The 144,179-nt window shown below is 43.4% G+C and overlaps 1 protein-coding gene across 3 annotated transcripts; it reads right to left on the bottom strand.

Annotated features, from left to right (window-relative positions):
* Window positions 1-48,478: 48,478 nt before the first annotated feature.
* Window positions 48,479-117,535, bottom strand: KMT5B (lysine methyltransferase 5B). 3 transcript variants are annotated; one of them, XM_054971594.1, is made up of 10 exons: window positions 117,434-117,535; window positions 92,499-92,734; window positions 89,143-89,290; window positions 77,533-77,698; window positions 67,351-67,460; window positions 63,541-63,707; window positions 63,214-63,233; window positions 62,971-63,107; window positions 61,912-62,108; window positions 48,479-53,379 (listed from the first exon to the last, which is right to left on the bottom strand). In XM_054971594.1, exons 2-10 carry the CDS (start codon window positions 92,656-92,658, stop codon window positions 51,905-51,907), a joined length of 2,580 nt encoding a protein of 859 aa, XP_054827569.1. In that variant the 5' UTR covers window positions 92,659-92,734; window positions 117,434-117,535; the 3' UTR covers window positions 48,479-51,904. The 3 variants fall into 3 exon arrangements, with proteins under 3 accessions (XP_054827569.1, XP_054827568.1, XP_054827570.1); XM_054971593.1 differs by lacking the exon at window positions 117,434-117,535 and adding an exon at window positions 116,919-117,288; XM_054971595.1 differs by lacking the exons at window positions 48,479-53,379; window positions 117,434-117,535 and adding an exon at window positions 116,919-117,288 and having other exon boundaries at window positions 61,904-62,108.
* Between the last annotated feature and the right edge of the window lie 26,644 nt (window positions 117,536-144,179).

Here is a 144,179-nt window from a genome sequence, read left to right on the forward strand (position 1 = left end):
AATGTTTAAAATGTGCTGGAAAAGAGGAGAGAGAATAAAGCCAACACTGTGGGGCAGTTGCTGCTGAAACATTATTTTAATCTGCCTAGCCAATTAGACCTCCAGTGGCCAATCAGAAGCCCTGCTGGGTAAAGTGGCTCCTACCCACTTTCTAAAGACATTTGGTGGATGCCAGAAACGGTGACCATGGAGACCATAGAGACAATGCAGTTGAATTTGGGTTTCAAAATCCAGAACCCATTCTTCCATGCCGTTTCCCCCAGGAAGACTGGTAAAGGCTGTGGAGAACCCAACTGGGTTTGTGGGTCAAAGGTAGCTTGTCCAGTGTCCTCCTGCCCAAATAAATAGTATCCTGCCACCAGGTTTCCTTCTAAGTCCTGGCACTGGGGTGGAAACCAAACTTTAGGCATAACTGAACTGCACTTGACCAAAAGTTACAAAAGGTAGCATGGTCCAAATTGGCTTAGATATTGATTCAAATTGAAGCTGTTGAACCAAACAGACATGACACAGGTATAAAATATAATTGATTTATTAATAAGTGAATAAAATGATTATATTAGAAAGCATGTATAAAAGGACAGATAAAACAAGAACGCTAAATATCCTAACACTAAATATACTTGCCAGAGTATTTGATCATCAATGAAAAGTCCAGCATCGGCATCTCCAGGCATGGAAGTCAGATTGTTTCAAATATCCATAGGCCACAAGTAGGGATCCCATTGCCCTGGTGGGGGCAGGGGATCCCTCCCACCTTTCACCCCTCCACCACTTCTTACCTGGCTGGCAGGGTGAAAGGCAGAGAATGAGCCTCTCAGGCACGCTTCTGGGGGTGGCACAATGACGTCTCTCCTGGGAGTGATGTCATTGTGCCACCCTAAGAGCATTCCAGTGCTTTGCAGCCTGCTGTGAAGTGCCTGTGTGCTCCGGCACTGTCATTGTGCAGGAGCACGTGTGCAAGGAACAAAGAGAAGTGCCAGATCTCCCCTCCTGCCAGGAGGGTAAGGGAACCTGACAGCTCTAGCCACGTCCAGACTCCAGTCTCCAATAACAAAGTGGCAAAAGGCATAGCCATGTCAGAGCCAAGGCTAAATGGCCAAAGACCAATACTCAAGTCAAATGCCAGTCCAAGTGCAATTGCATAGCTAATTGAATCAATCTTTATTCTCCAAAGCCCAGGAATAGGGCAAGAAGGATTGACCAATCAGAATATGGCAGTGATGTAAGGGCTTGATTCTCTGCAGCTGAACCAAGTTCTCACAGCAGCACCTTTCCTGCTATGAGAATCGAGGTGGCTCACGATAAGCTTAATGTGATGGAATGTAACACCACTGTGATGGCCTTGGTGCCTGGACTCCGTTCCTTAGCCATTCCAAAGGGGGCTTGCACCTGGTGCTGATAACACTAGAGGCTGAAGATGGCACATCGCATGAAATTATCATTTTCTCACAGGCACAGACCGGCAGTTTTTTTCTAACATGTTTTGCAAACTCTGGTCAAGAAGGCATAATAATTGACATAAGTTAGGCCCACAACAGGCCTGTTTACCACAAAGGCATTTAAAAAAACAACAACAATGTAATAGCTTTTATGGAGACTAATACAAATAACACAAAACATTGTGCAACGTGACCTTCCTCATTGGCTGGAAGAAAGAGAAGGTAGAACAGCTCTATTTCTACTGCATAAAATAACAAGAAAACTGTATTTTCATTGTTCACCTGATTTAGAAGGTCTAAAGGCTTGATTTTTAAAAAAATGAAAGCTGGGAATCTGAGTCAGCTAATGAGCCAGACACGTAATAGGTGGCATGCCTGGATTCTGGACAAAACCCAGCCAATTGGGCAATATGGCAATCATATCTTAGAAGATGCTATCTGATTTCTCAAAATTGTGATTTCAAGATTTCAAACTGCATTTATGAATACTGGAGATTTAAACTATTTTGTATTAAACTTTTATATTAATGTACTTCTCAAAATTATGTGAAGGTATTGGTGGTTGTTGGGTGCTAACTGCACCTATGACTACTCAATTTGTTTTCTGTTGACTCTTTACCCCTAAAATTAATCTCCAGTATTGATAATATAACAAATTGCATTTTTCTTCTCTCACCTTTTTATGCATTTCTAAAAAATATTTGCAATTGGAGGCTGCCATTATCTCTCCCATTTCTTCTTTTGAGAGGGCCAAAAGTACAACCAGATACTAGTTCTTTCAAGCATTATTGGGTTCATGTAAACCCACCTGGTATTCTATACAGAATGCAGAAAAAAATCAGGTGAGAAAAATACCACTGAGAGAGACCCATGTCAGTAACGGCACAAAAATTCTAGAACCCTCTCCCTAGGGACATTCTGACAGTGGGTGAAGCCTTTTTCTTTTGTTTGGCAAAGGCTTATCTGCACACCAGCCTCTGGTGGTGTGCACCAGAGGCTAAAAAAAAAAAACCCTCACAAACCAAAAAATGTCACGTAAGTATTATAACTGGATTTAAAGTAGTTAAATACTGTAGCAAAGGCACAGATATCAAGCTAGTTGTATATATATTTAATCTATTAGCCACCTTGGTAGCCTGATGAGGTCAGAAAGGTAGGGTATACATTTTATAAATAAATAAAATAAATGTCAGATTCTGTCATTTAGGCCATGAAGGAAGCCATGTTTGTTCTTCAGGTATCTGAAGTACTGGTGGGAGTCTTGGTGCCAGGAATATGGGGTGGGGAGTAGGGGTGTGCAAAGGCACAGTGGTTCGGCTTTCCTGATTCGGGTATACCCGGCAAGCCGATTCGGGTATAGCGATTCGGGTATCGATTCGGCTTGATTTGGGGGTTCGGTTAAGCTTTTCAATGAATCAAGCCAAAATTCGTGGGGGCCTTCCTCTAACTCCCCTCTAGCAACCTTCCAAGTTTCAGACCGATTGGACTTTGGGGGGCCATGTTATGGCCCCCCAAACCAGGTCCCCCTATCCTCGCCTATAAAAGGGCATAGCTTTAGATTGCTGCTGCCAATCTCCTATTTTGTGCTTGCTGCTGCTGATCTCCATTATTTCCTATGGGGGGAAAATGAAGAGGCAGGCTTCCTTTGCCAGGGGTGGCATTTTGCATGCAAAATGCCCCCAATTCCCAGGGGCCCTTCTCCCACCTTTCCTCCCACCCCCACCAAGGCTCAGCCTGCTCCCACTTGGGGGGGGCATTTCATTGCCTCCCCAAGTAGGTGACCTTTTCTCTACAACCTACAGCTGGGGGAGGCTTGTCTTGCCAGGGGTGGCATTTTGCATGCAAAATGCCCCCAACCCTCAGGGGCCCTTCTCCCACCTTTCCTCCCACCCCCACCAAGGCTCAGCCTGCTCCCACTTGGGGGGGGCATTTCATGGCCTCCCCAAGTAGGTGACCTTTTCTCTACTACTTACAGCTGGGGGAGGCTTGTCTTGCCAGGGGTGGCATTTTGCATGCAAAATGCCCCCCAACCCTCAGGGGCCCTTCTCCCACCTTTCCTCCCACCCCCCACCAAGGCGCAGCCAGCTCCCACTTGGGGGGGGCATTTCATGGCCTCCCCAAGTAGGTGCTCTCAGCCCCCAAAGTCCACCCCCTACAGCCCCACACATACCCAATACCCCCCCAGCTGCCACACAGACCCAAATTCCCACATTAGCCCCTCACAGACCCAAATCCACCCCCAGTAGCCCCACACCCATAACCCCAGGAACAGGCTTGCCAGCCCTCTCCCTTTGTTCCCTATGCTGGGAACTTCTAAACTCTCTTTCCCAGGGCAATTCTGCACAGCCCAGGGGTGCCACAACGGTGGGCACACTTCTGAGTGCCAGCTTGTCCCTGGGAAAGAGCACCTGAACCACAGACACCCTCCCTCAAATTCCCCCACCACCTACAGAGATGGCTGGCCAGCCAGCCCCATTGTTCCCTATGATGGGAACCAACTGCACAACAAAGAATAAAACACGAACAACACAAAATAAAGGTTTTTAAAAATTATTTTCTCCCTTTCAAAGTACAAGTAGGCAAAGCATTATGACACATTACACCAGCAGTCCCCCACACAGAAAAATTAACACAACTCACTTAACATCAGAGAATCACACAAACACAATTCCTGTCAAAAACACTTTATTTCTTGAACAGCTTTAGGTTACACAGCAGGGGGGCACACCAAAAGGCATGGCAGCAGTATCTTACACAAAAATAACGCAACTCACTTTACATTAAAGACTCACCCCAAAAATTGCTGTCAAAAGCACTTTATTTCTTTAACTACTTTAGGTTACACAGTAGGAAGGCACAACAGGGCATGAAAGCAGTGTACTACACAAAAATAACACAACTCACTTCACATCAGAGAATCACCCAAACACAATTGCTGTCAAAAACGGTGAAGTGGGTTGTATTATTTTGTGTAGTACACTGCTATCATGCCCTGTTGTGCCCTCCTACTGTGTAACCTAAAGCAGTTAAAGAAATAAAGTGTTTTTGACAGGAATTGTTTTTGTGATTCTCTGATGTTAAGTGAGAGTTGTGTTATTTTTCTGTGTGGGGGACTGCTGGTGTAATGTGTCATAATGCTTTGCCTACTTGTACTTTGAAAGGGAGAAAATGATTTTTTAAAAACTGTATTTTGTGTTGTTCGTGTTTTATTCTTTGTTGTGCAGTTGGTTCCCATCATAGGGAACAATGGGGAGCTGGCCAGCCATCTCTGTAGGTGGTGGGGGTGTCAGGGGGTGGTTGTCTGTGTGTCAGGTCAGGTGCTCTTTCCCAGGGACAAGTTGGCACTCAGAAGTTTGCCCACCATTGTGGCACCCCTGGGCTGTGCAGAATTGCCCTGGGAAAGAGAGTTTAGAAGTTCCCAGCATAAGGAACAAAGGGAGAGGGCTGGCCAGCCTGTTCCTGGGGTTATGGGTGTAGGACTGCTGGGGGTGGATTTGGGTCTGTGAGGGGCTAATGTGGGGATTTGGGTCTGTGTGTGGCTGCTGGGGGGGAATTGGGTTTGTGTGGGGCTGTAGGGGGTGGACTTTGGGGGCTGAGAGCACCTACTTGGGGAGGCCATGAAATGCCCCCACCCCAAGTGGGAGCTTGCTGAGCCTTGGTGGTGGTGGGAAGGAAAGGTGGGAGAAGGGCCCCTGAAGGTTGGGGGGCATTTTGCATACAAAATGCCACCCCTGGCAAGACAAGCCTCCCCCAGCTGTAAGTAGTAGAGAAAAGAGCACCTACTTGGGGAGGCAATGAAATGCCCCCCCAAGTGGGAGCAGGCTGAGCCTTGGTGGGGGGTGGGAGGAAAGGTGGGAGAAGGGCCTCTGAGGGTTGGGGGGCATTTTGCATGCAAAATTCCACCCCTGGCAAAGGAAGCCTACCTCTTCATTCCCCCCCCCCATAGGAAATAATGGAGATCAGCAGCAGCAAGCACAAAATAGGAGATTAGCAGCAGCAATCTAAAGCTATGCCCTTTTATATGTGAGGATAGGGGGACCTGGTTTGGGGGGACATAACATGGCCCCCCCCAAAGTCCAATCGGTCTGAAACTTGGGAGGTTGTTAGAGAGGAGTTAGAGGAAGGCTCCCACCAATTTTGGCTTGATTCAGTGGGAAAATGCCTCCCCCAGGCTTCAGAGAAGCCTGGGGGAGGCTTTTTCCCATTGAAAAGCAAGCAAAATGCTGCCCCGAATCGCCCCGAATCGATTCGGGGCATGCCGATTCGGGTTTCCCAAATCGATTCGGGTTTCCCTGAATCACCCCGAATCAGGGTGATTCGGGATTTTTTTGGGTTTCATTAACCCGAACTGCACACCCTTAGTGGCGAGGCTTTTGCACAATGATGTTATTTGACTTCTGGGGAAAACCCAAAAGTTACATCATGCCTCTCTAGGAATCGCCTCAAACTCCATGGTTCCAATGATTAACAATCAGTGTGATGTCTCCTCTGAGTTTTCCTCAGAATTAATGTAACACCATTGTATGAAGGGCTATTTTTGGACACTATTTTTCTTCTGAGCAGCAGCAGGCAAGGGGAACTAGGGCAGGGGGATTTTCTACCCCAGTGGGTAACTGGCAATCCTAGGTATGTGCTTTGTTCATATATAAGTTGAAAGTGGAGGCCTAATGTTTACAGCAAAAGGTGTGTGTGTGTATAGGGTTATCAGGCTACAGCTGGCAACCCCCAGGATCATGTGCCTCATTTCTTCTTGCTGACACTTCAAGCACCAATAGACAAAATAACAGGTTGTATGTGCTGGCAGAGTATCTACACAACAATAGTCACACCCACTGATTAAAAAGTAAAGAAAGTTTATTTAGGAACTAACATACTTGATAAGAAAACTGAGACAGAGATAGACTTAGAATCATAGAGTTCGAAAGGGTCTTACAGACCATCTAGTCCAACCACCTGCCCAATGCAGGAACACCTCCTAAAGCATCCCCAACAAGTATTTGTCCAGCTGTTCCTTGAAGACTGCCTATGAGAGGGAACCACCACATCTCTAGACAGCTGACTCCACTACTGAATTACTTTTAACATGAAGAAAGTTTTCCTAATGTCCAGCTGGTACCTTCCCTCCTGTAGTTTATACCCATTGTTTCGAGTCCTATCCATTATTGCCAACAGGAACAGCTCCCTTCCCTCCTCTAAGTGACAGCCTTTTAAATACTTAAAGAGAGTGATCATGTCACCCCTCAGCCTCCTCTTCTCCAAACTGAACATTCCCAGGTCCCTCAATCTTTCATTGTAGGGCTTGGTCTCCAGGCCCTGATCATCCTGGTTGCTCTCCTCTGCACCCATTCCAATTTGTCTAGATCCCTTTTGAAGTGAAGCCTCCAGAACTGCACACAGTACTCCAGGTGGGGCCTGAACAACATGGTATATAGTGGGATAATGGCATCCTGTGATTTGGTTGTTATGCCTTTATTGATACACCCCAAGATAGCATTCACATTTTTTGCTGCTGCATCAAACTGACTGCTCATATTTATCTTCTCATCTACTTGTATCCCAAGATCTTGTTCGTGCACACTGCTATTCAGAAGTGTATCCCTCATCTGGTAGGCATCCTTTTCATTTTTGTTATCTGGCTGGAGAACCTGGCACATCCGCGTTACATCTTATTCAAATCTGCCCACTTTTCCAGTGTGTTCAGGTCTTATTGAATTCCATCCCTATCTTCAAGGGTGTTTGCTACTCCTCCCAGTTTGGTGTCATCTGAAAATTTAATGAGTAGTCCCTTCACACCCTCATCCCGATCATTTATACAAATATTGAAATGTACTGGGCCCAGAGCCAAACCCTGTGGCACTTCACTAGACACCTCCCTCCAACCAGACATGACGTCATTGACAACTACTGTTTGGGTGCAGTTATCCAGCCAGTTCCCTATCCATCTAATCATCCTAGAGTCCAGTCCACAGTCCACCAGTTTACTCATCAGAACATGAGGAGGAACCTTGTAAAAAGCTAGAAGGGATGATGCGGTGCCCCTGCCACCCAGCCTGCTGGCACTGGGAAATAACCCGGCACCTGTGGGCTTGGGGCTGGCATTCTCCCCTGTAAGGTTGGATGCCATGCACCCCTCCTGCTCCGCTACTGAGATAGGTGGGCAGCTTGCTACCTGTTGGGTGGGTTTTCCTTTGGGTTCCGTATCTCTTTCATTGGCCCCTGAATCCCCACCACCTCTGGCAATCTCAAGTCCTCCTGGGAATTGCCAGAGGTCATGATGGAAAAAATTGACAAGGAAGTATCTGCCAGCTGAGTAGCCGGTCCATTCAAGGCACTCCTCCCTTTGTAACGTGTGGGTTTCTCCTCTCGAGATGGTTCCTAAGAAGGCCCAGGATGAGTTCCGGCTTATCCACCATCAATCCTACCCGTGGGGCTCTTTGGTCAATGAGGCTATTTCCCCCCGAGGTCTGCTTGGTGAGATACACATCTTTTGACCATGTTGTACAGCTGGTCCGTTCCTGCGGCCCTCATGGTCCTTTTTTTTTTTTTTTTGAAAATTTTTTTTATTGGGTTAGGATCATATGTTTACACATTACAATCAATTTTCCCATTTCTCAGTTTCTAACCCCCTCCCTTTCCCCCCCTTTTTTGTTGACTTCCAACAGTTTTCCAACCCTTTGTCCCTTTTCCCTTACTCTTTATTTATTCCTCTATCTAACAAATATATATTCTCCCTTTATTCTAAGCAGTACTTCTTTAACTATTTTTAATACTCTGTACCCTAACTATGAGTCCCTTTTTCCATAATGGATAAACAATTTATCCCATAATTCCATTTTCAAATATTTCTGTATAACGTAAACTATGTAAACCATACATTCATATAAATCAACCAGCTTAACTTATACTCTATATATTATTCATTCTATCTTCTTCTTTCTGTTTTAATTATATTTGTTTACATTAATATTTCTATTCCCTTCAATCATAAATCTATATATGATATCAATCAATTTGACTCATATATACCTTCAGATAAACATGTTCAGTTTGGTACATTGTACAGAATCAGAAAGAAAATATTATTAGTTAATCAATCCCTATATTTAACCCTTATGATTAGTTGTTTTCTCTCAATATTCTATTTATTATTCTATATATATCAATCTAATAACATAACTGCTTAGAGATTTACTTATACCTCTTCTCCCCCCCGGCAAGATCACCCCCCTCTGCGTTTTAATGTACTTCAATAGTTCTCAAACTGCCACAGTTCTCCTCCCACCTCCCATTTCTTCTCCAAATATTGTTTCAGCTTCTCCCAGTCTGTGTTAAACTGTCCTGAGTCCAGATTTCTCAGTTTTCTTGTCATTTTATCCATTTCTGCCATATACAGCAATTTGTAAATCCAATCTTCGATAGTTGGCACTTCTTGTACTTTCCGGCCCTCATGGTCCTAGGGTTGCCTGCTGCCTGTCCATCCCAATGACTTTTGTTTGTTGAGTTTTAAATTTAGGGACAAATGGTACATGAATAAAACCATGCCAATGGGGTGTTCCATTGCCTGTGCTGCCTTTGAGACCTTCAGCAATTTCATAGAGTGGGCTGCTAAGTAATGTATCAGGTGCTCCCACATCACTGATTATTTGGATGATTTCTCTATCATGTCTCCCCCCCCCCCCCCCGTGACTTTAAAAGGATATCCAAGAAATTTCCTCAGGGAAAATAGTCTCATTGACAAAGGAGCCCCGTGGGTAGGATAGATGGTGGATAAGCCGGAGCTCAGTTCAAGTTATTGGTTATCACATACAAAGCTCTTCACGGCCTTGGTCCGTCATTCCTACGGGATTGCCTCCCTCCCTATGTTCCTCCACAGCAGCTTTACTCATCTGAACAGGTCTCCTGCAGGTGCCACCCTGCACATGGGTGAAATCAACTGCAGCCTGTACATGGGCTTTCTCTGTGGTGGCCCCTACCCGGTGGAACGACCTGCCTGAGGAGGTCAGGAGAACCCCCACTCTCCTGGCTTACCACAAACGGTGCAAAACCAATTTATTCAAAAAGGCTTTTTACTCAGATAGGAGAGCTGTATTGCAGGGAGCGGATCTCAGATGCTTCGCTATTGAGTTAGGAACCATAGACTTCACCACTATGTTGCTTGACGTACTATCTGTTGCTTTAAATATGTTTTCCTATGAGCTACCTGTGCTTCATGTTGTCTAATGTCAGTCCTAGAATTGCTCATGCTATGTTTCAGCATTTCTTCAACTCTGTATTGGATTCTTGCTAATGCTATGTCTTTGTAAACTTGTATTTATTTACCCTATGGCATTGTTTATGGAAATGTCCTTGATATTGACTTAACTAATCTCACTCTGTGTAACCTGTCTTGAGTCTCAGTGAGAAAGGTGGACTATAAATGACATAAATAATAAATAAATTGTATTGGCTGGTGTGTGTTTTCTCTCCTTTCCCCCCTTTCTCCTATGGTTGCTGAGTCATCTGACTTTTGAGTAAGGTAAGTCACCTGACTTGAGTTGGGGGTGGGGCTTGCAATTGCAGAGTGATCTGGAGTGAGAAAACAAGACCAGAAAACAGGGAGTTTTGTTGGGGAGTTTGGCAGGGGGGTTTGGGAAAGTCTGGTCAACTTCTTATATGGATCCAAGCAACATGGCTGGTGAGGGAGCTGAAGTAGTGAAGTCTGGGCCATATTTGTCTTCTTACCAAGGAGTAATTAGACTTGTAGCAAGTATAAGTTGGTTGCACTACTAGAGGAGAAGCTACAAGTGTTTGAGGCACGCTTATTCAGCTTATCAGGGATAGTGAAGAGTTCTTAGGAAAAAACACATGAAGCACTTTGGGGAGGGGAACTGGAGGAAGAAGAGCACCAAATATAGGAAGAGGGCAAATGGAAGAACATGACCTACAGGAGCAGGAAAATCAGGAGACATTCTGATCCCTTATTACTTAGCAATTGATTCCAGATCCTCTCCATAGAGAATAACTGTGGATTACTGGAACAAGAATTATTATCCAAGACTCCTCAGATAAAAAAGAGGTTTATCAGGCCCCCATGGCTGAGAGAGCTTATGCTTCTGCCCTCCAAATTAGGAGATGTGTAGTGGTGATTAGGGATTCCCTACTGAGAGAGGTAGAGGCTAAAGTGTGCTGACTAGACCTGTCATCTTGAGAGGTATGTAGTTTACCAGGTGCATGATTCTGATGTGACAGAAAGGCTGGAAAGGCTCATCAAATGCACAAATTATTAGCCCTTCTTGCTCATCCATGTGGGAACAAATGTTACTGCCCAACACAGTTCAGAATGTATTAAAAGAAACTACAAGGCTCTGAGTAGAAAACTGAAGGACTTGGGAGTAGAGGTGGGCATGGACTGGAAAACAGAGTAAAATTTCACACAGACTGGCAGGCCTGCCAGTCAGCTGGAACAAGGGGGTGGGGGGGTTAAAGCACTCCCAGCATCGCTAGCAAGTGTCACAGAGAGCACTTTAACATTTAAATCCTCCCTTGCTCCAGCTGACTGGAGGGCATGGACCCATGAACCAGTCCGTGAACTAGTGCGGGTCTGTGAAAAGTTTGTGGTCCGTGGTCTGTGAAACGGATTTCTCCTGGTTCATGCCCACTTCTGCCTGGGAGCACAGGTTGTGATTTTGTCACTTCTTCCTGTTGAGGGCCATGGTTTAAGAAGAGACAGCAGAATATTGGAAATAAATAACTGGTGACACAGATGGTGTCATTATGAAAGATTTGGTATCCTGGCCCTTGGACTACGCTTCTGGAATGAAGCACTTTTATTGAGACATGATTTGCACCTCACCAGGATCGGAAAAATGTGTTTGGCAGAAGCCTAGCAAATCTAATAAGCAGGGCTTTAAACTAAATCATGCGGGGGAGGGAGAACCCCCCCTCCAACTAGTATGATACCAATTGCTGGAGATAAGAGCACTAATGATCAGCACGTAAGGACAAATATGAAGCACTCCAGGCACATAAACCATGGATTCTGATGTCTCTAATATGCAAAGTATGGGAAACAAGAGGAACTTGAAGTCTTAATACAAGAAGGGAACTATGACGTAATAGGCATTACTGAAATTTGGTGGGATGAGACACACAATTGGAATATTAGGATTGAGGAGTACAACTTGTTTAAAATAGACCAATAAGGGAGGGTGGAGGAGTAGTGCTATATGTCAAGTATGTATATATTTGTGAGGAAATATCTGAATCTGAACATAGAAGGTCAGTTGAGAGCCTCTGGATAAAAATAAAAGGAGAAATAAATAATAGTAATATTATGGTGGGGGCTGCTATAGACCACCAGGCCAGGCAGAGGACTTGGATGATATACTCCTAGACCAGATTACAAAATTTTCAAAGAGATGGAACATAGTCATCGTGGGAGATTTCAATTACCCTGATATCTGCTGAAAGTCTAACTCTGCTAAAAACATAGGGTCTAATAAATTCCTGACTTGTTTTGCTGACAAGTTCATTTTCCAGAAAGTAGAGACGGAAACAAGGGGGTCTGTTATTTTGGACTTGATTCTCGCCAACAGGGAAGAACTGGTTGATGAGGTGAAAGTAGTGGGTACCCTGGGTAGTAGTGACCATGTAATTTTGGAATTTAAGATCTTGGGTAAGGGAAAAGCTGAACATAGTCAGACGAATAGGTTGGATTTTAGAAAAGCTCATTTTAACAAGCTCAAAGTCATGCTGGGGAGAATCCCATGGTTAGAAAAACTCAAGGAGAAAGGAGTTCAAGATGAGTGCTAGTTCCTTAAAAGGGGGATATTGAAGGCACAATCACAAACTATTTCAATGATAAAGAAAAATGGGAGGTACCTAAAGAAGCCAGAGTGGCTCCATAAACACTTTTCTAAAGATTAGAAAATTTAAAATGTCACATGTAAGAAAAGGAAGGAGGGCTGTATAACCAAAGGTGAATATAAACAACTAGCCAGTGTGTATACAGAGAGTGTTAGAAAGGCTTGAGCTTAATATGAGCTTAGGCTAGCGAGAGATGCTAAAAACAACAAAAAAGGGTTCTTTGGTTTATGTTTGGAGCAGTGGCCCACTGTGGGGAGAGGAAAGTGAGATTTTAACAGGTGATATAGAAAGAGCAAAGGGCAAGGAGAACTGGTCTCACCCTGGCAAAAAGAGAACACATGAAGAAGAAATGGAATTGCAGCCTAGGATAGATGTTGGGATGGTACAAAAACACTTAGCTTATTTAAATGAAATCAAGTCCTCAGGACCAGATGAATTGCATGCTTGGGTACTAAAGGAACTTGCTGATGTAATTGTGGAGCCTCTGTCTATCATCTTTGAGAATTCTTGAAGTATAGGTGAGATGCCAGAAGATTGGAGGCCGGCAAATGTCCCCATTTTCAGGAAGGGGAAAGAGGAGGAGCCAGGTAACTATGGACCCATCAGCTTGACATCTGTTCTTGGAATGGTCCTGGGACCAATCATCAAATAGTCAGTCCTTGAGCATTTAGAAAAGACAGCTGAGATTACTAAGAGCTGTTAGTGGTCATGCCCACTCTCACAATAATAAGACAATGTCTGATTATAGAATATCATACGCCGCTCTCCTCATGTGTTTAAAATACAGACAAGCTGCCTGACTAGGCAGGATATGGAAAAGTACTGGAATGTGAACAGTGAGGTAAGACTAGCTCTCAGCCCCACACCCTGGAGAAGTGCAAAACCATAGAACAATGGAGGTCTCCATAAATACTTGAATCAATCCATTCACATACCCTTTCAATCCTCTTCTTATCTGTTCTCCCATTTGGGCCATTCAGGTCTCTGATAGCCTCACCTATCCAGCTATCATGGGCCATCAATCATCTTTTTACACCTTTAGTTACTCTCAGGAAGGCACAATCAATATTTCCTACTTTATTGTCTCGTCTCAGAGACAGCTTCCCAATTCTTTGTCTCACCCTAGAGACTGTTTCTCAATCCTTCGTCTCACCTCCAGAGACAGCCATTATGCCATTGTTTTTGGGTCGGAGATGCAATCCCACCCCAGGGTATGTTCCACAGTATAATTGGATCACCTGCTGTCTCATTCAGTGTGTGTGCTTTGAACCCACTCATGCACCCTCAGACTGCACGTCTGAGCCCCTCTCCCTTTTCTTGCCGCGAAGTGCTGGTCACTGTTCTTCTTTGGACGCTCTCTTCTGGACTGGTAGTTATAGCCCAACCTGGAAACTCTCTCCAATTTTCCTCCCTGTTTTTCTAATTAGCTCTATGTATGTGCTGTGTGTTTTGTGTGCAATTGATCTGTATTATTTTAAATAAAAACTGCTTTTTGATTGAACGCCTGCTTCTTTCCTGAAAGAGTTCTCTAGAGGAACAATCCCCATATACATATGCATAAAAGATCCTTAAATTACCCCTCCTTTTGCTGCGTCTCCTTGTTGCTAATTCCCCCAATTCACAAGGAGACCTCATAGGGTAACAGAGTCAGCATGGGTTTCTCAAGAACAAGTCATGTCAGACTAACCTTATCTCCTTTTTTGAGAGAGTTACTACTCTCAGTTACTACTACAGAGAGTTACTACTACTCGGGAATGGTGTGGACAGAGTTTTTCTTGATTTTAGTAAGGCTTTTGATAAGGTTCCACATGATATTCTGGTTGACAAGTTGGTAACATGTGGCTTGGATCCTATTACAGTTAGATGGATTTGTAACTGGTTGACAGATCACACCCAAAGAGTGCTTGTAAATGATTCCTCATCTTCTTGAAGAAGAGTGACAATGGAGTGCCTCAGGGATTTCTCCTGGGCCCTGTGTTGTTCACCATCTTTATAAATGAATTGGATGAAGGAATAGAGGGGATGCTCCTTAAATTTGCAGATGATACTAAATTGAGAGGGGTTGCGAACACAGTATAAGGCAGAAGCAAAATTCAAGGTGATCTTGACAGGCTGAAAAACTGGGCTAAAACTAACACAATTAATTTCAACAGAGATAAATGTAAAGTTCTGCATTTAGGTAGGAAAAATCAAAGGCACACATAGGATGAGGGAGACTTCTTGGGAGTAGTACATGTGAAAAGGATCTAGAAGTCTTAATAGATCATACATTGAACATGAGTCAGCAATGTGATGCTGTAGCTGAAAAGGCAAATGCAATTTTAGGCTGTATCAACAGAGGTATAGTGTCCAGATCATGTGAGATGATGGTATTGCTTTAATTGGTTCTGGTTAGGCCTTATTTGGAGTATTGTGTACAGGTTTGGGCATCACAATTTAAGAAAGATGTTGACAAGCTGGAATATTTTCAAAGGAAGGTAACAAAGCTGGTAAGGAGTCTGGAGACCAAATTTTATGAGGAAAAGTTGCTGGGTATGTTTATCCTGGAGAGGAGGTGACTGAGAGGTGATATGATAGCCCTCTTTAAGTATTTGATGGGCTGTCACATAGAGGATGGAGCAGAGTTGTTTTCTGTTGCTCCAGCAGGTTGAACCAGAAACAATGGGTTAAAATTAAAGCAAAAGAGTTTTCAGCTAAACATTAGAAAGAACTTGCTGACTAGAGTAGTTCCTCAGTGGAACAGGCTTCCTCAGGAGGTGGTGGGATCTTCTTCCTTGGAGGTATTTAAGAAGAGACTAGATGGTCATCTGACAGCTGTGATGATTCTCTGACTTAATATGAATGTACACAGATCAAGAGAGGGAGTGGATGAAGGGATGAGCTGGTGTTTGGCTCTTGTGGCCCTTTCTTATATGCCCAGAGTAATGCTGATTGCCACTCTCGGGTCAGGAAAGAATTTTCCTCCAGGCCAGATTGGTCAGGTATCCTGGAGGTTCTGTGCCTTCCTCTGGGCATAGAGCAGAGGTCACTGAGGGAGGTGAAGGGGGGATAGCTATGAATTTCCTATGTTGTGTAGGGGGCTAAACTAGATGACCCTTGGGATCCCTTTCAACTCTATGTTTCCACATGGTCCTTAGTAAATGCCCCTGCCTTCTTAAGAAGATCCACCTTCCATGTTCAGAAGTCATTCAGTTTTGTCCAATTAGATTCCTCATAAAGGAACTCCTTATGCTAGTTCTCACTTTTAAAATATATGGTCAGATAATCCATCAGAAAAGTTGATGAATACAGCTTTTCTTTTCTTTTTGCATGGACACAGGAAGCTCTATGAAAACAGGGCTGCACTTACCTGTATCTGTTGTTCTTTGAAGTCTTCTGTGCAGGCACCCATAGGACTACACACATGTAGGCCTACCATATGGTAGGTTCTGTAGCCTTAAATCTTGAAGAGGGGCATCTTCCCCTCCCAGAGTGCCTTTGTGGCTGTTTCCTGCCCAAACAGTCCACGCTCTGGGAGGCGCAGCGCTCATTCCCTCAGTTTCTCCTTAGTCACCACATCCTTTAGATAAGTATTGAAGAACACACAGCAGGGCAGAAAGGAGGGTATATGCACTGGGACGGAAGACTTCCATGAAAAATTGTTACAGGTAAGTGCAACCCTGATTTCATTTTCAGTCTTCAGCACAATTGCATATGGGAGTTTGTTGTAGTAATATAGATTAAAGCGCATTACACACAAAGCGATACAAAGCAATACACTTGTATTCTAAGTGAACTTCTGCACTTTGCATGAACTGTCTTGAGTTTTTTTCAGACTGTTGTGTAACAAAACAGGTGTGTTTTCATCTTTGACAACCAATTAGAAATAGTGGACACTATCTAGATTAATGTTCTCCAATCATAGGATGAACCAATGGTGCTCTACCAACTTAACTCTTTCTGTCATTTCTCACATATAGTTTTGCAAGTTGGATTTAACGCCTCTTTTTGGCTAATTAGAAGGTTATACAATAGAAAATATGAATATTTAATTAAGCATTGAACCAATCATAGTTTATCTATGCTATCATATGAAAAGATCTGAGATATTTGCATAAGATAACCTATAAAACATGCAAATTCAGATAGTATGTTAGATTTCTGACTGGAAGAAATCTCATGAGAATCTAGGTGAGAATTTTACCTTTATATTTGTATGCTATGGGAATCTTAATGCATTTCATAGAAACTTCGATTGTTTTAAACTTAGAGTTAATTAGGAAATGTTAGCAAACCTAATTCTTATTACTTTTCTGTGTATTTCCTGCCCTGTGAGTGTACTGCCATGGTAGCAGCCATCAGGCCAAACTGTGTTTGAATCTTCAAACCAATTGAAATCTCTATCTAGACAAAGAGAGGACTCTAATACTTTTATCTTGTGAGGGGAGGAAGGCTTTATTCTGGTTAGAGTATAATAGGGTCCCTATAAATTGCACCCTCCAGAAGGGGACCAATTTGGACTTTTTCCAGTTGACCACATAGCCTAGCTGCTTACGCATCTGCACATTTAGAACAATGTGACTTTCTAAGGACTCTCAGACTGTGCTGAAATTGACCAGTCATCCAGATACAGTTAAATCGAGCAGCCCTTCATCATTAAATAGGTCAATACAACCACCACATACTTGGTAAATACCCTCGGGGACATCACCAGACTGAATGACAATACCTGATATTGGTAAATCTACCCCACAAACAGTAACCTCAGGGACTTTCTGTGTGATGGATGGATGGATACATGAACATACACATCCTGTAGATCCACGACCACAAACTGGGGACCCTGGGACAGTAGTTGTAAAACTAGGAGGAATGTGACCATTCTGAATTTCTATACCTTAATGAATTTGTTACGGTCTCTAAGATCTAGGATGGGCCTCAACCCTCCATCCTTTTTGTCCAGAAGAAACTGGAATAAAATCCAAATCTAGATTTAGTCTAAGGAAAATGTTGGACTACCCTTTTCTCCAGGAGTTCTAAGAGCTCTCTGGCAAAGTGCTACCAGTAACCTTATTAGAGAGACACAGAGTTTCATTAAATTCAATATTATAGCTATTCTTTCTTTCTTCCAAAACCCAGGCATCTAAGGTGATAGAGTCCCAGCCTGGTGTGAAGTGGGAGAGCCGGTCTCCAAATACTGGCTACCTTTCCTCTAGTCAGAAGAATTGCTTCTGGGTTTGAGGCTGTTCCTTGGAGAGATAGGCTGTTGACCCAGCCTTGACTTGTGGGAAGCCTTCCTTCTCTGTTGCTGCACTAGAGATGCTTGAAATGAGTCATGAGAAGGATACTGCTGGTATTCGTCTATGAGCCTTAGATTCATATTAGAGCTGAGTATTAGAGCTGAGATGGATCTGATGGACTCTGGATGATAGACATCTCCTCAGTCGGAGCTGCTTGATGGAGGCATGCAATAAAGGTGTCATGAGGGGCACCAATGGGAACAACACTTCTGATAAGTCAATCACCTGCAGCTCCAGAGAGTTGGATCCAAGCAAAGATGGACTCGTTTTCCCTCCTCTTCTGAAGAGTATAGCAAAGGTGACCTTGAACAAACCGATGGGGTGTAAGAGATCTCAAAGTAGTTGTTGTTTGACATGAGTTCATTGGCTTTTGGTCCAGGGACAGAGTTTTTGCTTGATGGAGTGCTTCGACTTTGTTTTCACCTTCTTCATGGGCAGCTCTGAAATATTACAACCTGTCTGCTAACATCTGGGGATACTGACCTCTCAGGGTGCAGATCTGATTGTGATCTACCTGGTATCAGAGTTGATGACAGGGCCCTTGATGTTGGTCCAAGGATCTAGACCATTCTTGAATCCAATCCAAAATTGTCAGATCCAACGGTTCCAGGGCACTCTAATTTGATGTTGCTGACTGAGTTTGATATAAATGGTCTGTAAGCTTCAGCCAAGCCAGATGACTTAACTGCAAGGTTGCTGGAACTGGAGAGAGCACTCTTCCACAAGACTTTTGAGTTGGGTATGACACATTAATGGAGCAATGGGAAAATATGTGGTTAAAAGGATTGAGAGTTACATTATTTATTATATTTATTATTTATTTATTATATTCGATTTTTAGTCCGCCCTCCCTGCCAGGCGGGCTCAGGATGGAGTACATCATTTTAATTTATATAAATACAGTTAAAAACAGATAAAACAGATAATTCCCCCAATGCAACAAAGTTAAAATGCTCATTTATTGTAATTCTTGGGGTTTTAACAATTTGCCAAGAGTGGTTTTGATAATGTCTTTTATGGCTTAGTTTTAATCCCTTTCTTGTTTGTACAGTACGGTTTTATCATTTCTTGTATTAAATTTGGATAAATTATTATTAAAATTAAAAAAACAAAACAGTATACAAATAACATTAAAACAACTTTACACAATACAGCTTCTCTTCAGATGGCGATGATAAAATACTGCTTTTCAAGCCCTGGCTCATATGTAGGGTGGTAGACAGATCTTTAGTGTGGCCAGTGGGGGCCCAACCTAGCCTCCACCATATGCCTGGCGGAACATCTCTGTCTTACAGGCCTGGCAGAAAGATAATAAATCCCGCCACGCCCTGGTTTCCTGACAGAGAGTTCCAGTTCGGTGCCAGGACCGAAAAGGCCCTTGCTCTGGTCGAGGCCGGGCGGGCCTCCCTTGGGCCAGGGACCACCAACAGTTGTTTATTTGTTGAATGAAGCATCCTCTGGGGTACATATGGGGAGAGGCGGTCCTGCAGATATGCTGGGCCCAGTCTGCATAGGGCTTTATAGGTCAACACCAAAACCTTGAACCGGACCCGGTACTCAACTGGTAACCAGTGCAGCTGGTGTAGTATAGGTGTTATATGTTCCCTAATTGGGACCCTTGTAATTACTCGTACAGATGCATTTTGGACCAGCTGTAGCCTCCGGATCAGGCCCAGGGGAAGCCCTGCGTAGAGCAAGTTGCAGTAGTCTAATCTAGAGGTGACCATTGCTTGGATCACTGCAGTTAAGTCATGGGTTGATAGGTAGAGGACAAGCTGCTGGGCCTGTCTTAGATAGAAAAATGAACACCAGGCAACTGCTGCGACCTGTGCCTCCATAGTCAGGGAGGCATCCAGGATCACCCCCAGGCTCCTAACACTTGAAACCGGCACAAGTAGCGCTCCATCAAGAGTGGGGAGCCAGAGTCTCGTGCCCATGGCCCCCAGACCCACATGCAGGACCTCCTTCTTTGTGGGATTTAATTTCAACCGACTCTGCTTCAACCATCCAGTCACAGCTTCAAAGGCACGCTCCAAGACACCTGGGGCAGAGTCGGGCCGTCCGTCCATCATCAGATATAGTTGGGTGTCATCAGCATATTGATGACACCCAAGTCCAAAACTCTGCACCAGCTGGGCGAGGGGGCGCATATAAACATTAAACAGTAATGGGGAGAGTATTGCCCCCTGAGGGACACTGCACACCAATGGGTGACGGGATGACAATTTCTCCCGAAGTGCCACCCTCTGTGCCCAACTGTGGAGAAAAGAGACAAGCCACTGTAAGGCAGTCCCTTGTATCCCCACATTGGTAAGGCGGTGGGTCAGTAGATCGTAATCGACCATATCGAATGCTGCTGACAGATCCAGTAATATCAGCAGCGCTGATCTGTCGCGATCCAGCTGCCTGCGGAGATCATCCGTGAGGGCAACTAGCAATGTGTCTACCCCATGTCCCAGGCAGAAGCCAGACTGAAAGGGATCTAGGGATGAGGAATCATTCAGGAAACCCTGTAGCTGCTCCACCACCACCCGTTCAATCACCTTACCCAGAAACAGGGGGTTTGAAACTGGGCGGTAACTGACTGGGTCGGTGGGGTCCAAAGATGGCTTCTTCAAGAGAGGCCTAACCATGGCTTCCTTCAAAGCTTCAGGAAAAATCCCAGAGCTCAAGGACATGTTGACAATGGCCTCCAGAGTAGTCTGTAGCCCATCTACGCTGGCCTTCACCAGCCATGATGGGCACGGGTCCAAGAAGCACGTGGTAGGTCTCATTGCTTGCAGGGTCCTTTCAATCTCATCTCCAGAGAGTGGGTTGAAATGATCTAATATCATCCCAGTAGACGGCCAAGGCGCCTTTAGTTCACGTACTGTGTCAATTGTGGCTGGCAAGTCATGGCGGAGAGACAAGATTTTATCAGCAAAAAAGCTCCCCAAAGCCTCACAGCTAATATCTGAATTCAAAATTTGACAGTCTCCCCCTGATAGGGAGACCAGTGACCAAACCACATTAAACAATTTTGCTGGCTGTGAGCTAGCTGATGCAATGGAAGCTGTGTAGAAATCTTTCTTTGCAGCCTTCACCACCATCTCATAGGCTTTCATAAATGTCCTATAAGATGATCTTGCTTCTTTGTTGTGAGAGCGCCGCCACCCTTGCTCAAGCCGTCTCAGCTCCCACTTCATCCATCGTAGCTCCTCTGTATACCAGGGAGCCAATCTGGTGTGGGGGCGAAGAGGGCGATGGGGGGCAATTTTGTCGATGGCTTCGGAAAGACGGACTTGCCAGTCTTCCACCAGCTCATCCAATGAACCACCAGGGAGTAACGGATCCCGCAGAGCATTCTGGAAACCAATTGGATCCATAAGTCTCTGCGGGCAAGCATAAATAAGCTCACCACCCTTGCAGGGTGGGGGCGGCATATCCAGGCGAGCCTTCAAAACCAAGTGGTCTGACCATGGCACCAGTTCAACTGCTTCCAGATCCACATTTATCCTCACCCCGAAGATCAGATCCAGTGTGTAGCCTGCTCGATGTGTGGGGGTTGAAACAATCTGGGAGAGTCCCAGTGCGGCCATGGAGGATACCAGATCCACAGCCCAAGTACAGGGGGCATCATCGGCGTGGACGTTGAAGTTTCCCAGTATTATCAGTCTGGGATACTCTAAGGCCCACCCTGCTACCGCCTCGAACAGGTGCGACAGGGTATCTGCTGGTACGCTAGACGGTCGATACACCACACAGATAGCCAAACTCTCCTTGGCACCCCACACTAGGCCCACACAATCAATACCAGAGATCTCTGGGGCAGGGAGCGGTCTGAAGAAGAAAGACTCTCGAACAAGGATCGCCACCCCTCCCCCTGACCACCCATTCAGGACTGATGGAGGACTGAAAACCCGGGGTGGGGGGGGGATCAGTTCTTTCAAGGTGACTGTTTCAACCTCCCTTACCCAGGTCTCGGTCACGCACACCAGGTCCATATCATTCGCTGCAATATAATCATGCAGCGTTCTAGTTTTATTATTTATCGACCTGGTATTGCACAACATTAGTGTCAAAGGGGCGCTAAATTTCCTAACTCCACACCCAGCATTTCTCAGGATAGGATGCAGGTTGGAAGGACACCAAGCTCTACCATATCTCCATGTCCTTCTTATCTTGGCCAAAGTTCCGCCGCCATATGTCCCTTGCCTCCAGAGGACTGGGATACCTGACTCCATACTGGCCAATCCTTTATCCACCACCCTTTGGCTTGCTCTATCTGCCCAAGCTACCAGCTCTTAAATAATTACAGCTTAAAAATTCCCAGGCATACAATCAACCATTAAACATCCTAACCACCCGATATCTCACTCTGTCTTATAGGCATTTCAGGCCTATTTAAGTTCTATAGGTGCTTCAGGTTAAATACAGGCCCAATTAAATTCTCTAGAGACTGGTACAGATGACAATTTCAACACAAACTTCCTCAATTTTTGTGGCAATGACTGGTAAACAGGAAGGCAATTAAAAACTTAAACTGGCAAGAGCGGCTACAAGTGCTCCCACTCGCACCACCATCTTAGAAACTCTTAAATGTTCTGATACTGCCCCAAGTGCAGAGGAGGGCAGGGCCGAGCAGCTGGCTCACTCACCACAGCAGGCAGGAGCTTGTTCCTCTTTTCTGCCTCCCTCCCTCTCTGGCAGCACAATGCTCCTGGGCAGTCTTCTTAAAGTGCCCTAGGCACAGAGAAGGGTGGGGCCGAGCAGCTGGCTCACTCAGCACAGCAGGCAGGAGCTTGTTCCTCTTGGCTCTCTCTCTCTCCCTCTCTGGCAGCACAAGGCTCCTGGGCAGTCTTCTTAAAGTGCCCCAGGCACAGAGGAGGGTGGGGCCGAGCAGCTGGCTCACTCAGCACAGCAGGCAGGAGCTTGTTCCTCTTCGCTCTCTCCCTCCCTCTCTGGCAGAGGATTTTTAAGATGATGTATCAATGGTATATGACTCCTGAGAAATTGGCTAAAATGTATAAGGGCACATAGAATGTATGTTGGAAATGTACTCAACATGAAGGATTGTTCTTTCATTGTGGTGGTCTTGTAAGTTAGCAAAAACCTTTTGGAAACAAATACAATTATTGATACAAAAGATTTGAAAGATTAAAGTGCAATTGAAACCTGAGACATTTCTATTGGGAATGATGGGCTTTCAGTTAGAAAAAAGCGCCAGCACCCTCTTTCTATATATGATTACAACAGCGAGACTACTCTGTGCTCAAAACTGGAAGAATTTGACTCTGCCCACAATGGAGGAATGGTTGACAAAGATGATGGAATTGGCTGAGATGGCAAAGCTTACTTCACTGATCAGAACAAAGTCAATAAGTTCATTTGTTGATGAATAGAGACACCCTTGATAGATTATTTATATGAAATAGATAACAATGATTTAATGATTTCTAGATTAAGGGATTTTGACTAAACATGGGCACGATCCAAAAAAAAAATACCGATCAAGCTGTTCATGGATCCATGCTGGTGATGACCCCAGATCACCGATTCACTCCGATCAAGTCCCGTTTCCGATCTGGGATCTGGGATTGGAGGGGCGCCCCCTCCCACGCACACTTAGAGCAGATGGGGAAAAAAGTTTTTAACCCTGTGACGAGCCGCCTCCCCTCAGGGAGGGGATGTTTTCTCTCTCTCACACACACACACATGCACTTAGAGCAGAGGGGGCGGGGTTTAACCCGGCGTTTTCTCTCTCACACACACACATGCACGCACACACTTAGAGCAGAGGGGGAAAAAAATTTTAACCCGTCCCTGCCTCTCCAAATAGAGAGAGAGAGAGACACCCCGTCAACAAGTTTCAGCCAGCTTTTTAAAAAAAGCAGGGATAGAATCCTCCATCCCACCCGATTTTAAAAGCAAGCAGCCAGTCTTCCAAAAGCATATTTTAAACAGAAAGAAAGTAAAACCAGGATTCACATGGATCCTCGTGGATCCTATGGTTTTTTGAATAGGAAAAACACAAATGAAACATCAAATCACATACCAACTTCTTGCAAAAAGCAGGCACTGGGCTGAGAAGCCAGGAGGAGAGAGATATCTTTTCAGTTAACTCTTTCAGCACTGAATGAACTCAGGAGAGGAGCGCAAAACAGCTTGATAGCTGCTCTCAAAGCAAGGGTTTTTTGAAAGAGTTAACACTGAGAAGAGATCTCTTCTTAACTCTTTCAACGGCACTGAATGAACTCAGGACGAGAGAAAGCCAGGGTTTTTTGTTTTCTCTCTCTCTTAACCCCTTCCTCTCCCAATCACTTTGCTTATATTTTTCTCAGGAAGCCACCTTTTCACTCAACTGTTTGCTTTTCCTTGCTAGGGGAAATATTATCAAGTTTCAAACAGAGCTCAGGCATTCCCCTGCCTCCATTGTCAGGGGAACAGATTGTTGGCGCCTGAATGTCTAGCTTCCCGGTCCTATCACGATTGCCCGGGAGTCCCGACTGCTGGATCTTTTGCCGTGGAAGACAATGATCCACCAGGTCACAATTGGGAGATTGCCATTATCGTGGTTTTTTTTTAATTGTAATCCAGATCGTGCCCATCTCTAATTTTGACATTAGAAAAAACAGAGCTGTTAATTATTACTTAGAGAAAGTGTTTGTTTTGGAGAAAATTGGAAACCTTTTAGTTTAGATTGTTTTTGTTGTTTTATTTCTGTTGATTAGTTGTTTTTGTTTGTTTTATAGTATATGTGTAATTGTAGGTTTTTTTGAGTTTGTTTTTAATTATATATATCTACTAAAAACAAGTCTAGTTAAACTCAATGGATTTAAGATAAACAAGTTCAGATGTAGCTGCAGCAGCAGTAAAATGGCCCATTTGTGAGCAGGACAAAAATCTAGTATTGTAGCACAACCTTACATGTGTTCCCACGTTTATGAATTGTTTCACTCTTTTCCATATGCATCCTGAATGCAAACTATACTAAGATATAAAAGCCAAAACATGTTGCTGACAACTCACTTTTTATCCCCACCCAGGCACACTTGTGAGGATAAAAAGTGACTCATTGGCAACAGACTTATCTGGCCGTGAGAGCCAAGAGGTGGAGTCCGCACCCACAGACTCCACTTGGGTGCAGGGGGAAGACACCCGAGCACGGGCCACTGCCAGAGCAGCCAGCAGAGGCACACTAGCCCCTCTTGGGCTTTGACCACCAGCCTGAGTGCAGGGAGGAGTTGTACTGGCCTGAGCACCCACCAGAGCAGCCTGTGGATCCATGCCAGTCCCTCAGCTGCTGGCCTACACAGCACCAGGGATGGCACAGGCCACCCTGAGGGTGGCAGTGGCTGAGGGAACAGCTGGCTGTGTTGTCACCCTCTGAGCTGCAGATGCTGGCCCAAGAGGTAGCAGGGGCAGCAGGAGCCTCGGCAGGGAGGGCCAAACGTGTAGCCAGGGCACCAGGTTTTCTAGAGCCCATTATTTATACAATGAGCCGGGTTACTAGTTGCTCATAAAGAGCTATAGGCTTTCTGCCTAAGTTCAGTACTTTTGGGAACCAGGTCTCCCCCCCCCCCCCGTTTCCTCACAGCATCGTGCTGCTCCTTCCCTGCTGCTATTAACTGGCTTCAGTACAAGGTACTGGTTACCACTAACAGAACCCTTAATGGCCTAAATCACCAGCATTGACTTTGGCAACCCTGCATCTGGTTCTTTAGCACTATGAGAACTCTGCTCATCTCTTGTGTGAAGCTCTTTATCTCCTGTATGAACACCAAGTTCTTTGAACATAAGTGATCTTGCTGCAGGCTGTTGATATTAATAAAATCATTCAATGGATTTTTGAGTTGAGTCCACCTCAGGGAACAGAAGGTGGAAATGTCCCAAGGAGAGCACTTCAAGGAATTAGCTAGAGAAGTGCTTATAATGCTCATGGCTTCACTTTTTTATACATGTGTAGAGAAAGGAGAGGTGGGGAAAGACTTAGGCTGAGAGGTAGAAGGTTAACGAAACAGAGCAGGGAGTCCCATAATCTCTCTCTTAAAAAAAACTCTTTCCACTATACTCCTGTTTGCCAATGACCTCCATTCAGTGCAGCCTTTGAAGAACATGCCAGCTACATTCTGATTGTGTAAAGTTTGGCACCAGGATGAAGCAGCACCATGTCAGGCAGCACAGGCTACGGGTTATGTAGTCATTTGGTACTGGATATTTTGTGGGAAGGGACATGAAGGCTAGCATGCTGATTATAGTTGTTGTACAATGTGCCTCATAATATGCAGGTTTTGAAAACATCCGTACTACAGTTTGGGGTCTTACTTTTTGCTGTTGTGGGTACATATCTGTTAATTCTTCCCAAAGAGCTTGAACAAATTCAGACATGCCACATGTTGGTGTTTGTTATATAAAGATGAGTGGAAGATTTTGTTCCCTGCTTTGTGAGAAAGCAGCTGCTTGGATCTCATAGCATCGTGCCCCACCCATCCTTAATGTTTGGTCTCCCTTTCCAAGGTTTCTTACTTCCTGACACCAACCATTCCTCTACTGTCTCCTGTTTTGCCTCTAATGCTGACCTTGATCTGCTACCATTTTCCTATTGCAGGTGGCAGCACTTTCCTCCCTTCGGGCATCTCTATGTCTTTCCATTCCCAGTCCCGCTCTGAAATAGATGCATGCCAAGAAACCTTACAAAATAGGATGATACTAAAAATAAACCTCTTGTGGTAGAATCAAGGACACTGAAAAAACTGAACCAGAGCAGCAGTTCCATTGCAAACAAAACAGCTAACAGAAGACCAGGACAGAAGATGACATGTATAGTTTTGGCTCAGATGTTTGCAATCTCCTTTCTCTGTCCTTGTCTTCTCTGTTCTCTCCCCTCCCCACCTAGTGAAAATTTGTGGTTACAGACCTGATGTCATGGTCACTTTAGGGGCTCATGGAGCTGGACAAGTTAAAGGATTTGTTTTCATTTTGTCTTTGGGAGGGGTCTGGGTGATATGTGGGGGCCCTGGAAACTTTCAGCAGACCTGAAACCATGCACATTATATAGACATTGCCCCACTGTCATTTAGGGTGGGTATATAAATATGGGGAGTTTTACATATTTCAGTGCTCTCACATAAACCTTGATTCAGTTCCAAAGAACTCTGAGACAATTCTACTTCTGTGCTCTTGTCCAATTTTCCTTTTGTGCCTACCTGCTGCCAGACATTCTAGCATCACCTCAAAATGCTACCAACTATGCCTCCTTCAAATTAATGCAGATAATTGATTATTTAGTTACAAGTGCCATCATTTCCCCTAATAGAACACATAAAACTACTTTAGGCTCTGATGGTGCTATTGTATAACATCTACAATAATTTTCCAGTCGGAGAATGGACCGTATATTCTGTTGAACTGAAATATTATGACTACTCAAAGTTCAGTATAAACCTGCCAGGTTGTTTCAGCAGCTGTTTCTGTGACATGGTGGAATCCTTCCCAAAGTCCATCATGCCCTTTTCTTCTACAGCACATTATTACAGGCCTGCAGAGGATCAGAGTCTAAGGGTCAGTCTACCACAGAAGAAAATTTAAACATGCTCAACTGGCTTTCTGTTGCCCTTTGAAAGGACACATCAACAACTTGACAAAATGCCAGGAATAATTGCCCTGCCCCTTTCCTGTTTATCAATGAAAACTGGAAGCAGACATGACAACTCAGCTGAGCTCTGGCGAACTTTGGTTACAATGCAGACTGTTTGCTTTTGTCAATGAAAAGCTCTAACAATTCACCTCCAAAATCAATATCTTGCTTTTGCTCCATTGAACGCAGTGACCTGGCAGGTTTAAAAATGTTCACTAACAAAGGCAGCCACCCAACACAGAGGTATCTGCCAAATAGCTATTGGGCTGAATGTGGCCTTTCGAAAGTTTTCTTATTGTCTGTGTATGTGTGTGTGAGAGAGAAATGCATAGTGCTTCCTGTGCTTTTGGCTTGCATATAATTTTGAGTATTGCAGTGAAACATTTTATTTATTTATTTAATTCAACTTACAGCCCACCCTTCCCGCTAGTGGGCTCAGGGCAGCTTCCAACAAATATATTATTAAAAATACAATAAAACATTATAAATAGTATAAAAATCAATATTGATACACAATTTTATATCAGCAGCATAAGAATCCAGGCACCACCAAACAAATCTGGTCACTACAGAGTCACCACAACCATGGGTACCGCCATGATGTAACTCCAGGGCGGCTGCAAAAGGAGGGTGTGGCGGTCAGAAGAGGGGACAAAAATGGTATTTTAAATTGAATAGTATAGATTCTGCCATTAAGAATCAATTATGCTGATTAACACAATGTCTTATTTCTTAGTAAAAGAAGTCACAGCCTTCAGTTTGTAAAACTTGAGCAAGGCTGTTAATGATAGGATATTTTGAAAGTCATTGATTCATGAAGTAGTCTTAAGTCAGAAGTGACTGAATTAAGTTAGAATCCTTAATAATAGTACACAATATTTCCCATTTTTTCTTTCTTTTAAAAATAAAATATTCATTTAATTTCATCAGTGCATTATTTATTATTTGTTTCATATTCATTTCTATGTGAAATACAGTTCTGGCTATAATTTTGTTTCCCATCAACTTTGTAAAAAAAAATTAGAAATTGACCTCTGCTGAATTACATTGGTGCCAATGTGCACCAATGACATTGGGAAATGTGGTTGTGTGGACCTGGATGAAAAATTTACATTACAACATGGAAAGTTAACAGCCAGGAGCTCAAAGGTAGCATTCTCAGAATTGCTACCAGTTCCATATGCAGGGACAGCTAGACAGGTACAGACTACGGTCTCAATGCATAGATGAAAAAGTGGTGTCTGGAGGAAGGGTTTAGGCAATGAGAAACTTTCTAGGATATGCCGCAGCTGTACAAAAGGGACAGGCTTCACTTGAACCAAAAGGAAACCACACTGCTGGCAATATTGAAAGAGTGGCAGAGCAGCTCTTAAACTAATACTGGGGGGAAACCAGCAGGAGCAGAGGAGCTTCCAGTTTGAGACAAGTCAGTCCAAAAGGAAAATAGTGTAAACACTTGGAGTAATATTGGTACAAGCACAATGGAACTTGGGAGCAAGAGTAGGATGGCAAAGGAGGGTCATGTGCTGAGAGAGGTGAGGGTTGTTGGAAAGGGAATCACTTTACAGGAGTCTGTATACCAATGCTAGAGGCCTCCAAGTCAAGATGGGGGAGCTGGAGTGCTTGGTGTTAAAATATAATTTAGATATAGTGGGGGTCTCAAAAACATGGTGGAATGGGGAAAATCAATGGGATATGGTCGTCTCTGGGTATAAGCTGTATAGGCAGGATAGGAAGGGATATGTTGAAGATCTTGCAATGTATAATCAAAGAGCCTATAAAATGAAATAAATAAGAAAACATTAAGGAAATGAACCTTCCAACAGAGATGATATGGGTGGAAATACTGGGCCCTAAAGATTACTTAAAAGTGGTGGTGTACTATCACCTGCCTTATCAACCCTTGAGGCTGATCCTGAGATGAAGAAGCAAGTAAGGGAGGTGACTTAAAAGATAATGTTGTGATACTGGGCGACTGCAATTATCCTCACATTGAGTAAAATATGTGCTCAAGTCATGCTCTAGAAATTAGATTTCTAGACTTCATATGACTATGCAATGGAACAGTTGGTGACAGAACCAACCAGAGGGGTAGTGATCTTGGACTTGGTTCTGAGTGCTCAAGATTGGTGAGAGATTGGTGTTGCATCAGTTGGGAGCAGCAACCACAATGCTATTAATTTCAGCTTTCACGTCAGTGGAAAGTTACCCTAAATTCCAAAACAGTAACATTTGATTTCAAAAGAGGGAACTCTACAGGCCAGTTGACCTGATGTTTCTCCCAGGCAAATTAGCAGAAACTATAATGAAAGAGAGAACTGTTAGGCACATAGAGGAACAAAGCCTGCTGAGGGAAAATCAGCATGGCTTCTGCAAAGGGAAGTCCTGCCTTACCAACCTTTTGCAGTTCTTTGAAAAAGTGCACAAACATGTATATAAGGGCGACCCAGTAGTAGTAGTAGCAGGTTTAATTGTATATGGCCAAAGGCCGTCACAATACAGAGTTAAGAACAGTAAAAATAGAAATTTATCATACAAGCATAAAATACAGTTATTAAAATAACAAAAATAAAATACAATTAAAATGGAACCTTAATAAATACCAGATAGTTATGAAAAAAGTTAGTTTTCTGAGGAAACAATCTTGGGGGCGACCCAGTAGACATTATTTACTTGGATTTTCAAAAAGCTTTTGACAGGGTACCTAACCTAAGACTCCTGATCAGTTTTGATCAGGCATCTGATGAAGAGAACTTGATTCTCGAAAGCTTATGCTATAATAAAATTGGTTAGTCTTAAAAGTGCTACTGGACTCTTTTTGATTTTGCTACTACAGACTAACACGGCTAACTCCTCTGGATCTAAGACTCCTGAGTAAGCTTAGCAGTTATGGATAAAGAAGATAGATCATCTTACGGATTAAAAATTGGTTAAACTATAGGAAGCAAAGAGTTGGAATAAATTGACAGTTCTTGCAATGGAGGGACGTCAGCAGTGGCATCCCACAAGGATTGGTTTGGGGGTTGGTGCTATTTAATTTGTTCATAAATGATCTGGAACTGGGTGTGAACCAGATGGTGGCCAAGTTTGCAGATGACACAAAACTATTCAGGATGGTGAAAATCAATGCCAACTGTGAAGAGCTTGAGGAGAATCTCCACAAACTAGGTGAGTAGGCAACAATGTAGTAAATGAAGGACAGTGTAGGTAAGTGTAAGGTGATGCACACACTGAAACGAAAAATTCCAACTTCAAGTATATGCTACTAGGGGCCTGAGCTTGCTGAGATTGACAGGGAATGAGACCTTGGGGTGGTAGTGGATAGCTCAATGAAAGTTGTCAACCCAGTGTATTGCAGCAGTGAAAAAGACAAACTCTATGCTGGGGATTATTAGGGAAGGGATTGGAAAAAAAGCCAGTATTATAATGCCGCTGTATAGATCTATAGTGTGGGCTCATTTGGAAAACTGTGTGCAGTTCTGGCCACCATATCTCCAAATGGACATTGTAGAACTAGAAAAAGTACAGATGAGGGTAGTCAAGATGATAAGGGGTTTAGAGCACCCCTAGGAGGAAAGGCTGAAGAGTCTGGGACTTTTTGGAAAAGAGACAACTAAGAGAGTGGAGGACATGATAGAGATTTATAAAATAATGCACAAGGTAGAGAGACTGGACAGAGAATTTTTTCCTCTCTCCCATAATACTAGAAATCGAGGGCATCCATGACAGGTGATGGGCAGTAGATTCAGGACAGACAAAAGGAAATACTTTATACAATGAGTGATTAAGTTGTGGAATTCACTGACAGACGATGTAGTGATGGCTACAGGCATGCTGGTGGTGGAGAGTGCCATCACGTCATAGCTGACTTATGGCGACCTCTGGTTGGGTTTTCATGGCAAGAGACTAACAGAGGTGGTTTGCCATTGCCTGGCTCTGCAACTCTGGTCTTTGCTGGAGGTTTCTCATCCAATTACTAGTCAAGGCCAATCCTGCTTAGCTTCTGAGATCTAATGATATTAGGCTTGCCTGGGCTATCTAGGTCAGTGTGGCTGTAGACATAGACAGCTTTATTTATTTATTATTTATTTATTTGATTTGATTTATACCTCGCCCTCCCCACAGATGGGCTCAGGGCAGCTAACAACATTCAAAAAATACATTAAAAGTCAATAATTAATTAAAAGTCAAATACATAAAATCAATAATTTTTAAAAAGTCATTAAAATAGTCCAGGAGCAGGCTATTTAAACAAATATTTAGAAGGGGATCAGACAGGTTCATGTACAGGTCTATCAGTGGCTACTTGCTGTGGTGACTTAAGGGAACCTCACATTTAGAAGCAGTAAACCTCTGAATACCAGTGCCAGGAGGCAACATCAGGGGAAGCCCTCGGACTCTGTGCCCTGTTTATGGCCCTCCATAGTAAATGGTTGGCCGCTGTGTGAGACAGGATGCTGTACTAGATGTGCCACTGGTCTGATTCAGCAGGGCTCTTCTTATGTTCTTATATTAGGAAAAGAGCCCAGTTTTATAGGAAGTATACATTTCCAGCAGTAATCACCTTTGTTTTCCATCCAGCTGGGATGAAATGCTACGGGATAAGGGAACTCAGTAATTAATATGCTTGATTTGCAAAATTAGAGAATAACATGAATAATCTGTAAAGTAGGCTACCCATATTTAATAGAAACCTCTTTGCCCACTCTGTCCTCCTGCTTGCCTTGTGGAATGCCAGATGTGATCCTTTGCAATCTGGTTGGGCTAGTTTGAATTTGGTGGTTTGAATCCTGCTACTGCTATGAGCTCAGTAAATGGCCTTGGGTAAGCCACTCCTCTCATCCCCAGCTCCCCAGTTGTATTGTGGGGATAATGATAACACTGATTTTGTTTACTACTCTGTGTGGGCACTAATCTGTCCAGAAGGGCAGTACGTAAGTGCAATTATTATTATTATTATTATTAAATGATTGCTTTGTAAAAGTGAAATCAGTAGCATCAGAAAGAGTCTGGGGTTTTTCATTATCTGGTATTTAGATGAGCTGAACCCACTACTAGGGATGTGCGTTTCGGCATTCAGAATGCCGAAAGAATGCCGAAACAAAAGTGTTTCGGCTTCTTTCGGGGAATGCCGAAACCTTTTGGGGAGTGCCGAAACGTTTCGGGTAGCCGAAAGAAAAAAGCCGAAACGTTTCGGGATTCTTTCGGCTTTCTTTCGGCTTTTCAATGGGAAAATGCCTCCGTCTTCCCGGACGTCTGGGGGAGGCATTTTCCCACCGAATAAGCCCAAAATTGGTGGGGACCTTCCTCTAACCCTTCTCTAACAACCACCCACGTTTCAGACAGATTGGACTTTGGGGGGCCATGTTATGGCCCCCCAAAGCAGGTCCCCCCATCCTCCCATAAGAAAGCGAAGGAGCAGCATATTGTTAGCATGCTGCTACTCATCTTCTTCATTATTTCCTATGGGGAAAAAATGAAGAAGCAGGCTTCCTTTGCCAGGGGTGGCATTTTGCATGCAAAATGCCCCCTCACCCTCAGGGGCCCTTCTCCCACCCCTCCTCCCACCCCCCACCAAGACTCAGCCTGCTCCCACTTGGGGGGGCCATTTCATGGCCTCCCCAAGTAGGTGCTCTTTTCTCTACCACTGACAGCTGGGGAAGGCTTGTCTTGCCAGGGGTGGCATTTTGCATGCAAAATGCCCCCCAGCCCTCAGGGGCCCTTCTCCCACCCTTCCCCCCACCCCCACCCAGGCTCAGACTGCTCCCACTTGGGGGGGCCATTTCATGGCCTCCCCAAGTAGGTGCTCTTTTCTCTACCACTGACAGCTGGGGAAGGCTTGTCTTGCCAGGGGTGGCATTTTGCATGCAAAATGCCCCCCAGCCCTCTGGGGCCCTTCTCCCACCCTTCCTCCCACCCCCCACCAAGGCTCAGACTGCTCCCACTTGGGGGGGCATTTCATGGCCTCCCCAAGTAGGTCCTCTCAGCCCCTAAAGTCCACCCCTTACAGCCCCACACAAACCCAATTCCCCCCCAGCTGCCACACACAGACCCAAATCCCCACATTAGCCCCTCACAGACCCAAATCCACCCCCACCTGCCCCACACCCATAACCCCAGGAACAGGCTGGCAAAGGCCAGCCCTCTCCCTTTGTTCCCTATGCTGGGAACTTCTAAACTCTCTTTCCCTGGGCAATTCTGCACAGCCCAGGGGTGCCACAATGGTGGGCACACTTCTGAGTGCCAGCTGGTCCCTGTGAAAGAGCACCTGAACCACAGACACCCTCCCTCAAATTCCCCCACCACCTACAGAGATGGCTGGCCAGCCAGCCCCATTGTTCCCTATGATGGGAACCAACTGCACAACAAAGAATAAAACAAGAACAACACAAAATAAAGTTTTAAATTTTTTTTTCTCCCTTCCAAAGTACAAGTAGGCAAAGCATTATGACACATTACACCAGCAGTCCCCCACACAGAAAAATAACACAACTCACTTAACATCAGAGAATCACAAAGCATGATTCCTGTCAAAAAACACTTTATTTCTTGAACAGCTTTAGGTTACACAGCAGGGGGGAACACCAAAGGGCATGGCAGCACTATCTTACACAAAAATAACACAACTCACTTAACATCAGAGAATCACAAAGCACAATTCCTGTCAAAAACACTTTATTTCTTGAACAGCTTTAGGTTACACAGTAGGAGGGCACAACAGGGCATGATAGCAATGTACTACAAAAAATAATACAACCCACTTCACCGTTTTTGACAGCAATTGTGTTTGTGTGATTCTCTGATGTGAAGTGAGTTGTGTTATTTTTGTGTAGTACACTGCTTTCCTGCTCTGTGGTGCCTTCCTACTGTGTAACCTAAAGCAGTTACAGAAATAAAGTGCTTTTGACAGCAATTTTTTGGGGTGATTCTTTAATGTGAAGTGAGTTGTGTTATTTTTGTGTAAGATACTGCTTCCATGCCCTTTGGTGTTTCCCCCCCTGCTGTGTAGCCTAAAGCTGTTCAAGAAATAAAGTATTTTTGACAGGAATTGTGCTTTTGTGATTCTCTGGTGTTAAGTGAGTTGTGTTATTTTTGTGTAAGATAGTGCTGCCATGCCCTTTGGTGTTCCCCCCTGCTGTGTAACCTAAAGCTGTTCAAGAAATAAAGTGTTTTTGACAGGAATCGTGTTTTGTGATTCTCTGATGTTAAGTGAGTTTTGTTTTAATTTTTCTGTGTGGGGGACTGCTGGTGTAATGTGTCATAATGCTTTGCCTACTTGTACTTTGGAAGGGAGAAAATAATTTTTTAAAAACTTTATTTTGTGTTGTTCTTGTTTTATTCTTTGTTGTGCAGTTGGTTCCCATCATAGGGAACAATGGGGCTGGCTGGCCAGCCATCTCTGTAGGTGGTGGGGGAATTTGAGGGAGGGTGTCTGTGGTTCAGGTGCTCTTTCACAGGGACCAGCTGGCACTCAGAAGTGTGCCCACCATTGTGGTACCCCTGGGCTGTGCAGAATTGCCCAGGGAAAGAGAGTTTAGAAGTTCCCAGCATAGGGAACAAAGGGAGAGGGCTGGCCTTTGCCAGCCTGTTCCTGGGGTTATGGGTGTGGGGCAGGTGGGGGTGGATTTGGGTCTGTGAGGGGCTAATGTGGGGATTTGGGTCTGTGTGTGGCAGCTGGGGGGGAATTGGGTTTGTGTGGGGCTGTAAGGGGTGGACTTTAGGGGCTGAGAGGACCTACTTGGGGAGGCCATGAAATGCCCCCCCCCAAGTGGGAGCAGTCTGAGCCTTGGTGGGGGGTGGGAGGAAGGGTGGGAGAAGGGCCCCAGAGGGCTGGGGGGCATTTTGCATGCAAAATGCCACCCCTGGCAAGACAAGCCTCCCCCAGCTGTCAGTGGTAGAGATGAGAGCAGAGCACCTACTTGGGGAGGCCATGAAATGCCCCCCCAAGTGGGAGCAGGCTGAGCCTTAGTGGGGGGTGGGAGGAGGGGTGGGAGAAGGGCCCCAGAGGGTTGGGGGGCATTTTGCATGCAAAATGCCACCCCTGGCAACACAAGCCTCCCCCAGCTGTCAGTGGTAGAGATTAGAGCACCTACTTGGGGAGGCCATGAAATGGCCCCCCCAAGTGGGAGCAGGCTGAGCCTTGGTGGGGGGTGGGAGGAGGGGTGGGAGAAGGGCCCCTGAGGGTAAGGGGGCATTTTGCATGCAAAATGCCACCCCTGGCAAAGGAAGCCTGCCTCTTCATTTTTTCCCCATAGGAAATAATGAAGAAAGATGAGCAGCAGCATGCTAACAATATGCTGTTCCTTCGCTTTCTTATGGGAGGATGGGGGGACCTGCTTTGGGGGCCCATAACATGGCCCCCCAAAGTCCAATCTGTCTGAAACGTGGGTGGTTGTTAGAGAAGGGTTAGAGGAAGGTCCCCACCAATTTTGGGCTTATTCGGTGGGAAAATGCCTCCTCCAGGCGTCCTGGAAGACGGAGGCATTTTCCCATAGAAAAAAGCCGAAAGAATGCCGAAATAATGCCGAAAGAATCCCGAAAACCGAAAGCCGAAAGAGATTCTTGTTTCGGCTTTCGGCTTTAACGATAGAGAATCTTCTTTCGGCTTTCTACTTTCGGCTATAGCCGAAAATTTTTGGCTTGCACACCCCTACCCACTACCCATCCTCTCTCTCTCTCTCTCTCTCTCTCACTCTCTCTCTCTCTCACTCACACACACACATGATGCTCATCTTGCATAGAGCGAACTCATCAGGAACTGAAATGGACTGATCTCAGGGAGACATGTAGAGATTTGTATCTTTTTTATCCCCATCAGTAGGACTTGCTGCCAAGATGATGCTTCTTCATACTTTTAATAACAACAACATTCGATTTATATACTGCCCTTCAGGCTGACTTAACACCCACTCAGAGGGGTTTACAAAGTTTGTTATTATTATCCCCACAACAACAATCACCCTGTGAGGTGGGTGGGGCTGAGAGAGCTCCTAGAAACTGTGACTGACCCAACCCAGCTGGCTTCAAGTGGAGGAGTGGGGAATCAAACCCGGTTCTCCAGATTAGAGTCCCGCACTCTTAACTACACCAAACTGGCCCTACCTTGTTTGTGACCGTCTCCACTGCACAGTTTTTACCATCAACTCAGGGGCCAGTGTACTAACAAATGAAGTGATGTCTAAGCTTCCACACAGTATATTTTGATCCAGTGATCTTTCTACCTGTAAAACTGGTTAAGTCATGTAAAAGAGAGAATTTTGGAAGCTATGTAGGTTTTCTGAACAAAGAGGTATTTGAGGGCAGTAAATACCACTGCAGTGCGGGATGATGGAATGAAATGACCCTTGAAGTCTCTTCTAACTGTATGAATCCATTCTGACAGATAGGATCTGGCCTGCTTACTGATCCCAGCTGCCAAGTCAAAATGCTGCCCTTGCAAAGCAACTTCTGACTTGCTTTGCATGGACTTGCCAAATAGACATTTTTTTTCTATTAAGAACTTGCCAAATACCCATAGCTTATCTGTCCAGAACAATAGTGTTCACTGTGCCTTTCAGTTTCAAAATGCTTAATACACTAATGATAAAAGGGCTAAGGCTACCTTTGCAGCCCACCTGTGGGGTGTAGCTCTAGAAGAGAGAAGAGCTTCCTGTTATTTCCAGCTGCATGGAAGAAACTCACATAGTCATTGCACTTGGGCTTGGGTGGGCTTGCTTCCATATTTCTATGTCCCTCTTCTGCCATTCATAAAAATGACAAAGTCTCTGTCCAGTAACAAATGACTTGGATGAGAACGGACAACCACTGGGGGGAAAAAAGCTAGAATCAAAGTACATAAACATGAAATAGGACTCTTTAGAGACATGGCAGCTAATTGTCAAGGGGATGCACTTCCTCCCTCATTCTTCTCAGGGGTTTCTTGACTAAACAGAAAACAAATTGCCAACACTTTGGGCCAATACAGTGTCATATAATATTTTCTAGTCACATGAAATTCTTGTTTTATGATTTTAAAAAACTTTCAGTCCCTGAGCATTTGCAAATCAAACTAAGTTATGACATTTGGCTGAAAGTATCATATAACTTCTCACTATATATTTAAATATATAGGCTGTTTTGGAGGTAGAAGGGCCTGCACAAAGCAGTTTACTATAAAATCATAATATAAATACATAATTGGAATTCATAATACAATATAGTAGCAGTTCATTTCAGATTAAAATAAGTTCTCAGAAATCATGGGGGAAAGAAAACTTCTTTACAGATAACTTAATGATCATAATGGGTGGTAGTGGTGACACTGGTGAAACAAGTGAATTTCCCTAACGGGAAATCAAATTGGGCTTTAGAGTGCTAGCACCACCTGCTGGTAGAGAAAATTAGAACAGTAGAACAACTAAGCTGTAGAGACCGACACAATTTTACTTATACCCTGGAAATTTTTGTTGTTCTCTCAGGTGCTACTGGACTCAATTTTTTTCCAGCAACTACAGATTAGCATGGCTAAGTACTTTTAGAGCAATAGCTTTGTCTGCTTCTTAGGGTTGTTCCACACTTGTTTTTCTTATGTAGAAAATGTATATTATCACTTCTGACGTGTAGCACAGGTGTTTATATTTTTGTGCAAGTATAGGTTTGATTAATCCTTCACCACTCCCCTTTCCAGTGGCTTTAAAATGACATATAGTTATTAATGACTCCACTCCAGAAGTTCCATAGCAGCCTAGCTCCGTGGGCAATAGGTTTCTGGGCACATTTAGACAGAGCAAAAAGCCAACCCTGGCTTTCCTTTGTCTCATTGGAATAAAAAAGGCTTTAGAAAAACTCTGGCACTTAGTTGGCTAGAGGCTTGAAAAGCTGCAGTGTGGGTGCTGATGAACACCTCCCCTCTCCCATGCAAGCCATAACACTGAAGAACACTGCAAGAGTCCAGTGGCACCTATAAGACTAACAAAATTAGTGGTAGGGGATGAGCTTTCGTGAGCCACAGCTCACTTCAGAGGTATCTGAAGAAGTGAGCTGTGGCTACTGGTGCTACCTGGACTCTTGCTCTTTTCCACTGCTACAGACAGACTAACATGGCTACCCATCCTGAAGAACACTGATATGCATCCAAAGAGAGAGGTGGTGGGAATTCTTACATGCTCATTTATATCACACACAAACGCAGTAGTAAAACAGATGAGTTTATTCAGTAATAGAAACAGTGGGGGTTTTGAACAGAATAGGTTCCAACTTTTTGTCCTAGCAGGGCTCCTATGTTTTTAAAGACAGCAGTGACAGACAGAAGAGTACCATTCCCACTGACTAAAGATGGCTGCATCTGTAACCAGATAGTTGGCTACTCTATTGAATAATGTCATGGCCAGCTCAAACGACTGAGCTGCCCCAAGTGCTCTCTTCCCACTGCACCCCAGCAGGGTCCAAGGCAGGATTTCAGACAAGCACTTTGGAGCCAGGCAGCAATGACAGGGGCTGTGCTGACAAGATCCAAGATGGTTGTTGTGGATTTTCCGGGCTGTATAGCCGTGGTCTGTATACAGCTGTGGCTGTATACAGCCCGGAAAATCCACAACAATCATCACTCTCCGGCCGTGAAAGCCTTCGACAAGAAGATCCAAGATGCTTCCTCTGCAGCCCACATGGGATGCTACCAGGTCAGTATTAGAAGAGGCATGCACCTATTCCCAACCTGCAGCTATTAGGGATCCAAGGTAAGCTGCAGTCAGAAGAAGCACCTTCACGGCCTGCCCTGGATCCAAGGGTGGTGGCAGCCACATAAGAAAAGGTATTGTGGGGCAACAATCCACAAACATATCCAGAAAAAGAATCTCATCTGGTTACAGCCAGGGAAAGGAGGATGAGAATGGCTGAACAGACTAGTGCTGGAGGCTTTTAAAAATAAAAGCTTTCATCCCCAGTTTGCTCTTCATGCTCCATCATACTCTTCTTCTTCCTAGCTGAAATCCGAGATCATCTCCAATCTCTTTGGCAAGTTCTACTCCGCTCCAGCAATCAGGATGGGAGAGGAGGAAGGGGAAACAGAACAGCCCACGCACATCTGGGATAAAATCTTTTTTAAAAAATTGTGTCTAGTTGCTCAGCTGTTTCTACCCCCCTCCCCCCATGCAATCAGAGGGAACTTGGCCCTTTTGGGGAACTGCAGCATCATTGCCATTGTTATTTATTTAATTATAGTCCACCTTAGTCTTAGTGGGACTCAAGGTGGATTACACAGTAGAGTTTAATACAATCAACAGCTCGGTCATTCAGTAATCAATAGGGTATAGATTGCAGAAATGTGAAAACAAGCAGAATTCTGATGTAAAACAATCAATCTTGAAACAAAATTTAAGCAATTCAGCATGACAGTAACAGTACAGTACAGTAGTATAGTTTTCAATCCCTATTGCTTTATCAAAGCATCTTTTTGAACTATTTCCTTACAGCAGAGCCCTATTACCTGTATAAGAAAGTCCTCCTGAATAATTCAGTTTTGCAGAGTTTCCCAAAGCCCAGGAAAGTGGGAGCTTTCCTGACATTTTCAGGTAGGCCATTCCATAAAGTGGGGGCTACTATAGAGAATGCATATGGGCAGCTGTTGATTTTGCCCATTTGCAGGGTGGCGCCTGCAGAAGGCCCTGTTCAGATGAGCAAAGCTGCTGTAGCAAAGCATAGGGAGAGAGGTGCTCCCATGGATAGGAGAGGCCAAGTCCATGAATAGAGCCCAGTAACTGATGGGAAGCCAATAGAGCAACTGCAGAACGGAAGTAATATGCATTCTCCACCTAGCTCCTGATAATAATTGTCCTGCAGCATTCTGTACCAACTGAAGTCTCTGAGTTGGCTTTGACGAGAGGTCTGTGTAGAATGCATTACAGTAGTCAAGTCCTGATGTTACTGTGCCATGGATCCAGGTGGCCAGATCAGCCACATCAAGGTAGAGGGCCATCTTTTAGGTTACATATTCAGAAACGCATTTTTTGCAACTGCATTAACTTGTTTAACTCGCAAGATAATGTAGTTGCATCTCCCTTCACTTGGGCATCCTCATGTAATTCATCTTGTGTGATTTAGCTTTGAGAGAATGACTCTAATTGGGTACCTTTCTAATTTCCAATTTCCATCCTCTGCCACCCTTCAATGTTTTCCCTAATATCTACACTTTGAAATTTACTTTTTGAAGAGATAGTGGTATAATAAAGATTAATACCAATTACCTCATCCTACCCTTTATAGGAGGTTGCAATGGAAGTTTTGTTTCACCTGGTGCTTATTGCTGGGTCTTGATCCTGCAAAGAGAGTCTGAGAGCACAAACTAATGCATGCTTACTTAGAAATAAGTTGCAATATTCAGTGAGCTAAGGAGCCATAGGATTTGGTCAGCCAAGGTGTGGTACTTACCAAAGCCAGTGTGTTGTAGTGGCCAGATGGTTGGACTAGGAAACCCAGGCTTGAATTGCTTTTCTGGAGTGGAAGCTTTCTGGGTAACCCTGAGTCAGACAGTGAAGTGGATCTAACCTTCCTGCAAGGAGCTTTCCTCTAACTTAAGTAGCTCTTACGTTGGAGGAAGAACAGCTAAAAAAGCTGGAGGATGGTTCCTTAGGCTGGAGGAAAGCTTCAAATTTTGCTTGGTGGAGTGGCATAATCCACCTCACCCTCAGCCTAATCTCCTTCATAGGGTTGTTGTGAGGATAAATTTGAGGGCAGAATTTGAAAAGTGAGGTACAAATATCTTCTCTCCTTATTAATTTTACTACTGTATGGGGGGGAGTTTATCTGCCTGTGAGGTTTCAGGGACAACAGTTAACCCCTCTAAACAATGCATACTTAGCCTGTGCCCGCTTTGGGGGAGACGATTCTAAGTAGTTGTTCAGAGAAGAGTTTTTATGCCAGTGCATAGTAACCACAGTGGAGGGGGTGGAGATTTTCTGAAGTTATGGGGCATAGTTATCACTCTTACACGCTTACCTGTATAGGATGCATTTTTCTTCCTGGAGAAAGGTTCCTGTTTGGTGTTTGTATCTGGAGTTCTGAAGCGCGAAAACTGTATGAATTCTGAGCAGACAAGTGTTACCAATATGCTTTATCAGTGTCTCTTATTAGTTGATCTGGCGGATGCAGCTGAGCCAGATCACCTCTTGGCCGACCTTCAGTGCTGGATCAACTGGTTCACTTTGCATTAGCCTTGTGCTGCAAGCTCCAGCTCCAAGCTCACTCATAGGCCAGCAGGCTAGGTAACCAGCACCTAAGGAGACCATCCAATCAGGCCCAGGACAAAGATAAGGAAACTGTTGGGGGGATTACATTTGAATGTGCTAGATGGGGGAAATGAAGTAAACTTCTATAACCCAGTTTGATGATCAGGAACTAGATTCCATTATTTTCCCATGGCAGATAGAGATAGAAGCGTGGGGTGGCTAGTGGGGAAAGGGGGCATCAAAGACACTGTTCGGTGGCTCCAGATGCCTTAGAGCACTTAATAGTAAACTGAGGCTTTGGGAAGGAGGATTTGCACAATATTGCAAAGAAAGACCTGAGAAACAGTGAATAATTCAGCAAGCAGCAGAATACTCTGGTCCAATGAAAGGAGTTTAACCATTGCTTCTCATTCTGTACATGGTAGACACAAGGCCCATGGATGGAGCAAACAGTTTAACTTTTGGCCCCTCTCCAATCTATTTTCTGTCTTCCTGAACAGATGGTCTTCTTCAGAGGGAAAATCCTGTATCCGTGACTTAACCTCTCGGATCAGCGCAGTGGGTGCATCCAGGTGTGCAGCCTTAGAGCAACAGCAGTGAACATAATCTTGGGGCTATAGTCAGTCACATAGCAACAGTGATGATCTGCTGCTTGGTAAGGTTCAAAACTTTGTTCTCAAAGACTATCTACCAGTTCTTTGGGGTCTGCAAAAAATGGTTAAGAGTCATCTCCCCATATTAAGTCCAGGCAAGGAAGTTGGCTACTTTCAGGGCAGCACAGCCAATTAGAACTTTTTTAAAAAATCTGTTTTAGCTCCATCTTATTCTGATAACAAAATTAATCAAAAGTCTTACAATCTTTGGATACATGTTGTAAGTCATACATTTCATTTCATCTCTACAATTCCATCATAATTATACTATTTTCACTACGCTATTATCACTATAAGTCTGCATTCTTTAATTCTAGTACTTCTTTACTCTGCTCATTCGATTGTATTCTGCTAACATATAGTTGTGTCTCTATTTTATACTTCCGTTTAACCTATCTATAAAACGGGGTCCATTTTTGTTTTCCATCATGTCCATTTTTTTTTATTAATTCTGTCAGTGTGTCTATTTCTGCCGTCTCTAAGATTTTCTCCATCAATTCTTCTTTTATTGGTATATCTGTTTTTCCAGTATCTGGCATATACTATTCTTGCTGCTGTTATTATATATATTATCAAATATCTATTTTCCCTATTTAACTTCTCTGGTATTATATTTAGTAGGAGCATTTCTGGTTTAAAGGGTATATTGCAACAACTCATGTATCCCTTTCCAGTATCTCTTCGTTTTTTTACATAGCCACCCAGCCTTTATTGGGTACCCAGCCTTTATTGGGTACTTAGCTGTTCATCTTCACTAATTTTTCTGGTGTCACATACCACCTATAGAACATTTTATATAGGTTTTCTTTAAAGGTGATTGATTTTGTTATTTTGATGTTTACTCTCCATGTCTATAGTCATTGCTGCAGATCTATGCTGTGCCCCGGATTTTGTTCCCACTTTGCCATACGAACTTTTAAGGCCTCCTCTTCTGTCTTCAATTGTTTCATGAAGGCATATAATTTTCCTATCAGTTTTCCATCTGTCTCTAACAGCAGCTTATCAAAAGGGCATCATTCCATGTAGAATCCCTGTGTTTTGTCTTTAGCAAATCTGGATTCTATTTGCGCTCTTAGCAACCATCCTGTCTCTATGTTGTGTTCTTTTAGTTCCTCTGTTGACTTTAGCTTACCATTCTCCCCCAATAGCTGTTCATAGGTGTGGGTATTCTCCCACCTTAGCAAATTTGGTTGGGTGACTGCTTCCACTGGTGATATCCATCTTGGTGTTTTGGTATATATTTGAGGTTTTATTTTCTCCCAGACATTCGTCAGGGATTTTCTTATTATGTGATCCTTAAAATATTTATGTGTATCTTTTTTTTGGTACCAGAGGTGGGCATGCCATCCCATTTTAAGGTCATGGCCTTCTAATTTTAAAAGCCTTGGATTACGCAATAAAATCCATTCCTTTATCCATACCAATGTACAGACCTTGTAGTATAACTCCCAGTCAGGTAGGTCACCTCCTGCTTTCTCTTTGGAGTTCTGTAGGACTTTGAATCTTATTCTTGGTCTTTTACCTTGCCATACGAATTTGGAAGTTATTTTATTTAATTTTTGAAAATATTATTGCTTTCTTATAATTGCAATAGTCTGAAATAGGAACATGAGTTTTGGTAGTATGTTCATTCTGATTGTAGCTATTCGGCCCAAGAGAGATATATGCATGTCTTTCCATTTATTCAGATCTTCCTTAACTTCTTTTAGATATTTCTTTTTTATATATAATTTTTTTTATTATATTAATATTTATTATATTATATTAATTATATTATATATTATATTATATTAATATTACACAAATTCCCCATCTTACCTAAATTATATCAACCCCCTTTCCCCCCTCCTTATAGACTTCCAACAGCTTTCCAACCCTTAGCCCATCTTATTATTTAAGTTACTCTTAACTATAATTTTTCTAAATCTTATATATATTATATCACTTATTCTAAGCATATTCAAATTCTTCTATATCTCCAATTTACTGATGTATCTAATCTACATCTCCCTGTTTAACCTATCTATTTTTAATACATTCTTCTTAATACTAATATTAGCTTAGATTAATTAATAACTAAATTTCCCCATTAATGGTAAAGTTACTTCTCTCTCCCCTTTATAAAATCACACATTAATAATTCTCAAACTGCCACAGTCCTCCTTTCACATCCCATTTTTTTTCTAGGTATTGTTTCAATTTCCCCCAGTCTGTGATATATTCTCCTGGATCAAGATATTTCAGTTTTCTTGTCATTTTGTCCATTTCTGCCATGTACAACAATTTATAAATCCAATCTTCTATAGTTGGTATTTCTTGCACTTTCCATTTCTGCGCGTACAGAAGTCTTGCTGCTGTAATCATGTAAAATAGCAATGTTCTATACTGCTTTGGAACATCTTCCATTCCCAAGTTCAGTAGCAGCAATTCTTGGTTCTTATTTATTTGGGTTTGCAAAACCTCATTAATTATTTCTATTATATCTCCCCAGTATTGCTTAGCTACCTCACAAGTCCACCACATATGATACAATGATCCTTCATGCTTTTTACATTTCCAGCATTTATCTGACAGGTTTGCATTTCCAAGCGCAATCTTCTTAGGCGTTAAATACCACCTATACATCATTTTGTAAACGTTCTCTTTAATATTGGTACAAGTTGAAGTCTTCAAAGTATTTTTCCACAAATATTCCCATGATTCCATTGTTATTTCTTTGTGAAAGTTTATTGCCCATTTCACCATCTGGACTTTGACTGTCTCGTCTTCCGTATGCCATTTTAAGAGTATTTTGTATATTTTCGAAATGTCTTTTTTACCTTCTTGTAAGATCACTTCTTCTAGCTCTGAGTTTTTCAGTCTTATTCCTCCCCTTAAACAATCCGAGTTGTAAAGATCCCTGATTTGCCTATATTGAAACCATCCATATTGAGGAGATAACTCGTCTTGTGTCTTTATTTTTAATATTCTATGTTCCGTCGACGTTATCTCTTTGTAAGTTAAACATTGTTGTTCATTATAAACAGCTCTCGGATCTATTACTTCATATGGTACCACCCATGAAGGGATACCACTTTCCATGTAATTCTTGTATTTCTTCCAGATTGTGAAAAGGCTTCTTCTAATGTAATGATGCAAAAACATAGAGTCCGCTTTAACTTTATCATACCACAAATAGGCATGCCATCCAAACAATTTTTTGTGTCCCTCCAAGGCCAGCAATTTACGGTCTTTTAGCGTTATCCAATCTTTTAACCAAGCCAGACAAATTGCTTCATAATACAATCTTATGTTTGGCAGTTGCAGTCCCCCTCTTTCTTTTGAATCTTGTAATACTTTCATTTTCACCCGGGGTTTCCTGCCTGTCCACACGAAGTCTGAAATTTTTCTTTGCCATTTGTCGAATTGTTTGAAGTCTCGGATAATTGGAATAGTTTGCAGCAAAAACATCACGCGTGGTAACACATTCATCTTCACTGCTGCTATTCTTCCCAACCATGACAAATTTAATTTATTCCATTTTATCAAATCTCTTTCTATTTGTTGCCACAGTTTCTCGTAATTATTTTTAAATAAATCTATGTTTTTCGCAGTCAGCTCAATTCCTGAATATTTCACTTTGTTAGTTACCTCGCAGTCTGTTATCTCCATTAATTCTTGCTGTTTTTGCTTCGTCATATTCTTATACAATATCTTCGACTTCTTTTTGTTCACATAGAATCCGGCCAAGTCTCCAAATTCCTTTATTTTATCCATTATTTTTGGCATGTTATCTATTGGATCTTCCACTATCAACATTACATCGTCCGCAAATGCTCTGACTTTGTAGGAAAATTCCTTTATTTTTATGCCACGAATTGTATCGTCCTCTCGAATTTGGATCAGCAAAATTTCCAAAATCAAAATAAACAACAATGGAGACAATGGGCAACCTTGTCTTGTACCTTTACTTATTTTCAATTTTTTAGTCAAATCATCAACTTCTTTTAGCAATTTCTGATAGTTATCTTCCATTAAGGAGGAAACTATTAGTTATGTGAATTCCTAAATATTTCACTTCCCCCCCCATTAAAAACCAGATTTCTCCATTAGCTTCTTGATTTGTATTTTTGTCATATTCTTGGTAATTATTTTTGTTTTTTGGTAATTAAGTCTCATTCCTGCCATTTCGCCAAATCTTCTTAGTTTCTCCATCAAGGGATCTATTGCATCTGTAGGTTCTTCCAAAATGCCTATCAGGTCATCCGCAAATGCTTGTATTTTATATTCTTCTCCTTTTATTTTTGTTCCTGCCAATTAGTAGAACTTTCTATCCATGCTATCCCATTCTCCCCCTCCTCCCTTCATAAATGCCAAAAGGGTTTTTTGGTCTCCCTTTATTGTTGGGAAGCATCCACCATTATGGAATTTTTGTGGAGGACGGACAAAGTTACACCCCTCTTGCTGTTACTTGGGCAGGCTCTCTAACATATTTAGATATGAGAGATGTAGAGGCTGATTTCTCCCAGCAGCCATTTGACATCTGGAGCATCTGTTCACTGGTACCCACAAGGCTAAGGTTCTGAAGATTTGAAAACTACTGTTTTATCTCTGATGGGTTGGGAGAATCTGAAACTTTGTCTTTCACTTCCGAGACTGAGGTGTTATCAAATTCCTTTTGTGAACAAATGGAAGATGCAGAAGAGCTTCATCAACTAGGGAAAGACATATTCAGAGTAGGCAGCTTGGAAAGTCTCTAAATATGCAGCAAGTGATGGTACCAATGATGTGGTAGCCACTTGGGATGCAGGTGTAATAGTGTGGGTTGCCAGTAAGTACAAGGGATTTGCTGCTGGTTTTGAAGGAATGTCCAACTAGCAGGTGAGAGGCTAGAGCTGACTTGACTGAGGATCAGTGATTGATCAAGTGGTAAAATCCAAGGTAATTGCTAGTGTCAGAAGCTCACAGAAGCATAGGGTGAACAGTATTGGCCTCCATGTATTGACTCCAGTCTCTGTGGTAACTTCGCGTTTCCAATTGTAAAGAATGTAGCAAGGAGAGATTGTCCAAAACCAATTCCAAGGATCCAGATACTAAAAAAACCAAGGCTGTCAATGCTGGTTCCAAGTTCCTGGTGATGAATGCTTGAAGGGCCAAAGGTATTGTGACTGGGATGGGGATGTATCCTTAGGAGACCTTGGAGATGGTGGGTCAAGATGCTGTGGAAAATATCCCATCTGTTGGACATCTAGGGATTGAATCTTGTTAGCTGATGGCGTTCGTAAGATTAGGATGTAATTTAGAATCATCTCCTAAATTGCCTTTTTTGAGGTTCTGGCAGTAATGGGACTGAACCTGCCAAAACACACAGGGAAACATCCACACCAAAAGTCAGGACTGAGGATGCAGTGGTCCTCTATTTGTTTACTTTAGGCTGATGTTTCTGTGTTTCTTCTTATTAGATCTACTTCTACCTCAACAACTGGGTCTGCAGTTAATTCACTACTGAGGAACTTAGTATTGATGGTTCTAGCATCAAAAAGATTGGTGGTACTTATACACAGCAGATGAGTCTTTATGTAATTGATGCTAATTTTTCAGCCATCATATCAGAGGCTTAAATGGCTTGGTCCTAGAACGGGAGAGCCTAGAAGATTGGTTGTGCCTTGTCTGTTCAGTAAACTTCAAGCAAAAGATACAGGTCTCCACTGTGTGCTGTTGCGGGGCATAGAAGACTCCATTAGATGGACACTTCCATTTCCAGAGTCCCATTGTTGACTTCTGTATGTTGGTGCAATACTACAGTAAAAATGTCTACACTGCACTGTGTGTTGCAAGAGGAGTTGAAGAATATATTGAACTAAACCAAATTGGAGATACCAATTACTTTATGTCTAGAATGGTAGGCCTATTCTGAGAGAACTGGATTCTTAAAACAACCTGCAATGTCCTTGTGATATGCTCTAGGAGAATCTCAGAAGCTTCAAAAAACGTCACATACTTGAGCTTTGGAACTGTCCAATGGAAAAGAATACCGGGAAGCAGGATATCCCACGTCTTGAGGATGGTATTTATCCACTAGTTTGAGAGCTGACTGAGAAAACTCTTTAAATATTCAAGTATGAGTATAAATATTAATTTATCTCCAATTTTAATCTAATATATTGGGTTCCAGTCATCAAAGGTTTTGGAAGTAACATGCTAGAGCAGGCAAAAATTGTGCGTGTGCATGTGAGAGATAGAATGCCCAAATGGGCTAACATAAACGTGATGACCACAAGCACAGCCCTAAAGAGTATTTAAGTTTTCCCTTTATTTCAAGGGTATCAAAACTTCATAGAACGCATTTTCTAACAGCGGTTCAGAACTGCGTCTACTTGTTTTAGAAATTTTGCTCTGGCAACTTGAAACACTGTTGCCTAAGAATTAAAAGTGCAAGTCAAATAGAGACTAATGAGGAATGTATCACAATTGCAGGAGCTTTTATTGAATTTGAGAAGTACTTCTGGCTTGCTTGCTATTGTGTATGTGCTCTCTTCTATTTTTTGCAGCTGTGCTTACCAGTGTTTAAAAAGCCAAATGAGACGCAATTAAAATGAAGCTATAGTAGAAATTATCCAAACCCCAATTACTTGGCTTGGTGGTCCTTGTGGTCAGTCACATATCCCCACCATCACAATATCTCCAAGATAATAGTATTATTATTTAGTTCTAGTTATTTTATCTGGAAGTCAAACCATTTATGTAAATAAGAAAGTTTGGATACTTCTACCAGTAATGCTGCACTTGACAGTTACCTCTATAATTATCAGTGCACAGATTCATGCCAAAAAGAACAAACACACAGAGCATGACAAACAATCTACAGAATTTACAAGCCACAAAAATGGGTACAATCATAAAAAATATTAAAAAGTAGATAAAAACAAGTCCAGAGCCACCTATCATTTAATGAATTTAAAATTTGCTTCCCCGCCCCCTTTGGTCTCATTTATTTCAAATCAATTTTGGCACTGATAAAAACTGATCGCTGCACACACCAATTCTCTTGCAATACATTTTGAAGGTTCCATTTTATATATTGTTCAGAGCATTTTATATATTGTTCAGAGTTAATACCAATAGCTTACTGCCAAAGTGGAAGAAAATCCTTTTATCATCATCATCATCATCAATATTAAACATATTTACCTGTCATCAACATTACAGATACTTAATTCAATTTTATTTATTGCATTTGGAATGTCTGTGACAAATGTAAGAAATGTCACAAACACATTTCAGTTCCATGATGCTATTTCAACTGAAATGAATTCAAAATGTTAATTGCAATGTACACAACTTGAAACTGAATTTCAGCAACAACTCAGATCTTGCCACTTGAATTCAAGCAGCAAAACTTCCATTTGCCTTTGACTATACAGAGTTTTGTGCCCAACCTCATTAAAGTTAAGTTAAAAGGCATGTGTTTTGAGATGCTTCAGCCTCGGCCAAGTGCAGTCCCTTATTTAGAAAGGGGGTGCTAAGGTTTTGTAACACATGAAGGAGAGAGGCAACTAATGGTGTAGCTCTTCTGGACAGTTAGTAATTGTTCTTCACAAGAATATACTGTGCAGCTTCAATATTTCTACAGAATGAAGCTGAGACTGAGCCATTCCATTGTGCCACCACCTGTTTCCAAAAACACTCTATCTAACATTTTCCTTTGCGATCTTTCCAAGCTAAACGGATTGGATTCTTAGGTTAGCTTTGTAGTGTGGGATCTAAAGCAGAGCTACTCTATCCCATGTTAATGGGATAACACAAGCAGTCCTTATACCTTGCACAAAAGATGGCACCCATCACAAACATCAGCATGGGCTCTTCCCATGAGATCCAAGGTTTCCCCAACATTACTCTAGCAGCATGAGAAGAAGCAGTGATGCTGCAGCTCCCACACTGCAAAAGTGATCCAAGCACTCAGTAACAGCTATTTGTCAAGTTATATCAAAATAAAGAATCCAAATTTATTCCCAGAAAATGTTATACCCCCGTATTATACAACACTAATGAAATTTACTTATTATAGATAAAAAGGAATGTTTTCTTTTAGATAGGATACCTGAATTTTTGCAGAAATTGAACATTTTGACGAACAGTAGTGGTGGAAGCAGGATAAAATGTAAGAGTAATAAAGAGGGTATAGAGGAAGGGGAATATGAATTGAGTTAATGAGGATGGGACAAGAACCCACACACAAGAACTCCTGTCACTAATCATTATAGCGTTCTATAGATGCCCACTCCAATTCAGCAACTATTTCGGATTATGGGAAGTCCAATATGTAAACACAGTTTCTTGTGTCTACAAGTGCTTCCCCATTTATTCCAACTGAAAGCTCAATCTGCATCTTTGGGCACAGAGATGAAACTGGGGAAAAAAACTGCCTATAAACATATTTACTATCATGCAAACTATTTAAACTTGTTAAACTTCTCAGGAATTCTGAATCCTCTAAGATTGTGTGTGAAATTCTGTGCATAAAACTGCAACAGATTTAACAGCCATGGTTACATATATTCCTACTAATTAAAACAGAGATTTTTTTAAAAGGTTAATTTTATAGGATTAAAATTAATTGCTCCTCCACCATTTATTTATCATTTTAGCTTTTAAAAAAGTGCATACAGCAATTATGAAATTTCAAAACCAATACAAAAAAATTCCACTAATCAGAGTTTAAAACTAGGTTTATAATTTCCTATTTATTGGCATGAATGTATTTCTAAACTTAAAAACCCTTCTGGTAAGTTATCAATTTTTTATGACAAAATTTCTCACAACACACAAATATTTACAACATATACATTTTTTCAGTCCTTTACACTGTATCTCAAAAGACAAACATTTTTATAGATTACCACAGAACAAAAGCTGTGAGTTTAGGTATTTCTTTTAAATTTCATAAAACTATCATAAATTAAAGTGAATAGTTTTTTAAAAAATTCCTTGTAGCATTTTACAAGTGCAACAGAAAACAATGAGGATCCAATTAAGATAGCTGCAGTTCATTGGATAAATGTTGCCTGTTGTAATCACATTGTTTCACAGCAAGTTCTTGAAAAAATAAGCACCAATCATTCTTGCAAAGAACAATTTTATCTAAAAGTATTGAAAAAGTGTTAAATACAAGGTGTTTTAATTTACATAACAAGAAATAAATACACCATATCCAAACTTGTATTCTGCATACTGCTACCCTTGTACATATAATGTACTAAAAGTTAGCAAACTGTCAACACCCCCCCTTTTTAAAAAAGAAATCAATTTGACTTCCAACCAACGGTTTGCTACTATAACAAAGGCCACAAACAGTACGTCTGGGGACAGCATACAGTGTTAAAACTGACAAACTCCAAGGGGGGGAAACATCTAGCAAATAAACTGAAAAAGCTGTAGTTCGTTGCTGGTGATATTAACATACTAGAAAACCTTAATATGTTGCTACTATGATTTGTTTTAGAGTATTGTTTAGTCAGATGTAAGAGCAAAATAATGCTCTCACAGATTAAAAAATAATTGTGTAGCCACATTATTGTGATTTAATTATTCTGCATGGAAAAATTTGATGGCAATTTTAAATTTTGCTTGAGCCTTTATTTTACAATAGAGCATTTTCTCTAACTCAGAATTGCACATAAGAAGGCTATTAAAAAGTACAATAAAAATCTGCACAAATGACTTAAGGAGTCAGTATGCTGTACATTTTCTACAATATTATATTGATATAAGTGAATAAACAATAAAGAAGTGCTTCCACTAACATTTCAGAAAGTTCATCAGCTGAAGAATAATTGACTGGAATTTTGTTTTTAAAAAATGGACATCCTATTCAGTAAGACCTGTAAGCTTATGCATTTAGCCTTAAAGACTGATCCTCTCTCCTCCTAGAAGAAATGTCAATGTCTATTGAATCCTTGCCAACAATAAGCCTTAATCGCTTAGCAGGAGGGAGAGGAATAAAATCGTCTTCAAAATCATCCTCATATTCATCCTCTTCCTCTTCCTCCTCCTCTGCAGATGATGATTCATCTACAGTTTCTTCTTCGTATTGACTATAATCCTCTACTTCCATTCGTGACTCTAAGAGAGAAAGAGGATCACTACAACACATTCCATTTTCATGGAGGTCATCTGTGTATGTCCCCCTGGTTTCTTCTTCTCGTTTTAGCTGTATTTTTAATTTTGTTGAACTGTTACTTGATCCTGAGTTAAACCCATTATTAAGCTTTGCTACATATAAGTTATTATCTTTTTCATGGTCTTTACTTAGCTTGATGCTTATTTTTGAAGAATTCATTCCATCATTTTCTTGGTCATTTGTCTTGCTGCTGCTATCATGCCGTCTCCGCAGAGTCAGTTTGGGAATCCCAGAGCTGTTTTCAAGAATTAGTTGTGCATCATACCTTGTAATTCGCCTCTTCTTTTTGTTTTTTGCAGTTCTAAAATGGTCCTTTGCTTTGAAGGTATCTGAATTCACAATGGAGCAACCACCAGATACAGGAATACGATCTTTATATCCAATGGTTGAATCCATTACATGGTTCCTTTCTCCTACATCAGAATGTGAACTGATCAAATCTGGCACTCTGTCTTTGCCCAGCATATCATGTACAGGATCAGTTTCCTCCATTTTTTCAGATGGTTTCACAAGTCTTCTTTGTCGGTATTTCTTTTTGGCCACAACCCTGTCATTCTTCTGATACCGACCCTCTCCCTTATGTGACGTTATATGAGCCTGCTCACCCTCATGCATCACATGAGACTGCTGTTCCAAGCTGTTAGCTCGAGTGCCAGTCAAGTTGTTTTTATAGCTATTCAGCATATTTGGTTCAAGCTTTAAGTCAGAGGTCTCCTTCAGATTCATCCTCGTTCTTACTGACCTCCTTGTTATATATGTACAAGGTGATACTTCTCCAGGTTCATGAGCACCTTTCACAGAATTTAGTTTATATTCTCGTGCTGCATGCCTTGTTAAGCAGCCACTAGAGACTGCTACTTTCACTGGTCCCTCTGTTTCCTTCTCCTTCTTAATGGGCAAGTTTTTATACAGGACTATTTTAGGCTCTTTAAGAACTAAACTTCCCATTTCGAGTTTTCTAGATGCATTTTTCTGTTCTGACCTTTTGCACTGATTCCGTAACTTAATCTTTGAATGTAAAGGCTTTGCAGGCTTTTTCAGTCTCTTTGGTACCCTGGAATTATTTAGATGAGTTAGTTTGGATGAGGTAGAATTGGATGAAGCTGGAATTCTTGAAATAGACTGCCTTGTTAATGTTCTGCTCTTGCTGTTCTTTTTTACACCAATTGAAGATTTACGGTTAGCTGTAAGATTAAATAAAATAAAGTCAATTTTCTTGCAATGTATTCCACCAAATTACTACCAAGTAGTAGTAAGATTTCATTTGAGTATAAACTGGGTTTTATGATGTCTCCCAGAAATATACAGCATAAACACAAAAAAGTGTAAGAAATGAAACAGATCCATAGCAATTATTAAACACTTTCAAATCACTACCTTAAGTAATGTGGATATTAATGCTTTTATAATTACAGTTGAAGCTATACTGGAACAGTTCGACTGCATGTTGTGGACTTGGCGTTCTACAGCCACTTTTAAATTTTCAGGTTCCTGAGCATGGTGATATGTTGATCACAAACACTGGTATAGTTCTATCAATTACAAAAAATACCATACAGATTAGGAACTAACCTCAATCAATTTGTTCTGTTTTCCTTAAGATTTGAAAAGATACGTTCTTCAAGCTCCCAAACCTATGCATTTCCTATGCACTAAGCATTCTCATTTTGGAATGGATTCTAAGTCCTTGGAGATACCATATTGTCTGTATTACCTACATGAATAAAATACAGCATCTATCTGCATAGAAAAAATTGGTGTTTTAAAAATGCACAAACCCTAAAGCAACAAGCTTCAGCATTTGGGTACATATAAGATTTTTCAAGGCTTGCATGCATTTAATTTCATATCCGAAAAGGTTAAAGGTTACTAGACTTTGTCATTGCGGTAGAAGTCACATGAAACCTAAATACTTCAAGAATTCTGCCTCCAACTCAATGGTGATTTAGTAACAGAACAAATTAAAGTAGCATAGAGCTGCCATCCTGACATCAAACAAAAATACAGATCAGTTTGATATCAATGTATCTAATCCTCAAAATGGCTAAATCTAAGGATATTTAAAACCAGAGACTGGAGCCATGAACAGACAAGATAAATCTTTCTACAAACCAAAAAATGTCCCAGGTTTGCAGAAAAATTTGTAATCTAAAAAACAAAACATTAAGGGGTTAAATCCCTCCAAAATAATAAAAGAAGCACGTGTAGCTTTTGCCCTCAGTGGCCTTTGCTAGGCAACCTTCAAACCTTTTCCCTCAGTAAAAGGCAGGGGGAGTAACAGACCCCTTTTCTGGGCTGTTTTGGAGTTTGAAGGAGAACTCATTGGGGTCAGGCTTGGCAGCAACCATAGGACAACCTACTACCACCTGACTTGCAAAACTCAAAAAGTGTGGTGTATTGGCTTTCAGACTAGGATCTGGGAGATCTAGGTTTGAATCCACATTCTTCTATGGATGCTCGCTGGGTGACTTTGGACTAGTTACACATTCTCAGCTTAGCATACCTCACAGAGTTGTTGTAAGGATAAAATGGAGAAGAGAAAAATGATGCAGGCTGCTCTGTATTCCCACTGGGGAGACAGAGGGAGTATAAATTAAATAATAAATATAGTTTAAGAGGGAGTTGAAGGAGAGAAGAAAGCAGGAAAATGTGAGGATATGGAGGTTGCCAAGAGAAGGCAAAGAGAAAATAGTGTGAGGAAGGGGAAACAGGAAAATGGCCCTCACAAGCCCTTGTGGGATCTCCACTGCACGAGTGGGCCTCGTCTGGTGGCTTGCACTGCACAACTGGGCCATAGTTTTCCCAGTTAGAGCCTGTTGGGGGAGGGAAGGAGGGAAAACTGCAGATACGCAAGTAAAGTTAGGTTGGCTGGTGAGGGGGGAGAGGAAAGCAAGAAATGAGGAGATACTATAGGGGCTATGAGGGAAAGGAAAGTGGAAATAGTGGGGGAGGGCAAAATTAGATAAACCCATGTAAGTCCTTGCATGTCTCTCAACTTGTACATATCATAATTTCCTGTTAGGCAATAAAACAATATCCAGACATGCACATGTGTGGCACTCTTATTCCTGTGTATATACAAATGTAAAATATACAAATATCTAACGTCGACATATATTAAAATAGTTTAAAAATATAATATGACTTGCCTTGCAAGTACTATAAACACACGTAAGTCATGACACGAAAGCATTTTGAACATTTTAATAGTTATGCACAAGATGATTTGGGGTGGCAAAAGTGGGGGATTTTTGCATTCAGAAAGCTAAAAACAAAAGGCCTCCATGAAATTTAAATTTTCTGAGTAAACTGATCACTAACAGGTGAATCAACATAACCAAACCCTTTATTGGGTGTCCTTGCTCACAGGATACAATGCATGTAAACTCTGAAAAACTGGATTCAAATTTTTTTTGTTTGATTACTGCTGCATTAGTACTAATTTTGGCTCACTGATTTTAAGCTTCAAAATGGGGCCTTAGTTGCTGATCACATTCTATCACAACATTCACATTCTATCACAACACATTTATGTAAAATATGACCTTGAACCAATTTTTGAAGTCTGGATATATGGCCATAAAACGTTAATTCACACTTTATATAAATTCAAAGCTTTTATAAGTGAATTAAATTATCTTTAGTTTGAGCAGTGAATTGTTGCTATATAATAATTCAAAATAGGATTTATAGCCAATTTACAGAACAAAGGTTGTTGGCTATTTGATATTCCCCCAGCCCATGCCTACCTCTGAAGCACTTGTTGGCTGACATGTGAATTCCAATTCTTGGGTGAAACATCATCAAGAAAATCTATATCCCAATATTGTACCACAAATTTTCCTTGGAAATCATGATTGCACTTACCTGTAACTGTTGCTCATTGAGTGGTTACCTGTGCAATTGCTACTGTGCATGTGCAGGCTTATAGGGGAAAGGTTTTTGAAGCTGAAAACAGCAGAGGGTACTCCTCTCCGCTCCTGCACAATTTTTTCTCACCTTTTTCCAGCATAAGGAGGGAGAGGAGCACCCTCCCCTCAATTCCTCACTGCCACTACAGGAGAAAGGTAGACTCAGTATACTAGAGTTCATAGGAAGGAGCAAAGGATGTGTGACTGCACCAGTAGCCACTTGATGAACAAGTTACAGATAAATGCAATCATGTTTCATTGTTGTAGTACCTGCACAGTCCCACATGGGAATTGCAAGTTGACTTTCCAAGTCCTGGAAGATGGGGGTGACCTCTTAACTGAATAAGGACTGAAGCACAGCTCTTCCAACTCTGCACTTTTCATGGTATCAAGATCCATGAAGTAATGCTTTGCGAATGTGCAGGAGGACCATATAGCAGCCTTACAAACTGCATATATAGAAAGGCTACAACTTATCACAACAGAACACAATTGTGCTTGGGCAGAATGAGCATTAGGCAATAAAGGGCATTCAATCTGCTTAAGTTTGTAACAGAAATGAATGCAAGAGATGATCTATAGGGATATGGACTGGACTGAGAATGTGTAACCTGATTTGGATCCTATGCAGGAAGTTTGAGTATTTTCTGAAGAGTTTAGTTCTGTTCATATAAAATAGCAGAACTCTGAGAACATTTAGTGTGTGAAGAGTACATTCTTGCAATTGAGGGAAAAGGACTGGCAAAGTGGTATCTTGGTTCAGATAGAACACAGAAATCACTTTCGGTAGGAACTCAAGAGGCAGTAGTAAAATTGATCTGGTATTGAACATTTTTAGGAAATGAGGGACTCGTAGGAGAATCTGGTTCTTCTGGCAGAAACTACTGCTACTTGAAATGTAGTCTTTATAGTGAGTAGGCAAAAATGCAGATAGCCGTATTCTCAAATCAATTTTGTCAAAACAATTTTTGTTAAGGGACAGACTCCATGTTGGGCCTGGAAGACGAATAGGGAGGAAATGATTCAATTGTCCTTGCAAGAACAGTTTGGACTCCTTTTGAGCAAAAACTGACTTCCCCTTAATATGGGTATGGAAACAAGTGATAGCTATCAGGTGGACTCTAATGGGGGAGGAGAATAGTCTTCCATGAGCTATATGTAGAAGGTACTCAAAAATCTGCCCTAAAGAGCATGAGACTGGGTTGATGTTCCTTTATTTAGTCAAGAAAAAACATTTCCATTTTGAGGAACACCATGTCACTGGTTTGTCAGCATGCAGTATGGCTTGTTTTACTGGGTCTGAAAAGGAGTGACTTGGGAGTGAAAGAATCATGCTGTCAAATGGAAGCCAGGAATGTTTGGATGTAGGAATGGTCCTTGAAAGAGGAGATTATCCTCTGGTGGGAAGGCATAATACCAACCTCGAGACATTGGTAGGAGTGTGGGGAACCACACCTGCCTCAGCCAAAAAGAGAGCTATGACTAAGGCTCTTGTGTGTTCTGCCTTCATTCTGCACAGGACCTGTGGAATTAGCAGGAATGGGGGAAGGCATAAGTTGACCTTCCATCCAGGATAGCTGAAAAGTATGTCCCAACGACCATAATCCCAGGCTGCTTGGGAGCAAAAGTACCTGCACTTTTTGTTTGCATTGGTGGCAAATAAGGTCTATCATATTTATGCCCACTGCCAGAATATAGAGGAGAGATAATCCCCACTCATTTCCCATTTGAGTGAAGCTAGAGAGGTGCAGTTGAAAAAGTCTACAAATTGCTGGTACTGCTATGTGAAAAACTTGGGACAGTGAGCCGATTGAAGATATACCATTCCTATATGTGGGCCACCAGATGACAGAGGTAACAGGACTGTATCCCCTTATTTATTTAAGTAATACATGGCTGTGAGATAGTTGCTACTTGGATGTTTCCCCCCATCACATGAGAGTGCCAGGCAGGCATCCCTAGCTAAGCAGCCTTTAGTTTCAGGATGTTTATGAGGATAGTTTCTCTTGAGTGGACCAAACACCACTGACTGAGAAGGGTCCTGCATGGGCATCCCAATCTGACGGGTGCATCTGTAGTTAGGATAATTTCTGAAATATACTGTAGGTGCGGACTGCTGCACTGGAAGCAGAGATCTCTTTGAAAATTTGCTTTGTTTTTTACGTGAAAGTAAGCATCTAGGAAGTCCAGAGAGAGAAAGCCTGAACATAACAGGAGGAGGAAAAGAGCGACTGATAACATTTTTAAAAAAATTATGGACAGGAATCCAGGTTTTGCAGATTTGAGAATTAGCCTTACCACCCCACCCATCAGGAAGTATCTTGAATGAAAACCTAGGTACTGTACCTTCACATGCACCCTTGTTATTCTTTTTTTTTTTCCCAAGAGGGAGCTCAACTTTTACCTGAAGTTGAGGGGTGGGTGTATTGGTAAGAGAGTTGCCAAGGGTGGCAGAAACATTATCACATAACCACTGGAAATAATGGCAAGAACCCAAAGTTCCTGACAAATACCCTACCGATTCTCTTCCTCTGAACTTTGTAACTCTAGGTGTGGGCTGCAGTTGTTAAAAGCCCTGCTTGGAAGAAAGGATTGATTTTGGAGATAACGACTTGGATTTTTCCCCTGTATTGGAAGCCTCCTTGGCCAAGAAGGTGGTTGATAGCTAAGCATGGTCAGTACTTGTATGGATAATCATTAGGGAAAACTGCAGAGAAACCACCTCTGCTTCTCGCTTTCCTTGAAAACTCCTTGCTGGGGTACCATAAGTCAGTTGTGACTTGATGGCATGTACATACATATGGAGGTCTATATGTGGAAGAACAGTGTGGAGTTTGATGGCATCTGCTCCTATAACTTGAGTGGTAAGGCTTGAAATATGGAGTGGACCTTTGCAGAGGTGGTGCCAGAGGGTTCACACTCATTTTGTGCAGGACCTCATAAGTTTTGCTACTGAATAAATCTATTCCCTCAAAATGAAGCTCCTCAATCATAGCATGAGTCTCATTTGCAAGTGCTGTTGAGCACAGCCAGAAGCTACAACAAAGGGTGATCACTATTGCAAGGCTGTGGGCTGCACAATGGTTAGCCAAGGAGATTTGATGCTTCAAAAGCTTAGAGACCTCCAGCAGGAGTTTGGCCAACTTGCATTTTTCCTTGGATAGAAGTGCCAAATATGGCACTATTCATTGATAATTGACAGTATTTAAGATTAAAGCAGAAAAGGCATAAATTTTACTGTCCATGCCATTCAGTTTATGGGTCTGTCAATGGACGCTAAATGCTGAAAGTCATTATTCCTATGCTAAATAGTCTTCTGCTATATGGATTGGCTGTAGAGTGTTTTGCTCTGTACTGGTTTTCTACTCTATGGGTTGTCTGTGGACCAAGGCAAGTCTGAGCCAAGGTCCAGTTGTGACCTCCAGTAAGCCATCCACTATTGGAACAGGGACTGGGCCAGTAGATCCTGGGTGCATGACATTAAAAAGTGGATCCAAAGCTCTCAGAGGAGCATAAGAGATGTCAATCTCTAAAGACCATGCCATTCGTATTAAGTGTTCACTATAAAGGCACAAATCCTCATTAAGAGAATATAAAGATGGTTCCAGCACAGTGTCCTCTGGCAAAAGTTCTGAGGCCCAGTTAAAGGCAAGGTCAGCATAGTTGGGCTGGTCATGGCAAAAAAGTGGGGCTCCAAAGGAAGACTGGGATCTTTTCCCACGGCAGGAGAAGGCTTTTGGGTATTAACTGCTGGGTCACAACTAAGGCAAATGTATTTTTTGGTGGTGGCTCTGAGGCTGGAGCAGGCATTGAGGCTTTCTTTCTTTCTTTTTTTATTTATTTATTTGAATCGACTTATACCCCGCCCTTCCCACAAGCGGGCTCAGGGCGGCTTCCAACAAATATACTGTTAAAATACAATAAAAACCTATTAACACATTAAAATTCAGGCACTATCAGACAGATTGGCCACTACAAGATCATCATAGCCCCAGCACCACCATGATATACTCAAGGGCGGCAGCAAAAAGAAGGGGGACAAAAAGCTGGACCCTAGTCAAAGGCCTGGTGGAACAGCTCCATCGTGCAGTCCCTGCGGAACTGTAAAAGGTCTCGCAGGGCCTGGATCTCCATTAGAAGAGTGTTCGCCCTGGCCCTAGCTCAAGCCAGCTGAACGTCCCTCAGGCCGGGGACCACCAGAAGCTGCTTATCTGCAGAGTGCAATGCCCTGCAGGGGACCTAATGGGAGAGGCAGTCCCGTAGGTATGCAGGTCCCAGTCCATGGAGGGTTTTAAATACTAAGACCAGTACCTTGAACTGGATCCAGAACTCAACCGGGAGCCAGTGTGGCTGGCCCAACACAGGGCGGAGATGTGCCCTAAACAGCATCCCTGTAAGGACATGTGCCGCTGCATTCTGGACCAGCTGTAACTTCTGGGTCAAGCTCACAGGCAGCCCAGCGTAGAGCAAGTTGCAGTAGTCTAGTCTAGAGGTGACTGTTGCATGGATTACCGAAGCTAGGTCCTGGGGCGAGAGATAGGGTGCCAATTGCCTGACCTGCCGAAGATTAAAGAATGCAGATCTGGCAACGGCTGTAACCTGGGCCTCCACAGCAAGTGTGGCATCCAGGAGCACACCCAGGTTCCTCACCGTCGATGAAGGCTGTAGCTGCACTCCGTTGAGGGCTGGGAGCCGGATTCCCAATTCCCTTGCCCCACGAACCGGATATAGAACCTCCATCTTCTGGAGATTCAACTTCAGGCAACTCTGACACAACCATTCTGCCACGGCATCCGGACACCGGGCCAAAGAGTCCGGGGCAACGTCTAACTGGCCGTCCATCAACAGACAGAGCTGGGTGTCATCAGCATACTGATGACAACCCAGCCCAAAGCTACAGACAACCTGGGCAAGGGGGCGCATACAGATGTTAAATAACATCGGGGAAAGAATCGCCCCGAGGGATGCCACACACCAAAGAATGCTGGGAAGACATCTGTTCCCCAAACACCACCCTCTGTCCTGAACCATGGAGGAAGGAGCTCAGCCATTGCAAGGCTGTCCTATGGATCCCCACAGCGGCGAGGCGGTCATCGTGGTCGTGGTCAACTGTGTCGAACACTGCTGTAAGATCCAAAAGTATCAGCAGCGCCAACCCGCCTCGATCCAGGTGTTGCCGCAAATCATCCATTAGGGCGGCCAGAGCTGTCTCTGTACCATGGCCAGGCCTGAAGCCAGACTGGAATGGGTCCAGAGTAGAGGAATCTCTACCCTGTTGGAATTATAGCTTGAACTGAAGGCCCCTGAGTCTCTCTTGGAACCATTGGAACTGATTAACTTGGACTCTTCCATCTAGAGTGGGGAGTGGTGGTGTGCTTTGGTGATTTTCCAGAGAAGCGCCAGAGACAGCTTTCTCCCACAAAGGAGCTTTTAAATATAAGGCTCGATCATGCCTCTTTAAAGACCAATTTGGGGCTGCCTCCTCAGAAAAAAAACTTCAGCAAAGGAGCTCTGGGAAAGGGAATCTCTTTCAGTGGTAGTAGAGGAGCAAGCCTTCCTCCACCTCATCACACTGGAAAAATGCATGAAAACAGAGATGGGGAGGGAAAAGGAGCATCCTTTGGGGTTTTCTGAGTTTCAAAAACCTCTCTGTGGCAGGCCTGCACATGCACAGTATCCTTGTGAGACTGTACAGGTAACACAACAATAAACCTAAATTGTATTGCTTGCTCCGCCACTTAATGCTAAAGTCTAACAAAAAGCCCAAATTATATGATTTCTTTTAGATTATTCCACCTTACTTACTTGCATTAACTTTTTCCTGAGTGGTATCTGCATCAGTGTTAGAGCTTACAGACTGGCTGTCTGAGTTTTTACTGCTGTCACCCAACTTTTTAAGCCTGTTTAAACGCTTATCTGTTTCTCTGAGTCCATATTTACTATTGATCACAGGCGCAGGTGCAGGCAGTCCCACTCTTGATTTAAAAGCACCAGTTCCACGTCTATTAAAAGAGAATAATATACATTACAATCCTCTAAAAGTACCAGTAAAAATATGCTATCTTATGAAATAATCTAAATCCCAGATCCATATTGACATGTTTAGATAAAATGTAGTTCAAGAAAATATTTCCACATTGTTAGAAAAGTGTCATTACAATTTTATGGGAAATATGAAAATCAAAATAAGAGGAAATTTACTTTTATACATTTCTGAAATCATCCTCTACCTTTAAATTTAGATTTGTCAGGTGAAACCTGCTTCAAGGAACACTCATATTCAATATAGTATTTACTACGAAAGATTGGTTAAAATACAGGTACTAATAGTTTTCCTTTAAGTAAACTTTTAACTAGTGTAAAGATATTAGTAATAATTAAACTGATACTCTTTCCAATGCTTTTGTGATCTACATCTAACCTGGAAAAATGTAAACATTTAACTGGCTCCTCAGAATGCAATATGATTTGTAACTGGAATTAATGAAGAGTCATCAGATGCTTCCCACCCGGATTTAACAAATATTGCTCTTTTTTTCACAGAAGCTTCCATTCATGCTACTTAATTTTCAGTAAACCAATGTAATACACAAGCACCTTAATAACTGTGCTTTCCTGCTAGAAATAACAAAATGCAAACATAAAAATGGTTGTTGTGGGTTTTCCGGGCTATATTGCCGTGGTCTTGACAATCCGGCCGTGAAAGCCTTCAACAATACATAAAAAGAAATGTTTCTGAAGGAATTACACTTTATTAATAAACTAAAACTCATAAACTAAAAAGTCCCAACTGCAAGCAGACTTCAACTTTACAATACAGCTGCGGTACAATTTGTGATTACTGTTTACATGCTCAGTACATACCTTTCACATGTGTAGCATTCACAGAATTCATTATTTTCTCCAAAAAACCCATCCCCATAGTAACAAGAAATTTCTTCTCCTGGTTCAATATCTCGTAGAGCTTTCACACATGCCGTATCTCGGCCCGTTGACACAAACTATTAAAGAAAAAACAGTATTTTTTTAATGATAAAAATAATGATTTTAAAATATTCATATATTCAAATAGATAGTTGGGATGGTTTCAAAGCACTGATCACTTACCTTACAGTTGGGTCTGCAATCTGAAAAAGGTCCAAAAGATAAAATCAATTAGCTGTTGATAAGACCTGAAACATGAATAGTTACAGATATCTAAAGTAAGGTTTCATACTGATTTCATCACTTATTATAAAAATGAACTGAATAACTGAACATTACACTAAACAAGAAAAATGCAATACATTCTTCATAATCTTGCCTGACTTTTTAAGAACAGCAATATTTTAGATCATTAGAATTAAATTTCGGACACAACCAAATTTCAAGCAACTAAACCCATTAAAAATTACTTCTATATCGTTATCTAATATGTACATATTTATGGCTTACCATGGTTGATGAATGCAGCTGGACCAAGCCACAGCTGAGCACAGTTTTTCCGTGTTGAGTACATAACACTGAAGTCATTTTCTCCATGTCTGAGCAGCATATTTTCTTCTAGATCGGACAGTTCAGCAATACAACCCACTAGCAATTCTATTTTGTCATTTCGTTTCCTTAAAGGCAAAGGAAGGAATAATGTTTTTCAACAGAAACCAAAAAATTATGTGATCTTTTCCCATCAAAAAATATTTTAAAAGATGAAACGTGCACATATAGATTATATCCAGCAAACTAAACCTCAAGTAGACTAACTATGTGAATACTATACATTTGCTTATGCTGTTCTACTTTAGGTACTAGCTGGAATTCTGTGAACTCATGACCTTCTTAATTTAAAGCTATTTCCACCAACATTCAGTTTGACCAAAGATCTGCAAACATGAGCTTGTGCTATGTGACTATCTTTTTTGGGGGGTGGGGGGAACTAAGTTAAATACATTCATCACTACATAAAGTAACACTTCTCAAAAATCAAAAATTTTAACTGAGCAGGAGGATGAGAGGAGCACAAGAAAAAAAAGATCACAGTCCATCTCCCACCTGTGCTTCTTTATGTCAATCCAACGAAGAACATTCAAGCATTTAAGCAAGATTATTAGAACATTCAAGCATTTAAGCAAGATTAAGCAAGATTTAAATGCTCAATCAGGGACTCGGAGTACTGAGATGTACTTCTGAGTGTGAATACCGTCTATCTATAGCATATTGCTTGAGAATATGTGCCAACTGAATAGTTTCCATATTGTTTAATATGTCATATCAAATTACTTATGTTTTATTTCAGCTCTGTATCCGATTTCTGTTTGTTTTCAAATTTCTGCAATCTATACTCTATTGTATTGTTTACTGAATGCTCCAACCATTGATTATACTGATTTACACTGTGCTGAAAGGCAAACTAGAAACAACAGCAGTTTATTCATTTATCTTTCATTTAAAATTAATTTTAATTGCTTTCCACCCAACTTTGAGTCCCCAAGGCAGCAACCAAAAACATCAAAACAATCAAAAACTTTTAAAACATGTAAAAAACACACACATCAATTAAAAATAATTAAACCAAACACACAAACAGGAAAGAGGGTTAGTGGGGGGATGCTAAAAAAACCACAGAAGTCTTCATTTGCTGGCAGAAGATGATAGATGGGGATAGACAAGTCTCCATGGGGAGAGAGTTCCATAATTTTGTCGTCATGACCAAGAAGGCCCCTTTTCAGGTTGCCATCTAGCTAGCCTCAGATGACAGGGGCACCCAAAGCAGGGCTCTGAAGATGACCTTAGTGATGTGAGTAGGTTCAAATGGAAGTAGGAGAATCAAAGTGTTTAACAGGCTCAGGGAAGGCTGAAGTGTTTGAGAGAAACTCATTTTCTTGTGTTATGTTGCACTATGGCTTGCAGGTTAAGGAAGAAAGGAAGATCTTGCAGGTTTGCTTGCAGCAAGCTAGTATCAGCTGAGTTTCATGTGGGCTGAGGTGCAAGAGGTGATGGCGGGTTCATCAATGGCTATTGATCATTTCATTTATTTATTTAAAACAGCAGCCTTTCTACCCAAACAGGATCCCCAAGACAGAGAAGACGGTCACTAAAGGGAGCTGTGACAGATAGGAGGCTGTTCTGACCCTGAAAGTAGGGATGTGCAATCTGGATTTCATAGCTGTATTTTTGCCAATTTGGCAAAATCTGGCTATGCAGGATCAGATCAGAGAATCCTGGGTCAGATCTGGGAAGCCAGATCATGATAGCCAGATTAATCCGGGTTAATCGGGCAAATGCAGCTTCAGCCTGTTGGCTATCTCCTTCCAGGGCTTTCTGAGTCTTCCTGGGCCTTCCAGCAGGGGAGGGGAGTGAGGCAAGGAGGGGGAGTGGTGGCCAATCATTGCAGGAGCTCTCCTTGTCTGGCCAATGGGGATTCTTGAATAGGAGACGGCCTGCAAGGAGTTAAAAAAGCAGGCTTGGCTCAGAGCAGACTCCATTTTGTGTGAATCTCTGAGACTGAGGCTGCTGGCTGCTCTTCTCTTTGCCTTGGATTACTGGATATACCTGCCTGCCCTGCTGCCTAAACTTGCTGTTGCTCTGCTGCCTGGCTGAGGAGGGCCACCTGACTTCATTGGGTTTTTGGGGCCCCTGAGATTCTTTTCCCCCATGGGGGGGGGGGGTTATTGTGTAAACTTGTTAAAGAATTGATTGTTTGCTGTCTGTTCTTGTGTGTAATGTTAACTTTCTTCATTGCAGGGGTGGGAGGGAACAGAATTTCCGGTGATGGAGGGCTGCTACAGCTTGCAGCTCTGTCTTGAGGCTCCTCTGAGCCAGTGAGAGTGGCAGTGTAATGCTGTAGTTCTGGTGCTGTGCGGCTGATGATGTGGGTATTTGCTTGGTTCTGTGGTTCCTCCACTGGTCAGAGTTGTGAAGACTCTCTGATGATGAGCAGACCTCATACCCTTTAAGTCTGAGTCTTGGGAAAAAGCAGGTGGGTGTGGGTGGAAGCCTCTGTGAGAAAGGTACTAACCTGGTGGCTAGTCACTGAAAGCCTAGTTGTACATGAAAGCATTAAAGGGAATTAAAATTACAATCTAAAGCCATAACTATCTCAAATTTATGTGCCTCAGCTAGATTATTCCTGTGAATACTTGGAGACCTGGGCTGCTGATTTGTTCTTTAAAACCAACCTGTACATAAATAAATCTTGGTTATAAAACATTCTGCTTCAGTTATTTCTGAGTTGTTCTTACCACAAAACTTACCTCATGGCAGTGAATCCAAAGCCTTTACACTCACCACCATAAGAACATTTAGCAACTATGGGGAAGGTTTACATTTGAAAACAAACCCAGTTCCCCAAATAGGAGACTTTGTGGGTTTCTTCAGCTGGAAGAAAAGGCCTGTCACAGAAACCTTCATATTCAGAAGCAGTACCTTTCTGAGTACCAGTGTTGGGAAGAAACATCAGTGGGAAGCCTTGGCCTCTATGCTCTGTTTGTTGGCCCTCCAGGGCAAGTGACTGGGGCACTGTATGAAACACAATGTTGGACTAGATGGACCACTGGTTTGATCCAACAAGGTTGTTTTATGTTTTACAAGCCATTGGGTGAAACTGAAAGGCAACAGCCAAACGGCTCTTGGCCCTTGACTTTTAGCCCATGGCTTACAGTTTGAGGTTTGCAGTAGGCAGCCTGGCAGACCAAGACCAGCCCAGGTATGTTTGTATTTCCTTTGTCCTATTTATTTAAATGATTTTATAATTTATAATTTTCTGTCATCTGCTTCACATTCTTCCAGGGAAAAATTGATACAGCAATGTACCAATAAACAAAGAAACACACGAATGCAATACTGCAAGAGGGGGAGTTAGCCAAGATGTACATTGAAATGCATTTCCAATTTGCAATACCTGTTCAAAAGAATACACACTCAAATATGCATTCTAATGTGAATGACGCCTTTGCAAGGGCAACAAACCTTCATTTGTCCTCAATGATGTCATCACACAGTCAAATCTAATTGATTCTGTGCATTAACATATTTAATATATGATTACTAATTGACCTGGATCACTATTAAAACAAGTTTTTTTCAAGTAAAAATAAAACAAAAAGGTGCACCAAAACACCAGCACAACACTGACACTGAACAGGCATAACAAAAGGTACACAAAAGGGTGAAAAATACATTTTTTCCCTTGTAAACCCCACACCAGCAAATTTCACATCAAATATTTACAAAAGTCTGCAGAAGCACTAATATTACTGCAATGCTTACCATTCTTTTGTTGCAACTATTTTAGCTCCATTTTGCTCTGATGAATAGCGGTTGCATGGCAATATTTCAAACCCACTGTCAGTTGCAAACATTCGTAAATAAATAAATACCTACAAAAGAAAAAAAAACAGTTATTTATGCACTACAGGAAAGCATCTCAAATGTCTTCAAAATTGTTTTGAATGAATGCCTACACACACCTCATTTTCAAAATTAAACAGGAGTCCAATTTGAAGGCTAATAAAATTCATACTAGCAAACTTTAATTTTTCTGCAGCAGATAATCCTCATTCTCATAAACTGGATGTCAAGCACATTGTAAATTCATTCCACAACATTTGACAGTGATGATCAACACAAGTTAAATATGTATTTAATAAAATTCCTGACATTTTTTCTTAAATCTTCTTCTCATTCTTATGCTTTGGGGGTTGAGGAATAGCAACGTTTGTTTATACACTTTCATACTGCTTATGTGTGCCTATCACACCTGGAGATGGGCACAAACTGAAATACGAACCAAAGTTCATGACGAACCAAGCTGGTTCATGGCTTGTGAACCAGCGGTTCATCAGAGGCCATTTCTGATGAACCGCCACAAACTTTAGGCTGGTTCGTTTGGTTCGGTTTTTTGGTTCATTACTGCAAGTAGCCTTGCACCAACCAATCAGTTTCCTAGGCAACAGAGGATGGACTTCCTGCAGACCTTCTGCTGACCCGGAAGTGGCCTTCTGCTGGCCCAGAAGTAACTTTCTGCTGACCCGGAAATGATGATTTGCTGACTTGGATGTGATGTTTTCACAAACCAAACGAACCGGTTCACAAACTGGGGCAGGTTTGTGAAAGTTAATGGTTCGTGAAATGCGATGAACCATGAACCGCATGGTTCGGTTTTTTCCGGCCGCTGCAGCGGTGGAGGAAGTGTCATGGGCGGCGGAGGTGCCAGCTCCGGCCTTCTCCACCACTCCACAGACTGCTGCTGTGGCGGAAGAGGTGGCATGGGCAGTGGAAGTGCCGGCTCTGACCTTCCTCACTGCCCCTCTGGCCACCGCAGCAGCGGAGGAAGCGGCATGGGCAACTGCTGAGGCCATCCCCGCTGTCCACTGCAGTGGCGAAGGAGGTGGCGTGGGCAGAGGAGGTGCTGGCTCCGGCCTTCCCTAGCACCCACCTGGTATTGCTCCTGGACAGGTAAGTGGGGGTGGGAGTAAGGGGACGGGGGACAGGAGTGGGCTGGGAGACAGCTTCCCTCCCACTTCGGTACACTCCAAATATTTACGGAGGATACCGAAGCGATTTAAATTCCCAAATTTCAGGTCTTTATGGATCCGGAAAAAATGAATTTTTACCCCCATGCACAGCTCTAGTGCAAATAAACAGTTTCTCATATTTTCTAGTTTTGATTCTACATATTTTGTAACTTTAAATTTAGTTTCACTGTTTGTCTCTTTCTTGAAGTCATTACAGTTATTTTGGGGAAGACCAAGCTATATCTAGCAAGTTCAAATATGACATCATTGTCCAGTACCACCAACAGCCCAATAAGCTCTTTGGGGAAAAGGAAGATATTTTTATTTTTTTAGAATTTTTAAAAAGAAGATAACCACTGAACTTCCTCCTGTGGCATTATGAAAGGTGGGATTGTAGACTACTTCTTAAAACAAAATTGGCGGAAGAAAATTCCTAGTAATTCCAAATGCACATATTGATCCAACCATTCAATTTCACGCTTCCTTAAAAAATTCTGAATCCCTTGAGTACTAAGCCATCTCTTTTTGAAGACTCTCTGTAGAGAATGTTTCCTGGTTTATTGTAGCTTTTCAAGCTCCCAGCCTTATATTGAAAAGTTTACTACTCCCACAATCCCTGCTAGGTCCACTTAAAGCAAATTTGTAAAAATAACGGTTAAGACAAAAACATCTTTACTTTGACTTGGTCTCATGTGAACGTACTTTCAATGTACTGATATAATGTCATGAATATTTCACTTGAATGTACATTCAAAAGAGTCTAAGCCCAGATAACACAACCATTATCAACTAAGATTAAGCTATCAATAACATAGTATCTGCACCACCCCATGCTGACAGTACCAGAGGGAGGCAAACTATCCTCCCGGCCCCCCACTCCCTGTATCATTGTCACAGCTATTGGCTTCTTCCACTTCTTTCTTGTCTCACACATTTATGTCACATCATGCTGTTCCTTGAGCCTTAAATAAAACAGGGTTGCACTTACCTGTAACTGTTGTTCATCAAGTGGTCTTCTGTGCAGGCATATATGCGGAACTGCACATGCGCAGACCTGCTGCAGACATTCCAAAGCTCCTAGACCTGTGAGACACTCACCTAGGCTTTTTGCACACTTTTCCCCCAGGTACAGCTATAAAAAAGGTGGGGCAAGAGGATCCCTCCCCCAGTTCTTTAAACCACTGGTGTAGAAGGAAGGTAAGAAAAAAGAGCACATGGTGGGGAAGGAGGGAAGGATGTATTCCTGCACAGAAGACTACTTGATGAACAACAGTTACAGGTAAATGCAACCCTGTTTTCATCATCATCGTCTTCTGTGCAGTCCCACATGGGAGATTAGTGAATTAACTTACCCAGGAGGTGGATGTGAAACTCTTTAACGGAAGAGACTCTTCAGGACGGCATTGCCCACAGCTGTGTCCCTTCTGGAGTCTATGTTAATGACATAATGTTTGATAAATGAGACAACGAGATCAGGGTCCTTTCGGAAAGGAGCTGTCCTGTCCAAATAGAAGCACAAAGCACATTTAACATCAGGGGTGTGCAAAAGTCTCTCTGTGTCAGTTGTCATTTTAGGGGGAAAAAACTAGTAAGACAATGTCCCGATTTAAGTGAAAGGCAGAGAGGGCCTTTGGCACAAAGAGGAGGCTTGGACGGAGGACAACCTTATCTGTGAATATCTTAATGAAACGAGTGTCATATCTCAGGGTTTGCAATTCACTCACCCTCCTAGCTGAGGTTATAGCCACCAGAAAGATTGTTTTAGCTGTCAGTTTCTTAATGGAGCAGGTAGCTAGGGTCTTGAAAGGTTTATGCATGACTGAAGTAAGAACCAAGTTGAGACTCCACTAGGGAACTAGCCTGAATGCTAGTGGACATAGGTTTGCTAAAACTCTGAGGAAGGACTTGCATTGTAGCTGGGCAAGGAGAGATTTCCCACTTACGTTGTCATGGTACAGCTGCTAGGTGGACTTTGAGTAATTAACCAAACCTTGGTCTTTCATCTGGCCCAAACAGTATAAAACAAATGGCAACAAGGCAGAGATACTGGGTTCAAATTGTTGCCTGAGGCCCAAAGAGAAATTCTTTTCCATTTGGCTAGATATGATTTCCTGGTGGAGGGTTTCCTAGCCTTCAACAGGATCTTTTGGACTGGGGAGGAAAAAACTAATCCAGGGGAGATATGAACTAGGCTGTCAGTTTTAGAATTCCCAGATAATGCTGGAGAACTACGTCGTCCTGTAGCAGGTGTGGGGTTAGAGGAAAATGGTAGATTCTGCCCTGTGCCATTTGAAATAAAGTGGCAAACTAGGCTTGCCTTGGCCAGTAAGGGGCTGTTATTATTACCAAGGAACCTTCTCTCATCATCTTGCTGAATGTTAGTGTCATAAGAGGTAGAAGGAGGAAAGCATATAACAGAGTGCCTGATCAAGAGATCTGAAAAGTGTCCCCGAGAGAGGCCTTCCCCTTACCTGCCCATGAGCAATACTGAATACATTTCCTGTTGAGGTATGTGGCAAACAGATTTATGGTCGGATGCCCCCACTTTGCAAAAACAGAGCAGAGGAAATTCTTGTGGTTAAATCATTTGTACTTCTGAGATTTGGATTGACTCAAGACATCTACAAGAATATTGTCTTTGCTTGTTATGTGTATGGCAAAGACTTGATGCTGACTTGACGCTGGATAGCCCATTCCCATATTAGTGAGCCACCTGCTGAATTGAGCGGAGAGATGTTTGGTGTAGTGGTTAAGAGAGCGAGACTCTAGAGAACCGGGTTTGATTCCCCACTCCTCCCCCTGAAGCCAGCTGGGTGACCTTGGGTCAGTCACAGCTTCTAGGAGCTCTCTTAGCCCCAACCACCTTACAGGGTGATTGTCATGAGGATAATGATAACATACTTTGTAAACTGCTCTAAGTGGGCATTAAATTGTACTGAAGGGCGGTATATAAATCGAATATTATTATTATAAGACATGTCCTTCTTCAGCAGTGGCAAAAGAACTGAGGGAATGGAAGATTTGTTCACTTACCGTGAAGCTTCCTTTCTCGGTGGTCCAGGAGTAGGGCAGTCAGGACTACTGGGTAGCTCCTCCTCCTCTTGAGCAGGGTCGGAACGAATCATCGCGATCCTCGGGGGAGGGGCTCCCAGGCTGCTGCAGTTCCTTTTCAAGCCCACATCAATTCCCCATCCATCCGTATCCAGTCTGCAACTAAATTTCTTCGGACAACCATAACATCAACAAACGAACAATACCACAAACAGAAAAACAAGATAAACACTTCCCCGGTAGAACCTAAGCCGGGTTGAAACTTCTGTCACTACGATCCCCACCTTAGCCGCTGTCTCACCCCTTTACTTGAGTCTCTGGGCGGGATTGTGACTGCCCTACTCCTGGACCACCGAGAAAGGAAACTTCACGGTAAGTGAACAAATCTTCCATTCTCCAGTGGTCTGGTGTAGGGCAGTCAGGACTACTGGGATATATGCATAGCAGTGCTCCCATGGGTGGGCATTCTAGGCCTCTAGGACGTGCTGTAGCACCCTCCGGCCAAAGGCCGCATCGGAAGATGCTATCTGGTCTAATCTGTAGTGCTTAGTGAACATGTGGACTGATTTCCACGTTGCGGCCTTACAAATCTTCTCCAAGGAAGGGAAAGATCTATACGCTGCTGAGGTGGCCGCACTCCGCAGGGAGTGGGCTTTAACCCCTTCCGGGGCGGAAGATTCCTGGCCCTGGAGGCCAGTACAATACACTCCCTGATGCACCTGCTCAGAGTGGAAGGTGTCACTTTCCCTCCCAAGGTGTGTTTTCTAAAGGAAACAAACATGCTCTCACCCTTCCTTATCTGCCTAGTTCTATCGATATAGAAGCTCAGGGACCGTCTAACGTCCAATTTGTGCCATTCCCTTTCCTTATCATGACTTGGGTTTGGACAAAAGGAAGGCAAAACAATATCTTCCCCTCTATGGAAGGCCGAATTTATCTTAGGTATGAAGGCCGGATCTGTTCTCAGAACCACCTTATCCTGATGGAAAACACACAGGTCCTTGTTAACTGAGAGGGCCCCTATCTCAGAAACCCTCCTAGCTGAAGTCAGACCCACCAGGAAAACCGTTTTAAGGGTCAGGTTCTTTAGAGAACAGGTTGCCATTGGTTCAAAGGGTTCCCTAGTGAATGCTTTCAGCACCAGGTTCAAATTCCAGGAAGGGAAGTGGTGAACTGGAGGCGGATTCAGCAACATAGTCCCTCTCAGGAACCTCTTGATGTGGGGGTGTGAGGTGAGAGAAGAACCTGACTTGGCACCCCTAATGGCTGAGATAGCGGCCACCTGTCTCTTCAGCGTACTGGTGCTGAGTCCTTTATCCAGTCCATCCTGCAGGAACAGCAGGATCTGCTTCATGGGGGCCAGAACCGGGTCCCATCCGTTCTTCATGCACCAGTCATTGAAAACTTGCCACGTTCTGCCATAGCTCTTTTTAGTTGATCCTTTCCTCGAGGCTAACATTGTGGCAATAACCTTGTCAGGGTATCCCAGATCTTTTAGCTGACCAAGTTCAACCTCCAGGCCGTCAGTCTTAGGGAGGCTGGATCTGGGTGCCGAATGCTCCCTTGTGTTAGAAGATCTTCCCTGTGTGGCAGAGTCCATGGTTCCTGGCATGACATCCTCATGAGGTCCTGAAACCATGGTCTCCTCGGCCAGAAAGGCGCAATTAGGATGACATCCGCCTTCATGTCGAAGATCCTTTGGAGCACTCTGTGTACTATCTTCGGCGGAGGGAAGGCGTAAAGGAGACCCCTCGGCCACTCCTGAGCCAGCGCATCTACACCCAACGCCTCTGGCTCGCTGCGTCTCGAGAAGAACTGCGTTACCTGTCTGTTCTTTGCCGAGGCAAATAGGTCCACCTCCGGGGTGCCAAACCTCTGGCAGATTGCCGCGAACACCTGACTGTTCAGGGCCCATTCCGAATGGTCGATTCTGTTCCGGCTCAGCCAGTCTGCCGCGACATTCTGTAGGCCGGCGATGTGGCTCGCCTTTATCGATAATATGCTCCTTTCTGCCCAGGAGAAGATCTCTTCTGTCTCCTTGGTCAGAGCCTTGGACTTGGTACCCCCTTGCCTGTTTATGTAGGCCTTCGCTGTCATGTTGTCTGTGAGGATCATCACATGACTGCTTTGCAAGTGGGGTTCGAACTCCGCCAGCCTGTTTTTTATGGCTCTGAGTTCCAGGAGGTTTATGTTTTCTTCTCTTTCCTCGGGCAGTCACTCGCCTTGTGCTACTCTGCCCTTCATGTGTGCTCCCCAGCCCATCAGGCTCGCGTCCGTTGTGATCGATGTCCTGCTCGGTTCCCTTAGTGGGGACCCTTCCGTGAATCTGTGCGGGTCCTGCCACCAGTCCAGGTCCCTGGACAATGACTGAGGGATCTCCACCAGCCTGTGCCATTTGTTGCATATGACCCTCTGGTACAGGCGCAGGAACCTCTGAAGAGGTCTGGTGTGAAACCTGGCCCATTGTAGGGTCTCCTGGCAGGACACCATCATGCCTTGTAGCTTGGCCAGTTGCATCACTTCCACTGGTTTGCCTGCTTGTATTGACTTGATCAGGGATAGAATCATTTGTTGTCTCTCCGTAGACACGAAGGCTTTGTCCAGTACTGTGTCTACTGTCACCCCCAAGTGCACGATTCGCTGGGTGGGTTGTAGTATACTCTTCTGCCGGTTCACGATGAAGCCGTGACCCTTGAGGCAAGCTAAGGTCTTTGCAACCGCCGTCTGTGCCATTTGAAGGGATGGTGCCTTTATGAGGATGTCGTCGAGGTACGGAGACAGGGCTACTCCTTGGACTCTGAGGAAGGCCACTAGTGTCACGAGCACCTTGGTGAAAACTCTTGGAGCCGATTTCAGGCTGAAGGGAAGAGCTCTGTACTGGAAATGCTCCCCATCGTAGGCGAACCGTAGGTACCTCCTGTGTGAAGGGCGTATAGGAACATGCAAGTAGGCCTCCGACAGATCTATGGACGCCAAGAAGTCCCCCTTCTGGATTGCTCCCGTGGTGGACTTCATCGTTTCCATCTTGAACCTTCTTGATCTGATGTGAAGATTCAGCCATTTTAGATCTAGGATGGCCCTGGTCTCCCCGTTCTTCTTTGGGATGATAAAGAAAACTGAATACACCCCTTATTCTTTTAAACGTGGTGGTGCCCGTTCTATTGCCTGGATTTGGAGCAAGTGCTTGATGGCGTCTTTTATCTTCTGATGTTTCTGAAGACACTGACTCTGGGACACCTGGATGAAGCGTTTGGTTGGAACCTTCTCGAATTCCAAGGAATAGCCCTTGGATACTGTTTCCAGCACCCACCTGTCTGACACCGTCCGCTTCCATTGAGGCGCGAAATCTTGGAGGCGACCCCCAATATGAGTCGTCTCCACTTGAGACGGATAGTCACGCCTGACTAGTTTTCTTCTGTTCCTTATGTTGGCCGGTTGGCTTTCTGTAGGCAAAGGGTCTGGCGTCGGATCTAGATTTAGTTTGCCACTTGTTCTTGAATGGTCTATCATTGATTTGTCTGGGGGTTCTTCTGAAGTCCCGAAAGGAATGCCTCCCTTTGTACCTCGAATCCTTTCTTTTTGATGGCAGCACTTTCTTCTTCTCTGCATTTTCCACCAAATATCTGTCCAACACCTCTCCAAAGAGTTTGCCACCTGAATATGGGATTGCTGCCACCCTGCTTCGGGCCTGCTGATCCACATCCCAATTCCTTAACCATGTGTTCCTTCGGGTTGCTACGTTGAAACCCATGGCCCAGGAAGACATTTGGAACGAATCCAGGCTGGCGTCTGCTGCAAAAGCTGCTGCAAGGGCTATTTTCTTCACTTCGTTTTTTATTTCCTTGGGAACTTCTCTACCTGCCGCTGCCAAATCCGAAGCCCAGGTAAAGGCTGCTCTAGTGAATAAGGACGCGGTCGCTGATGCTTTCAGTGACGCCGCTGAGGCCTCAAAGTCCCTGTGCAGGGCCTGTTCGATCTTCTTGTCGGATGGATCCTTAGGCATACCTTCTGCATCCACTGGCAGGACTGACGTTGTTGCCAGGCTTGTAACAGGATCGTCCACGATCGGCAGTTTGATTTTCCTGGAGTCATCCGAACTTAAGGTATAAAATTTGTGAAAGACAGATTGGTACAATTTTAGCTTGGCTGGGTTATCCCATTCTATTTTGAGGACGTCATGAAAAATGGCAGGCAAGGGAACACCTGAATGTTTACCATACATCTCAGATGGAAAAAGCCTAGATTGCATTTGGCTATTATCCACCTCTTCCTCTTCAGACAATTCCCCTTCCTCACTCTCGGATGATCTATGGGATGTCTCAGAACCCTCTAGGAAATCATCTGACTCACTAGATTCTTCATCCTCCCAGTCCCTTATTTTCCTCTTTTTTGGTTTTACTTAGACAGAGGTTTCTGCTTGCCTTTTCCCCTTAGAGGTGCTTGGCTGCTGTTTGTCTTTCTTATGGGAGGCTGTGTACCCTTTTAGGTTCTTAACTGCATCGTCTATTCTTTTTTTGATTTCTGTCTGAAGCCAGGCCAGGATGTTAGCCTTGGCTTCTGGGCCTGTTAGGTCAGGGTCACCTCTTCCTAGACTTTCCCCTTGAGAGGGGTGGTTTTGTCATGGAGGCATGGGAGGCTCCGTGCAAGTTAGGGAAGACTCAGCCCCTTTCAACTCTGCTGCACCAGCCTGTGACATCATTCCCGTCAATTCTTCCCGCCTAAAGTAAAGAGAGGCATGGGCAGGTATTACTTTGTGGCTAGTTCAGCGTCCCCTTTAATGCCCCTTCCAACTGCTGAGATTGGGGGTTTCTAATAAGGAAGCATTGACCCTTCTTAGCTTCCAACTATGCCCCCTTTCCTCCCTGGGATAAGCTCTCCCTCGAGCAAGTTTAACAACCTTTCCCAAGAGAGAAGGGAAGAGGGGGGAAAGAACCCTGTGTCGTTTGCCGCCTTTTTACAACTGCCGGCTGCATCCGTCCTCAAGCCCAGAAGCGGCCTAAAGGGAAACTACCCTATCCCCCCCCACCGCTTCCTCGAGGATCCGAGGCCTCTCCACGGGTCCCATTCTTACTCACGTGTAATGCAAACGGTGAGGCCGCTGCCGTTCCGGAAGCCTCTGCCAGGCTTCTGTGCTTCCCGCGGCTTTTCGCAGCATTCTGGAACGCTTGTGCGACTTGCCTCTGCCGGAGCCGGGTCCTAGCTGACTAGGATCGTCGGCTCCAGTGCTCGCCCCGCGGCATTCTGCCGCCCAGTCCGAAGCTCGGATTGGAGAAGGAGGAGGGGGGGAGGGAGGGGTTGGAGGCACTCGACCTTCCTTTTCCTGGCGAGCTCGCTTGCAAATTCCTTTAGGATTGCTGCTTCTTCAGAGCAAAGTGTTCCGCTTCCACCTAAAAAGCAGGGCCGGAAAAAACTGCAGCAGCCTGGGAGCCCCTCCCCCAAGGATCGCGATGATTCGTTCCGACCCTGCTCAAGAGGAGGAGGAGATACCCAGTAGTCCTGACTGCCCTACTCCGGACCACTGGAGAAGGAGCTACTTTCCCTGCCTTTTATAAGCTCGCCTGGGGGAAAAGCACGTGAAAAGACTAGGCGAGCATACTGTGCCTCTGGGAGCTTTGGAACATCCATGCCTTGCCTGCGCAGTTCCCCATGTGGGGCTGCAGAGAAGATACAATGATGAACTAACTAATTCCATTAGGTCTTTCCCCTTAATGTTTATTTCTATCAAAGTAATTAATCCAGTTTTCAATTCTAAAAATAGAACATCTGTTAAAACTTGAGAGCAAGTAAGACAAGTTAAGCGTTTGTACTTTATTAACATCCACATAAGCCTGCAAAACCACACACACAAACAATCTCAATTAAAATTAAGTATAAACAAACCTACATGTTCCTTGAACAACTTTTCCTGCATTTTGTTCTTGTTAAGAAAATAGTGCCGGGCCCAGTCACCTGACGTCAAGGACTTGAAGGCTTTATCCAAGTGCTCATCTTTTTTAAAACGTTCAATCACCTCCTTCAGTTCCTCCTGCCTTCCTTTTATTGGTCGAAACCTAAAAACAAACAAAATACAAGAAGTCCATCTAGTCAAAAATGCATTTTTTTAATTTACTCACTTCATATTCCTAGAGTAACTGAATTGTTGGGTCAGAAATAGATACTGCTCTCAGCAGATTATGCACAACTGTAAGTACTAAAGGAAATGAATACAACACAAGTACAGATATTAGATTGCTTGCTTACATAGCTAGGAAAGTCTTTACTTACAATGCTGGATTCTAACCAGATTTTCTTGCGGCGGTTACCAATGGGAATGTGGGAAATGTCCTATGAATTGGAATACCTTTTTCCGAGACACTCTGAACTTCTTGTAAGAAGTCAGCTAAGCAAACTGTAAAACATACATTGGTTCTCACCAGTTACGTTGACCAGCAAGAAAGGAAGGTAGACTGAAGTACTTTGTTCATCTGGGCTAGAGAGATCAGAAGCAGTGAAAAAGTAGACTTGACCCTCAAAATCAGAGTACACAGTGCATGCCTTTAAATGCACTAACAAATGTAATAGGCCTGAGAACTGGGTACACCTCTTTTCACATTACATTATGCAGGGACATGGAAACAGATTTTTGTAAAATTGCATATTATCCCACCACCCCACACACCAATCTTGCAACAGCTAAGCAGCAGAGCAAAAATGGGAACAGGTAAACAGACGCTCTTCGTCCTTTCTTGTTGATAGCAGTTTGGGAAAGAAAGATGTTGCATACTAATTTGGTATTCCAAGTGAAGGTTCCAACATCAGGTTACATTTCTAACAGTGCAATCCTAAAAAGAGTTACTCCAGTCTAAGCCCATTCAAATCAATGGGTTTAGACTGGGGTAACTCTTTTTAGGATTGCACTGTAAAGCTTGTCACTTTTCAAAGAAAATACAGAGTAGCACAGAAGGTTACAGAAGTTTTTCGCTGAACCCAGTGCACGGCTGCGAGCATGTAAGGCTACAGCCTTGCTAAAGCCAAGCAGGTACTGATCTGACCGGTCCTTGGGATACGAGACCTCTAGGAACCACATGTAAGCGCAAGATATAATCACATATGTTTTGAAAATGAGAAATTTCAGGAATTTGTAGTTACTACAAACTGGACATAATAAAAAATAAGGCTGGTAATCAGTAGACTTCTCTATCAGGTAGGCAAATGTTTAGTACAGCATCCTAAAACAACTGCAGAAGCAAATCACTTCTCTAGGTGAATGAATGAAAGATACCTTGCGATGTTTTACTTTTAATATTTTGGTGAGGTCTTGCTTCACTTTTGTCTGGAGCAGTAAAGCAGTCAACAGCTGGGTAACCTGAAATTCCCCACCACCACTATCAAAGGGTGAATTTGGGAAGACTTTGTGGATGGAATTTGCTGATGCTGAGTCTGATATCCAATCACAAAGACATACACAATGGAAATGAAATTCTACTTAATAAAATACTTAAAACCTAGTCAAAAATCATACCTCTTCATCAGCCTATAAAATCATTTACAGCTCTAAATATTTTTACCTAATCACCTCAGATATAATCACTATGGACCGGATCCAATGTTTCCATTCCACTAATAGTATAAATGCAAGGAACATTTTACCAGCAGAAGAGGTGTGTTCCACCAACATAAGGGTCCTTGCACTGGCAGAATAATCCTTATATCGAGGAAGGCTTCATCATTAGTGGAAGAGAAGCACAGGATGCAGCTTAATGATTTAGAACAAGAGGTCCATATCCAACCACTGCTCTGTTCCTGAGGTTATGGTGATCCCCAGGAACAACTTTTTAGGCAGTTGGTAGGCTCCACTGGGGAGGAGCAACTGGTGAAAATCACCACTCCCTCTTTTAAAAAGTTAGGATCTCTTAAGTTCTCATAACTGAGTGGTTGGTTACAGACCAGTATTTTTTATTTTATTGTTAATAATCCACACAAAATGTTTTATTATCAAATACTTCTCACATAATGGCAAGCCTTAACTAATTCTGAATAGAGAAAGTATGATTCTATCAAAAACAGCACCAGATCATTTTTCATCTTAGAATATAAAACTGTAACAAATTAAACAATAGGAATGACATTCAACTTTTCAGATCCACTTTACATGAGATTTGCTGCCACTTGTTTCACATTTTCCTTCCAAGTACATTTTGAATATGATCAATTACAAGATGGTTTTCAAACTGCCAAGTACGTTTAACCATCTTAGCAGTGATGAAGAAAATTTGAGGCATTAACCACTACTAAATCCTATGGGCCCATATCTTTGAGTTGTGTGTTTAAAAGACCCCGTGGCTAGGGCTGTGCTATTCGGGTTTCGCTTTGGGTAAAGATACCCAAAGCGGACCCGATTCGGCAAGCTTCAGTATTCCCGAAGCAAAGCTTTCCAAAGCATTCAGAAATGCTTCGGAAAGCTTCGGGGGTTGTTTAAAGGGCCCCGCCGCTGCTTGCAATCAGCAGCGGGGGGCTTTAAACATCAACCCCCCCCACCTACCTTGCTGTGGCTCCAGGCTGGCTCCTCTGCCGCCGCTGTGCCACCGCCCGAGCCTGCGGGGTGGTGGGGAAGGCCGGATCCGCCTCCTCTTGCCCTTCCTGCCCCTCAAATGGCTGCGGCGCAGCGGCAGTGCGGCGGCCATTTGAGGGGCAGGAAGGGCTGGAAGAGGCAGAGAAAGCCCTTCCTGCCCCTCAAATGGCTGGCGCACTGCGGCCATTTGAGGGGCAGGAAGGGCCAGAGGAGGCAGCTCCGGCCTTCCCCACCACCCCGCAGGTTTGGGCGGCAGCAGAGGAGCTGGCTGGCTCCAGGCTGCGCTTCCTTGTGCTGCCGCCGCTGCTACCACAGCGGCAGCAGCCCGCCGCCCAGCTGATGACCATCCCACCACCAGGTAAGTGGGTGGGGGTAGGAAGGGTCTCCCTAGGGTTGGGTGGGGGTGGAGGGGTCTCCCCAGGGGGGTGGAGGGTAGAGGGGTTGCCCCAGGGAGGGTGGGGTGGTGGTGGTAGGGAGTTTTCTCCCCCTCGCTTCAGTATGCTCCAAATCTTCATGGAGCATACTGAAGCGATTCCCGAACTCTGAATCTGAAGTGGCTTGCTGCTTCGAATTTGGGGGTATTCCGAAGCGGGAATACTGAATCTCCCCACCCGTGCACAGCCCTACCCGTGGCCTAATTCCATGGTAGATTAACTACAAGACATAAGAAAACTTAACAAAATAATCAATTGTAAAATCAATTTCCTTAAGCTGCTCGTTTTAATAATATCCAGGCACATAATTCAAAACATGGACAATTATTCAATAACTAGTAAAGCCATTTTGTGGTTTAAATGCAATGGCATATTTCCCTCTTTCTATTCTGTTCTGGCCTTCCTGCAGATAATCTGTTCAAAATTCTACACACTAAAGCAGTGATGGCAAACCTTTTTGAGCCCAAGTGCCCAAACTGCAACACAAAACCAACTTATTTATTTCAAAGTGCCAGCACTGCAATTAAACCTGAATACTGAGGTTTTAATTAAGAAAAAACAACTCATACAGTTGTCCCAACTAATTAACATCTCTCTCTCTCTCTCACTCAGGAGCCACGACTGAAAGTAAAGCAAGTTAAATCAAAGCAATTTGCCCTTCTTTAGACCAGCAGCCCTGCTTGCAAGCACTCTCTCTCTCTCTCTCTCTCTCTCTCACTCAAGAGCCACGACTGAAAGTAAAGCAAGTTAAATCAAAGCAATTTGCCCTTCTTTAGACCAGCAGCCCTGCTTGCAAGCACTCTCTCTCTCTCTCACTCAAGAGCAATGACTGAAAGTAAAGCAAGTTAAATCAATGCAGTTTGCCCTTCTTTAGACCAGCAGCCCTACTTGCAGGCACTCTCTCTCTCTCTCTCTCTCTCTCGAGCCACGACTGAAAGTAAAGCAAGTTAAATCAAAACAGCTTACTCTTCTTTAGAAAGCCAGCCCCAGCAGCATCGCTGCTGCCTCCACTTCCTGCTGCTAAAGAGACGGGCAGCAGGGAGGCAGCCTTGAGAAAAAGGAATCACGTGGGCAGGGCCAAAACCCATGTGATCTCTGCTCAGAGCTACTGGAACGCCGTTGCAGGCGTTCCCCCTCCAAATGAGCCCTGGACCTAGCGATCGGCGACTTGGCACATGCCCACACAGAGGGCTCTGCGTGCCAGCTGTGTCACGTGTGCCATAGGTTCGCCATCGCTGCACTAAAGACTTGATTAATGAAGAATTGTATCCCCCACCATGTACCACCAAATTAGTATTTAAATTATCCTATTATTTGATGCTGGGAACCAGTATTTCCTCAACTGAGATTGGCTGCCAATCAATCTTTTCATACTGCACACATGCACCTTTTCCTGCATGTGTCCTGGTTAGGGGTATGCGCTTCTGATATCTGATTCGGGTATTTTACCGGATTCAGAAAGCTTCGTTACTGAGAGAAAGTTTAGGTATATCTGTGTGACTGAGTCTATGTGAGGAAACTTAAAGAACTGAGAACTATCTTTGAAACCATCAAGCTCAAGTACTAGAGTGAAACCAATATCCGTCCTGTAAAAATAAAAGTTTATTTTTTCCCCCATCCCAGAGTATATGTAATTTCTATATCCCGTTCCTTTCCTCAGGGCTACATAGTCCCACGAAGGAGCCTGATGCTTGGGCATGTTATTAAAAGGGAAATTTAAATTACTTATTTTGGAATACAATTCCTGGTGGCAGCAATCTACCTAGTGGTTGTAATAAGAGAGTTAAAGGAAAAATCTAACTGAGAAAGAAAGGGGCTCATGACAGGCTTCTTAGACAACATTTCCCAGAATATGCAAGTTTTGTCAGTGCTTTCTGTAGATAGCTGTTCCCATTTTAGTATTAGTTCATTTCTCATATAAGAAGTCACAAACTTCTATTTGTGTTTTGATTGTATGGACTCTAATCCAAGCCAGTCTTTGAAATACATCAAATTTAGTGTTTTATTTGTATATGACAGTATTCAGTATTCAGACTATGTTTTTAAACATTATCCTTTATATTCCATGTACAGTTGTAGGGAAATTGCAACCTTTTGACATAAGCAGGGGTATATATAAAGCTTCACCTTAAAAGAAACTGATTAAGTGGATAATATTACAAATTCTGACAATCTTATTTGCAAGGCAGGATTCACTAGCTCATCATGAAGGAGCAAAAATGCTTCATCAGCTGGGTTACAACTTAACTATTTTTACCAGTCGAAGCAGGACTGAGAGGGATAGAGTGGGGTTGGGACCTTTGAAGGGAATCCTGGCCAGCTATGAGGAGCTATTGAATTGTGGCCTGATTTAAATTGCCAGAGGAATTAATGGCATGTGTAACAGTGATAGGATTAGGTCTTGAGTTTCTTTTTTTCGGAGGGTGTGTGTGTAAATGGCTTAACTATATAATTCCTTATGAAAGGATATTATCCCAGTACTAACTGATTGCTGACTCTAATGGGTCCTATTAGAGAATCTCAAGAGGGAGCTTCTCCTGAAATTAGTTGGGGGGGATAATTAAATTAAAAAAGGGGGAGAGAACTTTGCTGCAAATTGGACTTACTGAATTAGATGGAAACTGTTAGAACTGGGAGTTCAGAACTGGAATACGAGGGGGGTAGAGTTATTGAACAGGGTAATTAAACTGAACTATGGAAACTGAATTAAACCCTGACTCCTTAAGGTGCTATTATATAATATGGACCTCATTTAGGTGGTCCCATAAGGGAATTTATCAGCTTAGAATTGTGCAGTTTGCCGCTGCTAGGGGGATATTGCAATGTAGTGATGGTGGATGTGGGGAAGGCTACCAGGAGAGGGACAGGGATCCCAGTCCTCTGGGGACAGGGAAGGTATGGTGGTGGGACTCGGTCAAAGTGGAGAAGGCCACAGAGATATGGTGAGGCTCAGAGTCCTTCTAACCTACGTCCCATCCCGAGACATGTAGGTGCTGGAGCTAGGAAATTAAACCCCCCTCCGACACTGATACTGTGTAATGCCAAGTCCATAAATAATAAGACCAGAGTTCTGCATGATACTTTTGCAGTAGCTAATATGGACCTGGTATGCGTGACTGAGACCTGGGTGAGGGATGGTGAGACAGTTGCCCTGGGTGAGCTGTCCCCCCCCCCAGGATACTCAGTCCTTCATCAGTGGCGAACAGGGTGTTGGGGGGAGGGGTGGCAATCCTTATCCGAGAGCGTTTCTCCTTCAGGCCACTCCCCGTTCTGGAAATCTCTGGCATTGATTGTGTAGGATTGGTGTGGAGTGCCGAGGCAAGTTTGGCGGTCTGTCTGGTGTACAACCGCTCAGTGCACCAGCAGACACCCTGCCATGCCTGCTGGAGGTGGTGGCGTGGTGGGCCTTGGAGTACCCCAAGTTGATGGTACTAGGGGATTTCAATGTCCACGCTGATGATGCCACCTCTGCACAGGCAATGGACCTGGTGTTAGCCATGGCAACACTGGGACTCTCCCAGTTTGTATCGGCCCCCACACATAAAGCAGGCCACACGCTAGATTTGATCTTCAGGATGGGATTGGATGTGGTTCTGGATAAAGTTGAATTTGTGCCATAGTCAGATTACATGGTTCTGGAGGCTCGGCTGGACATGCCACTCCCCCCCTGCAAGGGCGGAGAGCAAATTTATGCTCGCCCACAGAGACTTATGGATCCAATTGGTTTCCAGAGCGCTCTGCGGGAACCAATGCTCCACAACGGCTCATTGGATGAGCTGGTAGAGGACTGGCAGGGCCGGCTCTCTGCGACTATCGATGAAATCGCTCCCCGTCGTCCTCTTTGCCCCCGTAATCGCCAAGCCCCCTGGTATACAGAGGAGCTAAGGCAACGAAAGCGGGAACTAAGACGACTTGAGCGTGTGTGGCGGCGATCTTGCGACGAGGAAACAAGAATATCTTATAGATCGCTTATGAAATCTTATGAGATGGCAGTGAAGACTGCAAAGAAGGAATTTTATGCAGCCTCCATTGCATCAGCTAGCTCACGCCCAGCTAAATTGTTCAATGTGGTTCGTTCATTGGTCTCCCTTCCAGGTAGAGACCAAAAAAATTTGAATTCGGCCATAAGCTGTGAGGCTTTTGCGAGCTTTTTTGCTGATAAAATCTTGTCTCTCCACCGCGATTTACCAGCCACAGTTGACACAGTATGTGAACTAGAGGCCCCTTGGCTGTCTTCGGGGGTGATATTTGATCACTTCAGCCCTCTTTTTGGGGAAGAGGTGGACAGGATTCTGCGGGGAATGAGGCCTACCACATGCCTCCAGGACCCGTGTCCATCATGGCTGGTGAAAGCCAGTGTTGACAGATTATGAGATTCCTTGGAGGCCATTGTCAACCTGTCCCTAGGCTCTGGGATTTTTCCCAGAGCACTTAAGGAGGCTGTGGTGAGGCCTCTTTTAAAGAAGCCATCACTGGATCCAGTTACTGCCCGGTCTTGAACCTCCCGTTTCTGGGTAAGGTGATTGAGCGGGCGGTGGAGAACCAACTGCAGAATTTCCTGAAGGAGACCTCAGCCCTAGATCCCTTCCAGTCTGGGTTCCGCTCAGGACACGGGGTGGAGACACTGCTGGTCGCCTTCACAGACGATCTCCGCAGACACCTGGATCGAGGTGGACCGGGCTTGGGTGCCACCAATATGCGGATGACACTCAACTATATCTGCTGATGGCTGGCTGACCTGGATCTACCCCAGATGTCCTGGAGCAGGCTTTTGAAGCTGCGGCTGGATGGTTGAGACAAAGTCGGCTGAAGCTAAACCTTGTGAAGACGAAGATCCTGTATCTGAGTCGCGGAAATGTGGATTTGGAGCCCCAGCTTCCTGCACTCGATGGGGCGGTGCTTACGCCAGCCCCGAGAGTCAAGAGCCTGGGGGTGATCTTGGATGCCTCATTGACAATGGAGGCTCAGATCATGGCGGTTGCCAGGTCCTCGTTCTTCTATCTTCGACAGGCCAGGCAGTTTGCCCCCTATCTTTCATCCTGTGACTTGACTACAGATGTCCAGGCAATGGTCACCTCTAGGTTAGACTACTGTAACACGCTCTACACAGGGCTTCCCTTGAACCTGATTTGGCGGTTACAGCTGGTGCAGAATGCGGCGGCACATGTCATCACGGGCTTGCCAATGCGTGAACAGATAACACTGGAACTGCGTCAGCTGCACTGGCTACCAGTGGAGTACCGAGTCAGGTTCAAAGTTTTAGTATTAACTTATAAAGCCCTATGCGGACTGGGACTGGCATATCTGCAGGACCGCCTCTCCCCATATGAACGCCAGAGGACTCTCCGTTCTAGTGAGAAACATCTGTTAAAGGTCCCTGGCCCCAGGGAGGCCCGCCTGGTATCAACCAGGGCCAGGGCCTTTTCAGTCCTGGCCCCAGCCTGGTGGGATGCTCTGTCTGAAGAGACTAAGGCCCGGCAAGATTTGTTATCCTTTCGACGGGCTTGCAAGACAGAGCTGTTCCGACAGGCGTATGGGCAGTGCTAGGCGGAGCCCCCCTGGCCGCTTGATGAGAGATTGGGCCCTCCCCACCACCAATACCCCCATTTTTTAAAAAAAAAACTCTTGAATGCAGAGATGCTCTGAAGTTGTTTTAAATTTGATCAGTAGAATTTTGTGCCGCTATGTTGATATATATAATTGTATTTTAACTGTATAAATTGGATGTTTTTAGAATTGTTAATTATAACAACTGTTTTATAATATTTTAACCTGTATGTATTTTGTAATCCGCCCTGAGCCTGCTGGAAATGTGGGGAGGGCGGAATAAAAATCAAAAATAAATAAATAAATACAAAATATAGTGATGGCAAATACTGTTATTTCACCAGGATATTTGCATCCATTTTCAAATCATATACAAAGAAACAGGTTTTCAATGTTTGAAGCAACTTGAGATGTGCTTGGCCCAAGGAAGTTTCCTCATGGACTAAGAAAATACTGTTAAAAAAGAAATGCTGACAAGAAAAAATCCAAAAAACAGGAGAACAATGCTCACAAATATCCCCATTAAAACAAAATGGTAATGGTCTGAAATGTAGAAGATATTATACGTCTTTTAGACAATAGGATCCAGACTAAACTGGCAATTTCCACTGATGCCCCCTCCCCATGTCATTCCTCAGTATCCAATATCAACCAAGAGCAGTATTTTTGTGGCTATCAATGGGCTTCAGTGGAGGGGCAAAGACAGGAAAGTTTAATTCAACTGATGGAAAATTTAGTCTGGATCCAATCCTATGTAGGGAAAGTCTGGAACTTAAATTAAATCGTACTTTTCTAGACTTTGTGCTCCTGTAGAATTTTCAAAAGCAGTTATCATATAATATATACACAATTTTTAAAAACAGAACCAGTTAGAAATGTCTTCTGCACATTTTGGGTCGGCAACCTATTAAAATGACTCCAAATGGCCTATTGTTAGGCCAATTAGAAAGTGGCATGCTATATTCTTATTTTTTAAAATCAACGAGCTCCTGTGGTCACACTAGGAAATTGGCTCAAAGAAGTTATCGAATGAATAAAGATGATAGAAGACCTTTCAGGCACAAGCAGAGAGACAATTATTTTGCTCATAATGAAAATAATTTTATTAGGAGCCAAAAAATTACTCATGAAAAGAAACAGGTATAAGAGATCTGTTGCCTTTGGACTCCCCAAACTGTAAGAAACATTGAAAAACAGAATAGCTGAAATGTTTTGAATCACCGTCACAGTTTTGTACTTGACAAACTGTACTGGGTAGATCTTAATTCATGCTGTCCTGGGAATGAAATTCACTTCAAATACCACTATCATCTCTAATTGCAACTAAAGCTATTGTTTCCTACTCGGACAAAATTCTTACATATGACAAGAAGCGAAGGAGCCAATCAAAAGAAAAGAAATCCCGCAGCTCATTTACAAATTCACTGTACACTGATTCCTCCACAACGGTTCAAACATCCACTAAAAAACAAGGTACAAACCCTTTCTAAAAAGCCTGAACATAGTTTCTTAGATTACTTTGCTTTTATAGCTTCAAACATGTATACATGATTTTTCAAAGTCATCACTGATAAAGGGACAAGGACAAAATCACTAATGATGACAAACTAGGTAAAGGTAAAGGCGCAAGCACTAAGTCATTACTGACCCATGGGGGGGACGTTGCATCATGACGTTTTCTTGGCAGACTTTTTACGGGGTTGTTTGCCATTGCCTTCCCGTGTCATCTACACTTTACCCCAGGAAACTGGGTACTCATTTTACTGACCACGGAAGGATGGAAGGCTGAGTCAACCTTGAGCCGGCTACCTGAACCTGGCTTCCACCAGGATCGAACTCAGGTCGTGAGCAGAGCTTGGGCTGCAGTACCGCAGCTTACCACTCTGTGCCATGGGGCTCTTAAATGACAAAAAGGGGCTTATCTCAATGAAAAAAAAGATTTAAGTTCTAAACTGTTAGTTAGCCATAGGTATATGAAACGTGTTCCTCAGAATCCCTCTATGTTTTCATTTTGCTGAGGGGATACAACACTCCGCATTGTTCAAAATATATTATACTAGACCATGCTTTGTACAGCAGAATCTTCAAGAGATTCACTGGTGTTTTGAGAGAGCCAAAATTTTATGTATAAGAGTTTTCCTGCACTATGTCATAATGCAGAAGGACAAATAACAGAATGCTTCAATCTGACCCACTAAAAGCCTTCTAAGCGTGAAATCCGTATTAAGCAAAATTGGCTTTAAGGTCAAACAAAACCCTCACATTTCTTCTAGGAACTCTTTCTGAATCGATCTCAAAAGTACAGCGCAAAACTTATGAGGCCAGCAAAATATTTTAAAGGCTAGATGTTAATGTGTTAAGTATTTTCCCCAGAAATAACCACTGTGTCTTGTGCTAAGATAGTACATCAAAACAACATGCACTTACCTAAAATATATATTGTGGTTGAAGAAATTAGAAACTACCATGAAGAATTCTAACAAGACAGGACTCTACCTGCAATTATTACTTCTAAAGGAGAGCTCCCATGATCAAGCTGATTGAATCAATCATTACAGATCATTTATTACCTCCAGTAAATTGTCTAACTAGAAGATAATGTGGCTGATGAGGCAGAGATACAGAGATCAAGTAATGATTTTTCATGTTATTAATAAGAAAACCAAATCACTACACAAATAGTAAAATGTGTGAATGCTTATAGTGATTTGATGACATCAAAATTTTGGAAGCACAGTCTTGCACTTCATATATTGTGTAGCCCAAAGTCTTGGAACATGACAATGAGGGTTAAAGGGACCTGAATTAGAAACATTAAAATTTGCTTGGCTAAGCACAGAAAGCTCAAGGTAGCATCCCACTTCTATATTATATTTGAAAGACAACATGTTCATAATTTTGGAGTTGCCAACTCTACATTTATTCTTTAGTTTATCTGGGTAAATAAATTAAAGTAAGTTACCTAGTGTTCATTTTATGTGTTTGAAACCCTAAATAAGGATCAAGAACCAAACTAGTTGCTAGGTCATCGTTCTCACACAGCTCCTTGGCAGACATTCCAGAGGAAGGCACGTAGCGACTTTGGCCTTCAAATCCCGAACCACCACTACCTGCATAAATCAAAAGAAATGTCAGTATTAGCTAAAACAAGACTATTGAATCTCAAGGACTTTCCCTTTCTATGAGGCAACTCCATGAAGGGAAAACAACAGGAGCAGGAACTTAGACTTCTAAATGTTTGGGTGTGAATATATGCCAGTATAAAAGGGGGTGGGAGAATGAGGCCTTTCCTATCAGACTAAAACAACATGCTTTGTTCAGTAGAAAAGCAGCTCCACTTTTTAATTCACACGATTTTTACCTTAGAGAATGAAGGTTTAAAGCAGGGTTAAGCAACCATTTTTCCCACATGACAATCGCCTCTTCCCTTACATCTACCTATGAAGATGTTGTTGTTTAGCAACCCCCCCCCCCCCGCCCCCAGGTGGAGACACAAGGGAGAGTTGTACATGGTCATATTATGCAGAGGTCAAGCTGAGCCCCAGTGGTGCTGCCAGTGCCACATGGGCTCACCCCAGAACCAGCTGGTTGCTACACATATCCAGGAGGCTATGAGGAGCATAAGCCAGATCTGTTGCCTTCTCCCACACCACTAGCCCTAGTGGTGCTGCCAGTGCCTCAGGGGCCTGCCTTTCTTGGGTAGAGAACCAGCTTTGCATGAACAACAGAATGATCTGAAATGCAGTTGTTTGGCATGCATACTGGAGGTTGCTTACTCCTGTAATTTAACCAAGACCCCACACTTTAGCTCTTATTGGCTCAGATCCAGACTAACTTTTCAACAGGCACAAGGACTTCCATTCACAGTGCATGATTTTCCTGCCTCTTCTTTCCTGTAGCAGCACACAATGGTCCCTGAAATCCTGTTCCTAGGGGACAGACAACCCACAGAAACAGGTTTTGGGGAGACATTTCAATTACCACAGGAGGGAGAAGGCAGGAAAATGGCACTCTGTGGGCAGAAATCCCAGCACCCATAGATATGCTGATCTGGATCCAAGCCATTGGGTTAACACTGAGGAATTCAATGGAATTATAACCATCATTAAGGACCAATCAGAGAGCTGTTAGCAGTAGTTCAGTATTTCATTGTACATGGACATTTTTATAAGTGAAATATTTGTAGGATGGCAGCACAGTTGACTATTTAGAAAAAAATTGGGTCCTGTTGTGATTTATTTGCATATGTCCAGACAGCTTATATTTTTACTTTTCTCAGTGAAAATTACCTCACAAGAGACATGCCATACTTTATTATACTACATTTGTCTTGCTGTGTGTTTTCAACTGAAGTGTACAATGTTTGTATTATCTCCAAAAGCCCAAGGGTTGAAGTACTATGGACTCTCTCCTTTACTTGCTCAAAATAACTGCAAAAAATGTCACATATTTAGTGTGCATGATCCCCCCCCCTTGATTTTTAAAATCTGAAATACTTTGGGAATAACAGGTATCTGAAAAAGGCAAGGAAGGATAGAAGGTATGAGCCAACAAAGGTGGCTCACACAAGGCAGCACAAGGTTTAAAGTAGGGTTGCCAGCCTCCAGGTAGTGGCTGGAGATCTCCCGGAATTACAACTGGTCTCCAGGCCACAGAGAACAGTTCACCTGGAGAAAATGGCTACTTTGGGGGGTGGACTCTATGGAATTATGCCATGCCAAAGTCCTTTCCCTCCCCAAACCCCACTTTCTCCAGGTTTCTCTCCCCAGATCTCCAGGAATTTCCCAACTTGGAGCTGGCAACCCTAGTTTAAAGCCAAAGAGAAGAGGCACAGAAATTCTAAAATCTGACAATGGGATAGCTAATCAAGGCTCATATTGTTTAATGAGCATTCAGCAAACACAATTCAAACATCTGAGACAAAATTTCTCCAAGCAGACTCTGCAGTTGCCACTCACCTGCTCGGTTATGTGTGATACGAAAAACCTGCTTCCCAGAAAATCATTTCTGACCTAATAGTCATTTTGTGTATCTCATTTTCCCTTCTAATTTTTCCCTTGACAAATATTTATATAAAAGGAACAGCATGCAACTTCAGTAGCACAGCCCTTTCTAGCACAAGGCCTTTTGAAGTTTGTTCCAATGATACTTTGATGACTGATGTGTCACATCTCACAATAGTATAATAAGGGAGCTGCAGATATATGGGAGATTGTTGTTCCTGCACCATAAAAAGAAAAACCATGCAAACAGACCATTCACACACACAATTTTCTTGCCTAAGGTCAATGACATATTGAAAAAGGTTATGAACCCTTCTAGCCTCATAGTAGCTCTAGAATTGGAAGGGAGACAGAGCACACATTCAAGGTTTACATGGAATGGAGACAGGCTCTTCTCTCCCCACGCAAACTCAGAACTCCCAGGCTCTGAAACTGAAAACGGAAACAGCCTATAAAATGAAGAAGGGATGTAGATCTTCTAATGAATTACTTATGCTATTGCTTTCAGAAAGTTCAACAGAGAACTTCAAGACCAATTCTGCTTGTGACTCAAATCTGCAGTGGCACATGTATAATATAAACATTTCTGGTTGAAATGTAAATTGCAAAAAGGATTCTTCTGCATCGTAAAGCAGCAGATCATCTCCCATACTATGTTCTCATATCTGAAGGCAGAAAATTCTTTTTATTTGGAGCCCCTTGATGCAAAAGAAAGTGATACTATTAGCATGCTTCTATGAGCTTGCAAAAAACAAAATACCGTATCTTCAAAAAGTATATTTATGTACATGTGCAGACAAACAAATGCCACTGTCAACTCAACCTGCAGCTGTTTTATATCCAATTATTTTTTATTTTTTATCAAATCTGCATTTTATCATTTTATTGATATCTGACCACAGTTAAAATAAAAATTAGATTAAATAAGCATGAGAGTACTACAAGAGCTGCAATTAATATCAGTTTTTTATGGTTATACTCACATATTTTTCTTGGATCAAATTCTCTACCACTGCACATTAAACATTAGATACAGATTCTCACATGATTCATATAGAAGAACAGTAAACAGCTCACATTTAAGTGTTAACTGGGATTCAGGTTTATTTGAGAAATAAGAATAAATTATTTTATTACATTGATCTGTTATGAAATAAACTTAATTAGAAACAATGTAAATTTTTACACAAATATACTTAGCAAATACAACCTTTATGAAATTAAAAAATGCACATGAGTTCCATAAGAAAATCAGTTTGACAAATATGACAAATCGTTAAATGAAGTAGTTCCTATCACATTAACTTATACATACATCTGCTTGATCGTCTCTCAACTCCATTTTTGCCAGTCTTTGGATGTTCCTTTCCAGGGTGCTGTAATTTGGACTGATTCTGATGATGATCATTAGATATCCTGCTTCCATTTCTCCGGCCATTCACCACCATGTTCTTGGATTCTCCCAACCACTTCATTCCCACAGGCAATTTGCCCCCGTTGCATTTAGTCCTTCTTCCAAAGGCTTTAAGAAGTCAATTGCAGTTCAGCTTCCTAGCAGAAATAAAATGCACAAACAAAAGGAAACAGTTCAAATACCAGATATAAGAAAAACAAATGCTGTGCAAAAATCAGCAGATAAGTTAACAAACACTGCCATTTAAAATATATGTAAATATTTTGCATTTTTTGTTTCTTCACTAAAACAACTTTCTTCATTAAAACAAGTATTTTTACCTGAAGTGTGTGTAGCAGGCAACTTAAGAGCAGTTTCACCACACCAAGTTTAATAGAAACAGATGTAAGAGTCAATGCAGAAGTCCAAGTATGTCATCTCATGTAAATATCATGTATGATCTTTTTTGCTGCATGTATTTTTTGTCAGCCCTGCAGCCTTAATTTTCTTATAGTACTTTCCCTAGCTTGGTAAAAGAGATTGTGGCTTGGGAAGAACTGGAGCAAATGCATGGGTTTCTCTCTCAGAAGCAGTTCCCAACATTTGCAACCCAATCATTCACAACTATACACCATAAAAGCTTTTAAAGTTTCTCTGCTTTCCTAAAGATTTTTTCCCATCCTCCATCTTCTTTAAAGCAGTATTTTAAAGCACAGAATTTTAATTCTTCTCCTCCCCATTCCTCAAATAATGACATGCGTGCATTAATAATAATAATAATAATAATAATATGTAACAATAAAATGTGATGTACTGTGTGTGTAGACCTTAAGAAAGAACTGTGTACAAACAAAATTAGTACATATGTAATCTATTTATAATGATGGTGCAAAGATGCATTTTTAAACGTTTTTAAAAGAGCAGATTAAAATAATGGACCTGATCCAATCCAGTGAGGTATTTGAAGAAGTGGGTTTTAGGCTTCTTTAAATCTGTTAGCTTTAAGGGGCCACAAGGGGCCTTTTTGTTGTCGATGATGAAGGAGCAGCAGATTAAAGACTGGGGAAAGGGACAATGCAAAGACTTTTAATTCAAACAAATCAAGGGAATTTGGAGCCATGGGGAGGAAGAATTGATGGGGTTTTTGAATCATCTCAACAACATCCACTTGAACATACAATTCACAATGGAGAAAGAAATCAAGGGAAAACTCCCATTTCTGGATACCTTGGTCATCCGCAAAGCAAACTTTCAGTTAGGTCACAAGGTCTACAGGAAACCAACTCACACTGATCGGTACTTACACAAAAACTCCAATCACCACCCCCGACAGAAAAGAGGCATAATGAAAACATTAGTGGATCGTGCAAGACGGATATGTGAGCCGCACTTTCTCAATGAGGCAATTAATCATCTAAGATACAAAGGGAAAACTCCCAGGAACCCCTCAACTGTATACTATATATATCAAAATTTAATTACACTATCATGATCCAAATACAAAGATATACACAATTTCATACAATGTTACAATATTACAAAGACTCATTCCATAAATACAGTCACATATTATACATTTCCAAGGTGCTGTAATAGACAGAAGCCAATTCTGTTGCACAGTTAAATCCTTTCCTATGCCAATGGCTTGAAAGGAAACAAATCACTATAGTCAAAAGAGGTGTGAATTCCAAATAGCTGCAAATTTCATAGTAGAAAATCTAGATGGCAAATTCCGGAGTACACCATCCGGGTCCCTCCCCGGTTCTCCTGGTTGTTGGCAACGAGCCCGCCAGCTAAAACTGCTCGTTTCGGATTCCCTTCTTCTCAGCCTCCTTTATATACATAACGTCCGAAGTCACAGTCTCCAACTTAATGTGCTCACAGCAAGGCTTTCTCCTTCCAATCAGCTGTGTATTATCCACACTGTGACACTGAGAGATCTCTGTCTTTTGGTGCTACACCTCTGAAGATGCCAGCCACAGCTGCTGGCGAAACGTCAGGAACTACAATGCCAAGACCACGGCAATACAGCCCGGAAAACCCACAACAACCATCAAATCAAGGGAATGATTGTATTTTTTAAAATCAGACTACAAGTGATTATGTATAAAAAATAGGAAATAAAGAACTAAAAAGGAGCAAGAGCTATAAGAGTGTACTATCACTTAATGAAGCACCTATAGCACACTGGAAGGAAAATCATATAAAGACCACATAAATGAGCCTTTGATGTACATCATAAATCAAGCACTCAACTTTGTCATACCATAGATACCCATGCCACCCAAATTTTAGATCATGCCCTTCCAGGTCCAGTAATCTTCTATTTTTTAACAGTATCCTTTCCTTCATCGAAACCAAACAGCCGCAAAATATAATCTCAAATCTGGGAGGCCCAAACCTCCTCTTTCTTTTGCATCCTGTAGAACCTTAAATTTAACCCTTGACTTTTTGCCTTGCCATATAAATCTCGACATATCCTTTTGCCATTGCTTAAATAGTGTCTCTGTTGTCAATACAGGAATTGTCTGAAATAGGAATAACATTCTCGGTAAAGCCAACGCAGAATTTAATAATCATTATGTAAGGTGTGCAATCCTGAGAGTACGGAATAAATACAAACTTAGGTTTTGTTTGAAAATACCTCTCTGGCTCTCATCGCAAGAAGCTCATTTTAGAAGGGAAATGGTTAGTCCACCTAAATGGTTAACTTACCAGGATTTATGGGAATTCTCTCAGGACCAAGTTAAAATTAAATCAAGAGAGGACTTAGCAGCAGAAGGGCACACCTGTCAGTGATTTCCATATACGCAAATTTTGGAGAGATTCAAACTAGACAAGAGTCATTATGACTTTGAGAAATCTAAAACTGAATTTGAAATAGCCCTTTGTACAAATGAAGAACATGTTATTTCTAAAATGTATAAACTTTTGTTGAGGTTTGAGACGGAAGAAAAGCAAGTAAAAGAATGTATGATTAAATGGGCGAAAATTAGTGGACATATTAATGGAGCAATGGGAAAATATGTGGACAAGAGGGCTGAAAATTACATTAAGCTCCAGTATTAAAGAAAATTTTTACAAAATGATGTATCGTTGGTATATGACTCCTGAAAAATTGGCTGGAATGTATAAGGGGGCGTCAAATGTATGTTGGAAATGTGCTAAACAAGAAGGGACATTTTTTCATATGTGGTGGACATGTAAGAAAGCAAAGAGGTTTTGGTTGCAGATACAATCATCGATTCAGAAGATTTTGAAGATTAAACTTCAGCTGAAACCAGAGACTCTTCTGTTGGGAATAATAGACAGCCAGTTCGAAAAAATTTTTAGAACACTGTTTTTATACTTTATTACAGCAGCAAGATTACTTTATGCACAAAGTATACAACATTGCCTACAGTGGAGGAATTGTTGACAAAAGTTTTGGAGTTTGCGTTAATGGCAAAATGTATTGCATTAATTAGAGAAAGGACATTAGTTAACTTCTTGACTGAATGGAAACTGTTAATAGACTTTTTGCATGAAATGGATAACAAGGATTTGATGACATCTGGATTTATGGATTAACAGGAACAACAGAAAAAAGGGGCTTTGTGACTAACTTAGAATAAGTGGGACTCTAGAAATGATATATACTTGTTGCAGAGAAAATCAGAACTCAACTTGTAGTGTAATTTAGGGGATTTTTTGTTTTCTTTTTTCTTTTCCTCTTAAATTTATAGATATATGTATTGTTAGTGTGTTATGTTTAGAATTGTTTTTTTTCTTGTTCTCTGTTGTTTATTGTTATGTTGTGTAGTTTATAGTTTAAATAAAGAAAATTTTAATGCAAAATAAATCAAGCACTAAAGGCATTCTCCCTCAATCACCTGGAGACAGTTATTCATCCACTACTTTAAAAAATCCTTGCCCAGATAAAAATTATTTGGCCAATTATCACCCAGTCCCTGTCTGCCCTTTCTAGGCAAAGTGACAGAGAGCAATAGCAGACCAACTCCAGGTCTTCTTGGATAACTTTTGTGTTCTGGACCCTTCTCAATCTAGTTTCATGTAGAGCTACGGGACAGAGATGGCTCGTGTAGCTTTAGCTGGTAGACAAAGGCCATACTTTTTTGTTAGTCCTCCAGGATTTATCTGCAGCTTTTGATACAGTAGATCATGCTATCCTGTTGAGTCTTTTGGATGCAGAAGCAGGTATCAGGGGATGTACCTAGGACTGGTTTAAATTGTTCCTCATGGAAAAGACTCATAAGATTCCTGCAGAAGACCAGCTATCTTCAATGTGGGAATTATTTTGTAGGGTTCCATAGGGGGCAATCTTATCCCACATTATTCAATCTCTACATAAAGCCTTTAGGAGAAATCATCTGTTATGAAATTGGATGCCACCAATATGCATATGACACCCATCTCTATATTTCAGTATCCAAATCCCCTAGCAGTGCAGTACAGCTTTTGAATCACGGCCTGACAGTTGCAGTCAAATGACTGAAGTCGAACAAATCAACACTGAACCCAAACAAAACAGAAGTGATGTTGGTTGAGAAGGTGAAGATTTTGAAGGACTCTGTGCTTCCGACTTTTGATGGAGTTCAGCTGACATTTGCAGACCTGGTTAAGAGCCTAGCAGTTATACTGCATCCAGCATTGCTGCTAAAGAAGCAATTTAATGCTGTTGCAAAAAATGCATTCTACAAACTCGGTCCACCACCAAAGATGGCCCCTACCTTAACATGGCCCATATAACCAGCTGGATCCACACCATGGTAACACGGAGGCTAGACTACTGTAATGCATTCTATACAGGTCTCTGCTTGAGGTCAACTTGGAAAAACCAATTGATGCAGAACACTGCAGCATGGTTATTATCAGGAGCTAGGTGAAGCATACATATTACTTGTATTCTGCAGTCACTATAGTGGTTTCTAACAGTTTCCATTCTCAATTGAAGGCTATCACATACAAGCCCTTCACAACCTTGATCCGTCATATCTCCAGGATAAACCTCTCTCCCTATGCTCTGCAACACAGCTTCACTCATCTGAACAGGGCCTTCTATAGCTACCACTTTGCAAATAGGTGAAATCAACAACTGCCATACATATACATTCTCTGTTGTGGCCCCTCTTTATGGAATGGCCAAGCTGATGAGGTTAGGAGGGCTCCCACCTTCTTAGCTTTCTGCAAACTGTGCAAAACTGAATTATTTAGCAGAGCTTTTTTTCATGGGTAGAAGGGCTGTACTGTAACAGAATAGTTCAAAGGGATGCACTGGAAAAGGGATAGAGACTACAGACTAAACTACAGTATCCTATCTGTTGCTGTATGTTTGTTCCTACTGGTTAGTTTCTGAGCTCTGCAATATACCATGTTTAATTACTTGTTTTGTTTGTTTCCGCATTGTTTGACCTCTATATTGGATTTCTGCTTGTTTTCAGACTTCTGCAAATTTTGTATTTGCATACCTCCCTCTTGTGTTGTTTACTGAATGTCCCAGCTGTTTGTTGTTTTTACTTACACTCTGTAATTCGCCTTGAGTGTCAGTGAGAAAGGTTGATTATAAATGACACTCATAAACAAATAACTATGCTCCCAAAGTGGTACAATGCCACAAATGTGCAAGTAGCATTGGGAAAACATGTAGGCTTTTAAGTGTGGGGAAAAGGTGCTCTTATCCTGCAAGCAACTTCACAAATATTGTTTTTTAAAAACAAAATAAACCATAGCAGTTTTCGTCTGTTAGCAAGATTCTTATTACGGACGTTCTTATGAATATCCAAGGCTAAAATAATTCAGCTTTTATCACTGAACAAATATGCACAAGTATTTGTTGCCATTTGATATTAAGCATTTGTTCACATTAATACCTCTGCCTAGTTCTGACAAGAGCTCACACAGACAGAATTAGATGTGACAAGGACTTCCGGGGTACTTCATCAGTATCCCCTTCTTCACACAATTTCCTCTTTTCCTCCTCCTGGCATGCTCTATATTGCCTTTTATCTGCCCCTATGTTCATCTATATTTATTAATTTATTTCAAAGCAGCTTACATCATTCTCCTTGCCTCCATATTATCTTCACAATAACCTTGTAAGGTAGGTGTGGCTAAGAGTGTGTAACTGGGTCAGTTACCAAGTGAGCTTCCACAACAGAGTGGTGATTCGCGCCTGGGTCTTTTGGATGCTACTCTGATACTCTAACTAGCTTTTGAGGGGGTTCTGCTGTTGAATAGTAGCAAGCAAGCACTCAGGCCTCGGTCAGTCATGCAAGTCATGTGGTATCAAGTCCTCTGCTTGTGGTTGCTGGGCCTGGCCTCAATGAGTCCTCCCTCAAAGGCCAAAACAGTCCTGAAAACGGACCTTTGGACACTTACCATGAAGGGTCCTTCTCCTCTGAGGACAGGAGGACATCTTGGGTGTTTCCCTTCGCCCAATCAGGGAGGCAGGAAGTAGAAAAAAAGATTTTCTTCCTCTTCCTATTGGCGTCTGGAACACCCCACTCTCCAGTTCGGGTGACTCCAACAGCAGCAAAGAATTCACAGAAAACTCAGCCCTGGTAGCAGGAGAGAGGAAAAAACAGATCCCTAAAACATGGGGACATCAGAAACTAGAACAACGTGAGAACACGGAGAATAAACATACAACTTCAAGGGTACAGGACAATGGTACTGTCAGACACAGAGAACAGAGTGATGCAGATAGGGCAAACAAAGGCAGAGGAATTAAGAGAACCCTGGGAGGGCAAGATGTCCTCCTGTCCTCAGAGGAGAAGGACCCTTCACGGTAAGTGTCCAAAGGTCCGTTCTCCCTCTGAGGCGGAGGACATCTTGGGTGCTCCCAAAGCAGTTAATATCCATTGGGTGGGTCAGGGTTCTCATCCAGCATCACATGTTGCAAGACCCTTCTGCCGAACGCGGCGTCCGCAGAGTCGTATAGGTTCAGCCTGTAATGCCTGACGAAGGTGGAGATAGTGGACCATGTGGCCGCTCTGCAAATTTCTTCCACTGAAGCGTTGTTATGTAACGCCACGTTGGTTGCCGCACTTCTGATCGAGTGCGCCGTAATTCCTTGAGGGACATCTCGCTTGCAGGCTTTGTAGGCCTCCGCGATGCAGGTCCGAATGCTCCTGCCAATGGTAGACTTGGACATTCTCTTGCCTACGTTCAGTGGAGAGGTATTGACAAATAGGAAATCCGATTTCCTTATCGGTTCAGTCCTGGTCAGATAAATCTTAATGGTGCGCTTAACATCTAAGTTGTGCCATTCTTTCTCCTTTGGATGAGAAGGATTGGGACAAAATGATGGCAGGTTGATCTCCTGAGATCTGTGGAATGAGGAAATATTCTTGGGCAGGAAGGTGGGGTCCGTGCACAAGACCACCTTGTCCCTATGAAATTCGCAATGTCCAGGTTTGATAGAGAGAGCCCCTAGTTCGGAAATCCGTCTGGCGGATGTGATGGCCACCAGAAAAATCGCCTTAAGCTGCAGCCATTTCATTGGAACTTCTCGCAGAGGTTCGAAGGGTGCCTTGGTCAGTGCTGACAGAACTATGTGTAGCCTCCACGTAGGAAACCGGTGTAACCATTGGAGGACTCAATAGGGCAGCTCCACGCAGGAAGCGGTGAATGTGCGGGTGTCGAGCCAGACTAAGCCCGTCCTGTGAGGACAGTACTGACAATAACGCTGCCACCTGCCTGCGCAAGGTGGCCGGTTTCAGTCCCGAATCAAGTCCCTCCTGCAGAAAGGCCAGCACGAAGTTCAGTTGAGGATGCATGTAGTCCACCTTTTTTCTTTGCCCACCTGACGAAGGCCTTCCAGGCGGTGTTGTAGATTCTCATGGTCGACTTCTTCCTGGAAGACAGCATAGTTTGAACCACTTGTGCGGAATATCCTAATTTGGAAAGCGATTGCCTCTCAATTTTCAGGCGGTCAGACACATCCAGTCCGGATCGGGATGGAGAATGGGTCCCTGGTGTAGCAAGTCTGGAGCAGTAGGCAGTCAAAAGAGTGGTGACACTGCTAGGGACTGTAGGGACGAAAACCAAGGTATCCTCGGCCACCATGGGGCGATTATTATCACTTCCGTGTCTGACTCTGCTATCCTCCATAGTAGTCTCGGGATGACCGGAAGAGGAGGGAAGACATGGAGGAGACCCTCTGGCCAGTGAGCCGAGAGGGCGTCGGTTCCCTCCGCCAGCGGGTGAAAGTACCTCAACAGGAAGCGGGGAGTCTGACAATTCAGATGTGTCGCGAACAGGTCCATGATGGGTTCCCCGAGTCTGTCTGTGACCAGGCGGAACGTCTCCTGTTTTAAGGACCACTCCCCTGGGAGGATGGACTGTCGGCTCAGCCAGTCTGCCTGGAAGTTGGCTGTCCCTTTGATGTGTTCCGCTTGGATGGAAAGTAGATTCGACTCTGCCCACGAGATGATTTCCATCGCTTCCTTGTGCATCCTGGAGGACCTGGTGCCCCCTTGCCTGTTTATGTAGGATTTTGCAGAGATGTTGTCCGTCCTTATCAAGATGTGCTTTCCCCGTATTGAGTTGGAGAAATGAGCTAGAGCCAGGAGGATCGCTCTGATCTCCAGGATGTTGATGGGTAAACGCGACTTCTCTTTGGACCAAAAGCCTTGTTCTGGGTGTTCGTCTAAGGTTGCTCCCCAGCCCGATAGGCTCGCATCCGTGAACAGTTGTATTGACTGGTGATTCAGGAAGGACTTTCCCTGACGTAGGTTCGAGTCCCTGGTCCACCACCTGAGACTCTCCTTGACCTCCCGGGGGACTACCACCGGGCAGTCGAGCTTGGACATGATCCGAAATTGGAATGGACGTAGGAAGTTGAGTAGAATCCGGGAGTGGAAGCGACCCCAATAGATGGCCTCGCACGTGGCTACAAGGGTGCCCATCACTTTGGCCAGCTTTAGTAAGGGCGTGGATCTGTCCTGAATCACTGACCTGATCAAGTCCTTGGTTTTGAGAATCTTCTCCTGAGGCAAGAGGATGAGACCCCTCTTGGTGTCTATTATCATCCCTAAATGTTGGAGCCTTTGTGATGGAACGATGGAGCACTTTTTCATGTTTATCAGGAAACCATGAGCCTGGAGGCAGCGAACAACCGTCCATGTGTCCTGGGTCGCCTTCTCTCTCGAATGTGCCCGTAGGAGGATGTTGTCCAGGTAGGGATGGACGTGAATCCCCGACTCCCGAAGCTGAACAATGGGATTGATCAAGACCTTTGAGAACACCCTGGGCGCCGTGGCCAGACCGAAGGGGAGCGCTCTGAACTGAAAATGACGTCCACCAACGCAGAACCTCAGAAAGCGCCTGTGGGAAGGATGAATGGGTATGTGTAGGTAAGCTTCGGTCAGATCTATCGAGGTCATAAAGTCCCCCTGCCTGAGAGCCTCGGAGATGGAGCGCAACATTTCCATTCTGAAGTGTTTCAGCTGAATGAATTGGTTCACAAACTTTAAGTCCAGGATTGCCCTCCAATCTCCGTTTTTCTTCGGGACCGTGAAAAAGATGGAGTAGACCCCCAGGCCTGCCTCGTGGTGTGCCACTGGCTCTATTGCTTCGATGTCCAGGAGATGCTGTATCGCCTTCATGGTGATTTGTTTTCTTTGCAGTTTCTTGTGAAGAGGGGACTTGAGGAAACGATCCGGTGGTAGGGATTTGAACTCGATGACATACCCTTGGGAGACTACCTTGGTGGTCCACTCGTCCGAGTGAGTCTCTTGCCATACTTGACAGAAGTGCTGTAGTCTCCCCCCCACCGGAATCTGCTCCGAGTCAGGACTTTGGAGCTTTGGGCCCGAATCCTTGTCGGTCCCCTCTGTACTGAGACGCTTTGTAGGATTTGGAACCGAAGGTGCTTTTCCTTTGAGTGGGCTTGGAGGAGCTCCAGGATGGTCGGTTATTTGTTGTCTTGACGAAACCTGGGTAACACATGCTGTGACCGAAAGGACTGGGAGGGATAGCTGCGTTTATCCGACCTTCTGAGTGTCTTAGGGAGCACCCTTTTCTTATCTCTGGTCTCGACCAGGACCTTGTCCAGGGGCTCTCCGAACAGCTTGTCGCCCTGGAAAGGGTAAGCCACGAGAATAAACTTTCAGTGTGGGTCCGCAGGCCAAGCTCTCAGCCAAAGCAGCCTCCTGGCAGTGGTCGCAGAAGCTATCGCCCTGGAAGAGAAAGTCAGAGCGTCCAGAGTGGCATCGGCGGTAAAGGTGTTGGCTTTTAGGACTCTGTTGGCTCCCTCCAACAGACGTTTGCGGTTACCTGGCAGGAGCTAGATAAGCTTACGTATCCATACGATCGCCACCCTGGACACAATGGAGGCAGATGATGCCGCTCGGATGGCCATAGCTGACGCCTTGTGCACCCGTCTGAGTGCAGTCTCCGCCTTCCGATCCAAATTATCTCTAACCGCTCCTTGACCGTCTTCAGTCAGCAGACCGGAGGACTGGAGTGCCGCTACAGGTGCGTCGATCTTAGGTACCTGCAGGAACTCATTGGTGAAAGAAGGTAAGGCATAAAGTTTTTTAACAGAGCTGTGGTATTGTTTGGGAGCTGCTGGTTTCAACCACTCTGCCCTCAATTGCCTTTCAAAGTATTCAGGGAAAGGAAAAACCCTTTCTGGGGTACTATCTCTAGGGAAGAATTCTCTACAGCCTTTGGGCCTTGAAGACCCCTTGACACCTTTGGGGTCCTCCTCCCCCTTTTCCGGAGACTCCTGGAGTTCTAAGGCAGCCAGGGTCTTGGATAGTAAATATTGGTAGTCCTCAGCCTTGAAGAGTCTATTAGTCTGTTCTGGGATAGACATCTCTTCTTCTTCCTCTTCCTCAAAAAGGAAGTCCCCTTGTTCCCCATCCTCACTATCAGAGGACGATGCATCCCCCCAGAAGCGCCCGCTGTCCCTAGCGTACGTTGGGGTAGACTTTTGGGCGGCTTTAGTTGGCCAGTGAACCTCAGTTCTTCTCTGCTTGCTAGGGGGAGAGGCAGAGGTAAGGGGCCGATTGCTAAGGGACCTGGAGGCAGGCTGGTGAAGCTTCCCAACCTCCTCCCTTATCATCTGTCTCAGGAGTGGAATAAAGTCCCCAGCTGGGGGCTCTCCATGGGCCTGCGGCTGCCCAAAATCGATGGGTGCAGTACCTGCTGCTTCTGCGTTTTCAGTAGTCAAGGCAGGTGAGGAAGGTCTGGAATTATTTTCTGCCAAATCTCTCGGCGGGAGGATGGCAAGCACGTTGTTCCCAGCTGCGCAGGTAAAATCGCGAACGCTGCCGCTTTTTCCCGCCTTTTCTGCGGCTGCCTTTTCCCGCCTTTTTCTTCTTCCCGGCGAGCGCGCGATGTCGGTCTTGGCTCCTGAGCTCTTCTGGGTTGCTTCTTTGAAGAGATACACGGCTGGCTAGCCGGAAAGGTGCCGGGATTCCGTTCCAGCCCGAGGGGCAGGACGGTACCGGGAAGGTCACTCAGGGTCTCGGATGGAATCGCTGCTGTCGAGCTTTCCTCCTCGGCGTCCATAAAGCTCCCGTCGGAGTCCCTGGATTCCATCTCAGGGGAAGGGGGACTCAGTAAGGTCGGAGTAAAAAGAAAAAGAAGGAGCAGGACACAGAGAGGAGACTAATGAGACAAGATGAGGAAAGAGAATAGATAGCAAGGGCTTAAAGAGGAAGAAATAGCAGAAATAGCAGATAGGGAAGATAGGCAGAGAGAACTGCCTAAGCAACTGCTCTCCCTGGAGGCAGGAAAGAACTGGAGAGTGGGGTGTTCCAGACCGCCAATAGGAAGAGGAAGAAAATGTTTTTTTCTACTTCCTGCCTCCCTGATTGGGCGAAGGGAAACACCCAAGATGTCCTCCGCCTCAGAGGGAGAACAGCCCTTCCCCTGCCTTTTCTTAACAGAACAAAGTAGAAGGCACAGTTGGGTGGTACCACTTTTGGCTGTGCTGCTTGCCTGCCCAAAAACTGAATGGTGCTATGCCACTGAATGGTGCTATGCCACTTCAGACTTTGGTGGTGGTGGCAGTGGTGGGGTGAATCTCAAGCTGAAAAAGCACAGTCCAGACACGACTGCATACTGGCTGCAGCTGAATCACTGCAGAGCACCTGAGATTTGGCACTGGTTTCTCAGTCAACATTTGCAAACAAAAAAATCAAAGAAATAATCAAACTTGCTCCACCTGCATTCAGAGGCAGAGCGTGTCCCCTGTTCAACATTGCACCACCTTTTCCCCTAAGGAGTCAGCATGGGAATGCAGCTGCCTCAAATTCTTAAACATGCAACTGGGGAGAATGTGTGACTGCTCTGCTCAAACCTGGGGGTGAGGATATGCAGCTACAGCAGTGAGAAGGAAACAAAAGAAGCACACAAACCTTCAATGTGTTGAAATGAAGCAGGAGCAAGACAGCAGAAAGGCTTGAGGAGAGACGGGAACAAACTCGGTTCTCCAACCAATGTGCTGTCCTGCCAATAATAACTTCAGAGTTTTTACATGTACAAAAACAGGCTAACACCAGAACAAGGACTGCTAAAGTGCAATTAATATCTCAGCAAAACAGGCTTCTGGCTAGTAGCCATGCTTTCTCCCTTGACTGCAACTTTTCTAAAAGAACTCTGCCCTCTGCTCTTTTCTCCTGCCCTGCCAGCTGAATGTTTCAGCACCATGGCTAGGCATCCCAGCCAGTAAAGACAAGAGGCTCACTCCTGACTGCTGGCTATTAAAGCCGGCAGGAAAGAGGAAAAAAAGTCCCCCACCTCTGGAGTGCCTCCTTGGTTGGAGTGGGAGAGGAGAAAAGATGGTACCAGCAAAGCTTCATCTACTACACATAGCAGCCCCAGCATGTCCCCCCCCCCCCCAAACATGCTCTGGCTGCAAAAAAGGGCAAGCTGCACTCCAGTATCCTCAACTAGGAGCTCTGGCACCTAGTCCAGAGCAGGAAGTTTTCCTGAGTAAGGCTCAGAGCTGGACAAGGGAAGAGGAAGCTGAACTGATGGACAAAGAGTAGCTGCCTCAGAAGAATTAAGGGTGTTGGGAAAAGGGCAGCTTCTCCACTATAAGCCTGTCTCAGATTTTCTATGGGCTTTTTTCAGTTATTGAAACAAGAGGAAAAACAAAACCCCACAAGAAGTACTCTTAAAGGCAACCATACTAAATTGGAGAATTTTTTTGCCTGCCTCCTTGGAGAGTTAGGTTTGTTTTTGTTTTTTTGGAAGAATACAGCTTGGCTGACACTGCCAGAACCTAATCAGAGGGCAATGGTTGAAATGCCTTGTGACAGGGGAAGTAGACCCTCCGCACCACTCACTCCTAGAGCTGTTCAAGGAGAAAAGAGGGAGGAAAGTTGGAAGATTGGGATTCAAGGTCCTTGAATTGCATGCATGTGCACATATACATGTATTTTCTTTTTTGTTGAACCCTTGATGATGTCCTGCAGAACCCCAGGGTTCCACAGAACCCTGGATAGGAAACATTGCTCTTACCACTACACCAAACTGGCCCTGTGGATCCAGTTTCCCTAGTAAGGGTGATGTTAGATCCAGATGCAGTTTGGAAGGCCAAAGGTGAATTAAAACTGGCATGAGAATGTCAAAGATAGGAACAAGTAGCAGCTCTAGTATAAGTACGAAAGGTCACTTTCTTTCTCCCCAAATTCCTTGTAACTAATTTGGAGCCGTTGTGACATGATTTCTTTGATACTTTCTACACTCAATATAATTTCAGGTGAGTAGCCATGTTGGTATGGAGTAGAAGAGCAAGATTTGGGTCCAGTAGGACATGAAAGACCAACCAAATTGCCTAAAAATGAGACCTTCATTAAGGCTGTAACAACCAGCAAAAATGAGCCTTTATGTAGAAAACTATGATTTGAATCAAATCTTACTGACTAGTGATTTAAAATGGGAATTAAATCAAATTTACCCTGATCTAAAAGCTGCTGATGTTGCAACATTGCTGAAGTGGGTATGTCTTGTCCAGTTCGTTGGGTGTGAGACCATGCCAACATGGGTGAGGGGCAGAAATCTGTCCATATGATGCAGCATATTAAATGATGGGTTGGAAGCAGTATGGAGGAAACCATGCTTCAAATATTTCTATGAGTTCAGCTTCTACAGGATATTTTTCAGTTTTGCACAGGGCTAGTTTCTAAAAATATTTGATACTAAATTCAAAGGTATCCGCATATTTTAAAAGCCATAGCCAAATACTATAGGAACTCCTTCCTCCAAAGAAGCAATTAGCACACACAAAATTGGAAGTGCTAAGCATATACTAAACAGGGCAAATAGATATTAATGGTCCACTGCTGCGCACAACATTTCTACAATGGAGAAAAACCGTTGGCTGTCCAAAACTGCAAAACACAGTAGGTAGTAACAAACATAGTCCTGAGATATAATTGTTTATCTTTTAACTAGATCATTAGTTACACATCCAGAGGAGTTAGCCGTGTTAGTCTGTAGTAGCAAAATCAAACCTTAAACAACTTCTCACACACAATCATGAATCGGCCAGCATAGTCACCAGCACAGGTACCAGGCCCTGCAACAGACCCAGATGCCAGCTCTGCCCTTATATCTACCCAGGGAATACAATTACAGGACCCAATGGCATCAACTACACTGTCTCTGGCTCTTACAGCTGCTCATCCTCCAATCTGATATATGCCCTCATGTGCCAACAATGTCCTTCTGCTCTGTACATTGGACAAACCAGCCAACCTCTACGCAAAAGAATAAATGGACACAAATCTGACATTAGAAATGGAAATGTCCAAAAACCAGTGGGAGAACACTTCAATCTACCAGGACATTCCACCAAAGACTTAAAGGTCGCTGTGGTTCAACAGAAACCTTTCAAAAACAAAATCCAACGGGAGGCCGCTGAAGTGGAATTCATATGCAAATTTGACGCTGTCAAGCTGGGACTGAATAGAGACTATGAATGGTTATCACATTATCACAGGTAACAGATTTCCTTTACAGCGGCGTGGTCTGGGGGAGCCCAGTGACGCCTGGTGTGGGCTTTCAGGGACCACAGTTCTCTTTGTCAGATGCATCTGGCAGGGAGAGCTGTGGTTATCGAGGGCTTATACTACATAGACATTGGATGCTTTTACTGCTGCAAACTAACACGGCCAACTGACTACACACCAAAAGGAGATGTTTACATTTACTAGCAAAGGAATGTTTTGGTTGCCTCCCCCCTAATTGCATCTTGTCCCTCCTCTCCTTCTCTCCCCTCTCCCCCCTCCTCTTCTGTATTTGACCAGTTTGTATCATGCATCTGACGAAGAGAACTTGATTCTCGAAAGCTTATGCTGCAATTAAATTGGTTAGTCTTAAAGGTGCTACTGGACTCTTTTTGATTAGTTACACAGCCAGCAGTAAAAACAGGGGAGATGCACATTGTAAAAAAGCACTCTTCCAAGGAGCCCTTATGTCCTGTTACCTTGACAAAAACACAACACTGTTTCACTACCTCTCCCTTTACTTTCAACTCCGCACATTATTAGTTCAAAACAGACATCAGATTTTGAAAGAACATGTTTATTCTCTGACAAATTCCTAACAGCTACATGATCTAATGCAAAAAACTAGCCTATTATAATTAGTAATAATCTCTTATACTGCAATTTATGAGTACTGTGTAATCCATCTTGAGTTTCAGTAAGAAAGGTAGACTATAAATATAGTAAATATTTATTTGGTCTGTAACTTGCTGTATCCTAAAGGCTTCAGTATATTAAACATAAAAACACTAAATCCTTACTGATATTAAAAAGGTTATGAATAACTTTATTTATGGACATGGCTACCCATATTCCAGCGTATAAATGTTTTAACGTTTGTCATTCAGCTTACAAGTGTCTGCTCTACTTTAAATCAATTTTACTGTTCTAGTCAATTCAAGAGAACAAATCAAAACAAAACACATTTGAGATGACAATCACAATGCCTGCAATTCTAGATAGTTGATTAAATCCTTGAGTCATAGGTAAGGAAGAAGCTCCAAAATGATTTCATCTAAATTCATAATAATTTTTCAAATGAAGTCCTAAATCCACAGTTAAGACTGACTAAAAGCCACAATGGAAGAGTACGGTGGACAGCATCTCAAGCACCCTTCCCATGGCAAACTATACAGACCACTGCACTAAAAATCTCACAACAACATTCGATTTATATATACCGCCCTTCAGGACAACGTAATGCCCACTCAGAGCAGTTTACAAAGTATGTCATTATCATCTCCACAACAAAACAACCCGTGAGGTGGGTGGGGCTGAGAGAGCTCCTAGAAGCTGTGGCTGACCCAAGGTCACCCAGCTGGCTTCAATTGGAGGAGTGGGGAATCAAACCCAGTTCTCCAGATTAGAGTCCCACGCTCTTAACCACTACACCAAACTGGCATTACATTTCAACAATGCATTATTACAGGGCATTCTTCAGCACTTCTGCTTGGAGTGCTCAATGAAGGTAATAAGATTATTTTCTGTTTGCCTGTTCAGTAAGCAAGTAAGAGTGACAGCCTTTTCCTAACCATGTTAAATCTGAAATAAGTCCCAGATTGTAAAACAACTTACTTCCTCATAAATGTGCACAGAATGCCAGCCCATATTTACAAGTCTACACAGCTACCTGAAGCAAACCCTATAAAATGCAAAGAAACTACTTTTAATTAAACACATACTAGTTCAGGCAATAAATAAAAATGACAGTAGCTTCATGTCTTTCTGACTCACAAAATTTAAGTACTGGTAAAAAATTGGACAAACAATGGTCAAGTATTGATTTTATTAGAACAAAACATTGAATCATTAAAATATTATTTTTATTGTTAGAATTGATACTTATGCTAATTCCAAAAGCTTACTTAAAGCAATTAACATTATCTTTTAAAATGTAACCAATTATTATAATTTAACAAAATTAGTTATGGTTTCTATCACTGTGAACAAGGTCCATGAACAGTTCTTCTCTCTGCCTTTTATCCTGGAACGCTCTTCAGTTCCAATTTTTTTCCAACAAACTAAAATTAAAAACCAAGATTAAGCAAAGTAATTATTGTTATTTTAAAAAGGTAGCTCTACTAAGTAAGGAGCAAACCAGTTCTTCAACATCAGAGTCATGTGGTCCTGAGCAACTGATCTTGGCCTCTTGTGAGTTCTTACGTTTCCTGTTTGGAGATGTTTGCAGTCATAGCAAGTGGCCAGTAAGAGAAGCTTTGCTATGCTACTACAGTTGCTCACAACAGCTGCACAATTGCAAAGAAATAACTCATAAGAACCTTGATACCTCAGATCATGCGTCCATTAAGTCCAGCATTCTGTTCCACACAATGGTCAACCAGATGTCTCTGGAAAGCCCACAAATCTGACATGAAATTCTTTCACTGCTGTTCCCAAACAACTAGCATTCAGAGACACACACTGCCTTGCAGTTTTCATTCAGCCACCCCAGATAATTGCTGGTGATAAACCTCAATTAATTTGTTTAGTTCCCTTTTAAACCCATCTAATCTAGTGACCATAACTGTATCTTGTAGTAGTGAATTCCATAAGGTTGATTATACTGGTATCTCTTCCTGTATATTTACACCTCTATTATATTTTTTAAGATGGGATGATCAGGCCTATACACTGTATTCTGAACATGGCTACAACACATTTAAAATCTTATTTCTACCACTCTTAATAATTCCCAACACTAAATGTGCCTTTTGGCAATAATCTATACTTCCTGAAAGATAGTTCAACACTATACCAACACCATACCAGGAGAGCTATCTACAACTAGAAGTACTTCAGGAGACAACAAAAAGTATTTGAAATTTTTTTTCCCTACTAACACTAGCTCTGTTCAGTATTATTTACGTCATTTATAGTCTGCCTTTCTCACTGAGATTAGAGACTGGGTGATAACTGCACATTAGCTATTTCCACACAAAAGTGAAGGAAGCCCTTCCCATGCTTGCAGCAGCTAGCTAAATCCTAAGTAAAGAAAGTATCTTCTCCCCCTTGCAAAAGGATGTTTCATGTTTGTATGCTCCATTGCTGGAACACATAGTAGTATTTGAACTAAGAAAACATGTTCACCCTTGACCCTTTCCTTTCTTCATCCCACTCTACAGTGAATAAAATAGCCATCATGCAACCACCCTTCTCCCTTTAACAATATGGCTACCTTTAGAGTGGCTGGAAAAATGTCACCTTCTGATCCCTTTCCCCCTGCTTATCTAACGATTAATGATTCCCCCCCCCAACAAAGATATGTGCACAATCATATTATATATATATATATATATATATATATATATATATATATATATATATATATATATATATATATATATATATATATATATATATATAAAAAATAAACATTTGTAGGCGGTTGGCATCGGGTCAGATCTCGTTTGGGGGGGCAGGGCCTGCGCGCCCAGCCCCCCCCCCTTAGGGGATTCCCATAAGGAATCTTGGGGGTGAGTTCGGAGGAGCATGCCCAGCTCGGGGGCAGCTAGGAAAACTCACTCCCAGGTGGCTGGGGAGTCCACTCAGGGGTGTACACCCAGGTGACTCCCCGCTAAGGCCACTCCTTGGGTCCCCCCCCCTCAGCCTGGCTGAGGGGGGTGGGTTCATCGGATGGCAGGCGGGCCAGCCAATACGGGCCGGGATCTGACCCTCATGCTGCGCCAATGCTCCTATTGTTATGTTAATAAAGTTGTGGCCTGTTTTACCCCAACACTGGTGTCTCCTGGGTTTGATTGGGGACCGGTTTTACTCCAACACTTGGGTCTGTGGGGTCGGCACCGCGTCCCCTACCCACACTCAGCATAGGCAGCAAATCCTCTCACTGTAAAAATTAAACTGACAGACTTTCTTCAAAATCTCCACAGGAAAGCTGGCAAGAAAAATGCAGTGAGAGTAATAAGCACACAAACAGTTGGGCAGATAAAGCAGAAAGTCAAAGGATATACACCACCATGAATGACTCCTGTATACCAGGTGAGACAACAGCACTATTAAGTTTACACCTGAAAGTCCTGTGCTAATATTCTGATGGTTGCATTAAACAAACAAACAAACCCACATCTTCAAAAATCAAAGGCACCCAGGAATGCAACAGATAGGAAAGAATATCATCTGAGTTCTAAGGAATAAATGAGTACCCAATAGTGCAATCCTATGCAGAGTTAATCCAATCAAAACCTGCTGATTTCAATGGTTTTAGATTGAAGTTAATCTTCACAGGACTATCAATGCTGAGGACCAAGGCTAATATGGTTGTTTTTCTAGTTTTAATCACAGCCAGCAACAAAAGTAAAAGTGCATCTTTATGAGCTACTAGTCCCTGATTCAAGTGGCATCTTAGCCATAAACTCACTGGGAGTACAATCTCTGTCTTCATTTGTAGCATAATATAGTGATACTGGCCTACTTTACAACCACTGTAAAGATTAATGAAATAGCATACATGAAGGATTCTGGGGGTAACAAGGATAGTTAATTGGTACAACTTCCTCTAACCTTAATGTATTGTGCCAAAGTTATTAGTACAGTCACTGATAGGAAATGCCTATTACAAACATCCAATAAATGTTAAAAGTCATTCTAAGGAAGAATAAATCTTTAAACTAAAAGTTTACATAGCTACTTTCATTCACATATCAGAAGATACACCTCAATCTTCTGCTTACCACTTTACTGCATTCATTCTCAACTCTTCTGGTAAGCATGTGTATTGTAACCCCACTGGAAATAAAAAGGCAGAAGTAAAGCAAGCAGTTCACCTGTTGTGGCAGGAAAAAACCTAAAGAAACAGGAGAACATAGGTACATGGAAGCAGTGTACATGGAAACAAGACACTCACTAAAAATAGGAAGGAATAATTAGCCCCCTCTCTCAGATGTGCCTATGCGCACACACCAATAAGTTGAGGTATAAAGGGGAATACTAAACTAAAACTAAAGCCAGCCATTCCTCTTTTAAAAAGTTTGTCTCCCAAAGTGAACATAACACTAACAGAACCTAAAATTCAAGGGTCGTTCTAAGATTCTTTGCTTGCAACACTTCCGTAACTGGGAAAGGCTCAAGTCTTCTTTCTGTTCAGGAAGGGTGTTTCTGCACCAAGAAACTGCTTTACAAAGATATTTACATTTTTAGGATAACCATGTTTACTCTGAAGTATCATTTTTACTTGCACAAATTATGAATATGCTGCTTTTTCTTTATAAAGAACCTGGAAACACACTTAATATTGGATGAGATGCTTAGAAACAACATCCAAATCCAGCAAAGGAAATTCATGTCTGTAAGAAGACTTCCGTGGACTTATCTCATTTGCTGAATTAGGAATCCATGGTCATAACCCCTGATGCGTATCCAAAAGCACATGTAAGTGTATATGCTGTTGGTTATCTTCATTGCTTCGAATGTGATAAACATTTAGATGGGAATTCTGGTGCAGGTGATCACATAACCCACTTTTTTTAACATACCAATTACGGTAGATCAAGAATTCTCCTTACAATTTCAGGAAGAGGATCACAAAATATGCTCTGTTGATCAGATTATTTTCACATGGTGTTGAACTGCACAATCCCTCACTAGTATGTTGTAGTTGAAAAAACTGAACAGCTCAGAAGCACCTTATAAAAACTACTACTACTTATTACTACCACTGCAATCGTAAGTATATACTCCTAGAAACAATTTCCATTGCTTTTAATTAGAATTAAAACACTATCCCAATTCCAAACAATATCTCAATTCCAAAAGCTACTGTATTGGCAAATTTGATTTGTATTCAATTCTGTACACTCACCCCCCCCAACCCAACCACTTTTCTGGCAAATCACAGAGCTGACTAATGTGAAGTGGAAGGCCACCTTTATTAAATCTCAGTGATATGTCCTTGGTTCAGATCTGGTAAATGTGTAACTAGACCTAAGGATGGATAAATTAGATTTAATGATGGTGCTTTTCATGCCACATACAGAGAAATTTAGTAGCATGCACAAAGGCTGCTGCACTAATTTAAGGTCATAACCAGAGTGATGTGCCAGCATATTATCAACAAAGGATATTGCATTTGCCTAGCAGCATGGGTTGATATTATAAGGACAGCAATAGCCATCCCAAGAGTTATTATTAAACAAACAAAATGGTGGAAAGAAGACAGGAATGTGTAAAACAGAATTGTTCAGGATGGCTTTTTAAAAAAATAAATGAATGAGATTGCTATTCAGACCAATTCCATTTTGCTGCATTTCTTATAAAGTGAATAGGGGTTGTAGGAAAACATAAGCGTTTAAACAGAAATGTTTAAGAGGCATTTTTAATAATGTGAATGGGATTTAAATGTACAGTTTGAAAATTTTAGGCAGTTTTCTTTTGTTCTTGCATTGTTTATATATATTATGCAGTTTGTACTGCGTTGTTTTCTCATTTGGTAATCATGGGGGGGTTTGCACAGATTGTAGTATGCATTACACTATTTTATTGCAGTTTGCATATGTTACACTGTTTTATTGTAGTTTGTATACGTTATACAGTTTTTAATACATTGTCTCCTCATTCTCCTAATCCACCTTGATTAGAAGTAATGAGGAAGGTGGACTATAAAAGTAACAAAAACAAACACAGGGTACATGCCTTTTAATCACTATGGAATCTGATGTATCAGTGCAGTTGCACACACCTGGGCTGTTTCCACACAGCTTACCTTTGCTTGTAACGACCTGGAACATCACGCAAAAAACGCGGAAGATCGTATTTTCTCACAAGAAAACACGATCTTCCGCGGTTTTTGCATGATGTTCCGGGTCGTTACGAGCAAAGGTAAGCCATGTGGAAACGGCCCTGGTTAACTGTAGAGTAACAGTCAATATGACAATTTGGACTTGACTCAAACTTGCTTCACGCCAAATTTATCAGTGTTGTGGTGGCACATCACACTATGCACTATCACAGTTTCACACATTTGAAAGATCAGTGTGCCCACTTGCTTAAGATTACACACTTGAAAATACAGGACTGTGAAATAATGTTTTAAGTAACAGCCCTATACCACTTGAATTCAGGAAGGAGTTATAGTAACTGAGAAACACATACTGTGTCTCAAAAAATTAGGTGCCAAACACAAAAAAGAGTCATTCTCACTACTTTTCTAAGTGAAAAAGACAAGTAGATCCTTGAAGACCTACAATGCAGACTAAACTTGCTTATCAGGATTTACATCACAGGCAGTAGTTGCTTTTAAACAGAGCAGGTACTTTGATATGAAGAATATGTAGAGGTACAGTTCTGTAACACCATGAGAGTTACCATTAAGGTGTCAAAATATCCTCCAGTACTTACGAATTCATTTATTTCTATTATCATGGTAATTTAGCAAGAGCTCACTCCCATACACTAAACTAATTACAGTTAGTGACACTGATTTGACAAAAAGAAATTTGGTGCAATTCTCTGTTATTCTGTGAGACTTGTACAAATTAAAAATAGGTATTAAAAAGAACCACTCCAATAACAGATCACATTTTGAAATAGTATTAAGAAGAAAGTGTGTTCATACACACAAGAATTTATAAAGCATTTTAAAATGTTAAAATTAGGATTGGAAACAGTTTTCTTTCATGGTTTTTTTTGGGGGGGGGGTACATCTAAAACTTCACGCAATTCTGTTCTATTAAGTTCCAAGACACACTTGCAACAACCATAGTTTTGGGCTGCAGAAACATTACATATTATTAATCAACATGTCAATTATCAATAATGTTAAGCTGTATATTTACAGTTGCGCAGACAGGCATTCTTATACTGGCTCTTTTTTAAATCTCTTGCTCTGTATTTTGATGCAGTTTGGCTCTTTAATTATAAAACGCTGATGGACTAGACAAAAGCAACACACATTTCTTCCTCTGTAACCCTATCAGTCTTTTATGAATATTTCTATTCAATTCCATCAGCAAAACAAAGAATGCTATTTGAAAAGTATTTTGAAGGGAAATGCCATGTCTTAATAAAATTTAAATGATCAGATATGTGTTCATAAAGGTCAACAACGAGAAGACATTATCTATGATCAAGAATCCCGGTAGGAAAGCTTCAACAAGTTTTCTGAAATAAAAGTTTCAGTCCACAAGGCAAACTGGAGCTTAAATCCTGATCTAGACCAAACTTCGGGGGGTGGGGGTGGGGGTGGGGGAGATTTCTTATACTGCATTCCAACTCTTCCCTGAATCTGCGCTGCCCCCTAGAGGTCACATCTCGCCTTCTTCAGAGGAGAGGAGTAATCAGCTCGCCGGTTCCACTACTCGAGTCATCCTCGCCTGATTCTAGTCGCAGCAGCTTTCCACGCTGGGCACCGCTCCCCAAATCCATTTTTCCCTCCACATATACTGAGAAAACGAGAAACACCCAAAAGCAAGGCGACTTTCAATTATCCTCCAGCAGGAAACCCGTCCCCGATTCTCTTCTTGGAAGATCTATAACCTCTTTAAATACTACAGAATTATAGGAGGATGCCAGCTGTCACAGGCATCAGTCCAAGGGAAGGGTGGATGTCGCTGTCATTATTAGCTCAGCGCCCTCCTCCTTGGATCCTTCGAAAGCCAACTGCAACCTCTTAGCTTGCCCTGGCCACAATTGCCCCTGTACAGGTCTCGGATGGGACTCATGTACAGACTCTCGGACCTACACAGAGATCCCAAGTAAGACTCGGGCCTGGATCGGCAATCACTCACCTCCTCCCCCACATGTCGCTCTAACTCTTACTGAGATACACATATTGTAAGGAAACAAATAACTAACTCAAAGCACGCGGCATCAACATCCGAAGGGGGGGCGCTTTGGGCTCCTGTCATGGGCCGGCAGGATGCCCTCCCAATGCTCCCCCACCACAAGCGGTCTCTACCTCCAGTTGACGCGTACCCTCTCCCTAAACCCAGCAAGGGCTACCTCTCCCTGCCTACCCTACCACTTCCTGAGCATCTCACTCACAGTACCCAACCCGGTCTTTATCTAAGAATCGGCCCCTTCCTCTCACCCTAGCAAAACACCACTTTGGTTCCAATGCCCGTCAGCCCCAACGTTGACCTCGTCTCCGAATAAAGGGGGGAGGGGGTTCACAATTATCTCCCCACCTCTTATTTGACGTCCCTTAGAAAACAGAGACCGTCCCGTCCTCCCCCCCCCACTCCGTTGTCTCCTTAGTCACGAAAGCCCAAGCCCCCCTCTGCCCACCCTGAGGGCCCTCGCTCGTCTCCAGCCCCCTCCCCGGAAGGAGTGAGGCCCCTCCACTGTGCCAATCCCTATCCCCTCCCCTCCGCGAAACTCTCACCTTCTGCCTGCTTCTAGGCCCCGCAGTCTTCGTCGCCACCCGGCACCCCACAAGTCCAAAGCCTCGGTTGACGATGTCCAGAATCCTGGCTGGGGAGGGGGGGGGGAATTAATCATTAAAAAAAATAATAATTCCAAGGGGAAAAATGGCGGATTAAAATCCAAGATGGCGGCGACGAAGGACGGACGATCTCGGGAAAGGTACCTAGAGATTCATCCGCCTTCACTCGTGCGAAAAAGTCCCCGAGTCCCCTCACAACGACCCTGCGGCGCAACAACAACTCAAGTTACGCCTCTATCCTCTGCAAAACGCGCCTGTCATCACAAGTTGGCAACACGGCTGAATCTTCCGGGTAGGAATAAGGTCTTTTGTTTTCGTAGATCTGCCGGCTCCCTCATACAGCCAGTAGAAGCGCCTCCTTGCTTGTGTGCTCAAGAACAGCGGAAGAACACAGAGCGTTGAGTAAAGAACTTTTTTCGAAAGCGGAGGAATACGTCAACCGAAGATGTTCTTACCTTAGCGTTTCAACTCTACAGGCCGAAGTTAGATACAGGAACCTATTCTGTTCTCTTTTGCAATCGCTATACCTCTGGTTTGCCGCGGAGGAACATCGTCAAGATTATCTGCATGTTGCTAGAGCACTCTATGCGGAGGGATCTACATATAAATACGTTCAGCATAGTATAGTTTCAGAATCCGAAAGAAACCTTTTTCTAAGGAATCAATCCGCCCCCCCCCAAGCCCTTTAAATAAACTAGAGCCGTAACGGTGGCTGTTAGGGTAGTTTGAATTGAGTGTACATTAGGTGTGGTTTTGGTTCTACATATTGGGCACATAAGCATTTGTTACTGCAGGCCTGCACGTTTTGTGACCAGCCATATCGCGCGCAGACCACCACCTATATATGGAAACCCCGCGGAGACTCAGAGAAACTTGTATTTATTGGCTGCCTAGGAATTAAAAGAGTCCAAGCACCTGACAGACTACAATACATAGCTGTCTTTGTGGCCCCGCTTCTTCCTTCGATCACACACCACAAGCTTTGGCGAGAGAAACATCATGTAGACTAGATGCTCCGGTTTAACGCCTGCATGTATCCAGTTCTTTCAGTTAGAATAAAAGCTTTCTTCCTTATAACCCCTCCTCAATTATGTTAGTTTGTACTCTTACACAAAACATTTCTATTATAAATAAAACTGTTCTTCTGTTAAGATAATAAAAGGGTTTATGAGACGGGTGTTAGAAGAGTCAGGTTTGTTCTGTCAGTACACGAAGTATCCATTTATGTGGGATCTGGACTGGGAAACAAATTGCAAAATGTGTATGATGTGAAGGGGAAAGGGCTTGAGAGGATTTTCCTAACACAAAATATGCTATTTGGTACCCCTTCATACGATTTCCAAGCAAAATAATAATAGTAACAAGGATTCCTGCAAATTACCTTCCTTGTAGGTGGACTTTTCTTGTCCTGCTCTTATTAAAACATAGTATTAAAAGCAGAAAGCATTTTTCTTTTATGTTGCTTCCTTTTGTTTTCATGAGTTTTTTGAGTCCTTTTCTTGCTAGCATCATTTGCAGCAATTTTGAATCTCTACAGACATGTTGGAAAAGTTATATTTACTATTTATATAAATTAACATCTAGATTGGAGTAGTTACTTTCATTATTAAAATTCCAAGTTACTACAGAAAATAATTTTGCAAGTCTTTCAATATCATTTTTCTCCTACATCTGGCCCATGGTGGAGTTTCATACAAGAAAATAGCAAATGAATCTTTCCCACTGTATGGGGCAAGCTTCATCTAATACATTACTGTATATACTAGGCTGCTGTCAAAAGAACAGGAATAAAATTGGCTAATGGTCAAATGCTGAACTATACTAGAAAGTTATACGACTCATTATCATCTTGTTGCTGACTCTTGGCAATGTAACTGTAAATGGGTATCTACCTAATCTGTCGTTTTGAAGATGTCCACATCATTTTTTTGAACAGGGGTAAGTAAAAGTCTCTTTATACACTTTATTGTGGCTAAGAAAGAAAGTAAGCTGAGAAGAGTGATACAAGATAATTGTATGCTGAAAGAAATTTTGAGAATATGGTCTAGACATAAATTATTCTTGGCTGGTTTCTCACTGGCTTTGGCAATTAGAATCAACGAATATAAGTTTGCTTTTGAGATGAGTCGCTTTAAATTTGGGGAGGGTAAAATTCCAGTCAGATATTGTGACCTGTTCCAGAATAATACCTTTTCTAGCATCTACATGAAGCAAGTTAGTATTGTTTTTCTCCAGTATTTACAGATGTAAAGCCTTCTAACTTCAAAATTGAGTAGACTGAAGTTTGAGGAATCTGACAATTTTTAAGAAGCTATTTGTACAAGAGGGTACAAATCTAACAATTATATAAATGCCTAGAATAGAGCTCTTGATTATAATGTTGGCAATTATGTGTGGAAACATCTGTTTACAAAAAAGTCCTACTTTTCATGAGCTTAGCATTAAAAATGAATGTCTTTAAGATTTTACTTACTTACTTACTTATATGAGCTTTTGTGGCTCATAAGGATCACAAAGGTAGCTGACAAGTTAAAATATACATAGATGGCAGTCCAATGCCATTTATCACCACTTAAAATTGCAGATATACAACATGAACACTAGTCATTGCTGTTATTGTAGCGAGGGCAATACCTCATTTTTACACTTGAGAGTTTGAGAGTTTGACCATTCTGGAGTACAGTAGCCAGAAAGCCCTTCAACAGTTAAATGAGGGCTGTAAACCTCAGGGTGGGGGCAGAGGGGCTCAGGGCTCCTCCAGGATTTCTAGGTGAAGGCAATGCCCCCCCGCCGAAGCTGACAGGTAGTATCATGAAGCTGCTCTGGCTGTTGAATTCAACCAGTCTTTTTTTAAATAATATTTTTTATTTTTAATTACTAACATCCAGACTACAACCAAACTACAAACAGAAAAAGGAAAAAGGAAACAAGGGGAAAGGTAAAAAAACAACATAAGAACATAAACTACAACTACAAGTATTGAACTCCCTTCATAATACAATTCTTTAAAGTTAAACTTTCTCATATGCTATTAGATTGGCAGATCTTATAAAATACAAACTACAGTCAGGATCAGGTCTTCTCCCCCCACCCCCTGCATCTTGGTCTCAATTCTCTCTGAACAGCTGAATTCAACCAGTCTTGTTTATCTTTGTAGCAACTTACCAAGTCCATAGGCACAGGGATAGTTTTCTCTGTTTCTTTTTGTAAAGATGCGGGGGGGGGGGGCATTAGTGGATAATACTGACCCTTTCTGCTTCTATTAATTTTGCTGGTTTATTCCCCCAACTGCATTGATTTATTTGCAGCACTCTGAACCCCTTTTTGTGCCATTAGTAGACTTGCCCCCTGACTTTTTAAAAAGACCTTTTCCCAGTCAGTGCTTTTCCCCATGCATAATCTTTATTGTGGCTTTTAGTGTCTCACACTCTTCTGCCCCCTCTCCAACCCCCTGCCAGCCCACTGCTTTGTGATTGGCCACTCTCATCTATCCCTCTCCTTTCCATCCCTTCCACTTCCCCTCCCTCCTCTTTTTTCTTTATTTTTTAAATTTTTAAAAATAAATCTAGCATTGGATTGATGCACTGATGGTTTGCAAGCATCTTGGAGAAGCGCAATTCCCCATTGCTTTAAGAAGAGCAGAACCCAAATCAGCCAATCAAGTAAACAAAGACAGGGGCAGAGAGGAAGATATTCTGGGAATAGAGACACACATACACCCAGCATTCCAGCGATGTATCAATTTAGCATGCTCAAAAAAAATAATAATTAAAGGGCCGGCACTGTAATGCCACCAATAACGCCATTGGCAACAATAACACCAGCACTCAGTCCTGAGTATGGAGCTGAATAAATAAACTGATGCCATACCACCATTATATGGAAGAGGTGCGATGGGAATGTGGCCAAGCCAACTGCATTGGTTTCAGCTTAACTTCTTGAAAAATGAGGAGTAAGTCTGGCATGCAGAAGGGATCACTGTCTGTAAAGAAACAATAACAAGATAGAAAGACTCTGGAGGGGAAGGAAGGGGAAGATTAACATAACTAATGTATATAATCCATTGAGCAATCAGAAGGTCTCAATGGTTGAACTGAAGCATATATTTTCTGTAGACTGCAACGAAAGCTCTGATGTAAGTAATGGATCTAAAGAATTCTGTTTTGTTTTTGTGACGGGATAGTAATAATTGCAATATTACTGTGTCCTGGTGGGCCCTGCATTAGACAAAGAAATGGTCCCATCCCATTTCCATTTTATTTTTAGCTAAGGGCTGGGGTGGGGGCAAGGGCAAAGGTGGCAAGGTTATTCTACTACCTAGAACCTCCTTTAAATAAATAAATATTTCCATTTCTATTTTATATTTAGCCTGGTATATTTAGGGGGTGCAAAATGCTGTTGCCTAAATACTGGATATTGTGTTGGGGGGCTCAGAGGTTTTTGGCTCCAATGGTGGAAGTTAAGTTGATTTGGGTATCCTAGGACCTGGTTTAGAGAAAAAAGAAATAGAAGAGATGGGGATATTTCCATCTTTAGTCTTTTTTGTTCGTCTTTCTGCACCTGTACTTGGGGGAGGTGGAGGGATATAAAGCTGGTTCCTCAAACATGGAAACGGAGGTGCTTCTGTCCTGGACCCTACTTCAATAAAACAAATGTCCCTGTATTTTCAAGCCAGGGTATCTGAGAAGCCAGTATTTACTCTGGATTCTGAGATTCATGTGGAAATTCATACTGAGTGTCCAGTATGTGAGTGGTGTAGTTTTTAGAGTGTTGGTCTAAGACTGGGGAGCGCAGGTTGTGTTTTCATCAGTTCTTCTTGTTGAAGGCCATGGTTTAGGAAGGGAAAGGAGAATACTGCAAATAAATGACTGGCTACATAGACGGTGTCATCAGGAAAGGTTTTGTTTTTTGGACCATGGCTGTCGTCACACGGCCATAAATTTAGCGCCAAACTAGCACCATCTCCCGCTGAATGCTCACCTTATTCTGGCTCTCTTGTGATTTCGCCATTCTCCCCAATTTACACTTTGTGACTCTTTATGTCATCTTTATCCGCTTCCATGTGAATGCCCTGGATTGACTATGAACAATTTGCAACACCAAAACGCTCACTCTCCCCAATCATCTGTCTCACCTAACACTGATTCTCCTGCCCTACACTCCCACAAGCCCCAACACGACCCGCAATTAAGCCTCAAAGTTTTTTTTTTTTTAAAGTCAGCCTTATAGCGCTATAGCAATATTCTGCCATGGGCGGGAAACCTCTGCTACCTACTATGGTTGGCTTTTGGGTTGGCCCAGCACAACATTGGTATAATAGAAGAGCGATATAGCGCAAATATGCGAATTTTTTTTTTTAAAAAGGGAGCAGAATTTTTAGGGCCCCGTTTCCAGAGGCACTTTGACTGACCGTCAAATTGTGCTTTTCCCTTTTAATGTGACTGACTGGAAGCGCAAGCAGTCATCAAAAGATGTGAGAATCCGTTCTAATAACGGTAACAGAAAAAACGATTTCTAGTGCAAAGCTGACGAAATAAGGGTCCGTGTGACGATGGCCCCTGGCTTACACTTCCCAAATGAAGCTCTTCTGTCAAGAGATGTTTTGTACCTCACAAGGGTAGGAAAAATGTGTTTGGTAAGAATCTTGCAAACCTGATAAGGAGGGCTTTAAACTAAATCCTATGGGTGAGGGGAGAGACAAAAATTCAAAGCCTATAATTGGTGATGAGAACACTGAAGATTTGCAGGAGTGGAACTCATGCTAGGAAACATTAACTCGCAGGTAAGCGCAGAAACAAAATCCTCAGGGCATACAACTCATGGTTTCCAATGTGTCTCTGTGCAGAGTATAGAAAACAAGCTGGAGGAACTTGAAGTCCTAATACAGGAAGGGGACTGTGACATAATAGTCATTACTGAAACTTGGTGGAATGACACTCACAATTGGAATACTAGGATTGAGGAGTACAACTTGTTCAAAAGGGATAGACAAATAACGAAGGGGGGAGTAGCATTATATGTAAAGGAAGTATCTACGTGTGAGGAAATACATGGAAGTACAGAAGAGAGTCTCTGGGTAAAAATAAAAGAAGTAAGAAATAATAGTGAGATTATGGTAGTGGTCTGCTAGAGACCACTAAGCCAGGCAGAGGACTTGGATGAGAAACTCCTAGAATAACTTACACAGTTCACAAAAAGACAGGACACAGTAGTCACGGGAGATTTCAATCACCCGGATATCTATTGGAAGTCGAACTCTGCTAAAAATGAAACGTCAAATAAATTGCTGACTTGTCTTGCTGATGACTTCATTTTTCAGAAAGAGGAGAGAGAAACAAGGGGTTCGGCTATCTTGGACCTGACCCTCACCAACAGGCAAGAACTGGTTGACGAGCTGCAAGTAGTGGGCACCCTGGGTGGCAGTGACCATGTAATCTTGGAATGTACAGTCCTGGGGAAGGGAAAAGCTGTACATAGTCAGACATATGAGCTGGACTTCAGGAAAGCAAATTTTAACAAGCTGAAAGTTATGCTTCTTACATGCCCAGGGTAAGGCTGATTGCCACTTTGGGGTCAGGTAGCAATTTTCTCCAGGCCAGTTTGGCTAGGGATCCTTACAGTGTTTTGCCATGTGTGTGCGGGGGGGGAGATATTTGTGAATTTCCTGCATTGTGCAGGGGGTTGGACTAGATGACCCTAGAGGTACCTTCCAACTCTATGATTCTACGGAGCATGCTGAAGGTGAGATCAGTAGAAATTGCCTCCAAATGGGGGATTTTTACTGAGCTTGGCTTCACTATGGTCAGCTACTCCTCTTGCTGATGCAACAGGGGAGCACAGGAGCATGTGCACATGCTTCCCCCTCTATGTCATCCCCCCCAGATGAGGATCTGGGAGACAACACATGGGGTGGGAGGATGGCCTGCCTAGGGAGGGACCAAGGTCATTTCTGGGACTGTTTTGGCCTTTAAGGGAGGACTCATTGGGGCTAGGCCTCACAGCAATTAGTATACCACATGCTACCACTTAACTCACATGACTCACCTAGGCCTGCCTGCTTGCAACTGTTCAACAGTAACGTCCCCAGAAAGCCAGTATGGTGTAGTGGTTTGATTTTCAGGCTAGGATTTTGAATCCCTATTCTGTTGTGAAAACTCACAGGGTGACCTTGAGCCAGTTACACATTCTCAGCCTAATTTACTTCACAGACAAGGGAGGATTGGACATTAACAGCACTGGGATGCCTCCTAGTGGACTGATGGCATCCCCTCTTCTGGGCTGGAAAAGCCCTGTGACAATCCTGTGGGAAGCAGGGGAGGCGACACTGGAGACCCACATAGGCAAGGGAGGTGGCATGCCCAGGTAACCACGTGCAAGATGAGGAAGGACTCAAGGCAGCAGCACCTGTTTTGGCCCACACAAGGCAAGAGATGCCATGCTCCTTGCCTGTGAAATTGAAAAGTCTATGCCCCTGGTTACAACATTATAGTGTCATAGGCTCACTCTTTTTCTCTTTAACTCTGTAGTAGAACTTACAAGACAGTTCCAGCTGATAATGTTAAATGTAATAAATAAATAATTATTGTACCTCAGCTGGTCTTTGCAAGGCACTGGAGGAAGAAAACTGAGCCTCAAGAAAGGAAATGGTTGGAGAAGGCCACAGAGTTACATATTTTATTTAGCCATATTTATTTGTTTTATTCAGCTTATACCCCACCTAGGGTTGCAAGTCCCTCACTGGGACCCCACTCCACCCTGTACCCTCCACCCCCTGCCCCCACTTAACTGGCTGGCAGGGGGGAACATGCCTCCCAGGGCATACTGCCATGTGACATGCTCCTGCACACCACAGCAGCCCAATTTGGGCCAGATTCAGGCCAAATCGGGCTGTTGTGGAGTGTAGGAGCACTCCAGGGCCCATTCAGCTGGCTTTGACTAGGGCCAGGGCCTTTTCTGCCCTGGTCCAGGCTTGGTGGAACGCTCTCCCAATCGAGATCTGGGCCCTGCGGAACTAGGATTGCCAGGTCCCTATATCCTCTCTCTGGGAAGGGGGGGAACGGGCAGTTACCTTGTGCGAGCAGCGAGGTCCCGTTCACACGCATGCTCCAGTGCCTTTGCAATGATGTCATCACTGGAAGTGATGTCATTGTGCTGGCCACGGGAGTGCTCCTGCACTCCATGTAGGCCTGATTCGGCCCGTTTGGAGCCCAAATCAGCCCCAAATGAAGCACAGGAACGCTTCTGTGGCCGGTGCAATAACACTGTTGGGAGCGTGCACAAAGTATACATTCCAGAGGTGCCTTCTGGTGGTGGGCAACCTCCGGGAGCTTGCCACCTACCACCTCCCACTGACAGGTCGGCCGGCAAGGTGGTAAATCCCAGGGAGTTTGCCCACCATCAGCGGGTACCTGGCAACCCTATGTGGAACTGTCCTGCGGGGCCTGGATGGTTCTCCAAAAGACTCAGAATGTAACACAGTCAGTTATGTATCGTAAAAGGCTATTGGAATGGGGAATATTTAGTAAGCAAATTAGTTTCAAGTTAATAACTGGAAAATTAGATGATTCTTTGTGAAAAATATACAAGTTTGCAGTATGTTACAGTTTCTAATATGAATGTGCTTTTATTCTTCAGTTTCTCTTTAAAAAATCATTCTTTTGCCTATGATAGGCTGCCTAAATTGGTGATCTTTAATAAAGCAGTCTTAGGACTCGGGAGGCAAGCAAGATTTAGAGGTGTGTGTTTAATACCTGTTAATGCAATGTTGACACCTCACTCCTATGGACTTGCTGGAACCGCAGATAAACAAATAGAAGTACAATAGTCTTCAATCACAATTATGCCACACATGTAAGCAAGGGAGAAAAACACGAACATAATCTGATCAGAGCTTGCATCCTAGAGAGAAGGGACATCTTACCTGGTGTACAATCATTCTTGTCATGCTGTGGTTTTCAGTCTGTATAGCTTCAGAGAATCCATATTGGCATCAGCTATGGCTCAAGAGAACTGGACCAACAGGAAATGTTGCACCAGTAACTGCTTCTTTGCTTTTGACAATTTTTAATGCTCTGCAGCCCATATATTTGCTGTGATTCTGTCTATTGACTGATGAAAAAACTGATCCTTCTGTATCTTATCAGAAATCACTATATTAGGTTATCAAACCAGGAACCCAGGCAACACACATTCTTCCTATGGACATATTCAGGGTTGTGTTGCTGTGTCATGATGGGTTTGGATCTTGATAGGCTTCTGGACTGTAGGATGTTAAATCTTAGGGTTGGTGATCATAGTAGGAATTCTTATGGCTGCAAAAGAGTCTCACAAACTTTGGGATCTCCAGCCTTTGATGACTTGGACGCTAGTGAGTGACAATTTCTTTTATTTATTTATGTCATTTATAGTCTGCTTTCTCACTGAGACTCAAAGCAGATTACACAGTGTGACATTAGTACAGTCAATATCAAGGACATTTCCATAAACAATGCTATAGGGTAAATAAACACAATTTTACAAAGAAATAGCATTAGCAAGAATCAAATACAGAGCTGAAGAAATGCTGAAATAGAACATAAGCAATTCTAGGGCTGACATTACACAACATGAAGCACAGGTAGCTCATGGGAGCACATGTTTAAAACAACAGATAGTATGTAAGGCAATATAGTGAAGAAGTCTATGGTCCCTTACTGATTAGCAAAGCTTCTGAGACCCCCTCCCTACAATACATAAGCCTTTTTGAATAATTCAGTTTTGCATCATTTGTGGAAAGCTAGGAGAGTGGGGGATCTCCTGACCTCCTCAGGCAGGCCGTTCCACAGAGTAGGGGGCTACCACAGAGAAAGCCCATGTACAGGCTGCTGTTGATTTCGCCCATGTGCAGGGTGGCACTTGCAGGATGAGTGAAGTTGCTCATTTTCCTATTCCCCTGTTCTGTCTGCTGTTTCAAAGGGAAGGGCTCTCTTGCATTTGAGGAAGTAGTAGAGGACATGACACATAACTGGGCAGGCTCATTACACCTGCCTAGCTGGTTTCAGTCTGACTCCTCTCCAGCAGCATAGTAAACTGATCCTTGTATGTGATGCAAGCATTCTGCTGTATGTTGCGTTTGCATAACATAATGTTGTGAGTTTTGGATCTGGTTACTGTGGGTTGGTCTACAGCAGGGGTACCCAGTTACAGGGTTGTTGTGAGGATAAAATGCAGAAGAGAATTATGGAAGCCGCTTTAGGTCTGCACTGCGGAGAAAGGTAGGGTATAAATGAAGTATAATATATAAACATGTTGCATCTTTGTGCACTTGTGGAGTTTTAAGAAAGATTAGTGGGCACCACCAAAAAATGACTGCCATGGGGGGCAGGGCCAAGTCATGAAATAGTGTTACCACATCCCTGCACACATGTAAACATGCTTTTTCAGACTGGCATGGGAATTAGCTTGTTTGTTTGTGCAGGGAGTGGGAACAGGGATCTTTACCTAATGAGCAGTAGGATTTGAGTCCAGTGGCATCTTAGAAACCAACAAGGTTTTGGGGATGTGAGCTTTTGAGAGTCAAAGCTCCCTTCTTCAGATATGAGTAGGCATGGAGATCTCTGAGCCTTTATACCCCAGGTACAATGCAGCTTGATTAGACCAGAAATTAGCATCTGTAGTGAGATAAGAATCCTATCTCTCTCTTCAACTCCAGGGTGGTCCATTGGTCTGAATTTGTGCACAAACTCAATTTCATAAATCTCACAATGTAACCTCCCCTCAAAGTTTCACTGTTTGAGGCTAGCCACTTTTAGGTAAGCAGTGGAATGTCCTGGAAGATTAAAATATTCTTCCACTGGTTTTTGAGTATTGTGATTTTTAATATCAGATTTATGTGCATGTATTCTTTTACATAGGGACTGACCTGTTTGTCTAATATAGAGAGTGGAAGGGCATTGCTGACATTTAATAGCTTATATAACATTGGAAGATGGACAAGTGAATGATCCTGAGAAAGTATAACTGGTGTTGATAGATCCAGTTATTGTATTATTGGAATGAATATGGGGACAAAGTTGGCATTTTGTTTTCTGTGTCAGTGTTGGGAACTACATTATGAATGACAAGTTGTTTAAGGTTAGGGGGCAGTCTGTGGGCAAGAAAAGGTTTGCCTCCCAATGCTTATCAGGGGAAAGTATTATTGTCCAGCATAGCTTGCAAGTTGAACTTGTTTGAGCTGAGAGTTGGATGTGACCACCAGTGGCATTCTATTGTTGTTGTGTTTGGGCCTATCTTGTAACAGGTTGTCCCTGGGTCTCATTCTGGCTTTGTTAATCTGTTTCTTTACTACATTAGGTGGGTACTATGATTCCAAAAATGTCTGTTGTAGATCCTGCAAGTGAGAATCTCTGTCAGAGGGATTAGAACAGATATGGCTATTATGTAAAGTTTGGCTGTAGATGATGGATTTTTTTTGTTGTTTCTTTAGGATGGTGACTGGTGGTGTTGGTTGATTGTTGGGATTCTGGTATAAGGTTCCATCATGTATTTGTACAGCAGTGTCTAGAAAATATACTTACTGTGTGGATTGATTCTTGATCAAGTAGCTAGTGGGGTGGAAGTTGCTGGAGGTCTGTTGAAATTCTTCTAGTGCTTCTTTCTCATGTGTCCAGATGATGAAAAAAATGTCATCAATAAATTTCAACTATAGGGTGGGAGCTAAGAAAGTGCTGCTCCAAGTCAGCCATGAAAATGTTGTAGAGTTGCCAAGTCCCTTTACCCACTTGGAGGAAGGGGAGGACCTGGTACTTACATTCTTCTTCTGGGAAGTGACATCATTGCACTGCCTGGGAGTGCTCCTGCACTTCACACCAGGCCGATTTGTGCTCCAAACAGGCAACGAACAGGAGCGCTCCCAGGGCGATGTGATGATGTGACTCCCAGGAGTGATGTCATTGCACCACTCTGGGAGTGTACCCTGGAGGCCTGTTCCCCTGCCTTCCCCCCCCCCATCAGCCAGGTGAATGGTGGTGGGTGGCAGAAGGTGGGAGCGGGGGATCCCTTGCCCCCACTGAGGGAATGGTATCAGAAAGAACGTGACCAACTAACTAAGAAGGTGTAATAAATAATACAGTCAATATAAATCTACAAACAATGAATTTATAGAATTAACACGAAAAGCAATCAAACACAACAATCAAAAAGCTCTTAAAGGGAGCCTCGGCTAAGCCAGACCGCCCCATTGCAACGTAGCTCCAACAGGTAGCGACGCGCAGAACCGAGGGGGGGGGAGGCAACCCAAGAGTCAAAAAAACCTAAGCTGTGACCATAGCCAAACACTTAGTAATGAAATAAATCAATGAATACAAAAAACAACATTCAAACAAAAACCACCAACTTGTGCAACAAGAAATCCATGTAGAAGTAACAAAGCCAATAAATGGTCTATAATAATAAACTCAATGAATAAGCTGCTGAAATAAGTATTCAAAATGTAACCGCAACGGGTTAGCTAGCAATTGACCATCCCGTATCGGATTCTCCTTCTTCCAAGCAGTTACAACTGTAAGACATAAAAATTACAATCAATACAAATTTCAAAGTTTGCACACAATCCCGTAGTTTCTAATGACATAATCATCACATGTCAGAAAACAGTTCTAAACACATTCAAAGCAGGTACATAGTAACGGCTCGCTCTCAGGCGTAAGCACAGCCGATTAGAAAACTCATTCTTAAGTACCATCAACCATCGAATCTTTTAAAGTGCCAGAGTCTCAGATAGTCCTCATAAAAATGCTGTAAAGTCGCAATTTATATTCAGTCCCTTTGGTTCCACAGTACAAAGTCTGTGGATCCACCATGCTTCCTTTCTTCGGAGATCCCTTTGTGCAAGAAGAGGGTCCTTGAAATTACTCACATGAAGTACAGAATAAAGAAAGTCCGTATCCTTGTGCTTTTTTTCTTTGAAGTGCGAAACCAGCGGAGCTTCTTCCACTTCGCGGTGCAATCTGGAACGATGTTCTTGAATCCTTGTCTTTATTTGTCTGCTTGTACACCCTATATACATTAGTTTACACACACACACAATCATATATACCACATTCAGTGTATTACAAGTAGAAAAAGCCTACCAATATAGTCCCATGGCTTTAAACTGATGGGGTGACATAACAAAATCACATGTGTTACATCTACCACACTTGAAATGACCCACCGGTAAGTTAGTGGATGGTTTCACTTTAAGAAAGTCAGTCTGTATTAGGTGGTCCATAAAGCTCCTAGTTTTCCTTAATGCTACTAATGGTCTTCCTTGGCATCCTGGTAAATCCTCAACTGGGGCCCCTAATGTGTAAATCCTGGTAAATCCTCAACTAGGGGCCCCTAATGTGTAAACTAATGTATACTAATGTATACATTAATGTATACTAATGTATTCATTGAGTTTATTATTATAGACCATTTATTGGCTTTGTTACTTCTACATGGATTTCTTTATTGGCTTTGTTACTTCTACATGGATTTCTTGTTGCACAAGTTGGTGGTTTTTGTTTGAATGTTGTTTTTTGTATTCATTGATTTATTTCATTACTAAGTGTTTGGCTATGGTCACAGCTTAGGGTTTTTTGACTCCTGGGTTGCCTTCCCCCCCCCCTCGGTTCTGCGCGTCGCTACCTGTTGGAGCTACGTTGCAACGGGGCGGTCTGGCTTAGCTGCGACTCCCTTTAAGTGCTTTTTGATTGTTGTGTTTGATTGCTTTTCGTGTTAATTCTATGAATTCATTGTTTGTAGATTTATATTGACTGTATTATTTATTACACCTTCTTAGTTAGTTGGTCACGTTCTTTCCGATACCATTTGCTTTACATGACTCTCTCTTTTGGGCTTATTTCACCCACTGAGGGAATGGCAACCCTAAAATATTGGCATATTGTGGTGCCATGCAAATACCCATAGCTATGTGGTTGGTCTGAAGAAATAAATATTCATCAGATCTGAAGTAATTGTAGGTGAGGACAAACTGGCAGAGCTTGGAAGCAAGGTCAGATGTGTTAGAGATGATGTTACCTAATAAGGTTGCTATGAGTAACTGTAAGGAATGTGATTCAGCAGGAAAAGTACAATAGAAATAGGTTTAAAGAGAAATATGGAGTTTATTGAGGGATTGGGTACAATATTAGGAAGTGGAGAGGAAGAAACTTATTCTGAATAAATACTAGCAGTGCAAATATCAAACAAAGCCCAAGCAAATAGCACACTTCTTAACAACATCCAGAAAATATCAACCTGAGGTATTCCAATTTGGACCAAGAGTTACGTTTAAGCTTAAGGTGTAAACGTGGAGGGAAAATGGGAAACAGGATAGAAGAGAAACAAGTGTCTAGTATTTCTAACTAGCAGAGAGAAACAGAATGCCAGCTGTCTTTGTAGTGCAGTGTGAACTGGAAAATAAGGAGGGATAGATAAGATGAGGAGCTAAGCTATACCTTTCCTATTCTGCATAGTAATCATCAGGAAGAAGGAAGGATCCAGTGAGTTGGAAGCCTGTTACAGTCTGTGGGGAGCCCAGAGAGTAAGTGATTTCAAAAAGAGTAGACCTACTATTGGGTTGGGGTAGCAGGTAGGATTCCGAAACCAGCTACCAAAGTTTGGAGGCTGAGAGGTTGCTTTTATGCATCTTTAGCTGCACTAAAAGAAGGACAATGTGTCTGCTGTGATGGGGTTGGGGTCCAGGGAAAAAACTTTTAATCTGATCAGAAGATTTGAATTTTAGGGGAGAGGAAGGGGGAGACAGCTCCAGATACAAGCATGATTTAAAAGTATGGGGAAAGTATGGAAAAGTCAGCCTGGGACGATTAGTTTACCTGACAAGTGGCCAGCAAAGGCCTGTTGGGCAAAGTCTGGGGAGTGACTTGATTAATTTACCTGAAAGGCAAGTCTATTTAACAAAGGCCAGGGGATGACTGATGTCCTAGCCTTCCTTATGATTACATTTTCAGGGAATGCTGCATTGTAAAGCAGATTCCTTGATGGTCAGTTATTGCTCAGCAAATTCTGATCTTTAAACATGACCTGAATTTTGATGAGCCTCGGGAAGCCAAAGGATAGAACTTTTATCAAGTGAGTGTCCAGGCCCCCAGGGGAGCCTGGTTATGTTTCTGTCAGTGAGTCGGCGTTTGTGTTCCTGCAGCCTGATCTTATTGTCTCAGTTTAATATGAAACATGGCCTTTCTTTCTCCTGCAATCCTAGATAGCATATGGCCTGAAAAGTCATGGTGGTGATCAGAAAACATGGCTCCTGCCTTGAGGTTACTCTTGTTAAAGATAGCACAGTGTGTGTGTGTGTATGTGTGTGTGTGTGTGTGTGAGAGAGAGAGAGAGAGAGAGAGAGAGAGAGATGAAGGCCTCCACTGGAATAATATTAAACGTCTGTAATACTAAAACTACCAAATTTGCTATTAAATTCTTATTAAAATTATCAAACAGTCATCAAGTGTGTCTGCACAACCAATCATAAATGAACAGGTAATTCTGATTAAAACACATACTAGAAAATTGCACAGAGAAAATCTTTCAGCAAAAAGTCTGGTTGAGCTAGCCAGAGTTCAGAATACCAGGGATTGGTATAGAGACAGCATTACAAAACTGAAGGTATGACACTGATCAATATTTGTGGCAACAATTTTGGAAAGAATGGGAAGAACTAAATTGGGGATCCTCAGCACTTAACAGCCAGATTACATTAATGGTCAGTGATTGCATATCATGTACAAGATAAATACAGGAATAGGAGGTTTTATCTTCCAGTCTGGTGGGGCTTAATTTGTTCTGCTTTGCACCTTGCCCTTCCTAGTTTCTTCTCCCAGTTTTTTCTTCAAGTTGTCACTGCTACAAGATTATTGCTATTGCTGGCATTATAACTGCAAGATCCATTTTGAAACACAAAACATGGTGTTTGCTCCCCAGGTTCTCTGCCTGCCTCTCAGGGACTGAACCTTGCTCGGTGTTTCGCAGGCAATACTTACATTCAGGCTGAGAGCTGGGTAAGTCCAGGAGGAGCTGGCAATAATGGTTGCTCTGGGGGAAAGCGAGTTAGGAGGTCTCAAGTCACACATTCTCCTGCAATGGGGGCAGCAATTTCAAAATGAGTAGTTCCTGAGAAACCAAAGATATCAAACAAAGCCCAAGCAAATAGCACACTTTTTAACAACATCCAGAAAATATCAACCAAAGGTATTCCAATTTGGATCAAGAGTTACATCTAAGCTTAAGGTGTACATGTGGAGGGGAAATGGGATACAGGATAGATGAGAAACAAGTGTCTAGTATTTCTAACTTTGCAGGAAGATATGCTTTGGGAAAGAAGGAAGTGGATACCATGAAACACACGGACGGATTCCAAAGTGCCAATAAATGCCATTTTGGGGATCACTTGTCTACGCTTGGCCTAAAGTAATATGCGTGAGGGTAACCAGAACCTACAACAAAAGGAATTGTAATGTTTCTAAGCCATTGTAGATGTTTCCTTAATAGTCCTTAGCAATTGGCCCTACCGAAGTACTAACCAGGTAATCCTCTCCCAACTGAAAGAAGGGGATGTATTGTGAAGAACCAGCAGTTTAGATTCAGGAAGACAAAGAGAGAGAAACAGACAGACACTGTGAATGATTGAAGCACCCTGGAAGTGCAGACTCTCTTTCTCTGGGGATCTGATATATGTAGCAGATCACCTGCCCTGCAGGAGTGCCACTTACACCTTACCTGTATGTCTATAAAATAAAGCAGGTGCTCCAAAAATGCTGAAAATCACTGGTGCTTTCCTCCAAATCAAACTAGGCCAGATAATCACTGCCCCTGGAAATCTGCAACAGCTGGAGAAGGAGGGAAAGCACATAACAATGAGTAATAAATGTATATGTACCATGTATTCAGTTGGTGTCTGACATGCTCTGCCTGGTCATACAAACAGGAAAGACTAAGAACCATTTCTGTTTTGCATTAAAAGGCTTATTTTAATTGACATCTGCACACACAAATAAGAATAACTGCCAAATGTAAAAATGAATAAAAGTAAAAACACTTTGCATTGAAATGTAATATATTTATTTTAAAAATATAATAACAGATGGTCAATACTAAATGATAGATCACCTTTAAATAAATGGTTGTAATTCATTTAAGGGCTTTGCTGATGTCGTAAATTGCAATGTGCAATTATTGCAATTATCTCATGGCAGCTATCTCATGGTGAATTACACTAATGGTGAATTACTGCAGCTATCTCATGGTGAATTACACTAATGTACTGGAATACTGCATGTACTGTAATGTTGTCTTTAAGGGTTTTCATTTTGTTTTGTTTTGGTCAGTATATGTGATTTTAATGCTTAGGTGACAATTTTGGAGAATGAATGCCCTGTGTCCAAAAAACCAGACACAGCAAAAGCAATAAAAGTGCATTTCCTTATGTTCCAATATGTATGAATCTTTGCATTTCTAATTTATTATAGTTGCTAATATGTGGGTTTATTTTTTATGTACATCTGTCTCATGACACTAGCAAACTTATTCATTGTTGTAATGATTTGCTGTTTGTTTTAAACTTAAGCCTTTGCCTTTGGACCTTTAGTTCAGCTCCTCCTTACGTTACCTTAAACTTTTACCACAGGAGTAGAGATGGGCACGAACCACATTACGAACTTCAAAAACCCACGAAATTGGTGATCGCGCAATCACAATCCAGTTGTTCGTAATTGTCCATGGCCTGGTTCGGTGCGTTCGGCCGCAGTTCGGGAAGTCAGACAGTCAGGCGCCAGCAATCAATTCCCCTGGCAACGGAGCCGGGGGAATGTCTGAACTCTGTCTGTGCTCCTTCTGTTGCCCTGGAAAACCGAATGGAAGCCCAGCTTACCTTGATTGGCAGGTCTTCCTTCCAACCACAGAGCTGCAAAGCAGTTACAAGAGGGAGGGAGGGGGAAGGGGGTGTCCTGTCACCATGGGCACTCTAATCTCATCCCTGCAAACCCTGATAGGCAGCTCTGATGGCCAAACACAAACCTCCTGCATTGCTCAATGGGACCTGTGCTTATAAATAGCCGTGGGCTCCCAGGCTGGGTTTCACTTTCAGCAAGCAGTGGAGTGGGACAGAGCTCTTGCTTGCCACTTGTTAGCCTTTGGGGAGAGAAACTGAGAGTATAATTCATCTTGGATTTGGGGGATTGGGATCAATCTCCTCTGGTTCCAGGGCTGCTGCCTGGCTCTGGGGCCAAGCTCAGTGGGCACCTCGGCCGAGGGCTCACATTTATTATTGATCAGTGCCTGATTGAATCAGGTCTGTGGGAGTGGTGGGCTAGGGCTCTAGTCCCTCCCTCCCTCTGGTGCCAGGGCTGCTGCCAGGCCCTGGGGCCAAGCTCGGTGGACACAGCTGAGGGCTCACATAAGTACCTGATCTGTTAAGGCCTGTGGGAGTGGTGGGCTAGGGCTCTAGTCCCTCCCTCCTTCTGGTGCCAGGGCTGCTGCCAGGCCCAGGGGCCAAGCTCGGTGGGCACCTGGGTTGAGGGCTCACCAAATGATTCTTATTATTATCACAATCCTTATCATTTTAACCATGATTCTTATTATTACTATTATTATTCTTAGTCTCTGTGCCTGTTCTGTCCAGGCATCTTGGTGTGCTGGGCTATGGCTGTAGCTGCAGCGTCTGGTTCCAGTGCTGCTGCCAGGCCCTGGGGCCAAGCTCAGTGGGGACCTTGGCTGAGGACTCACACAGTGTTATTAGTGCCTGATCTGTTCAGATCTGTGGGAGTGGTGGGCTAGGGCTCTAGTCCCTCCCTCCCTCTTGTGCCAGGGCTGCTGCCAGGCCCTGGGGCCAAGCTCGGTGGGCACCTCGGCTGAGGGCTCTCATTGATTATTATTAATCAGTGCCTGATCGGGTCAGGTCTGTGGGAGTGGTGGGCTACAGCTCTAGTCCCTCCCTCCCTCTTGTGCCAGGGCTGCTGCCAGGCCCTGGGGCCAAGCTCAGTGGGGACCTCAGCTGAGGGCTCACACAATGTTATTAGTGCCTGATCTGTTCAGATCTGTGGGAGTGGTGGGCTAGGGCTCTAGTCCCTCCCTCCCTCTTGTGCCAGGGCTGCTGCCAGGCCCTGGGGCCAAGCTCGGTGGGCACCTCGGCTGAGGGCTCTCATTGATTATTATTAATCAGTGCCTGATCGGGTCAGGTCTGTGGGAGTGGTGGGCTACAGCTCTAGTCCCTCCCTCCCTCTTGTGCCAGGGCTGCTGCCAGGCCCTGGGGCCAAGCTCAGTGGGGACCTCAGCTGAGGGCTCACACAGTATTATTAGTGCCTGATCTGGTCAGGTCTGTGGGAGTGGTGGGCTAGGGCTGTAGTCCCTCCCTCCCTCTGGTGCCAGGGCTGCTGCCAAGCCCTGGGGCCAAGCTCAGTGGGCACCGCGGCGGAGGGCACACAGAGTCATCTTCTTTCCTGTCCTCCTTAATTTTAGTTTGGTGGCACAATAAGTCTTCCTCTTGTGTTGGCTGCCAAGGGTGGTTGTGGGGTGAAGTGCGATGGCAGTCCTCCTGGTTCAGTGGTGGAAAGCAGTATTGGGTGTAGCTTGGGGACCGCAGAGAGTCCTCCCGCTCCCCCCAATTCAGCTGTGTGGGCTGTGGAGGAGGCCAAAGAGGTCTTTCCTCAGGGGGGAGAGAATCTCTCTCAACATTTTGAGGAGGGGTGGGTGGGAGATGGATCCCTGGAGGAATGGTATGTGTGTTATGAAAGATCCCTCCCATCCCCATCCCAAACTCTCAGTGGTGTCCCTGCCTGCAGTCCACCCCTCACCTTATCATCCATGTCCAGCCCCACAGTGCAGCCTGTAACCATTCGTCCTCCTTCCCCTGGGACAGTTAGCGGTCGACTTTTCAATGCCTCCATATGGAGGCACTTTTGGGCCCTTCCTGATGACCCCCGTGTGGTGCGGTGCCGTGCCTGTGATGTCCTGGTGCGCAGGGGCAAAAACCCGAAGCGCCTGTCTTCGACGGCCCTGACTCGGCACTTGAAGAAGCACCACCCGAGCCTGTCTCCCTCCTCACCCAGTGAAATCCATTGGGGGGAGAAAGGGGGCCACCAGCTCTTCTGAGTGGGGGTCAGTGGGAGGGTCACTTTGCCCTGAGGGTGATGCTGGTGGGAGCAGAGCACTCCAGCAGGCCGCGCTCACGGAGGTTGTCCCCTCGGGGTCTGGGACAGTACCACTTAGAACCTCGAGGCTGATGGCTTAGGAGGCAGCTGCTGCCGCACTGTTCCTCAGTGAGACCCTTGGATGAGGACCCGCAGTGGCTGGGGGATCAGGCCCCTGGTCCGAATGTCATGTTCTCTCCCTCCCATGCCGGGAATACCTGTGCGCTCCTCTTTGGCCTGGAGGGTGGGGGGGAATTTTCCCACTTACCCCCCACATGACAGGTCCTATCCCATCCTTTCCAGCAAGGCAGGAAGGTGGGTGATGCTGATGGCAGCCTCCTTTGGGCACTTGTGCAGCAGCTCAGGAACTGTTTCACATATAGTTTAGCCACACGGTGCCCCCATCGATCGCAAACACTGAGCCCTCTGAGCAGGGGGGAATGGGTCGCTTGACTCATGTCCTTCCCGCAAAGGCAGGAAGGTGGCCGATGTCAGCTGCTGCTGCTGCTGTCTACGTTTCTGTCTCCCCCTCTCAGGAACCACTCTGACCTGTCCAAGCAATGTCTCCTGTCCTGCCCATCCCCTACTTTCTGCAAAGGCAGGACAGCGGATCAGGTCAGCCCCTGTTTCACGAGGGACTATCCTGTTACTGCTCCCTCCTTGGTTACACAGCTCGGTTGTGCAGCCGATTGTATTGTATAGGGATACAGTCGGCTGACAACGTGGCAGCTCCCCTGTCAATGGGACTGATGGGACCCCTTTCAGCTGGGTGGGAATGTGTCCCGCAACTCCCGTCCTTTCTGTCAAGGCAGGAAGGTGGGTACTGTCGGCTGCCATTGTATTACTCCTCAGTGGGACCCTCAGGTGAGGACCCGAGGCTGCTGGGAGATCTTCCCCCTCCCCCTCCTCATGTTGGACAGAACAAGACAGAGCGACAGACAGAAAGATGTATTGAAAAACAAAAACAAAACCATTGGAAAAAGATGGACACACAAGCCTACATATGGATGATGATAAAGTATAGAAAACGATATAGTTATAGAAAGAGAAAAAAAGACAGCTAGAGATGGAAAGAAATAATAAAGGACAGATATATACGTAGAAAGAGATAGATTCAGATAAATAGTGGTGGAATCACATAGGAAGAGGCAGAGACAGATAGAAAGTTGCAAATAGACAGTGAGAGGGAGAAATAGAGAAACAGATAGAACGGGGCACACAGATATCAACCGTTCTAGAAGTAGAAATAGAATGCGAATGCATCAAGGAGATATAGAATCGAACAGAACACGCCACATCCATGGAGAAAAGGATTGAAAATCAAAAACAGAGAGACAAACAGTTCAGAATGTATCAGTATAATGAAAAAGACACTAGAATGTATGCACAAACATTAGAGAATGAAGGTTGTTGTGGATTTTCCGGGCTATATAGCCGTGGTCTTGGCATTGTAGTTCCTGATGTTTCGCCAGCAGCTGTGGCTGGCATCTTCAGAGGTGTAGCACCAAAAGACAGAGATCTATCAGTGTGACACTGAGAGATCTCTGTCTTTTGGTGCTACACCTCTGAAGATGCCAGCCACAGCTGTTGGTGAAACGTCAGGAACTACAATGCCAAGACCACGGCTATACAGCCTGGAAAATCCACAACAACCATTGTTCTCCGGCCATGAAAGCGTTCGACAATATATTAGAGAATGAATGTTAACAGTTAGAGAATGGTATATGGTTGGAGAACTGTATGTAGAGACAGATAGAGATTCCCGGCCCCTCCGCGCCAGGAATACCAGAGCACTCCTCTTTGGCCTGGCAGTTGCAGGGGGATCTTCCCACTTACCCCCCACATGACAGGTCCTCTCACTCCCATCCTTTCCGGCAAGGCAGAAAGGTGGGTACTGTTGGCTGCCGCCGCCGCTGCACTGTTCCTCAGTGGGACCCTCAAGTGAGGATCTGCGGATGCTGGGGGATCAGGCCCCCGTCCGAATGTAATGTCCTCTCCCACCCACTCTGGGAATACCAGCGTGCTCCTCCTGTGGGATCTTCCCCCTCCCCCTCCCCCTGATAACATGTCCTCTCCCTCCCATCCTTTCCGGCAAGGCAGGAAGGTGGGTACTGTCAGCTGTTGTCAAAATTTTCCTTAGTGGGACCCCAAGGTGAGGACCCGCAGTTGCTGGGGGATCAGGCCCCCGTCTGAATGTCATGTCCTCTCCCACCCACGCCGGGAATACCAGCGTGCTCCTCTTTGGCCTGGCGGGCGGGCACATGGGAGGTGCCGCCAGCGAGCAGCCAGACCCCCTGCCCCCTGAGGGGAGGCAGCTCACCCCTGCCTCCCCGTGCCTGCCAGGTCTGGCAGCGGCCGCCAGTACCCACCTTCCTACATTGCTGGGAATACCAGTGAGCTCCTTGTTGGCCTGGCGTTCGCTCACATGGGGGGTGCTGCCGGCGAGCGGTCAGACCCCCTGCCCCCTGAGGGGAGGCGGCTCACCACCACCTCCCCATGCCCGCCAGGCCCGGCGTCTGCCGTCAGCACCCACCTTCTGTACACTGGGACAACATCAACCGGTGTCTCTAATTGTATTGAGTGTCAGGTTCTGGTTCTGTTTAAGCCAAAGAGACTCCATTTTAACTTTGTCAGTTTGTCAAGTGTGCTTCTTGCAGGTGGGAAGACCGCTGCTGGGAGCCTAGCAGAGGGAGAGGAATTGTTATCGTCTGCATACCTCTGCCTTCCTGCCGCCCTTGGGAAACTTTCCTTTTCTCACCCTCAGGCCGTTTGTTTTGAGAACTAAGGGGTGTCAGACTGTGGCTTATTAAAAGTTGCAATCCAGACTATCTCTTGCAATTAGACATGAGTCCATTGGTTTCAAAAGATTTTACTGAATATAAACAACCATTATAGTCCACAGACCAAGATGCAATATCTTGTCTGGTACACGGGTATTGTTACGAATGAAGGTAAATGTTAAGGTACAGAATAGCATAGCCCAGCAATTCCCATCCTCCCCCCACAGTTCTCAAAACAAACGGCTTGAAGCTGAGAGAGTGCAGCTTTCCCAGGGCTGGAAAGACTGTAGGAAAAACATTCCTCTTCTTCGAGATAACTGTTGCTGGACTGCTTGTCACCTGCAAAAGAAGAGCTTAAACACTGACAGGATTAAAATGGAGTCTCTCTGGTTAGAACATACAAGGAACTTATGTCAGACCTGACAAGGGGGAGGATGGGGCCTGAGGGAAACTGCATATTCTGTACCTATTCCTTTGCTTGGCATTTGTAACAATTCTACAGTTCAGCTAAGATCAATGTATCTTAGAATGTGTACTCCAGTCGTTGACAATCTTCAGTAAAGCCTTTTGAAATCAATGGACTTTTGTCTTATTGCAAGAGGTGGGCTAAGTTGCAACTTTTGGTAAGCCACAGTCTGACATTTTGTTACGAATCACCTCTGTTCCAATGCCTTGGCCGGAGGAGACGGATACCAAGGCCGTACCCGACAGGGACCCTTTGTTTGATCCGTATGTCTCCAGCCCGGGAGGCGAGGAAACTGCTACAACAAATCAACCCGTTCCGGGGGGAACGGAGTCGGGTCCTGCTACAGTGTATCCCCTCGCAGCCGCACGAGCTGGCACCCACGATGTCCAGAGGGAGTTGGGAGCTCGACTGTGGGCGATGGCGGAACCCCTGATATCCCTGCCTACGCCGAGGCAGTGGGGCTCCAGACCTAGGGAAAAGAGAGAGAGGAGAGCAAGTACAATGTTCTCCCAGTCGCTCATCGACGTGAGACGGACAGTTGGTTCGTCAATGGAAAAAGAACCTAGTATCATTTGGGAATTGCCCAAACAGTCCAGGACGCTGATCGAGGTGTGGGCCAGCAATCAACCCTGGTTTGTGTGGAACAAAGAATCCGATCAATTGGAAGAGTGGGACCCCAGAGGCGCCGACAACACCCAGGATTGGGAGACCTCTCGGCGTGATTTAATGAGTTGGGACTATACCGAAGTGGCTATATGGAATGTACCACAGACGGGACAGCGGGGGTCGACTGATCAAAGTTGGCAGCAACTACAGAGTCGAACCCAAGCAGCAGATGCGGGGATCTCCGCGGTGACGGGCTTAACTAAAGGAATCCTTGCTGGAATATTGGAGGAAGAAGAAGAGGCAGGTGCTACGGGAATGGGCATAATCTGGCCCTGGTCCCGAGCTACCACCTCCTCCAAGGAATATGTGGATACAGTACAATTTCCGGGCGAGATGCCCCAAGATCTACCGTATGAGGACATCGATACGTCAGTGCCAGCTCATGTCCAGAAACTTGAGGATAGAATTGGGACCATGGAGGAAAGTCTGGCCCATGCAGTTCATCTATTATCGGTGTTAGTCATGGAGAGAAGGAGTGAAGGACCACTACAACCTGCTGGTGAGCACCCTGGAGCTTCAGTGAGTCAAGGGGTGGCAGCCCTACAACAGCTAATGCAACAATGAACGACGCCTGTTCCGAGGGACTCCCCCATCTTGACGCCAGCTCAGGGACAAGTCCCCCCTCGACTCGTAGAGCTTCCGATAGCGCCGGAGGATGATCGGCAAAGGCCAGCGACGACGACGCCCGATCCCCCGCAAGGCCCACCAGATGTTCTGCCAGACGACCTCCCGCAAGGACCTCCTCCACCTCCTCAAGATGACAATTGTCAACCAGCGGGACCCCCAGAGGTAAGAGGGGTGTTGGGTCAAGAGAGACCTCGGGAGCTGCCTCGACCGCTACTTCAACCACGAGAGCAGCCGCCTCCCTTGCAACCTCAACCACAAGGACAACCCCCAAGGCTTCCGCCACCACAGGAGCAACCGCCTCGTCATCCCCTACCAAGGGGCCCGGCACCGCAGCCATTCCGGCCCTATCAAGTACCTCCAGTCCCGCTATGCCCTCCTTAGCCAAGGCCTTGGCAAGTACCGCCCGCACAGCCTATCCCGAGGCACCCAGATCCACAGCCAAGACCAAGGCAAACACCCTTACAGTATGTACCTTTACCAGCTCCAACCCCAGTCGCTCGACAACCAGAATTACCGATGGGATGGGTGAAGTTGGAGGCTATGTTTGACGGAGATCCTGCTAAGCTAGGATTTTTCTTAGTACAAGCTCTGCAATTTTTTAATCATTGGGGACATTTGTTCGAGGACGAGGCGAGTCAAATCGAACATCTGGGATCCAGGTTGCAAGGAAAAGCAGCGGAATGGTATGTAACCTTATATGAGTTGGGGGCTCCAGAACTAGACACCTTGCAAGGCTTGGTGGCAGCTCTCAGAGCACAATACGAAGACCCGTTAGAAGAAGATAGAGCCCATATGGAATTGGAAACCATAAGGCAAGGCAATATGTCTGCCAGAGACTATGTTACCAAATTCCGTCAATTAGCGGCTAAATGCCCCAGATGTGAAGAGTCAACTAAAATAATCCTGTTTAAACAAGGCATGAATCCGAAATCTCTGGATAGAGCACTCATGCAAGATAACCCTCCAACCTTATTAGGCTGGATACAATTAGCCTGTGAGGTGGAAAACCGTATGCAGGAAGTGCATCTCGTAGAGCAACAACAGGCCACTGGGCACCGAAGAACATCGGTTATTATTCGAGGGGGAAGAGGTGCAGGATCCGCAAGCAGAGGAGTGAGAGAAGTTAGATGGCGACAAGGATTGTGCCTGCATTGTGGTCAAAGTGGCCATTACGCAGCGCAGTGCCCATACAAGCTGCTTCAACGAGCTCCACTCCCACCTGCGCGTACAACCTCCGCCGCCCTTCCCCCACCGTATCGCCCAATGCCCGCTCCCAGAACTTCTAGAGGTCGAGGCGCAGCACGCAAAAACCCCCTAGAGAAAGGTTTGGAGTTAGAAGAAGTCATGGACATAGACTTGCCAGCCTTAATAGGGGAGGAAGACCCAGCCAGCCCGAATTTGGGAAACAAAATGGATCTGTCGTAAAAGGACCCAAACGGCAGATCAAAAACCCTTCCCTCTCAGTGGTGGAAAGAGTAAGAGGGTCCACTTTATTCATGCCTGTCACACTAGTGAACTCAGACAGAAAAACACATATTCGAGTACAGGCGCTCATTGATTCTGGATGCTCCAGAGATATCATTGCACCCGCTCTAGTTAATGGACTAGCACTCTGAGTAAGAGACCTAGAAATACCCGTTATTTTTGAACAAATGGATGGCTCCAATATGAATCCAGTCACCACTGAAACTGAGCCCATAATCACTGGATTAGGGCAACATTGGGAAATGAGATCGTTTGTAATTAGCCCCACCACCAAATACCCCTTAATCCTGGGCAGCCGATGGTTGTGGGACCACAACCCGGATATTGACTGGGCGGTTGGGAGCATCACATTCTGGCAGGAAGACTGCAGAAAACACCAATGGAACCAAAATTGGGGCAAGAGCCCTCCTCGAATGGAGGACGCCCTATTATCCAAGGAGGAGATCAACCAAATACCGAAAGAATACCGGGCGTTTTTGCAAGCTTTCACAGAAGAAGAGGCAAACGCCCTGCCTCCCCATAGGAGGACGGACTGTGCAGTAGAAATCCTTCCGGGGGCCACATTACCCAAGGGGAGATTATATCCAATGAGTCCCTTAGAGAGGGAAGAACTACGCAAATTTATTGACACCAACTTGGAAAGAGGATTTATCAGACCAACTAACAGCCCTCACGCAGCACCCGTACTTTTTGTGAAAAAGAAGGATGGAGGACTAAGACTGTGTACTGATTTTAGAGGTCTCAATGTGGTATCTTCCACAAATGCATACCCAATTCCACTCATTAGAGATCTTCTCAACGTCATGGCACAAGGTAAGATCTTTACGAAATTGGACTTAAAAGATGTCTACTTTCATGTTCATATAAAAGAAGGGGATGAGTGGAAAACCGCGTTCAATATGCCTCTCAGACAATATGAATATTTAATTATGCCATTTGGCCTGTCTGGAGCATCTTCGGTTTTCATGTCCATGATCAATGAAGTTTTGCATGATTTCTTATATAAAGGGGTAGTGGTTTACCTAGATGATGT

This window comes from Eublepharis macularius, chromosome 2, assembly GCF_028583425.1.
Source record: "Eublepharis macularius isolate TG4126 chromosome 2, MPM_Emac_v1.0, whole genome shotgun sequence".
NCBI classification, from domain to species: domain Eukaryota; kingdom Metazoa; phylum Chordata; class Lepidosauria; order Squamata; family Eublepharidae; genus Eublepharis; species Eublepharis macularius.

Coding starts and splice junctions, on each gene's coding strand:
- KMT5B (XM_054971594.1), bottom strand. CDS start 92,658: ATGAAGTGGTTGGGAGAATCCAAGAACATGGTGGTGAATGGCCGGAGA. Junction 62,109..62,970: donor GAATGCTACACATGTGAAAG/GTATGTACTGAG, acceptor CTCTTTTAATAG/ACGTGGAACTGGTGCTTTTA. Junction 53,380..61,911: donor TCAGGAAAAAGTTAATGCAA/GTAAGTAAGGTG, acceptor TTAATCTTACAG/CTAACCGTAAATCTTCAATT.